This window comes from Rhea pennata, chromosome 3 (assembly GCF_028389875.1).
Source record: "Rhea pennata isolate bPtePen1 chromosome 3, bPtePen1.pri, whole genome shotgun sequence".
Taxonomy (NCBI): domain Eukaryota; kingdom Metazoa; phylum Chordata; class Aves; order Rheiformes; family Rheidae; genus Rhea; species Rhea pennata.
This window is the reverse complement of record NC_084665.1, coordinates 80,292,390-80,436,568: the sequence shown is the minus strand read 5'-3', so window position 1 is coordinate 80,436,568 and position 144,179 is coordinate 80,292,390. Positions and strand designations below refer to the sequence as shown.

The 144,179-nt window shown below is 39.3% G+C and overlaps 3 protein-coding genes across 3 annotated transcripts; 2 read left to right on the top strand and 1 right to left on the bottom strand.

The window, feature by feature from the left end:
* Positions 1-39,693: 39,693 nt before the first annotated feature.
* On the top strand, positions 39,694-80,202 carry CRYBG1 (crystallin beta-gamma domain containing 1). Its single transcript, XM_062570994.1, has 21 exons — positions 39,694-40,439; positions 45,981-47,433; positions 47,518-47,694; positions 50,219-50,266; positions 50,467-50,585; positions 51,961-52,123; positions 52,932-53,071; positions 55,893-56,019; positions 56,350-56,385; positions 56,783-56,925; positions 57,645-57,771; positions 57,863-58,008; positions 64,032-64,158; positions 64,328-64,360; positions 66,116-66,225; positions 66,502-66,631; positions 70,183-70,322; positions 72,744-72,867; positions 74,068-74,226; positions 77,082-77,244; positions 80,089-80,202. Exons 1-21 carry the CDS (start codon positions 39,709-39,711, stop codon positions 80,175-80,177), a joined length of 4,485 nt encoding a protein of 1,494 aa, XP_062426978.1. The 5' UTR covers positions 39,694-39,708; the 3' UTR covers positions 80,178-80,202.
* A 3,036-nt stretch (positions 80,203-83,238) lies between these two features.
* RTN4IP1 (reticulon 4 interacting protein 1) lies at positions 83,239-105,312 on the bottom strand. Its single transcript, XM_062570993.1, has 9 exons — positions 105,045-105,312; positions 103,518-103,669; positions 102,804-102,872; positions 102,430-102,554; positions 97,910-97,958; positions 95,749-95,885; positions 94,700-94,883; positions 93,870-93,962; positions 83,239-83,371 (listed from the first exon to the last, which is right to left on the bottom strand). Exons 1-9 carry the CDS (start codon positions 105,295-105,297, stop codon positions 83,255-83,257), a joined length of 1,179 nt encoding a protein of 392 aa, XP_062426977.1. The 5' UTR covers positions 105,298-105,312; the 3' UTR covers positions 83,239-83,254.
* A 199-nt stretch (positions 105,313-105,511) lies between these two features.
* QRSL1 (glutaminyl-tRNA amidotransferase subunit QRSL1) lies at positions 105,512-121,208 on the top strand. Its single transcript, XM_062572690.1, has 11 exons — positions 105,512-105,602; positions 105,929-106,088; positions 107,252-107,350; positions 108,394-108,490; positions 110,454-110,630; positions 112,704-112,879; positions 113,006-113,118; positions 114,142-114,334; positions 116,182-116,299; positions 118,232-118,437; positions 118,936-121,208. The coding sequence occupies exons 1-11, from the start codon at positions 105,579-105,581 to the stop codon at positions 119,145-119,147; spliced, it is 1,575 nt and encodes a 524-aa protein (XP_062428674.1). The 5' UTR covers positions 105,512-105,578; the 3' UTR covers positions 119,148-121,208.
* Positions 121,209-144,179: the final 22,971 nt, after the last annotated feature.

The following is a 144,179-nucleotide window of genomic DNA, read 5'->3' as shown; positions in this document are numbered from 1 at the left end:
ATGTAATTTTATGCATGTTAACCAAAAAGTATACATTTTACAAATGGGCCTCTGAGTGTAAGGAATCTTCTGAGGACAAGTTGCTGTGATGGAATCCAACCCCCCCAGAGGGATTGTGCTTCTAAGTGCTCATCTGTAGTGATTTGTTGTCATCTGAAATATTATGTCAATTTGTGGACTGTCTTACTAAAGGCATAACTGAGACTGGGAGGTCAATGAAAGAACGATAATAGTCAGACATGTGATGAGATTTACGTACATACATAGTCTGGAAGACTGATAAAAATAGAATTTCTGTGACCCACAGATCAGAAAGGTCTCTATGAAACAGCCCAAGTTATCAAATGAAAGCTGAAGACATATTCATCTCTCCTTTTTAACTGTGACAGTGTTGTTAAATGTATGTTTAAAAAACATACAGAAACATTAATGACAGAATCACCAAATTATTCAGGAAAATTTAAGGTTGATTAAAAAAAAAACAGGGCAGAATACGTGACATTGTATTTTGACAGTTCTTCAGATAAACTGCCTGGGGTGGACATGGAGTCAAATGCTGCAGGTTAGGCTTAGAAAGGTCCTAGGTAATTTTTACAAATTAACATTTGTAGTTAGTAAGCTTACAGTAAGAAAAAATAAATCCTGGATTTCAGAGCTTACTGTGCATAGAAAGGGCTCACTTGCATAGCAGGAACAGGAAAGACTATTTTTGCCCAGTACTTATTCTGTTTCATAGCTGTCTAGAAGAAATTTCTGACTCCTTACCCACCTGTTGTTTAGAAAATTGAATATGGTCTTTTTAATATCTTAATGAAATACAGTTTTGCTTATCTGATAGTAATTATTTCACTCCCTGTGACTTTTTTCTTGTGTAATTTTCCTTTGTTGCTTGTATCTGCAAGCTCACATTTCTGAAGACTTTATGGTGAACTTAATCTGTTCTTGTTGGTTAATCCACATAAATGTGTTCAGACAAAGAACTGGACATGCTTTACCATGAAGTAACAGTCCCTGTTGTCCTGTGTCATTACTTAGCTAGTAATGAAGTGCTATCATTGATACATCTGTTATCCTGGAGGTTACTAGAAATGCCATCAAGTTTGGGTGACTGTCACCAACATCCTATGGTCTTGGTTTGAAAGACAATAGAGGTATGAATGCTGTATATAGGTTCCACTTATCCATCAGTGACCTGGATAAAGGGACAGAGGGCACCTTCAGCAGGTTTGCTGATGATACCAAGAAGGTGGCTGACACGCCAGAAGGCTGTGCTGCCATTCAGAGGGACCTCAACAGGCTGGAAAGAAGGGCAGAGAGGAATCTTATGAAGTTCAATAAAGGGAAGTGCAGAGTCCTGCACCTAGGGAGGAATAACACCACTCACCAGTACAAGCTGAGGGCTGACCTGCTGGAAAGCAGCTCTGCGGAGAAGGACCTGGGAGTCCTGGTGGACAACAAGTTGACCATGAGTCCTTTTGGCCAAGAAGGCCAATAGTATGAGGTACATTAGGAAGAGCATTGCCAGCAGATGGAGGGAGGTGATCCTCCCCCTCTACTTAGCCCTGGTGAGGCCACATCTGGAGTGCTGGGTCCAGTTTTGGGGTCCCCAATACAATACAGACGTAGCACTACTGGAGCAGGAGACCAGTGAAGGGCTACTGAGATGATGAAGGGACTGGAGCATCTCACATATGAGGAAAGACTGTGAGAGCTGGGCTTGTTTAGCCTGGAGAAGAGAAGGCTTAAGGGGACTCTTATCACTGTGTATAAGCACCTGAAGCGAGGGTGTAAATATGATGGGGCCAAACTCTTCTCAGTGGTGCCAGTGACAGGATGAGACGCAACAGGCACAAACTGAAACACAGGATGGTCCCTCTGAACATAAGGAGAAACTTCTTTACTGTGAAAGTGAAAGAGCACTGGAATAGGTTGCCCAGAGAGGTTGTGAGGTCTCCATCCTTGGAGATATTCAAAAGCCATCTGGACACAATCCTGTGCAATATGCTGTAGGTGATCCTGTTTGAGCAGGGAAGGACCAGATGATCTCCAGAGGTTCCTTCCAACCTCAACCATTCTATGATTCTACATGAGTCCTTAGAGCTTGCTCCCATACTGTTGGTTGGCTTTGATGGTCACACTTACTGTTGAGACCACAGGTCTTCCTATCATACGCTGGGTCTTTGTGCTGAAATATCTGATAAAGCAGCTCCTGTTCTGAAACTATTAGGATAACTGCCAGTGTTTCACCGTAATTGCATCTCCTTCCTTCCCACCTATTGGATATACCCACTTTTTGGGGACAGAACCTACCACAGCGAGATTCTGGAGATTCTCAGTGCAATTACAATGCAAACAGTGCTAGATGTCACCAGTTAGACCCTCCCTTTACTTGTTTTTACCTGTTGATTATGTTTCATTGCTTAACATTTGGGTCTGAGTTTTTATATGGAGTTTGCTTAGCATATAGGCAACAAAAAATAACAAATTGCAAAAGCTTGAATCAGTACAGGCAATTTTAAAAAGTTTAAACATATTCATTTTTTCTAAAACTAGTCTCTACTTTCTCCAGGAATAAGAAATACACAGTTAAAAAAATGGTTTTAAGAGACCTTCTTCTATTCATTTGTTCATTCTCACCTTTTTTTCCCCCTTTCTTAAAGTACTTTTCTCATCTTTCATACTTTCAGAAGTGTTTTACTTCCTCCAGCATGATTTCTGTGCATTTCATGTGTTTGGAACTGCCTCTTTATTTTCATCTGACAAAAAAAAATCCTGTCTCTCGCAGTCCCTTCACAAATGTGCTAATTTTGGTTAGTTATTCCCCCCCGCTCCCGCTTCCATGCTGCTGCCCTGTCCTTTAATCTAGACCAAATTACAATTTAATAACGAAGGTGAGAGTTGAGGAGGAGAAGCAGTTTTTGTTTCAGAAGTCAGCTGTCAAACACAACTGTTCAGTCGTCCTGCACCTTCTGTTATTGCGGTCTACGGTTCAGGTCTTGCAGGGTGCTTGTTTTCTTACACTTGTGTACAGACTGAGGCACAGAAATACCACTATACAGAGCTCACAAAAACAAAGGTGAACTGAAGATTTTCTTTAATGAAAACTGGATGCCTTTTTACTAGGCACTGGCAGAGCCTTCTTAACAAAAGTATTTTTAGAAGTGTCTGCCAAGGTTTCTGTAGCAAAACTACTTTTTGAGCCAACTCTTGAATATTTATGTAGTAAAGCTTTAAAAAAGAATGACTGAAGACATAGAATTAGGCTAAAATCAACACACAAAGGGTAAAATAAAATCAAATTGTTTTGCACTTTTTTTCCTGTATTTATCTTTAGTTGAGGGTTTCCATCTTTTCTTTGGCATCACTGACACTAACTGCTTTTATTAACTTGTATTATGCCAGTTGATGTATACAGGTGCTTGCCTATGCTGCTTTTTCACCTTTTATTTTAGGAGACTGATACTGTATGTTAGCTTACTATATGACTTCTGACTGAACATTGCTACTAGGAAAATAAAAGACATTTGGGTAATACTTGAATTATTCAGGCCTATATAATAAGTAAATAAACTTTTCTTGGGTGAGCAGGTCCAATAGTGAGTTGGGTATGTAAAATAAAATCTGTTAATTCTAGATTTTTGTGCTGAAATTTGTAAGGCTTGCTAAGTGCACGTGTTTATTGCCTCCATTGCCATTAGCTCCCTTGGCACATCTATAAAAGAGGAGAATATTAGGCACACTTGTGTAAGTACATTTTGTACAACTAGAGCTTAGCCTGGAGATCATTCACTGTGAACAACAGGTCCTACTTACAGGGCCAGCTACTGTTGTCCTTAAGTTCCTAGAAAGGTCTATTGCACTTGTTAGATAGTGAGATGGAGTTACTGAAATGATGTTAAACTAGCTTTAACTGGTGAATCCAAGACTTCAGGGTCTTGCTTCTGTGCTACTGTTTTTTTCCTATTAATGAATGAAAACAATAACAGAAAATAATATGTTTCTTTTACTTTTTATGTGTAAGACCTCTAATAGGAAACACACAGACCACGCTACAGTGCTACTTTTTGATGGAAACATAGTTCAAATCTAGTTTTTTAGAAGGATCATTTATTCATGATGTTTCAGAAAAATCATGTAATTTTTATTTTGAAATCTATGTTTTATCAACTTACAAAATTTAGACAAAATTATCTATTTTGAAAATAAACTTTAACTATTTAGCAACTAATTGTCATCTCCTCCTCTCCACTCATTATGAAATAATGTGTTATCTCATATGAAGAAAGACAACAATAAAGCTCTGTATAATAGATAATAAATTACATCTTGACAGAGATATCAAAGTTTATATCTTTACAAGGAGAAATTGTGCAGCCCTATAGTTCTGCTGCCAGGATAACTATTTTGAAATGTATAGTCTGCTATAAACAGCAGCATAGATATAAAAGCCTAGAAAAGGCATTCAGGACACTTGAAGGTCTGAGTTTGGAGACTTATTCCAAAGATTTTGAAATTGTCATTTGTTTCTTTGTGTATGTAACAAAATAAAAACACATCCACTTTTTTCCCCCTTGCATAACCAATTAACAGAGTGTTGATTTGTTTTGTACTTTGCTCTTGCTATCTTTTGGAGACTGATTACTTAGAGTTTTATAAAAGGATCTATAGCTTCTTCTTTTGGCGGAAGGTTTTTGAAGGAAGGAGGGGTGATGTTACACTTTGAAAAAAATCAAGACACAATACTCTTCAGTCTGAAACCTGGCACAAAAAATGTGTTACCTCAAAATCCTGAGGGCTTATCTGTGGGAGATTCTAATTTCTTAGTCCTTTCTGAAGGAGTTGCCCCACCTGGGTCACAAGTGACAAGATAAATGCCTTGTTAAACTGGTTCCAGCCTTTAGAGAGTTGAAAGTAGGCAAATACAGAAATTACAGTGTAAGGTTTTAGCAGGTAACTACAGAGCTGCTGGCAGATGACTCTATAGGAAGCTATTTTAAATAGGACATTCTAGATGACTTAAGAGAAGTCAGTCTTTGAACTGGCTCCCAAGCAACTTGTATTTCATGTGTACAGTCCAAGATTCATAATGCATTTGTTCCAAAGGATGCTTTAGGATAAAGTTTAATGCATGAACTATTTTAAAATTAAAATGTGATTGAAATTGTCATAGAATTATTTTTTGTGATTTGAGATGTTTACTTACTCACTCTTCATACTCAGCTGTCAATTAGACATCTTGCGCTGCCTAAGACCTAGGTCCAGACTGAACTACCTAACTTACTGAGCTAGTAGGATGATAGAAAATCCTTTGTTTCCAAAGAAACACCCAAACCCTTGTCATGCAATGCCTTTATTTGCTTTTAAATGGCCACATGATCTTTTTATGACTACAGACATTCAGGAGCTTGCCTACTGAAAGTAGATGGAGTGTCGGAGTCACTGGTTGTCACCACAGCCCCTTCCAAAATAATTGATTGCTTGATGACAGAGAACTGAAGCAGGTCACTTATTAAGACACGCAAATGACTTCCTTCAGGAAACGCAGTAGAGCCCTGCTGGGTACAGACCAGGGCAGGCAGACAGGTTAGAGCTATGCAATGGTATAGCTGCAGGCTACTAAGAGCAAGTTCACTCCCTTAAGTTTTTCTTTTTAATGTAGCTTCAAACACAACTGTAGTAATCTTGTAATTTCGTAGATAAGAACTCCAATCAAAGTTAAGCAGGGCTATATCTACATTTGCCCTGCTTTTGTAATGATGGATTTGACCCAATCAGAAGAGGTGTGCTTGAAAGTTAAAATTTTGGTGGACAAATCAAACATGTTTTCACTCAAAACTGGAAGTGCATTGAGATAGCTACCACTGCTCTGGCTGTTTGTTAAATCGAAGAGACAAGATACAAAAACTTCTTTGATGAGCATGGTTACAGGTCAATATAAGAGGTAAAAATAAAAAGGTTGTCTTAATCAACTTCCTCAAAGTTAGAAGCTTACTGTCTTAATTTTTTTCTTCAGATTTTTTTTCCTGAGATAATGATCTCATTATAAGAGCACATTGTTTTTATTCATTACAAGGAGTCTCTGCCTGCTTTCTTGTGTTCAGAAACACTTGGCAGGCTCCATCCCACATGTTTAATATAATTAACTTGAATTGGTTTCCTGCTCAGGAGGTATTTAAGCATCCTAGGATGAATGAGCATTGAGGCTGGAAGATGAGTTGTTCATAACCAATAGTTGAAGGTCTTGTAGTGTAGTAATCCAGATGATAGCTGTTAATAAGCAATGTGGAAATAAGTGTAAGAAAATTGTAGCAAAATGTTCATTATTTTAAATAACAAAATGTTACACAACATAAAATGGGTTGTCAGTGTGCTGATTAAATAAATACAGGGCAAGAAGAAGGACCCAAGCAACTATAGGCCTGTCAGCCTCACCTCCATTCCTGGAAAGGTGATGGAACAGCTCATTCTGGATGTCATCTCCAGATGTATGGAGGAGAAGAAGGTGATCAGGAGTAGCCAGCATGGATTCACCAAGGGGAAATCCTGCTTAACCAATCTGGTAGCCTTCTATGATGGAGTGACTGGCTGGGTAGATGAGGGGAGAGCAGTGGACGTTGTGTACCTTGACTTCAGCAAGGCTTTTGACACTGTCTCCCATAACATCCTCCTAGAGAAGCTCAGGAAGTGTGGGCTAGATGAGTGGACAGTGAGGTGGCTTGAGAACTGGCTGAAAGGCAGAGCTCAGAGGGTCATTATCAGTGGCGTGGAGTCTAATTGGAAGCCTGTGGCTAGCGATGTCCACCAGGGCTCAGTACTGGGTCCCATCCTGTTCAACTTATTTGTCAGTGATCTGGATGAAGGGACAGAGTGCCTCCTCAGCAAGTTTGCTGATGATAACAAGCTGGGAGGAGTGGCTGATACACCTGAGGGCTGTGCTGCCGTTCAGAGAGACCTGGACAGGCTGGAGAGCTAGGCGGAGAGGAACCTCATGAGGTTCAACAAGGGCAAGTACAAAGTCCTGCACTTAGGGAGGAAAAAACATATGCACCAGTACAAGCTGGAGGCTGACCTTCTGGAGAGCAGCTGTGCAGAGAAGGACCTGAGAGTGCTGGTGGGTGACAAGTTGACCATGAGCCAGCAATGTGTCCTTGTGGCCAAGAAGGCCAATGGTCTCCTGGGGTGCATTAGGAAGAGTGTTGCCAGCAGGTTGAGGGAGGCGATCCTGCCCCTCTACTCAGCCCTGATAAGGCCTCATCTTGGGTACTTCATCCAGTTCTGGGCTCCCCAGTACAAGGGAGACATGGAGCTAGTGGAGAGAGTCCAGCACAGGGCTACGAAGATGATCAGAGGGCTGGAGCATCTGCCCTGTGAGGAACGGCTGCGAGAGCTGGGCCTCTTCAGCCTGGGGAAGAGAAGACTGAGGGGGGATCTTATCAATGTGTACAAGTACCTGAAGGGAGGGTGTCAAGGGGACGGGGACAAACTCTTTTCAGTTGCCCGTGTGACAGGACAAGAGGCAATGGGCAGAAATTGAAGCACAGGAAGTTCTGCCTGAGCGTGAGGGGGAATTTCTTCCCTGTGAGAGTGACGGAGCACTGGCACAGGTTACCCAGAGAGGTTGTGGAGTCTCCTTCTCTGGAGATCTTCAAGGCCCGCCTGGATGCAACCCTGTCTACCATGCTGTAGATGACCCTGCTGAGCAGGGAGGTTGGACTAGATGATCTCCAGAGGTCCCTTCCAACCTTACTCATTCTATGATTCTATATTTCTCTCTGGTTTGTCTGCATCTCCTTTCTCAGGATCCTCTCATTCACATTTCTCATTTTCCCCTCTCTTCTGTTTTCCATATCCTTTCTTTTACCTTCCCTCATTACTTACAGTAAAGTGACATTTCAGTCAATTTTACTGTGGAGAAGACAAGAAGGTAAAAGAGGGGAGTGGTAAATGGGTTTGGTAAGTTGCAAAAATGCTTTCAGAGGACAACTTCTCATTCCTTGAAAGATGAAGGGAAGAGGCTATGAAAGTCTCTGACCTTCTGGCTCTGTAGCAGTAGACACAGAGATCCAGGTAGGCTACCTTCTAGTGAGCTTGTACTCAGGAAGAAACCTGATGTCCGCTGTTACTTGCTCTGGAAGTTTGTCTTTGCTAAAAAGCCAGGATGGCTTCAAAGAAACACCTCTGTGTGTAAATCAATGCTACGATGTCCATCTTAGTTGGCAGAAAGCCAGCTGGTGTGGCTGTATGAAGAAAGCCCATCCACATTCATGCTTTTATTTTGATGTGTAACTTTCGACAATTTAAATATCAGTATTCATTGCTCTCAGAAGATCTCAAGAATGAAGAGAGAATCTGATGATAATCTGTAGGGCTACAGGATGTCCTGTGAAGTGGATGGCATCTCATTTTTGTGCTGTGCTAGAATTTGGGCCAAAAGCACTCCTTATGCCTCACCTGTGACTAAACTGATACTTATTACTTGTGAACGGCCTTGTTCCCTTCCCTATTGTTCTCCTGTTTAAAGGCTTAATCATTTCCAAGATTTCCCCAAACTACTTTTTCTGCTGGACTCATGACTTGAAAAGCTATCAAAAGTACGAAAATAGGTTTTTAAGAATTGTACCTTAAAATATTTCTGTGTTAAAGCATTTTACAATTATTTCTATCGATATAACTCTAAATACACATATAACATTAAGATTATTTCCTCAAAGACAGGAAAGTCATAAATCCAGCCCTTTGAACACATTCATAAATTGTCATTAAGTATTGTCATCCTGTTACATTAAGATACAATTCAAACTTCACTCAGTTGTTCAGTATAGAAATATGCAGACAATTTGAATGGGAGTAATTAGTGGTTTCGCAAACCAAAATTGTAAAAGGCTAGGATTTATATGAAAATCTCTGCAGGAACATGTTTTTAGGTTACTGAGGCAGTTCATATTAGTATCTATTTGCAACAAAATTATCATTACTTGAAACTTAAAATTACACAGTCCATTATTAAGTCTGGAAACAAGACATCTCACATTACATGAACATACTTATCTAAGACTATCTTAATGTTTGCATATTACTTTTAAGTGAATGCATCATTTTAATTCAACTTTCCATTCCTAGCATCAAAGAACAGTTGCTTAACTGTTGTAATGAATTGTTCTTCCTTTCTACTTGAAGCTCAGTAAAAACTTTGTGGCTACTTTTCAAAGGTAAATTTCCATGTCTACATTAGCAACTGATGCCTGTATTTATGGTGCTACTTCCTTTTTTTTTAAAAAAAAAAATGTTTTTCTGTGGCATACTTGAAATTGTTTTCTAGATTTCCTAAATGTTTAGACTGCTGATATTCAGAAAAGAGTATGTTATATTAATGCAGTCTGCAGTCACAATTCCCCATTAAATGTAAGCCACTGTTATTTTCTGAGAAAAAGGCAGGTCAGTGCTTGGTTGCCAAAAGCCCTCATTTGAGTGAGCTGCCGCATAACAGATGAGAATGTAAAGCGGCTGGTAGCACTTGGGCCAGCTGTGTGTTTTCTCTACCGTGTGCTGATTTGGCTCAAGAAACCAGCTCAGTTGAGGAGAGCGCCTCCACTGTAATTGCAGGGTGCGGTTTATGAAGACGGTGATGAACAGATAGGTCGATGAGAAGGCTTTACGCAGCACCAGCCGACTCTCGCACATCCTGCATGCACCTAAGTCGTTTGGCCCCTTCCTCCCTCGTTTGTGCGGTGGTGTGAGCCTGGCTTCTAAGGATTAAAGGCTTTTCTCTTTGCGGCTGGAATTGTGCTGTATTTGGCGATGCCTAGGTAAATTAGACTTCTTCAAAGGAAGACTTTAGTCTCAGGTAGATTATTAGATGCAACACAGCAAACTTTAAAGAGCAAAGAGTACAAACTGCTGAATTTTTCCAAATGCTAATATGCACATAAAAGAGCAGGGGAAAAAATGGTGCAATCACGAGTCTGTACGTTCAGAAGCATTTTCATATGGATTTGTAAATACCTTTCTGTATCTCTTGATGTAGTCAGAGAAAGCAGCAAAATTATGTGGTGACATGATATTGTTCACCAACTCCCGGTGAGTCAGTATGAGCAAACGAAGAAAGGCATCGTGTGTTTAAAGAAGTGAGTGATGCTGGCTTTCTGTCTCCTTAGTCAAACTGCTTCATCTTGTTCTTTGAACTTCTTACTATATAAAATGAGATATTAACTTTGTCAGGCAAGTGAACGTGATGATTATTGTTTATGCAGTGCTTTAAAGCTAGGCCAGGCTATAAATAGCAAGCTTAGCTCTACAGTCAGTAAGAATAAAGTGAGATATGTTGGTGGAGCACAGTTACAAACGATCTCGAGGGGTGAGGATGGTGGCAGTGCATCTCCTGCCCAGCAATCAGGCTGCCCAGCAAAACTGGAATCTGACCTTGCTTGGAGGTCATTGGATTTTGCTGTTAATGTCCAGTTTTGGCAACAAAATACCGAGGTGCAGCTGAGTCCGCAGCGCGGCTGGGTACGCGGAGCTGATGCGAGGGCGTATCTGGCCGGGGTCTACAGGTGCCACCCAGTGGCCACACGGCTGCAGCGAGTCTTTCCGGCTCTTCATTTAAACGAAAAGGAAAGTGAGAGTTCAAGGAGGGCGTCTTGCGCTTAGTATTATAGTAATTTCTTGGAAATGATTTTTTTTTCCCAGATGTCGCAATCTCCACATAAGCAAAGCGGGTTGCAGCCTCTTCTACTGTAGCAACGCACAAAGTTTGTTAGGTGGTACTCAAGTGAAGGAATAAAGAGCTTCAGTTAATTCAAACCATTTCCAACTAATCAAATGAAAAAAAATAAGGCAGGTTTTAGAAAGTGCATTAGTATGTTTCAGTTTTTTCTTGCCAACGCCAAAGTGTTAATTTTGCTGTTGTTTTTAGACGGCCTTTTTTTTTTTTTTTTTTTTTTTTTTTTTTTGGTGCGAGCAGGAGCTGTAAGTGCAATTTTCTGTGCTAGGTGTAAACTGAAATTTGTCATAAATCTCCTAATTGCAATATTAATATAGAATGATAATCTGCAAAGCAGACATAAAAAGGGAAGAAAGTTGAGGTGGTGGGAAGACATGATGCCAGCAAGCTACAACATTACATCTATTACAGTGATCAGGTTCTTCAGTTTAGATGATCAGGAAACAAAAGAGTGAAACAGTGATGAGCACCTGGCACAGGCCTGAAGAAGATCAAGCTCTGCACTACTGTTTGTGAAGATTTTAACTAACTAGGCTGCATTTCTGGTGCACCTGAAAGCTTTATCCACTAAGTTTCCAGATTTGAACACACCTACCCTCAGTTTGAAGTGCCTGTTTTAACTATATTAAAACTGGGTTTATCTCCAGTCAAAGGAGGTAGTAAAGAAGATAACTTCAGATATAGTGAAATGTGCATTAATTTCTGTGACTTTTTTTTTTTTTTTTTTTTTTTTTTTTTTTTTGATTTTGTAAAGCAGAAAAGGGTCACTTGGAATAAGAAACCAGAAGCTGCCTGAATTCGCTGTATTAAAAAATTAGCCACATGGCAACACTGTGTATTCATACTAGAATTCAGGCAAACGTGTTTTGAAGGACTAATGAATGTAGTATCTCCAATTGCATGCTGTTTGAGGCACAGGAAAGCCAGAAGCTTGAAGCCGTTTCAACTCCTGAGCAGTTGCTCAGAGCTTCAACAAACTGCCAAATACAAACAAATATATTTAATAACCTGAAATTAGTATATTTTGTACCAGGAAAGTAGTAAGGCTGAAAAAACAAATACCTATAGGTATGGCAGTGGACAACAAATATGAAAAGTTTGTGGAGTTACAGTGCTTCAGAAAAAGCTCTGTGCAGTCTTAGTCTGTATATGTAAGTGTATTGTGGAGCAAAGCAAAGAGGTAGTAGACCTCTTCTTTGTGATTTTTGTTATGTTTAAAAATGGAACATTGCATCCGATTCTGAAACCAGCTTTGCTAGACAGGTGTTGTCAGAAGGAAACAGTCACAGAGGAGAACATGGGAATTAATTTTATAAAAGGAAAGATTATGCTAAATAATGACTAAGTGAGAGATGCAGCTAAAGTCTGCAAATATTTAAATTGTGTGAATTTGCCGAACAAAGAAAGGAATTATTTAGGCTGACATAGTAAGATGGAACGGAGCAACTATAACAAAGGGTATTTTTAGGTGAGGTATTAACTCTGTTATTAAGATTGATGACAAAACATTCCTAAATAACCCAGTAGGAATAAATCTGCCATGGCAAGGAGATGTGACCTAAGGTAGTTGAAACAGCTGTCTATCTCTAGGATCAAGAAGGGTGGAGACAGAGAATAAATAAAAGTTGATTTGCTTGTGAATCTGGAAGGTGGCCGTTAGATGGCAGGGCTCTGGTAGGAGAGCGTGCATGCCTTCCCTTGGCTTGGTCAGGTCGCGCTCGGGGGACGGGGTAATTTGGGCTGCTCAGTTTTCCTTTAGAAATTACCCCCCTGCAGCCTGGCATGAAGTCATACAGCAGCTGTTTCCCAAGTGCACATCCGTTCAGGTCACGGGGATGCTCCAACTTTTAGCTGCTTCATGCATTGCATAGGTAGGTATAAGAGGTTTTGTCTCAGGGTAACAAGCCATTTCATACAGGAGCCAAAGTCGGCTGGAGTATGAACAACGCTGTAATGGAGGGAAGAGAAAAAGCTATAACCAGGGATCAGTAATGGTGAGACACTGGAAAGAGATGATGTAAATACAGGAGCTTGCTGCAGACCAGTCAGGAAGTTCTCATACTGGTTTTGTAGAAAAGATGGCAGAAAGACTAACAAGCAGCAGCTTCATATGCAAAACTTCAGCCCAGAGCAGGCTGTTTGAAATGCTCAAACTATATTAAAACTGCAACTACAGCAATCCAAATAATGTGCAATAAAAAAAAATCATTTAAAAGAGAGTCTACACTGCTAAAGGATCTGCCCCAGGGAGCGATCCTTATGCATGCGTGCACACCTCCCACAATTGCCCGCCTCTGGAGTGAACTGGCTGTGTTTGCTCTGCACAGCACTTGACCTGGGTCTGATGCCCCTGTGGCTCTAGGACCATAATCATATTTTTGTGGCCTTGGATCAAAGTGTCTGAAGTAACGTGAGAGATGCTTTGCTGCCTGCAAGACGGGTGTTTTTGCACCATGATGCCAAAGGTATGCTGCATGCTCTGGGGTGGTATGCTGCATGGAGTGCAGCATGGGGCAAACAGGGGCAGGGATCTGAGGGCGATGGTCAGCTGGGATGGGTGCTCAACAGGAGCCATGCTGGTGTTGCCTCGTCCTTGCTATCCAAAGGGAGCAGTCCACAGAGTGGTCCATCCGCAAACTTGCGCCTGAGTTTTGGCAGGCTGGTTTCCTCCAGAGGAGGTTCCAGGAGCAGTGATGCATGTGCAGCCTGAGTGAAAAGGGCACCAGGACCACGGAATGGAGCAACAGCTAAATTATGTGGCAGTGTAGATGCACCATCATGGTCAACAGCACCTGGATGGTGGATGACTGGAGAGAAAGCCACCTTCTTGCTCCTAAAGTCATTCTGGGTTTTGCAGTATCTTTTCAGCACAGACACTTTGCTGATCAGACTGGCACTTATTGGTCCCAGAGAAAAATTTAAATGCTGATACAGCACTGAGGGGAAGGCAGACAGAGGATCTGAACAGACAAAATATCTTTCTGTTTTAATCAAGTTGCTCTTGTTCACACATGTTCGCTCTTTTTAAGACATGATCTCATCCCACATGGAAGTGTTGACTGAAAACAGAAATTAATATGCAAGAATGATCTACTGGGTATGACTCTAAAAAATAGCAGAGTGTAGATGGATATGAGGACTAAATATGATGGATTATGAGGGAAGCCATGGCTGTCAAATTGTAAGTCTGCCAGTTTAGTAAGCACTAGTAATTTTACATACAGGGCAACAGCCTTTCCTTGTTTTTCTTTATTTTTTTTATATTGTTTGTTTTTTGGTCCTAACATAGTGTTTTGTTTATTTAGTCTTCAGACTAATTCCCTTCAAAATTATTTGCAACTGTCTTAATATTTTGTTTGTTTGCTTCTTAATAAAATACCATTCTGTACACTACTGGGGACATAGGCATAGATGGAAAAGAGTAGTAGGGCTATGGCATGTTTCTCATTTTAATAATATCTAAAGGTTTATGATTGCTTTCCCACTCGGAAGTTTTACTGTCTGTAGTTGTATTGGCAAACAGCAGACTATCTACCTGCAAAACTGCTCTTCCCTCTTTTTAGTGCTTCACTCTATTCTAAAGCTTGCCATTTTTTAGGCCTTCTGCCTGCTCTTCCTTTGCTTCACTGTAGAATTAATTATTATCGTCATTAGTTATATGAAAACACGCCAGACACTCACTGCTGTAGACCAGAAAACATATTCTGAGTGTTTGGGGCATAATTAATCGTACTATGTAGTAGCCAAACATACAACAGACAATAAACTAACTACTCAGTCTATCATAAATATTCAACCCGCTGTTTTTCCTGATTTAAAAATTCTTACCTCTGTCCTCTCCAAGTGCCTCAGACAGGAGAGGGGCCTTGCAAAATATCTGGGGAGGGTTTCATCACTCTCCCGACTTGTTGCAAACACTGTCTTCCCCGGGGGCCTTTGGGGCTGTGAAAGAGTGGCTGTGCTTACACAAACAGGTTCGGGTGAGGAAAGCGAGGGTGTGGATTTGCAGTGCGTCAGCTGCTCTGCGCTAACTGTCCATCCGCGCACCCTCGCCCCACAGCGAATTGCTCCGCCAGGCATTGGGGCGAGCTGCTTTGCAGCTAGATGGGAACGGGAGAATGGACTCAGGCAGTTGCCGCAAAATCACTCCCGTGCCAGGAGTTCACACCCTGGCTTGCCCTGTGGTAGCTGCTTGCATGCCCATGCCTTGAGGCAGGACTTGTACTGCAGCGTTTTCCTGGGAAACTGCCTGGGACCATAAATGAAAGCTTTTGGGAGACCGGTGATCTCTACGACTGATGGCCTGTTGGGAGGAGAGACCCTTTCTCGTATAATTCTAAATAGTGTCAGAAAGAGGGCATCTTCTGTCCCACCTGGAGATCTGGAGTGCACTGCTGGGTGTTCACCAGTGCATCGTCTTTGCTTTGACACTTTTCATGCTTCTTTTGTCATCTCCATTTTTTGGCTCGAAAATTGTATCATTAAAAAAAAAGTAAGTGCCAAGGGAGATGGTGGTGCTTGACCGTACTCTGAATGAATGGCTTCCTGACTACAGCACTGCAGAGCTAGCAGCGCCTGGAGGTCTGGTGGTGACTCAGAAATTGAGGGCCTGTCCACTAGCCCTTGGGGCCAGCCCCTTGCAGCCAGCATCCATAGGGGTGGGAGATCCTGAGAGGTCTCACCCCCATTGCCGGAAGAGTGCCAGTATGTAGCATTTGGGGTGAAGAAGCTTGGCACCAGCTGAATAGTGCCATTGCAAACTCAGACTCTTAGTGGCACCTCAACCCTTGATCACCCTTTCATCTTCTTCCTGCAGTGTGCCATGATTGTCTCCTTATTCCTGGGACTTAGGCCAGAGAGCCTTCCCAGCCTGCTGCTGAACCTATGTCACTTGTCCCACTGCACTGATAAAATCACTTGGTCACAGAGCTGTTGCTGTCCTGAGGAGGCTTACAGAGGTCTCTAGAGTCCAACAGAGCAGGATGTGACAGAATCCTTCAGCATGAGATAAGCAATTGCTTAATGTGACTTTTGGGTTCTTTCCCATACAATATGGAACCACCCCAAAGCAATCTCCATTGGCTGAGGCCTTGCAGACAACAGGCAGAAAATGAACATCAGGATGGACAGCTTTAAGTCATCTATGGCTTAGAGAAGATAACTGGCCACTGAAAGCAGTGCATTTTATCCTTAAAGATCCCTATCTTTCGAACCGGACTGAGTTCAGCATAGGGCCACCAGGACAGTCAGGGGCTGGAGCACTTGCCTTGTGAGGAGAGGCCAGCCAGGGGAAGAGGTAACTTCAGGGGGACCTAACAGCAGCCCCCCAGCACCTGCAGGGGTGGGGGGTGACACCAAGAAGATGGAGCCTAGGCTTCTCAGTGGCACTTGGTAGGAGAATAAGAGACAACAGGCAAAAGTCGAAACCTCAGACTGGACATAAGGAGAAACATTTTTGCCATTGCCCAGAGAAGTTGTGCAGTCTCTGTCCTTAGAAGTTTTCAAGACCCGAAAGGACAAAGTCTTGAGCCCAGGACAAAGGCCTGGTCTGATCCCATAGTTCACCATGTTTGGGGCAGGGAGTTGCACTAGAGACCTCCTGGAGTTCCTTCCAAACTGAATTACCCTATGATTCTATGAAAATTATGGTTCAGTTTTGAAATAAAAGTATTAAAATAGTTGAATTTTTAAAAACATTGGATTTAAACACATTGTTGAATAACTGAAGGACTAAATATAAAAATGTCTTTTTTTTTATCAACCTTCTTCATGAAACCTCATCTTTAGAGAATTCTGTATTCCTGTTACTTCAATTTTTCAAACAGTGAAATCAAATCCATTTTATACTATTGTATCTCATGAGGGGTTCCAAGGAATAGGATGGTTGATGTTGATTTTTAGTATTTTATTTCTCTATTAGGAGGGACAAAATGACATTTTTTGGATTCTTTGAAATTGGATAAGCAAAATTAGGTCCATTGAGCTTTATTGTGACTTGCTAAAACTTCATGCATCGGGTTAAAGATTGTGTACATTGAAGTTGTGACAATATCTTCCCCAAGAAATGAAATCCTGTCATGTTAATTCAACTGATTCTTTCTTGTGACAGCTTCCAGGAGGAAGGTAAACAGAACATGCAGTATAACATGGAACTGTGAACCCCGTGTTGTACTCTGCTGTGTCTGTAGACATTGGGTGTCATAAGACAATAAGAGTAATTTTTCTGCCTCCTGGCTCAGATGTGGTTACTCTGCTGAATATGGGATGTTCTGTATCAGGAAAAAGCTGGCAAGTTAGAATTTCAGATAGCTAAAGAAGGTAGGAAGAATTAATGTCTAAATAAGAGCAGTGAGTACTTTAGCTAAAGAAAATGATACACTTTAGAAGTACTGGAGGCCTGAAACCACTATGACAGAAGTAAATGGCTTGGCATGTTTTCTCAGGAAATATGGCAGATATTAGCTCAGAGTTTCTTTCACTAGGATGTATTAACTAAACAACGTTTACTCACTTTTCAGGTATTATGATATATCAGGCAGACGCTATACTGTTCAAGATAACCAAATACCATCAGTAATCTGTCCAGACTCTTACGTTCTTCCAGCAATATCAATGTCTACTGCCTCATTACCAGCAGCATTGAGAAAGGTAAGAGAAAATTAAATATATGTGCCTACATTACATATATACACACCAACATATATGTATATCATAAAGAGAATGACTGTTCTGAAAACAGAATTTAACACCAGGTATGATTGTAATCTTATTTTAAAAGACCTGTGTTTGAAGTATTGGAAAATTTTCAAATGACTAGCATATACAGAAATAAAGAAGGTGCATAATGAATGTGGCGTGAACTGCCAACAAAGGAAATGGCTCAAGGAGATCTTCCACTTACATTCACAAACCATATGGCTTTTTCCTTTTGTTCATAAAATATGTATAAGCCAAAACAATAAAATAAACAGTATTTACACTTCTACAGCTTCTCACTTAACCTGTACTGTTTTCTATGCTAAGTTTTATTCCAGAGAAGAAGTGGCTATGGATTCGTTTTTTAATGTTCATTTACCTCACATAGTATTACTCATTTGCTTGGCAGCAGCATTATTGCATGAAAGCAAGCTAGGGAAAATGCTAATTACTTCTGTTCTAATGTGAGAACTTCGTTTGAGATTGCAGACAAGGTTGAGCAATGCTGTTCTTGTCTGAATTTATTTTAATCTTTCTTTTTCCATGGAGAAATACTTCTGGTTTTTTTTCCACATTAGCAGAAGTACACAGTAGACCAATAATTGAAAAAGCTGCTTTCCTTCTTAGTTGTGGAACTAATATTCATCTGAATATATCTGAGGAGGGCTGTAAAACAAATGTATCTATTGTCTAGTCCGGTGTAGCAGCAAATTGCAACTGCTAATTTCTATATGAAGTCTTTGGATCTAAAGCCTTCAGTCTTTAGCTGAAAACAGAAGTAATATAAACCCCAAACATCCCTTGTGATCTCATTCAGCTTCTTAGTTCCATCGATATTGTAGCAACATGCCTACGAACAAAGCTCAGTTCTTCACAGTTACGAAACACCAAAATGATGCAGTACTGTGGTGGGATAAAATTGCTAGTGCTTTAGAAGCCAGCTAGGTACTTAGCTTTGCAGTAGAGTAATTGCTGTCCTCTGTCACTGTCTTTTATGGATTTGATCCTCCTTGCAAGGACTTCTCACTGAAAATTCAAACATCCAAATGCTTTTCTGGGGAATTGTAAGAATGGCAGAATTCACCAGTTATTCAGTGAGCTCTGATTTGACATTTTATTCCTTTTCTGGAATAAGTTGTTCATACCTGCATCTAATTTAAACCATTGTGTCATTCCTGTAACGTGGAACCAAACAATTTTTACTAAAAACATTAAAAATCCTTCAATTGAGGCAGCTAAAGGAGTATTAGAGCAGGTCACATCATTTCGTAATTTGCTGCATAACTCAAAGGTCTGATTATGAGATAAATCATAAAAATCAAAGAAAGTAGTTTTATTTTTCATAGGAATCATTACATGTGTGTGTGTGTGTTGTATGTGAATTGAGCAGATTCTTCTGTATTGGGATAATTTGCTATTGTGAAGAGTCACCTGCTGCTGCTGGATGGATTATGGGGACTGAGATTTAATGAAGCTCTGACTTCCCTCAGCATTTCTTGTGGGAGAGCAGCAGCAAACTGTGCATGACGCAGAACATATGCTGTTTGCTCTAGGCTCCTGTCCATCCTCACCACGGAAATCTGTTCATAAGCCTTTCAAAGGTGACTGCGCTAACTAGAGTCTTGCAGCCTAATTTACACAGCCTAATTTGTATTATCCTGTGTTTTTGCCTAATTTAGTTTATTCCCTTTACCTCAGATAATTAAGAGCTGACTGTAGCAATGACTAATGCTCTCCTGCGTTCTTTTATTAATTAAAACAGTCTTCCTAAGAAACCTTGCTTATCAGTCCCTGGAGCTTATTAGCATTTGGTTTGGTTTTTCTAAAAAAAAAAAAACAAAAAAACAAAAAACAAAAAAACCCAGCATTTTTATTTTGCTGTTTTCTCTTTCTTTCTTTTTTTTTTTTTTTTTTTTTTTTTTTTTTTTTGTAATTGTTTTCATCAAATTTCCCTTCCACTGTCAGCCAGGTCATGCCTACTAGTCAGCAGAAGATCTAAAATAGCCACTCCCTTAATAGTTTTCTTTACCTTCTGAAGAAAAAGCTGTCCCCAGCATATTCCAAGAACTTGTTGGACTGTCTCTGTCTTGCATTTCTTTTCCAACAAAAAAATAATAATAATTCCAAGAAGTAATTAAAGCTGTCAGGTTCTGTCTTTTCGGATGCTTTTCTTGCTCGATCAAAAAACAGTCTTCTCCTCATCCAATTAACTGATGTATAATAAACTTCTATCATAATATACCCTCTGTTTACCCCTTTCATCTTCTTCCAGGGATATTTAAAAAATCTTCATCTTACCTATTTCTGTACTCCACAGCAACTATTATTTTTGATACACAATATAACTTTGTTTCTTTGTTTGTTTGTTTCTTTTTTTTCTTTTTCTTTTTCTTTTTTTTTTTTTTTTTGCTTGGCTTTCATAAATAGTGGTGGTAAAACAGGAGGAAATTAAAAAATGTTTAAAATTTCTTCTTTGATAGTGTAGCTCTATGACTAGATTCTGCATTGCCCAAATTATAGAGATAAACCATCTCCTCTCACTACCCCATTGCTTTAGAAATAAGCTACATATTTCTATATTGGGCTCTCATCAAATACCTGTGATGGTGATTCAGATGTATTTCAAAGTGTATACGTAGATTGCCATTTTCTTCCCTTTGCACGGCAGTTTGGATTGTATCGCTTTGATTTCCTGTAAACCTCTGTCTTGAACAGATGAAAATGTCAGCTATGTAGCAATGAACAAGATGAGCTTTTTCAGTGCTCGTTTCAAATACATAAATAGCATATGCTTATTAAAGGCAGGTAACTAGATATATCACAAATTAACAAATCACAGAAATTGTAACAGATACTTTTATTTTCTTGACTCGTGTGGTCTTTTTCTATTCAATATGCAAAACTTTTTTTTGATAGAAATGAAGTTTAAGAGTTTATCTTCTGTTATTTTGGCAAATAGAAGTTTGATAACATACTTTTAACTAACCAAACAGAATCATTTCTAGATGTCAGTTCTACGAAATGCTCTGTTTTTAGATTCCTAAAACACGTCTTACTCCTTTCCTGAATAACAAGCAATGCATTCTGCCTTTGGTAACATTTGCACAACCTGATCTCGCTCAGTGGAGCTACATCGGAAGAGTATTTGTTGTCTTTGAGTTTGTTTGCAAATCAAGGCAAAATTGATTTGATTAGATTCCTATTTATACTTAGAATGTCTATGCAGATCCACATTTAAGATTATTCGAGCCGTTACATAGCCTCACTACATGAAATAGATACCTATGGCCATTTTTCTTTAAAACTGATATGGCCAGCGCTCTTACTGTGAGAGAGGAAACGACTTCCTGACTGTTTGAGTCATTCATTTTGCTTCAAATCCAAACAAACAAACAAAAAAATCAATTTGAGGACCAAATGACAGATAAATGTGTATTTTGTAGTCATACAATTTCAACGGGGACAAAACGGATGCCGATACCACTTGAGGAGGAGTCCTCCCTGCAATACGGCTGGCTCCTATGGCCTTACGCAATGTGTAGCTGCAGACAAATGGGCCTTCAGATGATATGTTTCAGTATAGCTAGTTTAACTAAAAAGCATTTATTGCTGCAGAGAACAGTTTTAAGTTTACATTGGGTTCAGCTGATATTGAAGGGAGTGAATTAGACATGAAAAGAGTTTGCTGAATCCTTCATTATCTATACACTTCCTGTTTATGACGAATAATAAACACAAAACCTCTTAAATTTAGCATTCCAACAAAGAACTTGGGTCTCAATATCTTTTTAACAGCCACGTGTCTGTGCTCCAGTGCTAATCTCTCCTCTTTATGTTCAGGTGTTGATTAGTCATTTTTTCAGACCTATAACCAAGTGTCTGTCTGAAGGTTTCTCCATCAGGATTCTCCATCTAGATAAGAGTTCTCACACCTACCTGCTACCTCAGCGGAGCCGCTGCCTTTCACACAACGATTCAGTCATCTGACATGAATATTTAACTACGGAAACAGGGTGGAGAGCTCCTATCACCAGGTGTGGCTCTGGAGGCCCATTTTGATTCTGTGTCAAATTACTGGATTAAATGACTTTATTCTATCACTGCCTTTGCCATATTCCTGAGACAGCAGATATGCAGATCGCAAATGCCTCCTGCTCTGTAACTCATCTTTCAAGACGATAGCTGGTCAAAGTCAAGGATTTCTTTCGGTTTAAGTTTCCTCATCTGCTTCTTTCATTTCATTTCTGCTTTGCTCAGAGTAACATGCAGCAAGACACCCAGGCCAGGCCCTCACACCGTTCCGCCTTACAGTGCTTTATTTTCTCAAGAAATAACAAAACCCAATATGTGTTTGTGATCCCCCAAGGTTTCCAAGGTCCTGTCTAGACTGATGTTTTAAACCGTGGAGACCAAGTATTTTGTACTCTCATTTAGTTACTTCCAGTAACTGAGGCAGCAGCTGAGCCCTTTTCCAGAGTAACAGACAACAAAATGATTAGTTGCGGATAGGTGAGAGGAGCTTGCCCTGAGGAGAACAGGTCTTTGCCTTCAGGTTCACCACAATTTTCAATAGATAAGACTTTCCAGTGGTTAACCCCTCTCCTCCCATCCCAAAACTTGAATCCGAGAGAGGAAAACGCATCCTTCTGCTTGTAATCAAAAAGCCAAACGAAACCTTATAGCCAAAGTAAGTCATGCAGGGGCCAAGACTGTACGCTGGTATATTTTTTCTTGGGGTGAATTTGAACAACAAAAAAACATTTCCAGGAGAGTACTAACCTGCTTTGTGCAAAGACTGAATGGGAAAAGTGAAGGGGAAATTGTGCAACATTTTACCTGCATCTTTACCTGCTAAAATTATTGCCGTTCATAGTGTGGAGAAGACCTCAAGGGTCACCAGATTTGGGCTATAGGCCTCACTACTCCCCACCTCCACAGGCAGTGCTACCCAACAGGGCTTCCCTACGTCCTCTTCAGCACCCCATCACCCTCTCCCCCAGGTGTGTCTGGTCCCCCTGAAATAATGGTAATGCTTTCTACCTCCTTCTTGGCTCAGACAAGTTGAATCATTTTTCCTTTTATTCCATTATGAGAGATTCAAAATCTCTTGATAATTCCCCCCAAATACTCTTCAGTGGAGAGCTGGCATGTATTTACTCCCTCTTTGATTAGCCACGCTTATGTTCACGCCAGCAGGCCTACTTTCTAATCACATGGCTCCCGTGGTGTCAGGCCTGCACAGGAGAGGGTAGCCTCCCATGCCGTAAATTTTAAAGCTTAATTTCTAACCTCTTCAAATTAAATAGCCAGAGCTGCCTATGACAATCTTCTGCATGTTTGTGTGCCCCTAATGCACTAATTTATGGGAAACCTGGAGAAATATATTTCTTTAGTTTAGATTGACCAAAAATATAGGAAGAGTGAGACAGAGATTCTTTTAGTATGTGTATACGAATTTTGTGTGTGTGTGTGTGTGTGTGTGTGTGCGTGCGTGTAAGACTTTAAGAAAATATGGGGGATGTTCTCCATGAGCCAAAGGTTTGGGACTGTTATTCTGATGTATTAGTATGAATTAAGGAGAAGGTTATATATTTTGCTGGCTGGCCAACACAGCAATTCCTTACTGTGCTAAAAAATGTCTAAGAAAACATCATAAAGTTATAATAGTTTATCTGAGTTGGGTTTTTTTCTTCATTCTATCTAAGCAATTTGTTCCTATTCTAGGCTGCAACCACGCTGTGGTTTGAGCAAGAAAGGGATGTTAATAGGAAAACAACACTAAAGCGTTTACTTTGAAATTCATGAAAAATGAAAATAAAGGTAATCAAAATTTCAAAGCAAACCAGCTGAGTAGGGTGGAGAGATGTGAGAAGGGAAAAGGAATTTTGTCTTAGCTATGCCAGCATTTCTTGCATAGACAAAGGATTTATACTACACTTAGCAAATATTTAATTCACTCTGTCCTTTAAACTTTTAAAGTTTTTATAGGATGCTTAACTCTGAGTCATGCTATGTTTTGCAACAGTTTGAGATGATTAATCCTGAAATACTCTTTCGGAATGATTTAGCTGATAAACATACAATTCATGTTAAAAAACCCAGCACCAATAAGGAGCAAACAGAATGAAGATAGTACTGAAATCATCGTGTAAGCCATAAAATACAGAACAGTTAAAAGCTGACCATTTAGTTCACAGTTATGTCCCTCACAAACACATCTGCTCTAAGAAGCCTCTGTATTTTAAATTACTTTTAAATGCAATGGTTGGTAAGTAAGTGGTGTCATAAATCATTAAGCTCAAATAACCTGGTAAAATGCTAAGCCCTGCAAAGTAAATGAGGACTGTGGGGGGAAAAAACGCAAAGATACCTTCTGTTGATGTGCTTTCATTTAGCAAATAAAGAGCGCAGTCTATAGTTGAATACCAAAAGTTTATTTGCCAGAAAGGGATGCTTCAGAATAATAGAGATAACAGGTATTTCTCAGACAAAGCAAAACTGGCTCAAATACCTGTAGTCCACCTGCTGTAACACCTGCTGTAACCCCACCTGCTATGAAGAATCCACATGGAGGTCAGTTCTTCCTGAGGAACAGTATTAAAAGTCAAAGACTGAACTATGACTTTGTTAATCCTTTTCAGTTTTAATAACTTAGGGTGCTGTATTTTAATATAAATGTCTCTTAGCTTTGACACTGAAAACTGTAAATGTCGCAAAGCCCCTGTTCAAGCAATTGGCTTTTAATAGTGCATGGGTAGCGGTGGGCCTGTAGGGATGCTGCACGGGGCAGTGGAAGAGCCAGCTGTTGTCAGTCAACACGGGCAGTGCTTCTCCAGCTGACAGATCTCAGATACAACTGAAAAAAAAAAAAGGATAAACATGATATGAATTGTGTACATAAAGCAGTTTTGGTCTTTGGGCTGCCCCAATTGTACTTCCATCGCTTTATCTGTGTCTGAGCTCTGTCAAGACCTAGCTAAGAGAAATTATATGAGGAGGGAGAAGGGAAATGGGTACCAGAGAGGAGAGACAGAAAAAAATGGGACCAAAGCAAGCAAGAAAAACAAAGAAAGCACAATTAATTTTTTGCAGATTAAATTCACAGCAAATAGGAAAGCTACCAAAACCAAAAATTAAAGTGGGAGTGTTCAGAAAACAAAACAAGCTGTTTCTGTCATGTAAGTGTTTTCAGTTACCTGAAGTCAGGAAAGCCACTGCTGTAGTCTTATGCTTCCTCTGAGTTTTACTGTAAGTTTAATTTATTTTATGTCTCTGGTTAAAAGAAGCTATGATTCTGGTAACAGCATCCCCAGAAATTTAAGCCATACATGCTAGAATTTTCTTTCTAACAGAGTACTGATCAGTTTGAAGCCCACCACAGAGTTAAGAATTACTGATTTAAGAGTAACCATAGTGCTATATGCCTTTAGTTAAGCGTTGCTCTGCCTAGATGTCCCAGGCCACAGCAAACACATAGCACTGCAGCAGAGGTGCTGTGGATACAAAACTATTATTCTTTCATGGCAGAAAATGCTATGTGCCCTCAATTCAACTATATTTGTTAATAATGAAGTCAGAAGAATCCTGCATATAAAAGGAAGAATCCTGTTACAAATGTATAGTTTTACTTACTGTGTAGACAGAGACCAAAAGTCTGAGAATTCCAAAGGTCAGAAAGTTTGGATACCAGGTGCACCTGAAACTCTCTGTTTGTTATGATTTGACTTTGTAACACTGCTCACTAAAGACTTGTTCATCATTTTATCTTCCAAAAGTCTTGATATTTATGGATAATTACAGCACAACAGAAGGTTCTCAGCTATCCATGACAGAACCTCTCTAAGTATTGCTCAACAAAATTACTTCTCTGCTTAATAAAATACTGTTCCGCTGACTAGACTGATGGCATCATTGCAATTTCCTTGTCATTCCACTTTTTTCCATAGTCCCAGCTCATTCCTCCTCTTATCCCCATTTGAACCAAAAATTTATTTCTGTTAAAAGTTTTTTTGTTTTGCTACTTCCAATCAGGTTGAAGACACCAACTCTATTATTTCCTAAAAATGTACAGTCCTTGAGGCTAGTTCAGAGAGACCTTGAAAACACCTGCCTCTCTTGTATTTCTGCTGCTGTCTAATGAGGAGTTTACTTTGAGCTGTAGCACAGAGTATTTAGCTGTGGCTGACTGCGGGTGTAAAAGACTACAGTGGATAGCTAACATGAGCCTTGGAAAAAAGAAGTACTGTAAAAGACAGGAGGAAAGAGGATCGTGAAGACTTTGGCATTTGAGATAGGAATGGATATACTAAATAAGTCAAAAAGATTCACCCTCTTTTTTATATAAATAGATACGAAAGCAAAAGAAGAGTGTCAGTAAGTTATCATTCTGACTGACATCTTTCAGGTACTCACAAACTTTTTTATGGAGACTTTTTTTTTACAGGTAGTTAAGAAAAAGAAAACAATAACATTTATCAGAGAGCTTACATATATTTATTCTCGGCTGGCAAGTTAAGACAGATGTCACTATGAGTGCTCTCCTTCCAAACAGTTCAATATATCTACCCCAGTGCAGGATAATTACAAAAACCTTACATCCTACTTTACATTAGACTTGCATCCTGTGTAATCTTTGTGCTGAGGTATGCTTGGAGGTGAATTTCATCTGGTACTGCATGCTCCAAAAGTTTCCTAGTAATTTACATTTTTATGTAAGTCTATGAAGAAATTTAGAATACAATGGGAGAAAGCATGTTTCTGTTTGAGATGACTAGTGACTGCTTAGAAGGCACTCGCATGAGCAGTTGTGCTTGGTGTGTGATGGTGCTGGAGTCTCCAGGCTTGGATTACTGAATAATCTACAGACTGTCCCCTAAGCAATGACAAAATAAAATATCATGCCACAGAGGCATGAGCTGATGCAGCTAGCCACATACTCAGCATGGTGCTCCATCAGAACCAAGTGGTCTGGGCAAAGCAATGGACCATACATGCATTAAGCAAAGCATTAAGGAAGTCTGTTGTCAATGATCAAACGTGGACAACACATAAAGAGTCTGGCAACGGGGATGTGAGAGTGTGTGCCAGGCAGCCCAGTGTTATCAGTGGCCATCCTTTATCTGTCCCACCTTTGTGTGTCATCACATCAAACACCTAACTACTTAACATTTCAACATTTCACTAGTGTGTTGCTTATGTTGCTGTCTGACTCTTCCTTAAGGTGACACCAGGGACTTTTCTGCCTTCTCCCCAAAGGGCATACTGCTCCCTTCTCTTCCCCTTGATAGGTATCATCCTGTGAAGTGGCTGTTTGAATCACCAGGGGGTTGTTCCTGGCCTCCATGCTAGGATAGGGTGCAGTGATCTGTGTGGAGAGCTGTAGACTGCTTTACATCATGCTTTTCTTGTACCACTTCCACACTTATGCAATGCATTGGAATGGTTTTCAGGACTTTGGCAGCTAGCCATGCTCTCTCTTTGGGTGTAACTGTATTTTCTCTTTTGCCTTGCTACGTGCCCAGATGGCTCAGCATACACACAGTCCACCTGTGCACCCTCAGACCTAAGAAGATTGCAACATGAAGCTTTTAGTAATAGTTCGCTCCTCCTGTCTAGGCTTTTATCACTTTATACACTAAATTATGCATATGACAATAAGGAATGTATGTGTGTGTACACATATATGTGTAACTTACTTACTGCTCTGTAGTTCACAGTTGCAGTATAATACTGGGTTTCCAAAAGGCAGTCCTGAAAAATTTCATCTTTATGTTTTTATTCTCTTGAGAACTGAAGTATTGTTAATAAAGTGGGACACCCCTTCTCTTATCCCTTCAAAATAAGCACTCAGTCTTCCATAGCTCAAGATCTCCAAAAGCAGAGCATGTTCCACTTTTATTAAAGATTTGCCTGAACCTTGTCCTATTTGAGTAAGATTTAGAGATTCTAAAAGAAACAATTTTTTCCTCCAATCCTACAAACTAGTTCTGTTCAGTAATTTTTAAAATCACTGAACAGATTTTCAACAGAAAAATTTTGAGTTAGTGTGGTTGCAAACAATATCCAAAGATTTAAATAGAGTACATTTTGGTCTACACATATTGCTTTTTATAATGGAACATGACATCATATTTTATATTATACCCTAAGACAGGCAAATAAAAATTTAACCTCTTTTCCTCTCCCATTTCTACAATCCCTCCTTGTTTTTCTTCTTGCCATTTCACCATTTGATTTTCAGGGTGTCTTTAAGGTCTATTTGCTGGAATATAGCGAATCATTGCCCTGGGAGGAAAATAGGGATAGCATAGAGTAAGAAAATTGAAAAATCTAGCTGTTGAAAAGTCTGAAAAAAATCTGAACAAACTAAAGTGTAAATGTTTAGAATCTAGAATTTAGATAAAAAGAACATCAAGGTCTGTTTCCTTGTTTGCATTTGTTCTAGATAAACTGGTTATTTTTGAAGGGTTATCTGGTAATTCTGAACACTCCCCTCCCCTCTTCTCCAGAAGAGTTTTGATTGCTTTGTTTCTGGGAATTTTGAAGGTAGTTTTTTTTCTTTGGCATGCAAACTTTGATTTTTAGTACATAAATTTCTCATTCTTGGAACTGAAAAAAATTACTATCCAAAAAAGCACATACAGTTTGAGTGCCTGGAGCATTCCTGGATTTCTAAGCAGCTGCCCAGTAAAACAGAAGCTCATCCAGCTTGTTGCTGGCTGCTGTTCAGAGTGTTGTGGACAGCCGAGGAAGCGAGGAGACTTGTCAGGTTCATCACGTGGCCGGCTGGGAAAGCCTGAATCACAGCAGAGATAAACCCCCGTGTTACTTGCAGAGGAAAGGGTGAGGCAGGTAGAGGGAAACCAGATAGAGCAGCAGGGACTTCGCACTGCCTGCCTACCACATGCAGAGAAGGTGGAGGAAGGCAGTGGTAGGGCAGAAACCAGGGAGGGGGCTCTTCTTCCATCCATGCACGGGAAGCCTTCAAGTCTACGAGCTTTCACTGTGGCCCCATCAGGACCCTCCTACATTCCCAAGTGCTGAGAAATAATGGCGGGGGCTTGTACAACAAGATCCCCAAGAGCTGCCAGCAGAGTAGTGTGTTTATCAGATTTTATTTAGGAAGGATCCAAAAAGTAGTTTGAGCCAAGCACTAGAACTGTGGTAGTTAAAACAGTATTCGCATCATCGTGTTGCTTTTAAGGGTTAATTTTAAAATTACCTTTGTAATGTCTCTTGCTCTAAACCACAGACATCAATGCCAGCCCTAGAGTATGTGGGATTGGCCTATGCCCAAACTAATGTCTTATTCAGAAATCAAGTGTGGAACCAATAATCCTGTGCATTTCATGGCATTTCCTGGAAAAGCTGGCATTTGTGAACAGCTTAATCCAATTCCCTGCTACATTATTCTTCATCAACAAAATACATAATTTTACAAGTGACACTTAAAAGAAATTTTTTTGGAATACCAGATGGCAATTAAAACTTTCATCCAATTACCACCAGTAATACTAGTGAGATTTAAATGCTGTAGTTACATTTCTTCAGCAGAAAATATTCAGTAGTTTGTGTGCACAGTAGGAAAATGTAACATGTCTGTAATAGTATACCTCTAATAGCAGGAAAACATATATCTTCATTTTTCTTCAGAAGTAATAACAATCTGTTTTCTGGACAGGCACGTATTATTTATTTTAATGTTTTATATACTAATTATGTCTGTTTGGAGCCTAAAAGAAATACATCTAATATAAATGCATTTCATTAAAACATTTTCTCTTAGAAGTTTCTCTTGCTTAATCGTGAATACTAGGCGATACTGATGTAATCGTGGGATTAAGAGCAAAGAGTTTGCAGGAGTATTCCACTTGATTTAACTTTTGCCCACTGTACTGCAGGGAACCAGTGGGTCCTGAGTCACTCCTATCTTCACTGTACTGGGTTTATACAGTTTATTTTAATTAATAATAAGGCAATTCTCTGTAACAATTATTATAACAATTAGTTTGAGGGAATTCTGGGAGCCTCAGGTGAACATGGTTATTCAGAGTAAATGCTAAATTATAACATTGTAGGTCAAATGTAAGATGAGATGACCAGCTATTTTTATAAAGTCAGGATAAAGATTTAGGTAGTAATAGTTCCTTGTACTTAATGCTCTTCATCTGTATATGATGAAAAATCTGTACATCAAAGAAGTTATCAAGGGGTGTAAATGCTTATTATATACACTCTACAGAAAAGCTCTTTCAGCACCTAGACTATGAAGACCAAATTTTCCAAAGCAGCTATGTTGGCTGCTTACACTGGGGGGATGGGCTTGAGATATCCCTCAATTGAAAGGGAATTGAATTAAACTCTATGTTTAAAGATAGCAAGTGTTATCCTAGGATCATTTGTAATAAAAGCTAAATTGCACAATTTAAATCTATTTAATGAGAACCTCTGTGGAGAAGAGAGATTTCTGTCTCTTTCCCTGTATGCCTATGACAGGTTTATCTTTCACTGTGCCTGAGCTGGGAAAATCCTTGCATTGCTTGAAAGAGGACTTTCCATTTTCCTTTTATTGCTTCAGATGATCTGTATCACTCAGTGAAAATCCCCATTTTTCTAAATTCAAATGACATCATAAGCTAACTGTAGATACCTAGAGCTAGAGCCAGTGAAGGACTAAAGCACTTAAGTGCTTTAGCTAGTTAGACTTACTCAGAGGCATATTTTTCCTACACTGACTTAAAACTCCAGTTAAGGACCCAGGTTTCCCATAAAGTGCAAGCAAAGAGTGAGACAATTCCAATCCTCCATCTCTTGAGCACTTAGAGCTAGCTAATAAGAATTGAGTGCAGGAGTGGTTAGAAATTTTGTCTTGCTTTTGAGCTACATGCAGTATCATGCAGAAGACACAAGCTAGCCCAGGAGCAGCCAACTCAGCCAGGCAGTACAGTGTAGCCACATCAGTGCAATGTTTGGCAAAGGCTAATATATGTGGCTCCTTAGGATTATTTCCTCTTTGTCCGATGTTAATGTAAAAATGCATGAACGGTCCTGAGAAATGGATTAGAGTATCTGGAATGAGATCGAAGAATTACGACGAGTCTTGACGCTTGTAATACAATCTCCATAGTGTTATTCCAAGATTTCTCAGTGTGCATAACTTCTGTTAAGGGAATATACATCAGTTTTGATTTATCTAAGTGCTTGGTAAAGAAGTAACTCTAAATTGTTTCCTCGAATGTTTTTTCTTAGATTAGAACTATGCAGAATGGAAAACATAGTGTCACTTGTGCATTTTTGCTGACCTATCCAGCAATTTTTGTTTTTGTTGAGTGTAATCCACTAGTATTACTGACAGCTCTGCAGTTTTTCTCTTAGTAAATTGATTCGAGGTTGCTTTGGTAATAAATTGATGCTCTTATGCGATTTCTTGCACATTCTCTGAAATGTTGCAAGACTTGTTCAAATGTCCTGTATTTTCAGGACTACAGAGTTCCTACTGACAGCAATGATTTTACGTGAAAGCAAACTGATAGATCAAGAGCAGCATTTGATGGTGCTTAAGAATGAGATGATTTTCACAGATTTATAGCTTACTCTGTAGTATAGACACATTTAATTTGCAGTAAAAGACAACTGTTTTCTTATCTTCAGTCATTATAACAGAATACTTAATCTGAAAGGAATTTGGAAGTGTCATGGTGAGCTGTAGGTCTAAATCAGGTAACTTTCATTAAATCTGTATGTATCAACCTACCCTGTTCAGAGTTTGTGACACTGTACCCTCTCACAAAACAGAAGAGAGAGACCTGCAAATAGTAGATGTAAGCACATCTGTGTACCAGATTCCTTATCACTCTCTGAGTTGCATTCACAATCAAAAAAGAAATAGGTTCTATGTATTAGTTGTGTCTTCTGGTTAGGGAGACCTAAGAGACTTCCAAGCCCCTTTCTTTTCCCCTCGAGAACGCTTGTGCCATTTATCCTCTATTGTTCAACAGAACAAATACAAACAGATAATATTTTATTTTCACTTTTTTAGCTCAAAAGAGGTGGTATTTCACGGAATATTTGCATTGATTATCTAATGGTACTGCTCTGGCCACAAAAAAGGCTAGAAATTCTGAAAATGAAGATTTAACTAATTAAAAATTTTCTCACATTCTCTTACATTGAAACACAGAATTACTAGTGCAATAATTTATATTAATGCTATTTTTCTCATATAATTTTATTTCTGGAAGTCATCCAAGTTCAGGAGAGTTTAAACAGTCTATCAGTTAATATTGAAAGATCCTTTCTCCTAATTTTGGTACTGTTTGTGTTTGCTTTTTTGAATTCTTTTTTAGTATCACTTTTCCATGAGACCCTAGAAAAATACAGATTTAATATACCTACTCAGGAAGCTGAGTAATCAAGGATGTATGTATAAATCAATCTCTTGTTGAGTAAAGGCACAAGTGGTATTTTTTTTTCTTTAGTCATCTTAAATGCAGCTCAGAAAACATTAATCAAGTTTGTGAGAACCAACGTGTGTGGTATTATTTTTCTCTACTGTTGTATATCTGTGTTCCAGCATTGTGTGTTCACTACTGCATGTAAGGCATTTGCCCAATACTAATTTCTTCATTCTTTATGCCACATTCTGTCCTTCCTGGAGAGAAGTATACTGAAGGAGTTGCTGCCACACCTCTGCAGCTCCTTCCCCTGTCCTCTAATTGAGTATTTTCCACAGTTAAAATTTGTCTGCCAAATGACTTATCAGTTGGAAAGGCTCCTTTCAGATACTACTTCTTTTTTTGCCTGTTTTTAACTGAGTACTGCCAGAAGAAAGAAGGGGTTAAAGCGTGGGAGGATTGCTAAGAAAAGGGGTTTGGTTAATGGCACGCAAGACTGAATCTCATACACTATAGTTTGTTTATTCTTCTAAAAACAGCAAAAAGAATTATCATCGTCATGGTAAGGTAAACAGTACCTTTTTTTTTTTTTTTTTTTTTTTTTTTTACTTTAAACCCCCTAATACAGTTTTTTTAAACATTAAATCAATTTGATTTTAGTTTTATGGTCTCTTTGAATGACGGATGCTGTTGTTGACAGAAGGGGGGGGTAAAGATTTAAGTATATATGAAAATAACTAGCTCTGGGGAAGAGGAGATGGGACTAGGCATGTCTTTTCTGCGATACCTTTTTTTTTTTTTTTTACTCGACCTCCTTTCCTAAATATTCATATACGGGTCTGTTCAATTTTTATGTATGCTGCTTTGCCTGTCCTGAGCTTTTTAGAAATATTTCTGTATTTCTGTTTATTTGATTTTTCATGATTTGCTTCTTCCAAGCCTGCGGATTTTTTGGATACATCTAGTGATTTAAATCTCTCTGCCTGGCACTTGGAAAATCATAAGGGATTTAGATTTCCATCTATGCTTGTTGAGCTGAATATTTTCTTCCAAAACAGAACTTAAGCATGTAGCTTCAGCATTCTCACTATTCCATATGCTGTTGCAAATGATCAGCTTTCAATGTACATTTGAAGTAAAAATTCAGTGTTACGCTAAAAAAATTAAGTGGGAAGCAGAAAGGTCCTGTTCTTTTGAAGACAAACTGTTTTGCTAAAACGTCCTCACTTGGTGGAAAATAGAAAATATAAATAGTCTGTGAAAAAAATAAGTCTATTTGGAAAACTTATGTTCATTTCACTTCTCTCTGCTCGATAAAGTGTCTCTCATATATAGTTCTTTGGTTATAAGTTTCCCAATCTGTTTAACTACATTCTCTATATACAAAGCTCAAGTACAGGTGAAGTCATTTGTAAATCCATGAATTGCTGTTTATATCCTATTTAAGAGTATTAGTTAAAGAGTCAGAGGTAAATGCCATACTAAGTTGGAATTGTTAAAGTGTATTTTTTTCTCTGCCTCTGAAAAGAAGACTTGAATCTAGTCTGTTTAAAAGAGATGCTAAAAATATTTAGTGTACATATGCCAAACTTTTGCTGTTTAGAGGAAGGCAGCGCGTGGGTTAGAATAATGTATTCTCATTATCTGTAATAGCAACCCCTCTTTTGTGGTTTTATGAAGGGTCAGCATATACAAAGAGAAATTACTATAGTGAACTGAATAATTCAAATCACCTGCTGGTAAGGTAACTGATAGGAGTAGGCATCATTAGGTTAAATTGATATGCAATGGTTTTCTTTCCTCAGTGAAAAAGAAAAAGAAAGAAAAGAAAGAAAAGAAATGTTTCAAGTCAAATACTTCATTTAGTTTATTTTTTTCTTCTGGGCTTTTTAAAAAAGAACACAAGCAAGAGCAGTAACTAAGAGATGTAGAAAGGTGATCACAAAACCAGAACAGGGTGCTCATTTCTGCCTACAACTTCATCTCTTTCTCTCTCATAGTAGTCAGAGCACACAACTATGAAGTGGAAGAATGATATGAAACCTTTTCTCTGCTTCATTTGAAGCAGGGACTTGAGTGGGTCTTGTACCATTCAGACTTCCCTTATTTGTACATCCTTTCTTTTCCTTCTCTTACTAATATTTTTACAGCACACTATGACAGCAGTACTCCCGCAAAATTTTTCAGCTGGACAAGCCTGGCACTGCTAGCATTGAATATACGAATCTTACTGTGCAGAATGCCAGAGCCTAGAGTAGAAGTTTATTCATTTAAATGTTTTTGGCTAATGCACTTTCTGGGATATTACATGACCGCAAGAACTCTGAGGCTTTCTGTTTCTCGTGACTGTTATAATTATGATACTGTGATTTAAAGATATCCTAAATTCCTGGCATTCTGTTATGAATTTAGAGGGCTTCTACACTATTAGATTGTTCAACATATAGGGGTATCATAGGTTTTCATGTAACTTGAAATTCAATTATGTATGGCATTTTAGTGAACAATAAATGTCAAACTGAAGCTTCACTAAATACTGGTTGTAGCTCTTTTTCCCCTGAAAGAGAACACTGGCTACCAGGTAAATATTTAAATTACTGTAGAACTGCCCACATTAAATATTGCCATATATTAGTTACTACAGAGTTGCTAAAGACTAGTAAAAATACTAATTTTTGTTCCACAGTGTGTGCCCTAAGAGGTGTTTTCAGTCACGTTCAATTGACTCAGATGAACTATTCTAACAAAATAACATCCAGTTGATCCCCTAAGACACAACCTTAAGTTCTGATTCAGTAGATTACTGGAGACCAGCAAAGCAGGTATTTAATTATTTTGTAAAATTAGGGATTTGGCTATGACAGTTTGTATTAGCTAATGAAAAAAAACAGCCAAAATTAGGAAATATTTTGAGACTAACACAAACGTGAATATAAATACAAACAAAATTTACATTTCTTGGTTAAAAAGATTGCATTTTGTTTTCAGATTAGAACACCACTTTAAAGACTCATATTATACTTGAAATAGCTTCCTCCACTGCATCCAAGGAATGGACAGACAAAACAAAGCTTTGTTTTTTGTTGACACTGCCAAAGCCTTTGATTGGGGATTTCTGAAATGGCTAATGCCTCATGTTAAGAATGCTCAAGCTTCTGTTGAAGAAGCCTGATCTGCATTTCTTGCCCTCTGAAAATCAAGTATTTTTATGCTGTGGTCTGTCAGGCTAAGCCCATGTTCCAGTCCTTTAAGAACCTAGATCTCTGTGCACTCTTTGCACTAGCAATATTGGCTCATCTACATTTATCTAAGTTAAAATACTGGCTCTTTAGGGCAAGTACCAGCACTTTTATGTGTTTTGAAAGAGCTGTATATAATTAAAGCACTTTGTATGAAGAAATTACTTCAAAACAGTTTACATAGGGCAGGTATTTCAAGATCAAGCAAAAATTCTTAGCCTGGTTCCCTGAGGAAACAAGGCTTATGACTGGACTGGCTGGCTATCCCTCCTCTCTTCCATCTAACACCTTTTGAACTTGTTGAAAATTTTAAACAAACTTTAAAATGGGGAGACATCTCAAAGATAATTAAGTTCTCATTTTCACTTTATGAAAATTAGCAGCTGGGAAGAGAGAACTCCAGATCCACATATCAAATATTTTTTTGCAAGCATAACCTCACAGCTTGATTACAAGTATAGTAATGGCTATCAGGTTGATAATGTAATACCAACTAATTTAGAGGACTGACAGCTGTTATTCATCCAAGTATTAATATGCAGATCGACACCATAATTAAGTTAAATTTCTCCTATTTTGGCATTTTACCAATTTTTAGGGCGACAGATAGAAAACATCTTCATATATGCATTTATTGTGAATTCTCAGAGAAATTAGTTTTACTCATTTCTTATTGGCCTGCTTTAAATGTTTCTGAACATATTTTTTCTTTTTTCTAGCTAACGATGTTCATTACTATCTCCTTACGCTTTCACTATAATTAGTATGAACAATACATACATAGAATCTAGAAATTAGATAGTAATTGGGCCACATTACCCATGATTGTTGTACCTGATAGAGAAATTCATAATTGTTTTCGTAATCACAAAAGCTCTTTAACTGTCTGAGCTGTATGAACTCTACATAGACCTCACTGTTCCTTAATTGAATGTTTCGGTTCTCCTGATTGACAGAGGACAGTGAAGTGAGGAAAACCACAGTAAACATTCTCATTTACAGATTGTTTCACTATCTGTAAAAATAACAGTAACAAATCCTGAGACTCTGCCAGGATCATTGACTTAAGCCTTGAGAGCCGCAAGGGGAAGACCGCTGCGGCTGCAGAGACTGGATTTATTTAGTGCTGTATTTGTTTACTAGTTGTATAAATGGCACATTCAGTGAAGCTAGGCAAAAACTGAAGTACTAGTAGATTTCTGGTTGGTTGCAGTGCAATAACGCTAACTATGCGTATTGATTTCCTTATTTCCAGTTTACCACGTTTTTGTGCATTCAGGACAAGCCTCACCACTACACACCATTTCGCTAGTGGAAAATAGGCCCCGCAGTGCTCTGCTCGTACCAAGGCTACATTTCACAACTCATGTTTGAGGGGCTTCCAGTCAGAGACTGCGTGCTGGCCTGTCACTGAAGCAAAGTAACTCACTGCTTTTTCACCCAGATGTGGAGGCAATGGTATATATATAAAAAAAAGTCTCTATTCCCTACAATAGCTCACAGGTCAGGCAGGCGCTAGGCCACACTGCACTACCAGCCGCAGGGCACTCGACCTGGTATCTCTCCTACTTCCACACCAGGCCCTCAGAAGCACTGCAGCACAACTACCTCAGCCCTCCCTGCTGTAGCTGTAACACCCCTTATAAGTAATTAAGCATTAATTAGTAAGAGGACTAGTTTAGCACTAATTAAACATTAATTGAGCGCTGGTGGAGCGCACCAGCACCATTAGGTGGCAGAGCCGGTCTCGCACTGCCCAGGCCGCCGACCCCGACATGGCGGCCGGGGGGGCCCCGCGGGGCCGCCGACCCCGACATGGCGGCAGCGAAGCGCGCTCGGGCGGAGGCGAGGTGGAAGACGCCCGTTCGCCGCCCCGCAGGGCTCCGCGCCTGGCTCTCCCACGAGGGCTCCGGCACGCCTGCCCGGGCAGGTCCTGCGAGTGAACCGCGGAGAGCGACGCCTCCTGCCGCGCCTGGGGCCGCCGGCGACCTCGCCGTGCCCGTCGCCCCTCTGCCGCGGCAGGACGGAGCCCGCCGCAGTGCGGCGGTTACCGAGCGCGGCTGATCGCGCCCGGCCGTCCGGAGTAGTCGGGGAAACGCCGCGTCCCCGCGGTGTCGCGCACGGCAGGCGCTGGCCGAGCTCTGATCCCGGGCGCCTGGTTCACCCAGGCGGCCTGGGCAGCGCGGCGGCGCCGCAGCCGGCGCAGCTGCGCGCCTCTGCCGCGGCGGCGGAGCGGCGCGACTGCCTGCGCTACGCCTCGGCGTCCTTCCCTCGCCCTCAGAAGTTTTCGATTTTGCTCGGGGCGGCGTCTCGCCCTCGGTAACGAGCAAGCCGCGCGCCCAACGCGCAGCCTGCGCGGACACCTGCGGGCCGGCGCGCCCGCCCGCTCGCCCTCCGCGGCGGCCTGGCCGGGCCGCCGGCGCCTCGCCCGCCTCAGCGCCCTGCCCCGCGCCAGGTAGAGCCGCTGCCCGCGGCGGGGGCGCGGCGCGGGGCGGGCCGCGCGGACGGGCGGGGGCGGAGCGCCCAGGCAGCCGGCGCCGAGGGAGCCGCGCGGAGCGGTGCGCGGCGCGGGGGGCAGGTGCGCGCAGGGGGCCGCCGGGCGGTGAGTGTCGCGGTGCCCGCGTCGCGCCGCGGCGGGCGAGGGCGGCTGCCCGCGGGCTCCGCTCAGGGGGGTTGGGAGAGGGGGGACGCTGCGCCCGCACCTGCGGAGCCGCGCGAGGATGCGGCGCGGCCGGGGGAGAGCTGGGCGGCGGGGTGAAGTCCGCCGCGGCTCCCGCCCCGGGAAGGGCGGCAGCGGCCGCGCGGGGCATCGTCCTCCGCGGCCTGCAGCGCGCGAGGAGGCAGAGGCGGCGCGGGGGCGGCGAGCCGAGCCGAGCCGCGCCGCGGAGGGAGCCGCGGCGCGGGGCACCCGGCGCCTCGCAGCCCCCGCTCGGCGCCGCCGCGGCGCGACGGGCGCGCGGAGCCCCGCGGGCGCTCGGCGCCACCGCCCAGCGAGCCCGCGCGCGGCGGGGGAGCAAGTGCGTGGGCGCCGCGAGGAAATCGCGGAGGGGAAAGTTTGGAAAGCGCCCCGAAGTGGCCTGTTTTCGCACGAGTTTGGAGAATAACATCTGCTTCTGGAGAGCTCGTTTGCTGGAGCAGGGAATACTTGCAGGCGATGTTTTGCAATAGGCTTCTCCGAAGCATGTATTCATCATGCCGATGTTCAAAAAGCGCTAATACATTAAAGTGTAAATATGCATGCGTACCTGATGATGCTGTGGCATGTTTCCTGTTTACCGTGTTAATTAGAAGTTGTAGGGGAAAACTTCACAAAGTGTAATCCAGGGCAGTATTTGACCCAGTAATGCTTACTGAATGATGCAGTGGCTTCTATAGATTTAGGCTTTCCAGCACAAAAACAAACCAAATAGCTATTGGACTTCGTTAATCAAAAAACAAACAAACAAAGAAAAAATATAAATAGTAAAACAGCCAACAGTTGTGAAACTACTCTCTCAGCACAAGTATCAAACTAATCAAGCAGTTAGCCCCTTCCTACCCCCTTTCACTTTTGGCACGGAAGGTTTTGATCTGGCAGTATATGTCCCTAATCTGTGAGTTTGGGGATGCTTCCACCTACTATTTTGGCTGACATTAAATATTTGTGCAAAAGTCTGAGATCTGGGACATTTCATGCCAATATTGTAAGGCAAAATGAGCATATTTGTAAATAAATACGGGCAAACTCACACTGAAGAATCTTGGGGTTTTCATTGTTTTTCTTTTGTTTTGTTTTTCTTTTTTATAACTAATTTTGTTCAGTAAGCTGTCTTATTCCTCTTCACCATATCGTTTTAGTTTATAGGTAGTATTAATAAAAATATACCTATTGAAGAAACACTTTTGATACTAACCAACTCTTTGTTTGTTTTTATAGTCCACCTCACAATTTCCGGAGTCTTCCAGAGAAGAGAATAAAAAGAAGCCAGTTTTGGAAAGGCTTGGAAATTTGTTTAGTACAGGGAAGAGGAAACATGTCAAAAGCTCACTAGAGCACACCTCAAGTTGGAAAGGGGAGAGGTCAGTTTCTCCTCACAAACCACAGCAGATATACTGTAAATGTAAACACACAATAACGGAAGGACCCGAAGCTCCTCAAGTACAGCGAGTGGGAAACCTGAATGCTGCTTCCGAAGCGCAGGAATATGATTTCAGCGGGGAAGTAGCACCAGTGTATCACGACACTGTTTCAGAATGGAGTGGTAAGGGAGTCTCATCGGGCAGTGAATGGTCACCAGACTGGAGCAGTGGCAGTGAAACCATTAAAAACTCATTCTTTGAGAGTAGCCTGGATGTGGAGACAGTGGAACTGGAAGAAGAGCCAGTCACAGGTATAAATAATTCCACAACTCCAGACTTCATAAAGAGCTTGAGAAACTTTTCTGGTGAAGAGTTAGAAAAGAGTATCTTAAACCACAAGCAGCTGGTGAACACGTGGGTCTCTCAGGAGCCTGGGCATGTAAAGCCAAAGGATTTACCATACAGTCTGGAATCCACAACAAGTGAACACGTACCTTCTGCTAGAGTGTTAACAGTTGATATCTATCTTAGGAAAACAGACGAACTTCTAAATGAACCTGTGACTGTTATATCAGAAGAAAGTTGTGGTGACTCAGACACAATGGATAAAAAGTCTGCTAATAGAAGGTCTGGAAAAAGAAGAAAATCTCAGTCATCTAATGACATCCCAAATGGAGAGAGAAACCAGACTGAGAATACTGCAAAAGAAGATTCAGTTTTTGAGGATGATGTCCCTTCTGATGTGTTTTTGGACAAGATAATGAACTCAGAAAGAAAAGTGAAGTCTCCTCAGCAGACTCCTGAAAGGCATCCCTCTTCCCCAGGTAATAACCAGGACCTAAAAGCTGGATCTGCTCAAAAAGGGGCATCTAAAACTGAAGCTGACAAAAGCAAGCAGCAGACATCAAACATGACCCCAGCAAGGAGAAGATCATATAAAAAGAATCAGTTGGATGCTGTCCCTGTTTCACCTACGGGTTTGAAGAGTCAGATAAAAGATTACTCCTCAAAAAGGCAACCTTTAGCACCAACAGAGAGTAACCCAATGACAAAAAGAACTTCAGTGGAAAAGGCAACTATACCGGTGGCTTTTGGGGAAGATTCCCTGGCTGATAAGACAGAAGACACTGCCTTGGTGTTTGTTGAAGGCAGAAGTGAGTCCAAGACAATAAAACATAGCAATGGCTGTGATGGAAGAGCTTTCTTGCATGCTGATGGGATTAAAAATGGAGACATATCTCCATCACCTGAAAGACTGACAAATTCTGATTTAGACAGCTCAAAGCTGAAAAGTTGGGATGCTTCCAGAACAGTCACAACAAAGATTAGCCTGTAAGTAATGTAAACTACAATTTACCGTATCCCTATAGCTGTATTTTTGCCTGCGTGTATTTAGTGTTATATAGGAGCACTAGGTATATATCCACTATCTATATAGATTATTTTCAATTAAAAGCTGTGTTTTTTCTTTTGTTCAGATCACAGTAACAGTTATCACTTACAACACTTAATGGTTTTAACAACTGTTATAATATCTTTTTAACTATTTTTTAATGGATAGACAATTTCTTTATAGGTCAGTTCCATTATATGGAAAAATATATTGTGCATAAAATTTGATCTGTATTCATTGTTTCCAGCTACTGCTGTGATTAGCATGGCTTTCCTTGACCTTAATGTACTTTTGTTGGCTAGTGCCAACTGAGGATCTGGTTGAAGGTTCTGTAAGGAATGTGCTCAAGTTACTCTTTTAAGAAACAGGAGCTCTGCCCAGCTATTATTTTATTAAGACATATAGGATGCAATGTAGAATTTATTCAGTACTTCAAATGATATGGTAAATCTCACTTTAGAAATCTGAATACATATAGTTGTTTTCATAAGTACATGTAGGCTCCAGGAAGTAGATTCTTATGCATGTGAATAACTTCAGGTATTTGCAGAATTATATGCATATATTTGTTTGTAGGATTTGGTCTTATCTTCAAAAAAAGACTGTCACCTGCTAAAACAGAATTGATTTACGCTTTTGTTAAGGTTATAAAGAAGCGGATGTATTTGTATTCACTGTAATCAACAGCATGATTCTGTCTGTTCAGTGCCTGGCTTCTATTGAATTTTGTTCTCTAATGAGTCTGTATTGCAGTTATCATTTCTGTTATCTGATTTTCATAGGTATGTAATATGCACTATTGCTTTCCTAGTTTTGATGCATTCATTTATAGGAACTATCAGAGTACATTGAATCCTATAGGTCCTGGGAATATTGAATGTTCAGTATTGCTGTTACTGAGTTGTGCTCGAGGGACAGGGTGGTTCGATGTTACAGCTTAGGAAAAGCATGTTTCCAAATACACTTCTCACATCTCAGCTAGAAACACTTTCTTTGCAGTGTTAGTGATAAATTGCGTCTGTTTTGTTCCTTTTTTAATTGAAGTAAGAATGGCTACTTCTGAAAGTTAAATAGTGATTTTTTTTGTATGTGATGGTGTTCTGTTATCAAGCAGTATAGATCACAAATCTTAGACTCTGAAGTTTAGTGTCTTTACAAAAAGTAACCTTCACATTTTTCTTTTTGCTGCTATCACTGGTGATGATGAAGTTGTAAATGCTTATGAATCTGGGTTCAGTTTTTGTAGGCATCTACTTGGCTTGCTATAATATGAATTATCCTCTGATGTACTCTTAAAACAATAGACAAGTTCCCTTTCTAACAGATTCATTTTGGTGAATAAACAATCTGTGCATTTTCACCTGGTTTTGTGGGGTGTGTGACACTGTGTCTTGACTTTATCCATAAAATAGGAACTTTAGCCCTGGGTGGGGACTGCTGTGTTGCATATAAGATTACTCAGGCATCTATTAGATATCATTAGACAGTGGCACACAGTTTCTTTAGCCAGGCAAACTGATATTGTCAGACTACCAGGTGTAATTTGTGGTCACTGGTGAGAACATGTGGACTGTAAATCTGGATTTGCAAAAAATTAACAATGCCATTACTAGAAGAAGATGTGTTTTGGTTCTCTTCATTTTATTTTGAACTACAGATAGTGATGATGTTTTCATTTTTAAGGGTTAAAACTATTTTGATGCTTGAGGTTTATCCCTTTCAGTTTGAAAAATACTTATTTACTCACTGGATCCCCTACCCCCCCCTTTTGCCTACTAACAAATAGATTTGAAATAATCAAAGTAGTTTTTATTTTTTTAAAAAAAGTAATGTCTGTTACTAATGATGTTTTACCAATTCTGTGAATCAAGTTTCTTTAGAAACATTTTTTAAAAAGAAGTTAGTTTTGCCTGTTCTCTTCAAGTAATGAATAGCATTTGCTGTCTTTTCTCCCTTTTGAGTTGGTATACTGCAAAACTTGGGAGTCACAGCATACTTGTAACTTCTCAAAGAGGAATTTATCAGGCTTGGAACTCAACTTAGGTTGACAGTACATCTTAATCAGCACACAAAACCTCAGGCAGTAGTTGCTTTGATGTTCTTAGTGGAAATCTTGGCTTCAGTTGTCATATTTGATGTTCAGACATGGTTTTGCAGTTGCCTTTATGCCACTTGTTTAATTATCCTGCCCTGTTAACATGTCATTTTGCTTTGCTTACCTCAATCTGGTGCTTTGCCATCAATCTTGCATGCTTGACATGGCCATTTGGACAGTATACTTCAACTATGTGAGTCACCATCCATTTACAGCTGTATTGGGAGAGGTTTAACTGCTTCCTTCTGCCAATTAGTTGCTAGGTATAGTCTAGAGAGAAGGATATCAGTATTTCCCATGTGCCTGCTTGTTCCTGACTAGCAACTCGTTTGCAGGTCAGAAGTGAATGGTAGTGATCAGGCACACTGGACTGTGAGAAAGTGTCTATACTGTTAGGTGAATCCATCTTCCAGGGTTTTCTCCCATGCTGGGAGGTAGACTTAAAGGATCTTAAAACAGCATCTTTCCTCCCCCTCTTTCACCCTTAACAACTATAAAACCACAGTACTTCTAATAAGACATACCTTTTAGCTGCATTTAAAATGGATATTTCTCACTGTGGAAAAGAAAAATGTATTGAAAGGAGTAGTTATAGCAGGCCAACTGTAGTTCCAAGACAGATTTCTATTGCTGTTCAGTCTCAGCTGCTTGTCTTTGCTGCTGCATAGAAATACTACAGAATGTAAAATACAGGTAGAGGAAGGCTAAATTTCCAAAGCCTGAAACTATACCTTTCAGGTGTTAACTATTCACTTAAAGAGGTTTCAGGTGTGGCTGATAAGCATCAATGTTAACCATTACACCTGCTAGTGTCTCAAGGCTTACAGGAATAGCAGGATTTTATTAGAAGCATGCTATTATGTTGAAATGCACATAGTAGTGCAAGTTACAGATTGACCAAATGACAGTATAGAAATGAGTCAGCAGTGATGACTAGGCCTTTACTGATACCTCTTGAAAATACAGGTAGAAGGAAAGAAAGTGGGTTTTTTTGCTCTACGAGAAAGACATTGAAGAGTCCTGGTGGACAGCAAGTTGAACATACGTTAGTTGTGCATCTTTGCTGAAGTGAAGATTAATCCTGTACTGGGCTACATTAGCAGGAACACAGCCAGCAGGTCAAAGGAGGTGATTGTGCCTCAGTATTCTGTGCTGGTGAGACTGTATTTGGGTACTGTGTCCAGTTGTGTCCCCCTATCCCCTTCCAACTCTCCTCTCTTGGTACAAGAGAGATGTTCGCAATCTGGAATGAGTCCAGCAAAGGGCCATTAGGATGAGTAATGGAGCTGGAACATATGATGTATGAGATGCAGCTGAGGGAGCTGGTTTGTTCAGCCAGGAGAAGAGAAGGATATGGGTAGATCTAATAACCACCTACCTAAAGAGAAGTTTTATAAAAGGCAGGGCCAGATTGTTCTCCAAAGTGGCAGTGAAGGGACAAAAGCAGTGGTTGCAATCCTCAATAATGAAGTTTTAAGGAAAAAATAATTCACAACGAGTAGTTAACCTGTTCCAGTGCTTCCCCAGTAAGGCTGTGAAATCTCCATCTTCAGAGATATTCAGAGCTTGATTAAACAAGACCTTCAGCAACTTTACCTAACTTTGAATCTAGCCTGGCTTTGAGCACTGAGTTGGCTAGATGACCTTCAGAGGTTCCTTCTGACTTAAATTAATCTTTAGGAAAGACAAAATCATAGAATAATTTAACTTGGAAAAATTTAGGACAAACAGGCATACTGCAAATGAAAAGCAGAGTCTAAATGTGAATTTTCTGCTGTGTGATAATTCCCTCCTTATCTCCCCACTCTTGCACATACTAGCACTGTATTTTTAAGGAGACCTTTTTTATATTTTTAGACTTAAATTTTCCAAGTTTTCATTAGTCTGTATTTGAAGTACAGCCAGAATTGTTTGTATGTATTTGAGTAGGCAAGTAGTTACAGTGAGCACTGTTGGGTGGTGTTCTCCTAAGAGACACGATGGTTGCAGCACTATTATTTTCTGTACAGGTTCTTAGGTAACTGATTTGGAGTTCCTTCTACTGTTTCAATGGTTTGTTCTTCATGCTTTTCTCAAGAAAAGAAGCTTGTACAGTGGAAAGTCTTATCTTGTTAGGGTTTACTTTATTACTTGGGCTGGATATTGGCAGGAAGAGGGGAAAGGACTGGTCTCTGTTTTTAGGTTGTTCATCTTAACTCACTGGTACCTCACATGTCTTGGGCTAGAGAGCTGTGTGGCTGCTCAATAAATGCAGTATGTATAGGTTAAAAAAAAAAGAAAAAAGAAAAAAAAAAGAATAAAGAATAAAGCACTCGACTACCATTGATTGATAGAGCATGTGAGACTTTGGAGACTGCTGCTGCAAGTTGGTTTCTCTTTACCTTCCACCATCATAGTTTTTACGTGGTGGAGTTTCTCCCACTATGGGGTGCATCCAGATTCCTCTTTGGAGAACAAACCTGACTCAGTGCTAGCGGGCTGCTTAACGTTCCTTATAGCTGGCTGATAAATTCTGAAGACACTTGGCCAGCTGTTCATATTGTTCCTGCAGTAGCAGGTGACGTGGACAGATTTATTTATTTATTTTTGCTGGGACTAGCTATTCAGATGAAGGAGGCTTAAAACACAGCTACACAGCATCACCTTCTGCCTATAGTGCACAATTTATCCAATCTGATGGAGAAATTTCTGTCAGTATTCCCTAATTTAATTTTTGTAAAATCAGTCGGGTTAGTTTACACAATTTAAATTGCTAAGTGATTTTGCCTGAAGGAGATAAGAGTCTTCATATGCAGTGTTCTCTTAGCCAAATGGTGATCGAGTAGCTGCAGTGGACTAGGGGCAGTAACCTTCTCCACCAGCACTGGTGGATCTAGAGAGGTCTTTCACTTGATTTAAGGCTGCTTCTGCAGTATAACAACTGCAAAGAATTAGGGCAGATGTCTTCAAAACTTGTTGGAGAAGTATATTAAAGTGTTAACCAACTCATTATCACCTTAATGAATTAGGATTTGTTTCCTAAACTCTATAGGGAATTGCATACATATTAAAATTTAATAGTTAATGGACAGAATAAATTATATGTCAGTCATAAGTAGTTATCTACCTCATTTGTAGATGCTGTAGGCTGCTGTGTTTTTTGTTTTACTGAGCATTACGGAATTACATATGTGTTTGTGAAATGTATTCTCCCTATTTAGTGTCTATAATTTTTTTTCCTCAGTCATAGCTACTCCTTTTTTAATACTTGAAATACTGAAATTTAAATTGAATATTACTCTGGAAGTTTTTCATTATAATACTACATTTTATTATTTAAGAAAATGTTGCAAGTATTTCTAAGACTAATGAAAACTGTAACTCTTTATCACTTTGCCTCCTGTAGTCCAGCCAAACCGAAGAATGTAGAGCTGAATTTTAAAGCATCTACAAATCAAAACAGTTTAGAAAGTGAGCAGGATTCTCTTGAAAAACCAGTTAATAGAACTAACAGCAGCATTGCCAACAAAATTTCTTTGTTTGAAAATAAATGTACTAACCAGAGCCAGAGGCCTGCTGACATCCCTGCTTCAAAAAATAGTACTGTACCAGGCACATTTGTTGGCAGAGCAAAGTTGAAATTTGGAAAACAACCGAAGGAAACTGAACAGCCTGATAAAATGTTAAATAAGCAAAGCAGTCGCCAGAAGTTATTTGAAAATGGCACAACAGAGAAAGATATCACTGCAGAATTAAAAGGCAAAAGTGAAGGAGATTCCACATCTTATGAGGATATTGGGAAAGCAACAGAACTTAAAGTAAAAGCTGCAATATCTCTTTTTAATCAAAATAGCAAAACTGATGGTAGTGGTAATTCTCTGAAACAACTCGATTCAGAATTAGCCATGGCTAAAAAAGAAAGCTTACCCCTTGAACTGTCTTTGCACTCACCCAATAAGAGTGAAAATACTCAAGATACTTGCCACCAAAGAAACAACACAAGCTCAGAATTCTCCGGAAATGAAGAAAAGGTGCTCTCAAACACAGAGGTTTTATCACCTTGCAATGATGACAAGTATCCTGTACAACCTGATCAGTTTTCTGGAGAGTCAGAATTTCAGAAGATGGAAAATAGAGATAATAAGGCAAAGCCAGGAGATTCAAGCTTTCCAGTCCTGCAGTATAATGAAAGTAGTTCAGATAATGTATTGATGCTAGAGGACGATATCAATGCACAAAAGAGTCCAAGCAAAACTTGTAATGGTTCTGCTGAAGATGATAGCATTTTTGATTCCCCATCTGATATGAAGAAGTTTGCTGAAACAATAAAAAACTTGGACAGCTCAGTGTGTTTACCACAGAAGAAGAAAAGGTCAAAGCTTCCCAAATCACCAGCACCCCACTTTGCAATGCCTCCAATTCATGAAGACAATTTAGAGAAAGTATTTGATCCTAGTGTATTCACTTTTGGGTTGGGACTGAAGAGGGAGAAAGCACAGGATTTGTTACCAGCCCAGCAATTTAAAATGCAAAGCTTGGAAACCATAGCCAGAGTCAGGCCCAAGCGTGCATCAACAGAGCAAAGCATAATATTCAAGTCCCTGCAATCAGGTAGTAGAGAGGAACCTGCCTTTACTCAGGAACTAAATGGAAAAGAGAGTAATGATAGTACAGATGCTGAAGTTAAGAGATCCCGGCTTGAAAAAAGCTCACTTTTCTCAAGCTTGTTGTCATCTACATCTAAAGAAAAGTGTTTTATTCCTTCTGTGACATCAGTGAATAACACAACAACTGATTCCACAGAGATGCCTCTACAACAGGATGCTTCTGGACCATTCAATATGCCTCAAAAATCTGAGGTAATAAAGACCATTCAAGAAACACAATGATGTAAAAATTTGTCTACTTGCTGAATGACTGTTAATTGTGATTTTGCAATTCAGTCTCTTTCAGATACGAAGTTTCCAAGTTACATGGAGAAGTACATGCAAGCAGATAGTGCAAAAAAAGATCTAAGTTTACAAATGTCGAACTACGGAAACCCTGAGAAAAGTTTCTCCAGCTGGTTAGGGACAGGCAGATATGAATCAAATGTCCCTGTTGGCTTATTAGATGTGGATGTAAGTATTCTGTTGTTTGAAGTCTTTGGAAATGTATTCAGCTTTTAAATTCACTATAGACTATGTATATACTATTTTGCTTTGTTTCCCCTCATAGTAGGACACACACACAGATTGCAAATAGCGAGTACAAGTTTTGTCCAGTGTTGGCTACACGTGGGAATGAGATCCATGTATGGTGTCTATTAACATGATTATGTTTCTATATGGAGCTCTTATTCTGAGACTTCATAAATATGAATTGACAGACTGTATTTTTGAATGTCTTCGGGCTTGAATTTTTCTGTTTTGAAACAAAACTCATACTAATGCTATATATACTGTAAATTAGTAAAATGCTTTCTGTGAACTTCAGAAAACTTGCACATGCTTCTTTTCTTGACACTAATGCCTCTGCTCTCCAGTAAGATGCTGACACATTGTGCCGTTAAACGGGTAAGGAGGCAAACTTGTTTAGCCTTGCATTTCTGCTCCCAGTACTTCCATGTAATTGATAGAAAATACATATAATCTTTAAGAATGCTTTAAAAACTGGATAATAGTAGTGTTTGAAAGTGCCGCCACTCTGGCGGGATATCCCTTTGTCTGTTTTTGAGCATCTGTTCATCATGACTGAAAGCAGACTTAGTTGTTCCTTAAGAGGCAACTGTACATTAATATAGGAGAACTTCATATATTCTATTTTCAGAATCAAGAACACATACTGTGCAGTATCAGTTATTTCTGTGGATGAGGGTCTGTATTGTTACCCAAGAGGCAAAGTGTCATCAGAAGATCTTTGAACTGTAGGAAGAACTATAGTCTCAAAAGTTAATAGCCATTAATATGATCTGTGGAATTGAAGGAGAATATGAGAAGCTTGAAGTACTTTTGAAAAGTAAATGATTATCTGCTGTTGCTGTCCTACTAAAAGGCAGGGAGGAGGAAGTAGTAGAAGTAACTCTTTTCTCCTTCACCTTACAGGAAGGAAACTTCTGTGCTACCTTGCAGTTTTGAGGATGGATATTTTCTCTCATGAGAAGTTTTTTAATTAATGTGGGGATGAAAATTAGTTGTTATTTTGTAGCGGTGCAGACTTATGCTGCAGATTAAAAATGAGTTCTTACTCTGGAAGGTTCAGCTTGAATTTCAAAACTTGAGTTTGAAACTAAATGACTAATACAAATACAGATTTTTTTTTTTGTCGGTTGTGTTGTTGAGTGGATTTCCATATTTCAGTAGATTATAGGAGGCCTAAGGTGGTAGGGGATATTCAGACACATAGGAGTTTGTTCTTATGGAAAGCCCAGTTAGGTTCCATAGAGTCCAGGACTTTTGCAGCACTGTTGCTGACTCTGAAGTGTCTTGCTCAAGTTAGAGTGGAGCCGAAAATGCTTGTGTGATGTGTACCTACCATGCCTCTTCCGCTGACTAAGATGGTGATGATGAAAAACTTAATAGGCCATGCAAAGGAAAAGAATAAGGGCAGCATAAAACAATGACTCTGACAGCTCTTCAAACACAGAGCAAGTTCGGACGGGAATTGAGGCAGAGGCCAAAAAACCAGTCATGCCTCAACTCGTTTTGATGATGTCTACAAAAACCTGATGGTGGTTAAGAACTCTGTCCTGAGACCACTGCCTGCTCTAGCTGCTGAGTAATATGTTCTCATCAGTTCTTTGCACATGTTGCTGGATATCTTAGACTGTGATCTGTTTGGAGCAGGATCTGTTTTGTATTTTGCACTTGCATAGCACTTAGTGCAATAGGACCCTGTTCCAGAATGAGGGCTCAGAAACCAAACACACAATTGCAACTCTTTTAAAATCTGTTTTAAGATCACAGGATACAACCATAACTTTTTCTGTGTATTCTGTGTTATAAAATTCACCACTGACTTAAAACTATTCCTTTTGACTTTGTATACCTGAATAAGTTTTTTTGTTGTTGTTCTTGTCATATTCTTGTCATATTCAGTCTTTCAGTTGTTGCAAAGAGTTTCGTAGTATCTTGTTATAAGGTATTCAAAAGAGAATTGATTATGCTAGGTAGTTCGCGTATTAGTTTGTAAAGCCATCATACCTCTTCCAGTCTCTTCATGTATTTCTGGAAAAATAATTTTATGCTTTATGAATACCAGACACTTAAGCTTTCTTTAATAGCTTTAAGTTTGTAGAACATGTGCTTTCGTAGTAGCAATTTCTAAGTATTCTCCAAGGATGTCAGAAATTCCTGGAATATCTGGGAAGCTGATCAAAAGGATTCTAAAGCATTCCAAGTCTGAGAGCACTTGGCTTTAGTGAGACAATAATCCAATGTTATTTTAAAAAGTGCAAATTTGCATATTTGTGGCAAAATACTGCTCTTCAGAAAGAAAACAAAACAGAAGTGGGACTTAGATATAGATGAAGTGTTCTCAGGATTTTACTATTCAGACCAATTTTAATTTTCTTTCATTAACTTCTTTTTTAACTGAGCATCTTAATTGAGTAGATCTTGGTTTGTTTTGTCTTTGTGACCTTTTTCTCTCCCTACTGTCCATTAGGCATTTTCAAGAAATGGACAAAGTAAAATCAATCCCAGACCTGGCAAGGTAAGATGTGTTTTCTGATTTTCACTGTTTCTCATTATATTGAAAAGCATAGCAAGGTAAATTTATACACCTATATATATACACACACTTATATATATACCCATATATACATATATAAAATCTACATATATGTGTGTGTGTGTAATTTATATATATAAAACACATGCATGCATACACACTTTTGTTTATCTATAATACAGCTGGTGATATACAGTGAATCGGATGATCAAGAGAATGGTATTGAAGTTTTCCATGATGTACTGGATTGCAGTTCTTGGGTTCTGTCACCAACAATTCTAGTTAGAGTCATCAGAGGATGGTAAGAGATTAATTTTTACTCTATATTGTTAGGCGTGTTCTAGCAAGACTAAAAATCCCTTGGAACAGAATCAACATATAAGTCTGCTTTGCAAATAGCAGTGTAACGTAGATACCTTTGAGCTAGAAATGTGGCATTTTACCTTCTGTAGTAGGAAGTCCTGTACTAGCTAACCTATTTTGCTGCAAAATTGGAATGAATGTGGCAAACTGGTATCCAGTGGTGCAACACTTCAGGAGGCACAGGGGAGAGTTGACAGATTCTTTCCAGGTGTGCTGCTGTTTGACTCCTCTCTGTGTGGGTTTTGGGGTAGTGTTTTAATTGGATTAAGAGGAGGCTAGCAAGGATTTTAAAGCCAGGAGTGGCAGGAGTTTAGCTCTTTTAATCTGGATGTAGAAGGTGAATTCCATGTATTCTATGACCAAAGGTATGATATGGTGCTGTAAGGATAACTTCCCTCTGGTGAATCCAGAAGGAATTTTGAATTTTTCCCCAAAAGCTGGATTGTCTTAACAAGTTTCTCGTGTACTTTCTTTGTAGCATTAACAGAACAGCCGTTATTGCTGTGGTTAGCATGGCAAGTTAAGCTGTGGCCAAGTATCAGGCTCTAATACAGTCAAATAACAGGTTCTCAAAAGTAATGATTTGATAGCAAGCTGGAGACACAAAGACTAGCTATAGTAGGGCATTCTGGGAAGCACATTGATAGCTGTTCAGCTTCAGAAAACTGGAATGAAGATCATCTGATCTCTGTGAGCCAGGTCTTCTTTCTTTTCCAGTGAGGTTTTCAATTGCCCTGGGGACTGTTTCCCTTCAACTGAGAGCTCAGGGGAGGGTTTTGCATTTGCAGATGGATATTGTTTTCATCTAGTTACGCTTTCACACCTGCAGCTAGCAGTAAAGTCCCGCTTGTCTTTTGAGCAGCCCTACCACCCTTCAGCACATCCATACCAGCCAATGTGGGACTCTCTGCTGCTCTTCCCAGGACCCAGGTAGCTTGTGTTAATACACGATGCAGCAATCTGCAGTGCCAGCTTATTCTGACCAATTAATTGGTTCTGATTGCTATCTCATGCAAAAGTGTAGTATTTATAAATAGTATTCCTGTTGCTACAAGCCATCAGTTTAAACATGTGGAGGACTTTCGGATGAAATTAGAAAGTCAGCAGTAGGCATCTCTGCTTTTATCACTCTTTTAAAAATATTGCACGCACCAGAAATGATTTGCATTAGTAGTGTTGGTTGAATAAGCTGTTTTGGGGGGAGGGAAGTTTGAAATAAAACTTCTTGTGAAAAGATCTGTTAAATGGGAGCATGGTTTTTACAAATCATACCTTAGAAAGTGCCGTTAAAAACAAGACTCTTTTATTTTAAGCTGGATACTTTACGAGAAACCAAATTTTGAAGGTCCCTCTATTCCTCTGGAAGAAGGAGAACTGAGACTCACTGATATTTGGGGTACAGGTACTTCTGAAGAACAACATGAATGCAAATCTCTAAAGCCTGCAGTGATTGGTTCAATAAGACATGTTGTTAAGGCAAGTAAAATAAAGAAAGTCTGGTGTAGGTCTTAGTGTTTGGTGATGTTTTATATTGATATACTTTGTTGGTGTACTTTAGTGTTATCCATTAGAATAATCTTAAAATGCTATTGAAATTCAATATACAATGGATGTTTTCTAATTTGGTAAATCTCTCAAAATCCTGGAAAACTATCAGTAAGTCCACAATGCCGTATTTTCGAAAAACACATGTGCTTTTTTTATATACACAATTTATACCCATGCAAACTTCGGTGTAATCAATAAACCTTGTCTGATACTTAGAAAATACCCCTGTATGTGCAAAATGGTGATTTAGCACTCTGTGGAACAATGAATATATGTACTTTAACCTACTATTAAGTAGTTAGCTTTGCATGCTGTCAAAATAAGCGTGAGCTGTAAGGATACTGGACTGGGAAAGGAAAAGGAGGAATATATTGCTTGTGACTACAATTGTTTAAATTACAGTTCTTTTCAAGAATGGTCTGCTTTTGTTAAGTTAGGATTTAATTTGCTGGAGGAGATGTTAAGTGATGAAAGAAGATGCATTCCTGCTACATGGAAGAAATTAAACAATATAAATGTTGATTAGAGATTGACTGACCTTTTTCTCTGTCCGGACAGATACAGGCAAACAACTGGCCTAGTTATGTTTTCATTAAAGATATCTAATACAGCAGTAACTGACAACAGGGGAGATGGTTTCAAATAAACGGGAGTTTCAAAACTGATTTAGTTAACCACAGTAATTACAGAATTCACAGTGCAGATGAAGTGATTATGGCCATCTTCATTTTTTCAGGATTACAGAGTTTGCCGAATTGATTTGTATACAGAACCTGAAGGGCTGGGAATTGTGACTTCCTTTTTTGACGACACTGAAGAAACAGGCGTATTTGGCAGCACTCAGAAGACCTGTTCTATCAAAGTACACTGGGGCATGTAAGTGCATAGTTCTGTGTGAACGTGTGCTGCTATGAAAGGAATCTGCTTTAAACCATTGGTTACACCTATCAAATGTGCAAGCTGGCAGAGTATGTTTATTCTAGTCATGTTTTCGTAGCGTTTGACAGTAGCATTAGGACATCATTGCAATGCTTCATCCTTGGAGAGGCTGATTCCTTAAAATGTTTTGTGTCAGAGGCAGTTTTTCTTCTACTTGTGGGGGTAAAGCCAGAGTAATCCTGGTGCATTTGTGGTAAAGGAGTGAATTTTTCTCTGCTGCTCTTTCTCATTCAGGCACTTACCAGAAGTGAGAGTGAGGGGATGAAATGTAATAAGACCACATTTTCTGCTTGCTTTCCTCTGTAAATTTGAAATCACCATAGTTAAAGAGGAAAATTTTAAAGGTTTTGTATTATCATATACAACTTTCTGTCATGTGTGGACTCTGGAAATTACCGTTACATTTCACAATGCATTTTAATTGGTGTTTTTTCATAGTGATGTTTAGGACATACATGTTACGTAACCTGAAAATATCAAGCCCTTATAAATCAGAGACTTACGTATGTCATGAATTAAGCAAGCTGTAGTGGAAAATGAGACCTCTAAGGAACAACACAGATATTATACAAATGGTAATTTCAGTGACTTAATAAGCCAAACTGTAGATCAGTACTGAAAGTACACCTCAAAGTAGCACTGGGAAAAGTGTGCAGAAGAGGGCAATTGCTTCTAGAAAAAGCATGAAAGTGAAGCCACCTGCAATGACACAGCCAGCAGGTAACAACGAACATCTGTAAGCCTTGAAAACGTTCTGCAGAGTCTGTTACCTGCTGGCTGTGTCATGTTGGACAGTAGTACCATTTGCTTGTCTACCATTTGGTTCTGATTAATGTGTGCTATTGCTCAAGGATTATATACCACTGCAAAGATATATTCAGATAAATTGATGAGTGGGGCATTTTAGTTCCTAGATAAAGGATGTTTTATCTGATTAAACCTTTATGCCTTGATTTGAAGAGAGAAAAAGAAGCACTCTAGGAACATTTTAAGATGTTGCCCAAGTAGTTGTTTCTCTGACATGAGCTTTTTTCTATGGGACCACGTGTTCAATCCAATTTAGGTATTTGCTAACAGTAATGAAATCAGAGATGTCATTTGGATGCTGATTAAATCTGGATGAAGTTTGTTACTAAACTTTATTTCTGTTCCTCACTTAGAAGCATTCTTGTAAACAGTGGAATAACAGGTATTTGGGAAAGGAGTCAGGGCCTTTGCACATCGATGAGCCTTCAGACAGGTCCTTATTTTGCATAAATGTGAGAGTATTTTTTTGCACTAAATCTGAGAAGATTCTTGCAGTCCAAATTTATTTGACATTGCATGTGGATCTGTTAATGGAAAGCAGACTGTGATATTTGTATCAGGAAGCAAAATAGATGGCTAGAAAATAATCTTTTTCAGGTATCGGTTTATGACTCCTATGTAGAAAGAAGTAGTTCCTGCCAACTGCATACTTGAGAAGTTCAGTAAGAGTTGCTGCTGTGTTTTTACCGTGTTGCAGGGTTTTTTTTTTTCTTTCCTTCTTTAATTTACAAGTACAGGGTAGTTCATTTTAATAGCATTTAAGGGTAGGCTTTGATTCTGAGCCACTCTGCTGTGTGGGTGTGGCAGTATCTTCTAAAGGTTTCCTAGTATGTGCACTTAATTGTTGTTTATTAAAAGCCACCAACAAAAATGAAGCAGTGCACCATTATCTTCTGATGGTGCTCTCTCCTGGGTCTCCCATAGGTTTAAATTCTTGCAGAGAAGTTGAGGGCTTACTATGTGGTGTCACTGCTTTAATCTCACCAAATGTGGAGTTCTTTATATAGTGTTTAGCAGTGTAACTGCATGGAATCAGCAGTGTAGCAATATATGGAATGTTTGGCTTTAGATAGCAATGAAAGAAGAGCTCTTTGTTTCCTGAAGTTGTGTGCTGTCAACAAAACTATGTCAGCTTGTACCAGTTTCCATCAGCTAAGAATCTGCCTTTTAAGCATGTTAAAGTAATGGATTTTTTTTAACATCTTTTTAATATCATCAGATTTGTACATTGTGATCTTTACATGATCAAAGGGTTGGCTGCACAAAGTGTGCCTGTTTAGTCTGAATTTTAAATTTAACTGGAAGAGATCAGTTGCCACCTTCTATGCAGAGATCAGCAGTATGTTTCTTTGTTTCTAATAAGTGACTACTGCTTATTAATTTCTTGAAAAAGCTTTGAAAATCTACTGTTGCTGTCCTAATCAGGAATTTTGAAAATGATGGCTTTCAAAGCAGATTGTTAGCAGGTACAAGCCAAAAGAAAGCAGATTTCCAAGGAGCTGGTGGGTTTTTTACATGTTACTTAGTAATACAAGCTTAAAATTCTCTAGTGAGCACAATTTGGAACAAATTCAAGTCTAGATTAGAAGAGATCTTTCAATTTCTAGAAAATTGGTTCTGTGCATTTTAAAGCTACTTTAAAAACATGTAAAATAATTTTAAATCTTGAAACATAATCTAAAATGTCTGTTGCCCCACATAGGACATGGTCAAATCCTAACTGCCTGATTAACAGCAGTGAAATTTTTTTAGACCCATTCAAGCAAAATGTGTGTATTGCTGGTGCTTCATGCACAGGCACGAATCAGAATACCAGCTTATAGCTGGGAATTTTGAAAAGGACAAGCAAAATTTTCTTAAGGTGCAGTGATGTCTTTCCTAAAGTAAGTATATTATCCTGGTTTTTATTGTTTTTTTTTAACTGTTTATTTTCTACTTCTCTCTGCTTTAGATGGCTAATTTATGAAGAACCTGGTTTCCAGGGAATCCCTTTAATGCTGGAGCCTGGTGAATATCCTAATTTAGCCTTCTGGGAGAAGAAAGAAGCCTACATTAGGTCTATGAGACCCTTGAAGATGGTAAAATATTGTTATTACTTACCAGTTACATGACTTACCTTTATCTGTTAAAAATAAGTGTGCTAGATTTTTCCAGACTGACGGAAGTGTAAGTCTTTATTTTTGGAGTCTTTAACTCCAGAATTTTGTATTTTTTTTAAACTCTTTAACTTCCTGAACTTGATTGTATATATATTTCTGTCTTTAATCTTGTTTTTCACTTGTGTTCTTTGGAAGAATGCGTCATCTTTAAGAATTCTGGCTGTTGTAAAGAGTTTATAACTACCTGCAGTTAGTACACACAACTTATTTTTATTTTTCTTCTCTTTTTTTTTCCTTTTGTTTTAATAGGGTGGTCGCAAAGTAGAGTTCACTAGAGAGCCAAAGGTAAAAATTTATTTATTTGATTGTCTGCTTTATGACACATGAACTACACACATGGGTAGACATACTTATTGTGATGATATCCTGCCTACTGATAGTTTAGAGGCAGGTCCTCATGTATTTGAATGCACCATGTGGCCGCAATTTCTAGTATACTTGTGCAACCATCACCTGTGTATATGACAGTATTAACAACTATCTGGATAATGCCGATGGGTAATGATATTCAAGTCCTCATGTTGCACCTCTAACATCTTGAAGAAAATAGGGAGATCCTTCTAGTTAGTTTCATAATCTTGGCTTCTGTCTTTATGTGCCCATGCGAAAGAAACTGTCTCCTGTCAGGATGTGTTTATCATACTGTCTACAACTTCTTATTTTACTTCATTTCTGCCACAAGGTAATCATTTATGAGAAGCCCTTCTTTGAAGGGAGGCATGTGGAGATAGAATCAGAAATATTTATGCTCAATGACAAAGAATTGGAAGAAAAGACAGTGCTTCCGCTTGCATCAGTGGGATCCATGAAAGTACTGGGAGGAGTGTAAGTATGGAAAAACGTCAGCAATATTTGTCCTTCGGTAGATGTAACAACTCTAGGTTCAAAACTGTAGTGAATAAAATTCAATGCCCAGTTATTAGCCCGGTTATCTTCCTATGTTTTAATTTTAGATACATGTCTGGGTTAAATTAGCACATATTCACAGCAAAGACTGCGTTCTGGGCAATACTCAGTGTCATCCTGATTTCACCGCAGTGGATGAAGGCTGCTAAGCAGCTATAGCTACCTAACTTGACTAACTCTCCTCTCACTTGGCTTAGCGCTGGTTCCCTAGTTAACATAGTTGTTTTAAACCCAAGGCATGGAATAGTCACAGAATTTCCTCTGGCTTTGGTTAAAGAAGTACAGAAGGCTTCTCAAATTCACTTGAAGTCCTACATCCGTACATAACAAACTAGGAAAGGTTTTTGTTTTTCATGCCCTCTCTCCACCTCACCGCACTATGTCAAACCAGAGCAGTCATCATAGTGTAACTCTCTTTGCTTGCTTATAGCAAAATTGGCAAAGATTTTATTAGACTTGAAAAGATATGTAGTTGGATTAACTTCAGTGGGAGTGTATTTAGGAGACTGCTATATTTAGAAAAAAAAAAAAAAGAGGGGGGAGTGAAGAAAGAGCAAATCTCACCCATCTGTGTGTGCTCTGTAATAGCACAGAGCAGCAGGTGTCCATTTTCACCCAGAGGCTCTATTGTTGTTTAGGTGGGTTGCTTATGAGAAGCCCAGGTTTGAAGGCCATCAGTACTTGCTGGAAGAAGGAGCTTATCGGGATTGGACAGACTGGGGTGGTTACAGTGAAGAACTGCAATCACTGCGACCTGTTGTTGGTGTAAGTTCCAAGAACACGTAGTAGGTATCTTCTGAGTGCACTGAGACACTATGTAGCATTTTCCTTATGTTACTTCTCTTTGTTTTAACAGGACTTCACAAATTCCCATATGATAATGTATAGTGAAAAAGACTTTGGATCAAAGGGTTCCAATATTAATGTGTTAGGAATTATTTCCAATTTGAAGGACACTGGATACGGGCTGAGGACACAGTCTATAAATGTGCTAAGTGGAGTGTAAGTGATATTTTTAACTCCTATTTAATTTTGAACTTGCTGTTATGATTTTTAGAATATAGTAGTTTTTACAAATGTTTTCCTACCCTCTGACTTTTAATTTTTATGTGGAAAGTCTGTCCTTGACTGCACAGTATGGAAAGTACAGCTCATTGTTTTTGTGAATATGTGCAGTAAATCAGTTTTCTTCTCACAATGAGATCAGATGTTCTCAGGAAGTGCTGGCTAATTGATTTGCAAAGTATGAAAGTATATGAGTTGATATGTCATCAGAGAGGTAAAAATGACATGCTCTTATCGCTCAATTTTCTTTTCTCTCTCTTTTTTTTAAAGCATCTTAACAGCAAAGTTGCTGTGGAACTAGTTTCCTATTTTGACTGAGGCTTCTTGTGTTTGACCAGAGACAAATCCCTAGCCCTTTTGCTCAGTTGTGTGCCTGTAAAATGGCAATGACTCTTCTCATGCTTACTAGTAAATGCTGATACTAGGTAGACTTTAAAGCAGTAAATTGGCATGTTCTCAACTCGCCTTTTGGACAGTGTTTTCTCACTATTCATGTCCTTAACTGAATTGTTCCAAAAAATAACATGACTTTTACAGTGAATTCTATAGGTTAATAATTTAACAGTAAATTATTTATTTATTTATTTATTTATAAGCAGTGGGGTTCCTAAGAACGAGAGTGGTCAGTCAAAGTTTTGTCATGTGTTGTGGCATGTAGTCGGTAAGTTGGTAGCTTTAGCTGTTTGATTTGTTCTGCATATTGGTTGCAGATCAAATTTCACAGCCTTGTGGACTGCATCAAAATATTTTGGAAATGTTAGCAATCGTGACCCCAGATACACAAAATAACTTGAAGTAGTAGCACTGAAAGCGCAAGACTTACAGTTTCTCTCCCTAGCTGGTAGGCAGATAACTCAATGAAAGTGCTGCCTTACCCAACCACACCCAGGATCTTTCCTGTGTGTTATCTGTGTAGTATCTGTGCAAGTTTTGTCTGGATAAAGACTGAAGAACCAAGCTCACAGTGCATTCCTAAGGAATACTTTTAATTGTGTTTGAATGTGCCTGAGAGCTGTTTCTCTCCCCTCACCCCCTGCCTCCTCCTAGCACCCTTTGTAGCCACTGTGCCCTCTCTCTTCTCTAATATGCAAGGAAGATGCATGGAAAGCAGTCACATCCTAAGGTTGAGAAACAGATTGTGGGTTACCTATCATGCCCTCTGTGTAGCTGTTCTAGTAAATGTGTCTGTTGCAGCTGAGATAGGAATCCTGCTTGAGTTTCTGAGTGTTTCAAGTGACTCTTCCCTAACGCTCTTATGGTAAAAGTGGGTAGAAATTATTTAAAACAAAGCCCTTGTCTCACTAGCTCTGCTACTGCCCTTGTATCTTTATCTTCTAGATTTTTAAAGGTATAATTCCTCATATCATACTGAAAATACTTAATCTAAAAAAACAAAAAAAGTGAAGTTCAATCCTTGAACCTTTCATAATATTTCTTTAAATATTGGAATCTGGCATAAGCAGTTGTAGCAATAACAGGTAACATCTGAGCTATGTTTCTCCTGTAATTAATTTGCTATGGTGCAATATAAAGGATGTATGAAAGAAAAGAAGGGCTGCCATTCTAGAGCACAGATAGCCCTGAACAAGTTCTGAGCTAAGCTATATCTCTAAACTGTATCCTGAAGACAACCCAGCTCTGCATTTGGGGAATGAGTAGTCCATTTGTGGGTAATTGAGAGCTAGTTGCACAGAATTTTCAACTATTATTCTATGAAGGAATGTTTCCAAGCAGTACTTCAATGTCTTTGCTAAATCCAGAGTAAACAGATCTTGAAAAATATAGCTAAAGGTGGCAAGGGCTGCCTTCTTTTAAAACAAATGGGTAAATGCTTTGCTCTTAGTATTCTTTAGAAATAGCCTGGATTTTGGGCTTGGCTATAATTATTTTTCTACCATATTGCGGGGGGAGTAGAGGGAGGAAGGTAATGCAGACTCTTTGAAAATGAGAGGCCTGCCTTAAATATAATTTTCATCTTTACTTCCAAATTGGCAGTATTGTAAATGGCAGAAAATGGAAGTATTAAGTTGCAACAGGTAACACCCTTTGCAAGTTTAAGCAAGCACTAAGCAACTGTGTTATACAATTTATGATTTCCTGTTTGCTTAGTAACTCTTCGTGCTTATATTTAATAGTAATCAAAATCATAGGCACTGCATGTTTTGAAATGTCTTTTCTTTATTTGTACACATCTTTCAGTTGCACTAAACTTTTGCCAAAAATACTGAACGTCTTTTTGTCAATCCTTCTTAAACATGGTGGAAGAACTCCAGATTTATTTTCTACATAGCTCTTTGTTTTGCTCTAGTCCTGTAATTCATACCGTTTTCCCCTGAATTTTCAAATAATTAGCCTACAGTGCAGGTTTGGCTGCCTTTAAGATACGTAGTTGTGAGAAGATCAATAGGTGACGAGCAGTCCTTATACAGGAGCCAGAATGTAATGTATTCTAGTGTACCAGATGGATTTGGGAAGATAATATAGGTGAAACGGAAGAGATGCTACATACAAGAACAAACCTCCACTGGGAGATGAAAAGGGTAGGAGCCCTTAGGTACAAGTAGGAAAACATTTCAGACAAAGCTTCCTCTTCCCTCCATTTCTGATGTCAGCACAAAAGTTCAAGAGAACCTTTGAAGGAGTCAGCAAATTAAAATACACAAGTCTGTGGGCTCATAGGCACAAAGGGATCTTTATGCTGTGTTATCATCTTGTTGCCATTCCTGTAAATGTTCATGTGATAAAGAACCTGTTTTCTCTCTTTCCTGTAAACAGAATTTGATCGCTTCCTCTGTGTTCATCATGCTACAAACTTGCAAGTGCCATTCATCTCTTTACTTTTCTCCTCAGCCCTGCATGGTCTAGCTGATGAGCATTTATACTCCAATTTAAATGAATTTATCTCAAAGTAGTATTTAATTTTTAAAGATTGCGGGTTCTATTTCAGAGCTAAAGGAGCACTTCTGTGCTTGAAAACCTACTTATCACAGCTATGTCACTTGGTTTAATGAAGGTGTTACTGTATCCTCTATACCTGAGAGAGAGATATACCTTCCAGGAGATAATCTGTCTTGCCATAGGATCAGCATCTCAGCAGCACTAAAAGGGAGGGATTGCTCTTTTCGGCTGATGTTAGAAAGCACCTACGTGTTGAGAGAGGCCAGCATTTTGAAAGCTAAAATTAAGTAAGGTGAATCCTGAGCTAACCAAGGACAAAGCATTTTTTCAGCAACTCATGAGTCACTGATTTTTCTTCGCTGTTGTGCCAGACTGTGTTTTGGGTTGCCTTCTAGATATTACATATGCAAGCTTTTAGTGAGGATATTGTGAGTGCAATAGTACTTGTAGTTTGTAGATGACACTCCTGGCCACGTCTCTGCTTTCAGCAGTGTGGATGGCGCTGTGGAGCAAGGTCTCCATTGCCTTTCTGGCAGCAACCTGGGATGAGGCTGTCGCTCAGCCTAGCTAAGGTAGCTGCTTAGCAAGAGTTTACAAAACTATGGCATTAAGCAAAATCGCTTCCTCTGGAGCAGAGTGGCTGTTGCTGTGCTGCAGGGGCATACTGCTGTTCTTGTGGCGCTTGGCAAGCAGAGATGCAGCATTTTCTTTTAAACAGAGGCTTTGCCTTGCTCTCCTGGCAGTTTGCATGGCTTTCTGAATGTAGTGAAAACTGGGTGTTTTACCAGTGAGCCCTGGTAGAAGAAACCCTCCAACTACATGGGTTGACTTGGATGGGAGAGTGGTACTGTAGATACCATTGATTTGGCACATTGATGCCAACGCAGGCATGTGTTGAAAGTGAGATACATTAACTACTTCTGTATTGGGGCTTCTTAGATGGGAGGAAAAGTAATAAATGCTGTTGAGATGCTTAGGAGGTATCTGATGTGTTTTACCATTCGCTTAGTATCAGGAACTGATACTCTTCATAGAGGTCAGTCAAGCTCCAAGTATCATGTACTATAGTTGTAGCCTAGTATTTGTGCAGGGAAAAAATTAATAAATATCCACTTAAGAGATTGGTTAAGGAAACCTCATCTTCATAGCTTTTGATGCCAAGTGGCATACAGGTATAAACACACCTGGGCTATTTGAACTTTCTGCCTAATTTATTGTACATACCAATGTCTCTTTGATAAATTAGTATGAGATGATTTAGGAGTGTGTCTTGAAATATGCCTTGAGTAATTAGTGCATAACTATTTAGAATAATTGATTATATCTGAGGCAAACCAAGAGATGTGAGTAGTGATAAATATGAATCACTGTGTGAGTGCTTCCATGGACAAATAATATGAAGCTCACGCTCTCAGCACACACGTGCTGATGTAACTTCATTTCTGTTTGAAGTTACCCCACTTCTTATGTTTGCAGAGGCTCTGGCATTTGTACCTCAACTAAAACTGTAGCTTAATAGAATCTAGTTGCTCAACACAGAAAAATCATCCTATAGTGAAGTCAGATGGTGAGAGTTAGCCTCCACTGTGAGTTCAAAAATTCGGTATCATTTCACTGCATTATGATGTGAATTTCTTTGTTAGTGTTGAAATTCTGTGAGAAGTGGGTTCTGGCATAGTATAGTGTAGACTCATTATGTGTAGTTTATTGGGTAAAATCAAAGCTGGTTGGTTATAAGTAGGTTATCTTGCAGAACCAGGAAGATGATTTGATCCCTGCCTAAATATAATGAAATGCAGTCAATATTGTGGCTGATTCTAATGCCAGCACTCAAAAGAAAAAAAAGGGGGAGCAAGTGTAGAAGACAAAGATATTTTTAAAAAGCCGTAACTTAATTATCAGAAAGTTTGGAAAGCCTAGCAGTACAAGACTGAAAGATTTAAGGAGCTTTTTTATGTGTTTTTTTTCTTTTTTTTTTTTTTTTTTTTTTTTTTTTTTTTTTTTTTTTTTTTTTTTGTTAAAAAGTTAACACTGATGCGGAAGTGCTTAATCCAGACTTGCAATGTGGAGACCAGATTAGAAAAGCCACATGATAAAAGGTTTCTTAAAATGTGGTAGGCTATGCCTAGCAGGACTGGCTGGTAGCAGGTGCACTTCCGTAACCTCCGACTAGAAATGAAGTGCTGCAAGGGTAATTAAATGTTGGAGAGATATATGTCGTATTTGGTAGCTTTTCTAATGTTTGAACTTCTATATCTTAAAGTTCAGTGTCTTTGCAGAAAGACGTATTCTGACTGAGCCAAAAGCTAGAGATTTAATGCAGGAATCTGAGACTCTGAGAATCTGTCAGCATGAGAGCTGACTGAGTAGTCATAATAATTGCTTTTAACTTAAATACATTAATCTGGTCAGATTTTGTGATGGTTTTAATGTTTAACTTCTAAGGAAGTTCTTATTGCTGATGTCTGTGATTCCTAGCAGGGAACAGTCTGTGCTTTCATTAGTATAAAGACCTTTTGTTACAAACTTAACTTTTATGGGATATATGTTTGCTTAAACACAGCAGAGCTTTGATAATACTAATTTTTAATGTTGCCTGTAGCTATCTTTATGGCACAGAGAACTCTGAAAGTTAGTTTCATCCAAAACAATGACATTCTGATATCTCTGTTTTTCTAGAAAAGAACTTGGTCTAGATAAAATAATAGAATTGTGAAACATCTCAAATTTTCTGGTGGGAGACAGCTTTTAAAATACCTCGTAGTTCTGGTCTGCCTAGAACTGGTCTGCTTTAGGTAGTTCACTCATATTCATACTGACGTAATAGTAGATTGAATGGAATACATGGTTTTATAGTTGTAGAAGGTTTTGGAATAGGTTTAGAGTAGGTTTAGAGTTTTAATAGCATCACAGTTTGAATGATGATATTAGTTGTATTTTTTTTTCCTGTCTATCTGATCTGTTCTTAGCATTAAGACCATAATAAATATTTACTTTTGTTCTGGAAGAAGCACTTTGACATTCCCCCCGTCTCTTTTTCTCTCTCTCGTTCTCTCTCTCAGGTGGGTTGCTTATGAGCATCCTGAGTTTACAGGAGAGCAATACATACTGGATAAAGGGCTATATCCCAGCATTGAGGCGTGGGGCGGCAAGAATTGTAAAATATCTTCAGTTCAACCCATTGTTCTGGTAACGAGTTTGTTTTACACTTGTTTTGCACATTTTGCTGAAGTATTTGTGGCTGTTTTTTTAAATCAAATTAATTTTAGTGCACTTGTCAGTCAATAAGCTTTTTTATGCTTCTTTGTTATTTCAGCACTTTTTAACATAATTCTTTTTATTCCCCAAACTTTTGTAGGATATAGTTGGAAGCGAAAGGGGTAAAGTCAAGGTAAGGCACTTCTCTATATGTATGAAACGTACTGTGTGGTATCTGTTTAACACGTGTAAATAAAGAAATGGGATCAGCTTTTTGTCCACTGAAACACCCAGGAATTTGCACAGATGGTTGACCAATCAGATAAAGCATGAGAACCGTAAGTGAAGGAAGGCTGCTTTCTGAATCTTGTAGGTAAGGCACATTAAGGTCCAGGAGAGGTTGGATTTAATATACAGCTGTTTTCAGAACCTGCTGTATGCCCAGGCAGTGATTTGGCTTGGTGAGTGAGTTGCTTGGGGTTGCCAGTGATGGCTCTGTGGAGCTGGAGCCCACGCTCACCTGTGCAGGACTTCAGCTACGAGGCTCAAGCATCTGGATTCGACCCAAGAGGCAAGGGTCCTGCAAGTTAGGTGGTGGTGTACATGCTGCGATTGTGACTTAAACCTTTTTAAATCTAGCTTTTTGGTTAACTGCTGCTGGTGACTGCACTCGGAAAGAATCTAGTTCTCTCATAAATACTTTTTTCTGAGTTGTCATGCTTAAAAGTTAATGACACCTTTGCCACTAAGAGAAGAAAATAGCAGAGAGAACTTGTCTGTTCAATAAGTTAGTGTATTTTTATGTTAGACTGTGTCCTATGTACAAGTACAAATATATAATTTTGACAGTAAGATTGATGTGGGGGCTTTTTTCATCCTCTCATAATTCTGAGCCTTTTCATTTTTGCCTCTCTATGAGGTTATTTTTATTTTTGTTTCAGTGCAAATGATGACTATGTCAAGGAATTAAGAACCTAGGAGAAAAGTCTTGGCTGTCTTGATTTGCATTCTTACTAGCATGCCTCACTTCAATCTCTTTTATAGAAACATGTATAAACTATGGGGAGTAAAAATCTTAAGGCTGCTTATTTTCTGCTCTATGCATGAAAAACTATTTTTACATCTATATATTATGTTGCCTATTAAGAGCTTATCCTAAGGAAACAAAGAAGTAAATGGCTTGTAGTCAATAAACTGCATCCCTCATCAGCATGTTCTCTTTGGAGAATGCTGTACATGCCTGCACTTGTACCTCTATTAAGAGTGAATAAAGCTGGTACGCATGTGATAATGTGAATGACTTCTGTGTGATCAGAGTTAATTATCCTCTAACTAAATTAGCAGGTTTGCTGTTTAGAATGTTTTCTTTTTAAAACAAGGACAAAAGACACTTACTGACTTATCCTCTCGTATCCTCAGAATAAAGAAAGAATTGACATGGCTCTGCCTATAGTTGAAACAGAGCACATAGAGCCCTTTCACCCTGGGAATATATACCACACCTATTGGCGTGCTGTCTGAGTTCTTTGCCAAGATTATGTTTTGAGAAATAAGTGGTTTTCATTTAGTGGAAAGAGTACATGTTTTGGAGATTAAATGGATTAAGCACAGTTTATGGCCTTTTTATTAATGATATGCCAATTCTGGCCATTCTATGGGGATTTAAAAATCTTTTCTGACAGTACCAGGAGTTATTCTTGTTTGTCTGTGATTTTTAACTATTTTACGTGTTATTAAATGATTTATAGTCAGCAAGGTATCAATATCAAAAATTATTTCTATCTTGAAAAGGCATTACAACGTTGAGATATTTAAAAATTATATGCAGCTGAGGGAGTCTCAATTTTTAAGTAGATTTTAATTTAGTAACAGAAGTAATGATAAAGTCATGTTGCTGAAGATTGAGGAATGAATTGTTTTTAAATGCTTTGTTTATAACTTTTTGAAGGTCCAGTTATTTTCGGAGCCTGAATTCAAGGGTAACTGCCAAATATTTGAAAAAAACACAAAATGTATCAATTCATTTGCTGCGAAGTCTTCAAAAATTTTAGATGGCAGGTGAGTGATTTTGCAGTATTCATACAGCATAAATAAGTCCAGTAAAAGATTTTTTTAAAAAGCAGCTATCTCTTTAACATTTGAAATGGTTTCACAGCAGGGAGCTTAAAGAGAAAAGATAAATTATAATACTTTGCAGTTTACACATCATTTTAGCTTGTCAGGACAAAAAGAAATTATAGATAATATTTCTATCAATAGCTAAAGACTAAGAAATGCTAGTATTGTTGTCATTGCACAGAATTCTTAAGAAACAACTTGTTCTTCTTCCCGCAGCTGCATAGTGTATGACCAGGAAGAATTCTCTGGTAACCAGTATGTGTTAGAGGAAGGAATCTATCCTGATCTCACAGCAATGGGATGCTTGCCCCAAGCAGTTCTAAAGTCTTTACGGATTATAAATATTGTAAGTAAAGCAGATAAGTACGCTCATGTCTCTGATCTCCCCATTTTTGCAACAGTAAAATGATAGGGAGGCATGAACAATAAAGCAGCACTTTTTTTTCTGTTCAGTAGCAGTTAAATGTTCTATCTTCAGATATTTTTGGCCTCCGCTGTTTTTGCAAAGAGAGGACTTCACAGAAGCAGCTGCTTGTCATCACTGTTTATAATGACAAAAGGACTTCTGTAAAAGCAGTCAAGTCTCAGATAGACTTGTTATTTCCCCACAGAGATCACTAGAGTAGATTGAGAATTGTCAGTAGGACCATTGTACTACTGTCTTTGCTTTTCATGCATGCTAAAAAAGCAGACTACAGCTGTGCAACTTTGCTGAAATATATGTAATTATAAAATACCATTGCTATCATCAGGGAAATGTAATTTGTGTTCATCACAGAATGATGCACCCTTCTAGATAAAGTAAAGCAACACCTAGTACCTTTTGGCAAAATTTGGCTGTTACTATGTGTGACAGATACAAACTCAACATTTACATATGTTGTAACTCATCAATGGTCAAGAACAAGTTTGCTCAAGCCTATAACCAGTCATAATAGATCAGTTGTGGAATCTGCAATACCTTAAAGATCAAAATAGCTATTAGCAAAATGTAGTCAAGTATTTAGAAACCTATTGCAGTTAAAATGAAGGGACGATAAATATTTTAAAAATGGAAGAGTAAACTGTTGACTGTCTTTGAATTTAGCATTTTTATTGTGCTCCACTGTAATTTTGGTAGCTTGTCAGTGATGTAGCAGTTGACTAAGGAGGAATAAAATGTGCCATTCTCTTTAATGTCTGTGAAGCATTTTGATGTATGATGTAAACAAACAAACACCTGCAGCAAATATGTCTTTGGAACTGCTTTGCTGTCTGGGAGACAGATGGATGATCGCATACGTGAATTAAAGAAGGCTTTTTGTACATTTTAAATCTCAAGGGTTTAAAATGCTTGTTTCATTCTGGAAGGATAAACTTATTGGAAAATTTCTTCTTCATGATAGGGGATGTCATGCTAAAACAGCCAAATGGCAATTTTTTGCCTTTTGAAGTTCTTAAAGTTTATGAGACTCGTCCTAGCAGTGTGATTTATCTCTGTTAGATAGTAGGGGAAAATTGTGCCTATCTACAAATCATAGAGTGCTACTTTCTTCTTCAGAAGCTTTCTGCTTGAAGGAAAGAGGAAAGTGAATTGCTCTGCTCAGCTGTTAGCAAACCTGAATCCAGAGAAAAGAATTCAGATCATATTATACAATTTGTTTTTCATAATTTTATGAAAGCCTGAGTTTATTATTCCGGATATCAGGTGAAACTGGTAAATTTTTTTTTTTTTTGGCAACACCAGTCTCAACACCTATCCTCACCCCCACAATTTGCTGTTCCCACAACTTTCCCCATGTTTTTCCACAATGTTTGTACACACAAAGCACCTTTTCCATTTTAATAAGTCAAGCTACTGTACTTACCTACACACCCACATACACACCCCTGGACACTTCATACATTTGAAAGTTAAAAGGAGTTTTGTTCCTAAGCTCAAGATTCTTTCTTACTTATTATCACTAAAGGTTCATATTTATTTGTATCGCCATATCTTTACTGGATTGTGCTTGTTCTGCATGTTCCAAATAATTGTGTTGCAGACAGAAAATAATATTTTACTACTTAGATTTGCTACATGTTCTTTTCCTTGAACACATTATAAAGATAACCCTGTACGTGGGTTATACTTGAACAATCATGCTGAAAATAATGTTTTTAACAAGTAACTCTGTGAAATAGCTAAACGTAGCTATACATGGGAACCAGCTTTGTGCAGTGCAATACTTGGGAAGAATGCAAGTTAGAAAACTTTTAGTTGACCTTGTACTACATGCTGTGGGGAATGTTTTGTGTAAGTGTTGCTGCTTAATCTGAAAACACCCAGAGTAGAAGGTGTGGTTCAGAACTGGAGGATTTTCTTTTCTGTTTCTCTGTTTTGTTTCTAAATAGATTATTTCTGAAATATTGCATGTGGCTCAAGGGTTACAGAGTTGGTCAGAAAGTATCACAGAATACAGGTGCAGATCTGTAAAAGGGCTTGAGGGTTCAGAGATACCAGAACATAATCATAGTGTAACTGTTCATGTTGGGCTCTTAACCCATGATGAGCAAGACAGTATGACTTGGTGTTAACCTTCCATTGTGGGCATTAGTCTACTCTCGTTTTTGGGTAAGGTGAAAGGACTAGCCCTGTGTTTTCCACAGCCTAACAGTGTGCAGGTAAATGGGAAGCATAGCTCAGTTGTGATGTGGTAACCTGGACTGTGTTGAGATAATGGTGATGCTAATGTAATGTTCATCTGGGCCCTTGAACATCTAGAGGAAGATTAAAGAGTGATTTAAGCACTGTCTAAAATTGGTAAACATCTACATTTTTTTAAAAAAATAAATGCACATGGAAGCATGTGTATCTGCTGCTGTGTGTATCATGAACCAACTCTGCCTTGGTGTGGCCTGATTTATGCGTGAGGCCAGTTATGAGTCTGTCTAGACTTCTCTTCATGTCCAGAGTTCCTAATCCAGCTGGTGCCTTTGGAGTACACCTAGCATATGCCAGCAGGAAGCAGCTCTTCTGGCCATAGCATCTGCTTTAGTCATGATGGGAAGACCTGTGAGAAGGGGAGTGGCAGAGTCATTTCTATCTATGAGCATAAATTATGACACCAGGGAACTCAGACTTTATCTTATCCTGCGGGATTTAAAATTGTTACCTCCCAACTTCCAAATGAGGAGTTGTTGTTCCTGATCCACTACAGGTATCTTGCCACATGGAAAAGAAGCCCATGTTCATTATCCAGAAAGCATTTAAAGTGGATTCAGTGATGAGCAAGTTTCATAGGGGCAGAACCCCTTTGAAAGCACAAGTGTTTTGACAGAGAGACGGAAGAATCCTCTCCCCAGAGCAATCTGGAGGATTGTGGTGCTACAGTTTCGCTTGAGTCATGAATTTGACCTCAAAAATACAGATCTTGAGGCTTTTGTCTAGTGTGAGATTGTTACTATCATAACCCATTGGAAGAGCTAAAAATGAAAGCAGTAAATAATAAGACAAGTCTGTCATCATTTGAGGCTATAGAAATCAGTATTACATTACTGTGTAACTGAAAATAAGAATTCCTTCAGTGAAGTTGGGGTATAATGCAATGGAAGGGGGATATGACATTAATTAAAATGTGTTTATAATTAAGTGATTATAGGATCAACCATAAAGACGTTTGTTTGCACTTTACGATAAGGTTTTATGTTGCGTGCAAAAAGACCCATTCTGTTTTAGATAAGATTTTATAATATAACTTTTTAACTTGCCTTTCTTACGAATAACTTGTGGCAAAGGAAAAACTTTATTCTGGGTCTTTGATCTTAAACAATCAAGCAGAAAACTGTGTGAAATAAAAGGACTGTGCAGGGTAACGATGTTCATAGTCACATCTAGAGTTTTAATGTCCTATAAGTGTGCTTACTTTCCTTTTACAGGAGCTGTCCGAGCCATGCATAGCTCTTTTTGAAAAGGTGTGTTTCCAAGGAAAGAAAATTGAATTCAATACAGAAATCTTAAATCTCCAGTTCCTGGGATACAACCCTCGAATAGCTTCAGTCCAAGTCCTTGGTGGCACGTAAGTTGAAAAGAATTTTTTGATTCTTTTGGGTTACATAGTTATTCATCAGAAAAATCACAGATAACAGAAAACAGGAAGCATAAAACTGTAGTATTGTAATGTGTGCAGTGCATTAACACACTTGCACAGAACCTTCCCAGAGCCTGTTTCTGCAGCATGTCATCACTGACTAAGAAGTTGCTGTGCTTTTCTAAGAAGTTGAAATTAATATATATAAAACTGATAAAGGGGACTGACTGCTTCCTTCATCTCATAGCATCATCAAAGCCAGCTTGCACAGCATCTTTAAAACCAACTTTCATACTCTTGTATTAGGTTTCAGTCATAACAAATCATGCAGTGTATGATCCATGTCCCATGTCATGAGTTCAAAACCTTTTAATAAGCCTTTATAGTTATTATTTTAGCTGGATATTATGAACACAATGGTACAACCAAGTCATCTGACCCTTTCTAGCATTAGTACTAGTACTCCCTTTTCAGTAATCGGGTCAAACTCTTGATACAGATTTGGTTATCAGTTAATTCTTAAGCTATTTGAAGTAGCTATATCTCTAATTTTACTCATGTAAAGATGATGTGAAGAATAGTTTATGGTGAAGTTTAAAAATTATCTGGAAGCATTTTGAAAAAAAATGTGTTAGCCTCGTCCAGTGTTTCAGCAGATCTGTTAAATTTCTTTTATTGTGTTTTTCTTGGTGTTAACCTCTACCTCCAAGTTACTTCCCTCAAGTATATGTTCAGATTTTTAAACTTTAGAGTCAGATTTTTTTTAAATGATAGATTCATGTAATTATTCTACATTTAAGTGGGTTTTTTTTTTCCTGACAAGGTAAATTTTCAATATGCTTTTGTTTGTGTGTGTGTGTGCGCGCGTGTGCGTGCACATGCTGTCCTCACTTACTACTGCCCTCAAGTGGATAGCTAATACTAGATCCCAAGCTCATACCATATTCTCTGTTTGGAAAAACTGGTGAAGGGGTTTCCTTAGTTCATTGTATTGAAGTTTGAAACATAAAAGTCATGAGAAAAGCTGTGCAAAAGATACATGCTGTGTATTCTTGAGTCTCTTGATTTTGATATCTTTCAACATAACTGCAGTACAGTTGATTCTCACTTTCCATAAGGAGAAAAACATGAAGTCAAAGATCAGGTTATTTCTTTGCCAAGGACATGGTTGCCATTCAGGTAATGGAGCTGTTAATTGTGTGCATTTTCTAACTGATGAATCTAAATGTCTTTTCTGGTTGGTCACTGGCTGTATGTAGAATATGATATGGAAATTCTGTTTTCATTGTTGCAGTGCCAGCTGCAGTAGTTCTCAAACCATAGACTTCACAATTTGTTACCTCTACTGTTTTCCCTTTTTGAAAGGATTTTGGTCTTCTCTCCTCTCTTAGTATAAGAATCATTTATAGTTCTCTTAATCTCCTATTTGGGAATAAATGGGGATAGGCCATGAAGGAGCTCCAAAATGAAGGTGAGTGTGCTTCTTCTGGATATAACATACAAGTCTACTGAAGAATGTGTCAGAAGAAAGAAGATGACAGCTAAATGTGGATATGCAATGTTCATGTACTGAAAACCTATGGTTACCGGATAGTCCCAGCAAATCAGTGTGCCATAATTTCTGTAAGTGTGAGTAAGCTAGACAACTCTGTGTCACAGCCAGTTTCGAAGTCCAGTTGTATTTCACTCCCTATGGTATTAGTAAAGATGCAGTAGTCAAGTTCTGACAGGTTGCTCTCAATATGTGATTGTTAGGATGCTTGGACACACACTAGGGAATGCCAAACAGGAAATTTTCTATCTTTTCTATCTCTATCCTATTTCTCTTTGTTTTTCCCCCCTGTTTTCAAGTATTTGGAAAGAGGAGAGGTATTCTGAGATTAAACTCTGTATCAAAAGATCCTAGAGCATTTCACCCTGTTACGGTTCCAGTATTTGCTTGTCACAAGCACTTTGTTTCCCTAGTGCTTCTTTCCCATGTAGGTTGGGCTCATCTTAGTTAAGGTCTACAGAACTATTGGCTTTGCATGCACAGCAATGTAACACATACAGCATATAAAGCATGTACATATATGTTCCTTGAGGATTCCCTGTGCATCCTGAAACCAAGTGATATTTAAAAGTTAGATACCCGTTTACAATAAGAAAATACTTTATTTCATTCAGCTTGTAATTTTTAAATAACAAGATGTCAAAATGTGAACTCCAGGGTACACATCTTACAGTGGCTCTAAATCAGGAGATGATTTTATTACTTTGAAGAGCTGTTAAAAGAATCCCAGTCCTACGAGACATTGACTTTGCTCAGTTAAATGCTACTTTTTTATGCAACAGATTTCTGTTAAACCTATTTATTGATTCAGAGCAAGGATTTGACAGCAAAAGTGCTCTTTATTTTTCCCCCCCCAGATGGATAATTTATGAACATAGTAATTACAGGGGGCGTCAGATGTTGTTATCACCGAACAAAATTCCAGATTGGTATAAACTGAGTGGCTACTGTCAGATAGGTTCTCTGCGACCTTTACTTCAGGTGAGTAGGCTCTGCTATGAGGTTGGCAGATCCTAATTTGTATTTAGTAAAGGTGGGTGAGGGGATATTATACAGTTGAAAACAGTGTATGATCTTGTATATACAGGCTTCAGAAATGGCTGTTTTATAAAGAAACTGCTCTACAGTTCTGTTTTCAATAAAAACTGATTGACTGTGCTACATGCCATGTAATTCTGCTTAAACTGTCCATTGAGTACACTTCAAACTGAAGTACAGACGATGCCATGTAAGGACTGGCTAAATTACTTAATGGCTATAACTATTGTATGGATAATATTTTAAGGTGTTTTCTAATTAGCTACCAAACTAGTCACTGGCATGCTGTCTGTAGTATCTTATATTATGTTTGGAACAGCAAGAAAACTGGCCAACAAAATTAGATACTTCAGTTAGTAGTGCTTTTGTGTATTTCTCTTTTTTCAAAAAAAAAAAAACAAACTTCTCTGTTTATTACATAGCAAATAATTTGCAGATCTAATGTAAAAATTATTCTCATGATGTTTTCCATTTTGTTCTCTAAATGGGGACTATCTGATTCAGTTCACGTTCTGCAGCCATTTTTGAGCTCTAATGCTTGAGGGTCTTTTGAGCCATATTGAGGAAACAACTTTTTGTAATTCATAGATTTCTTGTACCTGTAAGAAATACATTTGTTTGCTGTCATAGTTTGCTTTGTATAGCCTCAAGCAGAGTTAAAAATAATACGTTTTTGACTTTGCTGACTGAGATCCTGTCTAAACAGAAATGTTAATGAGCCACAGCATGAATGTGCAGTTGAAATACTTTGTGTTAATGAAATAAGCAATACTGCACAAATACACATTTAATGAAGGCTAGGAGCCTTTATATGGGGAGTTAGCACATAGCAGTTAGTGATGCTATAAATTCAAAGTTCATAGCTTTTTTGGTTGGTTGGTTGAGTTTTTTCATATTGTGCACTGATTTCTGCACATAGATAGGCCTAGAACTCTCCATGCAGAACGGAGGATTCTTAAAGCTTGGCTCTTCTAGGTGTTAATGGACTTCAGAATTAAATTCCCAAACAGAAAATTTAAGCCATTTGAAAGAAAGAGGCAGACACCAAGTTCAGTACTGAGCAGTGATTGCCCTGAAGTAACCAGAGCAGAATGTGTTTTGCACTAAAGAGACTGTGGTTAAAGAATACTGTTGTTTCTGTAGAAACGTGTGTACTTTCGGCTTCGAAACAAGGAAACTGGAAAATTCATGTCAGCTGATGGAAATCTAGACAATTTAAATCTTCTCAGAATACAAGTTGCAGAAGATACTGATTCAGATGATCAAATCTGGGTTTATCAGGATGGATTCATAAGATGCCGGGTGAGGCTCAGACTCAGTGTGAATTTTCTCTTTGCCCTCCAATTGTAGGACTGTCTGAATTTAATTTCTACTGTATCATCTTACTTTATTTTCTTGACTTACTCCATTTCAGCTAAAATATGATCTCTTGTAGATTTTTTTTTTGAACTCTGTTTTTGGGGTGGTATAAACTACTTGTATCATGTCCCTTTTTGATATCCTTAAAATTTTCAGAGATTTTAGTTCTGATTTACTCTTTCCTAAAGAATAAATATGGTAAGTACCAGAAGATCATAATCTTGCTTTTCATGTGCTCCCTCCACTTGCATGCCCCCTTTCTCAGCAGTGAAAATATCACTAAAGTATCAAAGCAGGGGAAACCTTTTAAAATGCAGCCCTTCCTAATAATCTTTCGAGCTCTGCATACCTATATTTGGGGCAGTAGATGATTGTGTGGTGTAGGTTATAGCCTCACTTGCAGTCAGGTAAGCTGAAAGATGAAGTTCTAAAACACTTTGTGCTGGTTATGCCTATATTGGTCAAATTCATCCCTTTTCCACACTTGCTTGCATGTTTCTAAAGGAGGTTCTGCTTTTCTCACAGTCTGTAAAACTAATCATGTGCGAAGTGTCATTGAGGTGTGCACAGGTATGCACACTTCATAATGCTTAAGCATATACATTAGTCTTAGGTAGGGATATGGGCCAAAGAAAATGAATTTAGTAAGTTACTTTAATACAGTTAAACAGCTTGAGTGCAAAGAATCATGTGAACTCTTTATATAGGATTGTGTAACTTCAAAGGAGTCACTGGTAACCATGTCATCTGTCCTGAAGGGAAGAATCTCTCTGTTAATAAGCTAAGGCATTGTTTAGACATGTTTATAGGACAGATGCGGTAGTAAAGGGGATTTATGCAGACAGTAAAATTATGCCAACTAAGCAAACAGCTTTAATATCACATATAAAAGACTTTTCCCATGACAGTGCCTCTCAAACTTTTCACTGGAAGTATTATATCAGGATGATGAGGATTATATGGCTTTGGGTAAATGCTCTTGGTTTTTTACCTTCCATGTATTTCGTAATACAATTTTTCCATGCAAACAAAAAAATACACAGTTTGTGCTGCATAGCAGCCAAGTAGCTTAGTACTGAGTGCAGGACAGCAATGCTGGTCACAAATGACTGAGGTTTTCAGGAAAGACCTTTTCTAGGTAGCTGGGATGACCAGCGAGTAGAATATGAAAGTCATTCCTTCCACTTGTCAGAAGCAGGTACAAATGGCAGATACGAATAGCAAATACGAGTTTGGGTAATCTCTCTCTTGATGAGTTTCTCAGAGATGGGGAAAGTAGTGACCTAGTTGACCTAATGTGTGAGCTTTCAAGTCCCAGTAGAGGAAAAAAATAGGTACAGATGAGAATTTCAGAACTGCAGAATTAAATTAGCTTATTTCATGGCTTATATTTCAGTTCTAGGTTATGATAGTAAGAAGTACTACTTTTTCAAAACTGTATTTAATAATTTAGGGCCATTCAACAGTGGGAGATTGGTATTTAAACAGCCATTGAAGTCAGTTCATTAGCTACAGGAAGATTATGGTGATCTTTAATACTGAAAAATCACTGTTAATACAAAATAATTATTTGTAATTTGCTAGTAATACAGCTTTAATACTACAGAATCACAGAATCAGTAAAGTTGGAAGGGACCTCTGGAGATTATTTAGTCCAACCTCCCTGCTCAAGCAGGGTCACTTAGAACACGTTAGACAGGGTTGCGTCCAGGTGGGCCTTGAAGATCTCCAGAGAAGGAGACTCCACAACCTCTCTGGGCAGCCTGTTCCAGTGCTCCGTCACTCTCACAGGGAAGAAATTTCCCCTCACGTTCAGGCAGAACTTTATGTGGTTCAGTTTTGTCTTTTCAAATAAGTCTGATTTTGAATCCTCTTTTTTTAACCATACAGACATTTGCAGAATTTTGAAATCAAGTAATACAAATGACTAGGAAAAGCATATAGAACAAAGAAGAAAATGTCGTTATGATGCACTGTGGAATTTATACATTCTACAGTGTGCAGCTATGTCCTTTATCTCAAAAGGGTTATTGCAGAACTAGAAAAAATTAAAGGACAAAAAAAGAATGACTTGAGGAGGTGACAAGCCTCCATGCAAGGAGTGACTATATAGCTAGCTCTCTTTAGCTTGCAAGGGGCAGTTTGAGGGATGATAAGATTGCAGGCTATAAACATATTTAGTGTGGACTAGATTGCCCCCTTAAATGGGGGAAGATTGAGAAGGAAGGAGCGCATCAATTAAAGCTAGTAGTTGTATATTAAATAAATGGTATTTCTCTGTATGATGTGTAGTTAAGATGTAGAACTACCTTCCAGAGTATGGTGTACGTGCGAAAAAGGGGCCACTGGTCTTAGTGAGTGAGTGAGTGACTAACAATTTCACATATAGGATAGTATCCATCAAGCTGTTAAAGATAGCCACTGTGCATGGAAAAGTCTCTGGGTTGGAAATTGCTCTAGGCTGGGAGAGTATAGCAGGAACATACTGCTCACAACAACAGAGCAAACATAATCTTCCTTAGCATCTGTTACTGGTCACTGCTAGAGGTAGGTGCTAACTGCACCTTTTGATCTGATATAGCATGGTTATTTTAATGTTCTTATGTAGTGGAGAGTGTCAGTAGAAACAGGAACAGAAGAAAAATAAATCGAGTTTAGCGGGAGAAATACATTCCGTAAGGGAAAAGAAGTAGTTCCTAGGTCTACTTCTCACCAACTTAAATTTCTCCAGATAAAAACAAGGAGATATTGGAAATAAGGCCTTTTGAATAACTGTTGTTGCCTTTCTGATGATATAGATGGCAGAGGATTGCTGTTTGACAATTGTTGGAAATCTTATAACTCCTGGCTCTAAACTGGGTCTATCATTTGAGCGGAATGAAGACAAACAGTATTGGCATATTAGTCCTGATGGCAAGATCTACAGCAAGATGAAACCAAAACTGGTTTTAGATGTCAAAGGTAAGCAAATGTGTTATCTCGTTACACTGTGTCTTAATTACATGGTATATACAGTGGGATAGGCACTAAACATGCCTGTAAAATAAGCATGGTGTTATAGTTACTTTAATCTAGACTCATTTAATCTAGACTATTATCTAGCCTGACTTTTTGAAATATTTGGACCTTAGGACTGCATTTCATTTTTTTTCCTACATAGAGCTTAGTAACTCAAAGTATTTGCTTATCTTGTATTCACAGTGTCCACTCAGTGTAAATACCCTTACTTGTCAATTTTACTTGGCGCGAGGTGATGTGAATATGATTATTTTAAAATGCTGAAGCAAGAAAAACATAGCTTCTCATTAGCTTTAATGTGTATAGAGCAAATTTTCTTACATAGTAGTTTTAGATGCAATAACCAATGGATATTAGGAAAGCAAAGGCAAGCTTTCCTTTCACATCAGGTACACTGATGTGATCAGACACAAAGAGCTTTTTTGTCTGTATTCTGAACACGAGATTCTGTCATAGCAGCAGATCTGTGCAGATCTGTGTGCACCTGATGCACATCTTAGAGCAGCATTTTGCTTCATGTGATGCTGTTCTTGAACTGTCTTTGCTTTCATAATTTCAGGGCACCAATAAAGCATCAAATGGATTGGTCAGCAGAATTAGCATGATTACATGTTTTTACATAACTTTTCTATTGAGGGAGAGGAGTAACCATTTCCCATAACTGTTACATTTTTAGTTGTTTTAAAATTAATTTTGAATTGATGCTGTGACATTAATCACAGCAATTACTAAAATACTAAAAATACAAAATTCTCAGAGTCCACAGTCAACTTCTTGTAATTACAAAGGACAGGACCAGCAGAATTGTGAGGAAAGGGTTATATATATGTCTGTCTGAGATATAACACTTGTATATATACTCATAAATCCTCTTTACAGCCATATAAATTGTGTAGTAATTAATTGTGAACTTATCAAAAAGACTGCATGCGGTTCAAAGGCGAATCTTTATGCACAGCAACTCTGCACATACATTTTTCTAAAATCAGTTCTGAGTTGCAAAGAAGAGGCAGAAATATTATGCTGGCTTGTCTTCAGTTAATCATGTTAAAAGCACAGTATGTCTTCTGCATTTATATTTGAAAAACTTCACAATCGACAGGTCTAGTGAGGAAAATATAGATTAACTTACAAATATATATTGAAATGATTATGCATTTTTTGTTTAAAACAAATCTGAAAAGATTAGATCTGAAAGAATACATACATCTATCTTTTATTTGAGAAAGTCGAATAGGAACATTATTTGTTCCAGAAAATGCTGTCAATGCATTCTTCACTACAAACTCAGCCTTCGAGTTCTTCAGCAAGTGAATGTATTTAAACTATGTGCTGACAATGCCATCTTGTGGATATACTGCCTAGTACGGTGGCTTGTCCCTTGTACCACTCTATTAGTCTCTTGTAAAAACAGGAAAAAAAATCTTTTCAGTGGAACATGCTTACATTCTATCAGGTACTGCTTATAAAATATTTTTGCCATAGCAGTGATAACTCAGCTATGTATCTAATGTTATTTCCTGTAGCTGCTGGTAAAAGGTTTTTTCTTCTGGAAATACTTAATTAGTTTTCTTTCTTGTTCTTTCTGTGGAGAGTTTTGCAAATATTTTTGATATGTATCTACTGCTTTTTAAAAATTGCCTGGTGATGGGAAGGAGAGAAACCATGGTAATGTTAACCTTCTTAAAGACCTTTCAGACTTGGGACTGGGGCACCAGAAAGCCTGCCCCAAATTTCTGAAGCAGAGATCAGTGGGATGATGCCTGAACTGATGTTTCCTTAGTAGAAAAGCAAAGGAGCTGCTAGCAAATGAGCATAGGGCTTTAAGTACCCAGTATATTTATTTTCCTGGATCTACTGCAGTCTGTATTTGTTATGCTGATAGCTTGATACATAGCTTTCAGCTACCAGGCCTGCTGTTGCTCATTTGGGGAGGGTTGCAGAAGTGTCCCGGGGTGGTGGACAAATGGTTGGCTCTGGCAGCTACTTGCAGTGGGAATACTACCTGCTGTCTCAGACCCGGTGTACAAGGTGAAAGATGGCTCATGTCGTGTTTCTGCCACAGGTGCTAGATCTGAGACTAAAGCAGCAGGTTTGGCTCACAGTTCTGGTTGAACATTTCATTGCTCATGGACACATTAAGTCAGAACTCTAGTGGTATTCTTTGAGAAAATATTTGGCATTATGTGTCTATTTGGCATGTGTAACATGAGTAATTATCCACTTCTTTGGATGGGCTTAAACTTTTGCGCTGGGGTACGTTCAGCTGCCAGTTAAAGCTACTGAACATTGGCTGATACTCTGTATGGCAAATAACGATGCACCTGGGGGATACAGGATTGTGGTGGTTTGGACTAAATGAGTATCAGACCTCATCCCTTTCCTTGTTTTAATGTTTCTTCGGTGCTGTCACAGAAGTGTTGTTTGTTAACAGTAGGACTTACTTCATAGTGTAAGTGACTTAGCTGTTGAGAAAGTGAGGAGCTAAATTTGACTTTGGGAGATGATAGTCTTAACAGGAGCTAGATGTGGCTGTTACAGGATTTCCTCCCCTTCCCTTCCAGGCTAAGAAGGATGAGGTGCTGAATTACTGGAGAATTACTGGTGGAAGGGAGCAGAGAAGGCCCTCTGCTCCAGAACAAACTCTAAAAGCAGGCAGTGATGAAAATGAGTTTCTTTTCTGTGCCTTGGGGAGAGGAGGAACTGTCTACACCAGCACTTAGAACTGGCCTGAAACCTAGAGTCCATTTGAAAGATTATGTATGCTCTTTGAATTTTTCTTTCCAGGGGGCATGCAGTATGATCGCGACCATGTTGTTGTCAACACAGTCAACGAAGAGAGGCTAACGCAGTGTTGGGAACCACTAGTTGTATAAATCCAAACAAGACAGTGTTTGCATTGGCCGCTATTCTGAATACCAGAATTGGCACTGCCATCTTTGAAGGATGCAAGATCAACAATGAGACTCTTGTCTTGTCTTTGCAATGTTAAGAAGAACAAGCAACAGAGAGATTACGTGTCTCTCCAGCTAAGATTATCTTCCCTATAAAAACTTGAGTATCTTACTTTTTTTTTTTTTTTTTTAATCTTCACAAACCTCTGTGATGAATGGCAGTGTCCCTCAGGCTATAGTGAAAGAACTAAAGGTGGTGGAGACCACATGGAGTTATAATCATGTCAGTGAGCACTTAATCCAGAAGAGTTAATAACCATAATTTTAATTATTTCTAATATATTTTAATTGAGAGAAGGGCTAAAAAAATAGTTCAAGCTTATTTTATAAAGGACAGTGTAATGTGTACAAGGGGTATAGCTACATGGATCTATGGGCTGCAGTATAGAGGAAAAGTCGCTACTGAAAATTAATATATTTGTTTCACTGGAACAAAGTTGTATTTACTGAATATTTAAAGACTACTAGCACACAGCATATCCAGAGAATATTTACTATGTGGCTTCAAATACAGTTAGTATGCTATGGTAGTAATCCTAATTAAAAAAAATAATTAAAAAAAGATTTTTCTCATGTAGAGAGAGAATGTAAATAAGTTTGTCAAGAAAAATAGAGGGCCATCAGAACATGACAAACTTGTCCCTTTTCTAGGCTAATTTTTTGAGTTACAAATACTTCATTTGTTTGGTGAGACAAATTTTTACCCTTTAAAACAATTTGAGTAAGTACAGTCTTCCTAAGCTTAAAAATCATTTACTATACAGAAAACAAGAATTCTTAAGGAAACTATCACTGTAAATGACTGAAAAAGCACAGCGATTACTAGGCTTTTCAGATGCTGCATTTTGGTCTCTGCTGGCTTATTCATGCTCTAGACTGCCGTGGAGCGTGCCATACTCCCAAGTGTTTCAGGTGTCACTGGAGAGCAAGGTTTGTGGTGGGCTGCTGTCTCCCAGTTGCTGCTGGGAGGAAAATGTCAGACTGCTGTAGTTAGTGGCATAGCTGGCTTGGATAGCCACTCACGACAGCAGTGTCTCTTTGAAGTGGTACTAGTTTAGGAAGGAGCTTGTGACAAGTCAGACCTATCAAATGACTGTAGAAGGTTCTTCTGTTGCCCTGTGTTGAAACGGTATTTGTTAGTTTTCTTTAATAATGTTGGCAGAAAAGCAAAATATGAACAATCTTTATACTATGCTGCTGTGTTTTGTTCTGGCTTAGACCAGTGTTACTACAAGTTGCTCCTAGGAGCATCCTTTGTCTTGCATAGTGATCTGTTTAAAAGTAACATTTGCATTACTATAGTGTTGCCTCAAAGGATACTGGTGCTTTTATTGTTACCACCTGAGAGGAAGTGCCTTACTAATACTCTTCCTTTTGTACAGAAGTACTCAAGTTTTGTTGCTCTGAGATGTATTGCTTTTAGTTGCTTTTAGTTCTTTATGGAAAATGTGTTGTTACTGGTTCCAAACAGTGGTACTTTCACATATTGATGTGCTCTTGCTAACTGTAATATGGCATTTCACAAATAAATTTAAGTTAGGTAACTTTTTATTGAAATTATTTTTAAAGGTATAAAACTGACATTTTATGGTTACTTTTGCTTTTCCATTGTACCCTATTCTGTCCATAATGCTAATAGGGATGGATGATGTACCGTAGCTGCAGCCTCTGAGGAATATTTACTGTGTTCATGAGGCCACAGATCTCATGGCTGCTGCTTCTGTCCCCAGGTGGGAGCACTACGTGACACTTTTTCCTTCCCCCCCCCCCCACCATAGCTGCACCAAAGTAAAATGCGCAGTTCTAGATTACCGGGTTACCACTCTCCATTGATCTACCTGCATAACTGCATGGAAAGTCACTCTGTATCCTGTCTCTGGCAAAATGAAGAGTTAAAAAACACCCCTCCATCACTGCAACACCAGCAGTGATGGGGGGCATGGAAGGAGCAGGGGCTCCTGATTGGTGACAGAAGTGCCTCTGGCTCACCTACATGCACTCTATAGTCAGCTGGATCTGTACCATGAGTTTGGCCACTAGAATAATTATCCTTGACAGACTGAGGTTGTTTCATATGTCTGCTCAGATCAGTTACGCTAGGAGATTTGGTGAAAGTAAGTGTATCAAGCTAAATTACAGCCTTCAGACAGCAATGTGACTGTACGTAATACAGGTGAAGTGTACAGGTTCTGAGGATAAAGTAGGCTGAGTCAAACACTATACATCAGTAAAGCTAAATAATATGGAAGGCCAAGGAAGAAAAGACAGCACAAGTTTCTTGTCAGCAATTAGATATAAGTATGCTTCTGTGGAGAGTTCACTTTTTTCCTCCTCATTCTAATAGGTGTCTCTTATATAACCTGAAGGAATGGAGACAGCTCCTTCTTATGGAAACTCAAAGCAGTTAAACATACCTATTGATAGAACTTGCTCACCTCCATATGATTGTATTGACAAGGAGTTATTACATTACCACGTCAGGTACTGTACACACACTTAAAGGTAAAGAGCTCTCAGTTTTAGCATTTAAGCTATGACCACTACTATGAATCCCATTTAAAAATTGTTGACTACTCTGTTTATTATTCAGTACTAACAATACTTTACATGGTGGTTATCTATATACTATTTTGGTACTTAGCCAAACCATATCTAGAAAAAAAAAAGTTCCACAGACCAACACATTAAAAGTACTGCCGACTGTTCCTTTTACACCCAAGAGCATGAGTTTCCTGCAAGAGTTGAAACTACATTTTGAACGTGGTTTTTTATTTAGAAATTCCTGAAAGGATAGTACTGTTTATTTGTTCCACAGCTTTATTTACAAGTCAAGTAGAAAGGAATCGAAGAGGCTTTTCTAAAACACATTTTTAAGTGATGCATCCTTTTTCTGAGCACTCTAAGATTCAGAAATAATAGTTTCTATATACCAATTCATGTTCAAGTGTCATTTACCAGTTAAGGACAGACTGCAGACAGAACAATCATTAGAGATACCTTTATTTTTTATTAATGACATTGATCACTGTTTTTCCACGTGCATGTCCTCCTTCCAATTTCAGAAAGGCCTTTGGAACTTCAGAAAAAGAGTAGACTTGATCGATAACTGGTTGGATCTGCAGAATAAACAAGAAGAGTCGTTGCGTTAGGAATAGAATGATCTAGCAGATCACGAGCCCTCATATCACCTTCACATTCCAAAACTGCATAAAGAAAGGGGAAAGTTTTTATTACCTTTAAGGCAGAGCTGCAAAACTTGATGTAATCCTTAGCTTCTAGATTTTTCCAAGGACAGCCCTGCATGCAGTGTAGGAGAAAGCTTTCTACAGCTGCCTGCCCAAGTATTGAAAAATCTCTCCTAGCACAGTTAGAAGCCGTAACCTGGGACCCTAACAACGCAGTCACCATGCAACGCTGTAAACCTACAAGTCTGTTAAAAGCTGTCAGACTCTGTGGTTCAACTTTGTTGTCTAAAATGAAGTGAGGAAGAAGGTGAACATTTTTTTGTCTTATTCCCAAGCTGTTTTTTATGTTACACAAGAATTTTCAAGGCTCAGATATTTTAAAGATGCCTGTGAATCTAGTACCCTTCTGCATCAGTATGTCTCAGTACCTTTAAAAGACTTGGCTACAACTGAAGTACAGAAATCCACTAGCATTTGTTGCTGAATCATTTAGACACACTTAAAAAACTCAACCACTGTGTATTCCAATATACATAGATCATTAAGCCCAGCTTGCATCAATTGATATTTTGACATTAATTTTGTAGAGTAGCCTTCTGGATTGCTTCAGTCTCATCTCTAATAATGAAGGTGATATTCACTATACTGTTCCCATCTTTAACTCAGGAGCCAGAAAACCCTTCAAGCATTTTATTTTAAGACAATGTAGTACACCTATGGAGGAAAAAAAAAAAAATCTGCTTCTGAAAAATACTTCTCACTACTGGTCCAAGAGAAGTCACCTTCTCTAGCATCAAGTGCTGAGCCATCCTTCTGGAGGCCAAAAGATCTGTATACACAAGTCCTCCAAACACCCTACCTGAGGTGGGTCTCCTACCATAGCACCCCTCACATCAGTTTGATGCATGCTCTTGCATCACTGCACTGATCCTAATGCTCTTATAAGAGAAAAAACACTAGATAAGTCTGCAGCTAGCTCTTACAGAGATCAGAATTTAAATAAGTTACCCAAAATCCTATTTATTCTGCTAGGAAAAAAGTACTTGTTAACTGTATTACTGAAAATATCTTCAGGGTTTCCCTCCCCCCCCCCCCCAGATGCTAGCACAAACTATCTCATGGCATTCTTCAGAATTTGTAACTGCTCTCTCCTGCTAAGACATGCATTGCTTTAAATAGAAAAGGAGTAAAATAACTGTAAGGAGTTGACTAATTTGCCAACTTCAGTGACAATGCCTTCTTTTAAAAGCTCTACTTTTACCAGAAGCAGGGATTTGTTTTCAGACATGCTGCTTAGAAGGTGAATGTGCACCACTACCAAGGAAAAGTTTTCTGTATGTGCATATTTTCCAGTCAGGACCCTGACAACCTAACACCTGCCACAGCAGCTCAACAAATGCCATCTAGCAGCCACCAATGCTCACACGGACACATTTTCTCATCTTTGTTCATTTTTTTGTTGTTCATAGGCAGTACCCTATCTTAAAGCCCAATTATTGCACTAGAATAATTGCTATTTTTGGTTATGTGATAATGCAAGTTGTCAATGATTAAATTATTACACTGCAGTATCTCCTAATCTTGTCACTATGATTTTGCTTTTGAGTCTGTCAGGGCAAGCCTAGCAGTTGTGTGGAACTTTATATTACATAAAAGCAGAATTAAGTGAACTCCTTCAAAGAAAAGGTTAGAATTAGCATTTGATTCACTACGAAAGCAACTGTACAAATAAATATTCACTTGCCATGCTTCAGGGCACAAGGCTGGCTAATTTCTTCCCGTCGTTCAGCCAGGACAATCTATATAGGTAGACCTCTAGCAAAATGAGCAACAAGTATGAGAAAGATGGTGCATAACACTTTCTGCAGGTCAACTGGGGAAGAAACATAAGGCAGAAATGGCCAAGTTGAAAAAAAATAATAATGGCTGGCCAGCACCCAGTGCAGAATGGAAATGCTTCCTCTGGCATCAGCAAAGTCATGGACATGGACTCAGAGCAACAAAAGCTCTGAATGAGGTAATGTCTTTGGGTAAACTGAGCATTTGAGTAAACTGCAGCTGCTGTGACTAACAGCAAGCGGAACGTGCTGCCGATCAGCAGTGACTCTTCAGGAAGACCAACCGTTGCCTTAATAGCAGAAGCGTGGGGAAAAAAAGAAAAAAAAATCAGTAACTCCATTGAACCAAGCACAAGCACGGTACTTGTACAAGCAGTTATTGTTAACGGCAGTTGCATGCAAATCTTTGCTTCAGTTGAGAAAACAGGAATACAGAAACTCAGCCTGCTGGAACATGGACACAGATGACCCTACCAGGGTAAGAGGCTGGGAGGGGAAGGGAGGGGAGGAGAGGTGTTGGAGGAAGAAGGCAGTTCCGTAGCCTGGGACCGGGAAGCTTTCAGACACGCCATAGTTGAGAAAAGGTGAACAAGAAGACTATTACATTTCAACATCCTGCTACCTTCAGTCATTTATCATAGGCTGCAGCTTATAACACTGACAGAACTACATGCATTATGTCCTCAATGTATTACATAAAGTTCAAAGCATCACGTTTGAAAAGCGGTGACACAGGGGATCAGAGGAAGCCTGAATTCAGTCTAACAGTTCAAAACACCATGTGTACTGCAACCACCAAACACTCAGAGCTCATCTGCTGCACTGATGTAACCTCTAGCACCATTTTAACACTGGGTTTAGGCAATGCTATGAATACTGAATTGATGATCCTGACAATCTAGAGCATTAAACATTTTATCTGGCTGGCTGATCAGCCCCATTGTTTGAATAACCCTGAAAGGGCTGACCATGTCCCAGCACAGTGATTCACTCAGCCTTTGCCATAATCCACTGACTAAGATAAAATTTCTTCCTGTGAACAGACAAACAAGTAGGGGAGCGTCTGCTGTTTGTTGAATGTGTGATAATAAATGGAGATTAACAGGATAATAAAAACACTGCCTATTTACAGCCACACATCAGTTCCTTGCCAGAGGACACCTATTTGTTCAGGGAAAAAGGATTAAACTAAAGTCTGGGAGAGAAAGGATTATACACACCCGCACTGAAATGTTTATCTGAAAACAGATTGAGGCTGAAAGATAGTTTCTTCCTCTTCATTCTCTCCAACGCAGAACATACTATAGAAATGAATCTCAGGTCTCTCAAAATGAACTCATGTGTTTGGAAAAAATAAAAAGAGCAATTGCTGATGCTGATAAAGGCATGAGCAGCATACTACAGAAAGCACTGAAGTGATATCCACAGCCATTCCTGCTCTGAATACAGCAGGCTGTGAAGAGAGGCAGGCAAGAGTAGACTGGTCAGCAAGAACACATTTCTCCCACTACTGGCAAATTCAAGCCTTCCCTTGGAGGCTTCCATTACTGTGCTAGCAAGGTCCTGGTTTGAATTTATTAGCAGGGAAAGGAGAGAAAAACCATTAAAAGGGAACGAAGATGGCTTTGACCCTCATATTAGCAAATTGTTCCAGTTAGTTTGGAGCTGCTTCCTACCACTGGAGGGAGAGCAAGAGCCTTGACATTATTGCAAGAAGACCCAAACTCACAGGTCATATAAAGCTTAGCTCAAGAAGGAACAAAAACAAGTCCCCTTGCTCCAAGGGCAGTGACAGTGCATTGGCTCTTCCCTGTGCTTGTAAAGGATGATTGTGTCAAAACTGCAGGGCAGCCATGCTTTGCAGAGGTGCCTCCCTCCCAGCTGCTGCCTCCCAATACACGTGCTAGTTATGTCTTGGCCGTAAGTCTGGTCATGTCCTTTGCATGTATATTGTATGCATATCCTTTGGAAAAGGGTACTTGCACGTTCACACAGTGAGAGCAGAAATGTGCTCTGATAGATCTCAAAATCCTTTTGAGGTCTTTTTTAATGGAAATGACTATCCTGCCATTTTGGCTAGCCAAGTAGAAGATAAAGGCTCTCCTCCAGCAATGACCAAGCACCATGCCCAACTGTGCTGTAAGCGCAAGGTACAAATGCAGAACTTGAAACTCTTCAACCTTCAATGTGTCTCCTTTGATGACAATGAGAGGTTGGCACAGCAATTTTTACAAAGAACAGTCTCTTTCCTGGAACTAAACATTTAGTTATTTATGCAGCACTTTATAGTCATCTCATGGAAAAAAATGCTAACCTTTAGGATACCACTGCTCCTGCCATTTCTCCCCTTTAGCTGAGCATCTCCCTTCCTGTTACATTCAAGTCCCACATTCCTTGGGTCTTAATCCTACCCCTTTCTTCATCCTTCCCTTCCCATAAAATGACATGCAAGAATGTGTGCTGAGTTTCATATTGTCATCAATAAGTTTTAGAGTCAACACTCATGAAAAACAAAGATTAAGGGAATTTCCTGTCCTCTGGAATGGCCGGCTCTAGTCACATGGCCTACGGATAGCTTTGCAGCTGCAGAGTACCATTTTTAGATGAAATTATATTTCAGAGAATATGCACATTTTCCGAGAACACATCAAGGAGTTCAGGTACTTGGTACTTCTGGCCCAGAACTCAAGTAACTATTCTAGAAGTGCCTAACAAGTAAAAGCAATCAAATACACAGATAAGGAGAATGGTGCAGTGGTTAAGACACCAGAATGGAAGGCAAGAGTCCTGGGACCTGTTCCCACAGTCCTCCTACAAACAACTGTATTAGGGAGTTTTGTTTGTTTATGCATTCTCTAATATCAAGCATGCAGCAACAGTCCACAGTAACATGGGAGTATTATTCAGGACTATTAAAATGTTAAGAGGCAAATCCCAGTTAGGCAGGCTATGGTTCAGAGGGTGTAGTGGGCTTAAAAATTTCTTGTTTGTTAACTGTCCCTGGCAGAACAGCCTCAACAATACAGTGAAGAGTAGCAAGAAAATGGAACCAGCCCAAAAGTGTAGCAAGTGCCAGGCTAGTCAAGAGGAAGGCTTCAAGGGGAAGAAAGTTCTGGACTTAGTCACCTGCTGAATTCTGCTAAAAAGCTATTAACCAGCAGAAAGAGCAACCATCTGTTCTGGAATCCTCCAGCAGCCGTGTTCATGGCAGCTATATTGCTGCTTATGCTAGAGCTGGTAATTAAACCTAACTGGGGCAACACCACCATACGAACAAGACAGAAGAGTCTTTAGGACAGTTATACTTCCTATATATGCTTTCCTTCTTCCTAAGTTTGCTGATGCTTCCCCTCCTAATTAAAAAAAAAAAAAAAAAACAAAAAAAAGAAAAAAAGAAAGAAAGAAAGAAAGAAAGAAAAACTTTCTGCATGACCAGTATCTTCCCAGGTCTCAGCAAATTAAACTCAGATGAGCTGTTTTATTGACTCCACACTTCACTGTTGTGCTGTAATTGTTTGGATGTAGTTCCCACTTACACTAGGAGACTGGAGCTCAGAACACTAGTACTGACCTTCCACAGAATATGCAAAACATCAAGCTGAGGCAATACGTTTGATTAAATACCTAGTTTCTGCTGAAATTTTTCCAGACCGCATCATGGTTTATGGGAATATTCAAACAAAACCCTATCTCTCTACAGTGTGCAAGATTTCCATTAATCTTGTTCACAGACATTTTATAATGTAATTACACTGCATTTTCATTAAGATCATGAGCAAGCTAAATCATTTAAAAAAAGAGGAGCAGATGTGTTTTAATAAAAATCACAATATGTTTTTTGGTGGCCATAATGAGATGCAGATAGAGGTTCCTCTTAGAAGAGATAGGACTGAACAGTCTCTTTGGCAACCTCTCCTTGATCAACATCTCTGGGCTCTAGCCAACAAACCTGGCAAGCAAAAACACTGCAACAAGAAGGCACAAAACTGAAAGGGGGCGGGGGGGAAAGAGGTTTAAGCTTATTAATTTTGAATGAGAAGTAGGACCCTCTAAACCAGGGCAAGGGGCTAAAGGGAGTGAGGATCTTTAATCAATTCAGACATCTATGTCTAGAATTCTTACTCCTTTTATAGCCAGGAAGAGTAAAAGAGGCACCTTAAATTTTAAGAACTAGCAAAGGCACAACCATAGGGATAAAAGCTGGAATTTCTGCATGGAGGGCCACATCTACACATGCCAGATTTGCAGAATATTCAAAGACTCAAAATGTTACATTAGCTGTTTGATATTCATACTACACATATCAGAGAAATTTGCAACAATTGGGCACCAAAGGCCAAGGAAAAATTATTTGCAGAACCATAACAAGAAAAGAGGGAAGCAAAACAGTACACACAGGTCAGAATACACAGTCCAGAAGCTGTGATACTCTATGCTAGCAAAACAAAGGTAAATCATTTTAAATTATGGCCATCCAAACAACTCAAACCCCAAGTAATGTCGAAGTGGATGACTATATTCATTTGTGTTGTTTGCTTCCTGAATAGTGAAGACTAGCAACAGAAAACAATCACATTCTACATTTTAACAGGAAATCTCAGAGATCATCATCCAAAGATGAATAAATGCATTAGCCTTCATTAGCAGATAGAGAAATCAGAGGACAAAAAAAGTTATGTCCATATAGGAAGAAGGCAGCAGAGCCAATGAACAGTGCCTTGTCTTCCAATCCACAAAAACAGGCCTCCAAGTCCAAAGCATCTAGTGTCTTCAGCAAAAAGTATAACTGATATTAGAAAAAAAAATACATTAATAAAGTCATGCAATTGTTTCTCTTATGTATGTGCTGTAAAATTTACCTAGAAAGGAAATGCAATACAGAGAATGATATATTCATTTTATGATCGCAGATTCCACTCCTTGCCTTAGCCCTCCTTCTGTGAAACCAGCTTTCACCTGGCAGCCCATCAGATGCAACTTTGCTCAGAAGGAGAGAGAACAAGCCAGCAGAAATACTGCACACATACGCTTATGGCACATTTAAAAAGTACTGAATTAAAATGAGAATTTCAAACTTCTGTTGGGCAGCACCATTAACCTACACCCTAACATGGCCCAGCAGGAGCACAGGACATACTTAGTGCCTTTACTACATCAATGAGCTTTTTGAGCCTGCCTTCCTCTACTAGGCTTTATAATAGGCGAAGTGGTCAATTACAAGTCACAGATTTTCTAAAAAACGATGCAGCATATATGAACTTGGTATATTTTCCACCAAGGACCAAGCAGCACATAATTAATAAGAAACAAAAAGTTAAGCACTAAGCAACCAGCAAAAAACCCAAGACTATCAGTGTTGGGTCCACAATACTAATCACAAACACATCAAACTAGTCTCTGATGAGCCGTTCAGATTAATCTGGCAGTAGAGACCAGTGATGATGCTTCAGCCAACAGTCTGCCAGGAAATTTAAGTCCTGAACTAAAGGCTCTGTTGATTTTAGTTGTGTTCAGATTAGAACCTTGTAATTCATAAGGAATGTTCTGTGATGGAAAGAGGTCCCTAGCTTCTGACATGTGCTTTATCAGCTGATTTGATGAAGTCCAAGTTAAGCCAATCCTTATAGGATAATAATTAACCAGCAGAGTACAACCTGCAGTAGGGTCATGGTTATTAGAAAATAACCAGTATCTCTAAGATGTGACAAGGAAATATTTGTTTTCTCCTTCCCCTCTACTCTGCCAGCAAACTCTCAGCCCTTCAGTCTCACTGTTATCTCTTAGCAAGATCTCAACAGCAAGACAAGAAGACAAGAAGAAAATAGCTCAGGGGAGGAGTGGGGGGAATAGCACTATTTTTACAATCCCCAGAATTGCGTTAATGTGCAGGAAGTTACAAAAGGAAAATGATTCTCCTTCCTTGCCATACCAGTTCCTCAAATCCCTTCCTTCTCCTTCCCATTAAAAAGGACTGTCCTACATAAAAAAGAATCTGTTTAAAAAACAAATTTCCTTGCTGCAAAGCTCATCTGTGTGATAACCAAGCATCTGTGAAAAAAAAAATGCTCTTTTTGCTAATTCATCATCCACCATTACTGCTTTCACAAAGGAAGACCTAACACACTAGAACAGATCTGTGTTTACGAAAAAAGGACTAGAAGAAAAAAAAACACTAACAAATCAATATAATAATATCTGCTTCACAGGTATGTTCTTCAAAGGTTCGCTTTATGCTTTATATAATAGCATCTCTTTAAACCACGAGCTTTTTTTAATTACCCTCATTTAAAGTAAGTTTCACTGATCACAGCTGAGAGTCCTCTATCATGACTTTCCCAAAAAAGCCCCTCTCTCTTTTTCAGGAGCTCCCCAATTGCTCTCATATTCACATCTCACACAGATTAAGATGTCTGTAACAGAATGCACAATTCATTGAAATTTTAAAGGAACTAAATCTGAGTTACTCAAAACTGTATTCACTGAAAACTAAGAAGTTCAAGCACACTTTGCTCACTTCCCCAAGTCTTCTGGTTTCACTTTGTTGGGTTTTCTTAAACTCTCATTTATTATACTCTAATTCAAACATCAATAATTATTCACCACTTATGGAAAATAATGATGGACCTCATCCAGTAGTTCTCCCCTGTCCTTTTTCCAAATACCCATTCTTCTGAATGTATGATCCATCCATTTAAGAGAATGCCTGTGTCTGGAGAATAAAAGTCATCCTCTATTAACATTCATCTATATGAACATGTCACATCTGAGTTTCATACAATACTTTTGATAGCATAAGGGGTTACAGCATTTTATGGAATAGTGTAAAACACTGCTAGAATAATGACTATGCAGATAAACAGTCTGACATTATGACTTGTTTTTGCAGACACAGAATAAAAGACTAAGCAAACATCTTTATCCTCACGATCATCTTACAACAAAAGGTACATCAGGACATTCATATATGTATGACGTACATTTTAAATGGCATTAGAATTCACCTGTCCAGATTACTGGGCAGATGAATACCGATTAAGCTCTATCTCTATTGCATAAACAGATGTTTCCCAAGAAGCTTTCATGGACATATTCTACATTACTGTTTTGCATACAAAGTAGGAGTAGAACACAAAACAAGTTGTCACTGGCTAAGAATCAGGACAAATGGTAAGCACAAAGACAAGGACATTTCTGTTTTAGTCAACTGTAATTTGGTAAAGTGTGATTGGATGAGATCAAAGGACAAGAAACATTTTCTAGGGTTTCTTTCTAGACCACAGATAGTGCCTAAAGCACTGGACATATGTCAAGCACAGCAGTGTAAAGCTGTAGCCAGGAATATTCTTCACTACAGCTTATTTGCTGCTACGATCTCTGTTTATGAGCAGGTTACTTTTTGGGAAACACAGACTTTCCATTGGTTGTGTCAGCAGCACCATGATGACAACACAAGGTAGGAATGGGTGAATTTGGGAAGAAATTTACTCTGGTCACCAGCACTGAAGAGGCAAATACAAGTAATCAGGCCTTAAGCACGACAGAAATTATTTATTTTTATCCAAACTGTCCGACATGGTGCCCAGACAAAAAGGAGATGAACACTCAAATTGTCTCTGAGAAATCTAAATTTTTCTAAGTGCATACAGATTTTCAGTACAAGAAGGCCTGAAAACTCACATACTAGAAATAGCAGCGGTTAGGGCCAACTCTTGCTGCTTCTTCTACTTAGGCAGAACAAAGAAAGATTAACAGCAATTGTCCACATTCTCTACTCTGGGGATTTTGCCAATACGAAATCTTCCAAAAGAGAACACTGCTAGGACCTACAGCACCACATATTCCACTAAATGAGCAACCAATTGCACACTCTCACAGACATTTTACAACAAGCTGAAACCTGAAATGATCAGAAAAGCAGTAATATACTTGCCATTTCATGACCTTCCCCAGAAGTCCACTATTCAGAGCTTCCCAAAAGCTTACGAATGCTCATAATATTCCAAGTCATCAATGTGTGCTAAATGAGCACAAGCTTTATACTCCCAAGCAGTGAAATAATGAAACGCAAGATTCCCTTTACCACTCTGCCAATGCAGGTCATCTACAACCTGCAATAATCTGAATATCCTATTTCTGTGTACTTTATGCACGGGTCTCTTGATCATCCAGGCTAGGGCATTTTGCATATGCAGGAATATACAGTCATGTTCACTCTGATCAAATGAACCATACAAGGCCTCTAAAAACACATCATTTTTCAACATCAGAACTGATGCTAAATGATTCCAATTGGTACAAAAAACAAGCACTGACTGTTTTTTCCTCATAACTGAGCTTAGTTTTTAAAAAGAAGTAGGGCAGAGAAGGGGACGGCAGAATGATTTTATGGACTATCAACACCTAAATTCCACACAAAAGGCCAAAACTTAAATTAGAATGAAATGACAAAACTGGAGCAAGCCAATTCTTAACTCTTTTTCCTCGTTGTGAATCTCGTAACATTTTATTCCTTAGTTGTGAATTATAACATTCTAAAATCAAAGCAGTACACCTTTCAGCATGAAAACCTAAAATAACTATTACTGACATACCTTTCCAGATTCAACCAGTTCTGCTATTTCATCCAAACATGGGCCACTTGGCATAAAAAATGCCCACCGATAATGGACTCCTTTACATAGATGCTGCAAGAAAGAGATTGCAAATATTTAAGTTATGAGAAGAAATTGAAATGGGAACTATAAGTAGTGACATAAAAACTAGGGAAGTATTTAAGCAAAAACATAGAAATAATTTGCTAGTGTCTGAAAAAAAACGTCACCTAAGCATGTGGATTAAATGTACAGACAGGGGTGTTATATTACCACAATAGGATCAGGGTGAATTTGTGCCTAATTGCACAAGTCAGCTAGTTGAGAAAAACAACGACCTTGTCTCTGCAGCTACAAATAGTGGTGTTTCTTACGTAAGATAGAAATGGTGCAAAGCCATATGTTTATACACATTCACAGAGAGGCTGAATAAACCCAGCAATGTGACATTTAGAACTTTCCACCTGAGTGTCAGTGATTAAATTTTCCACCATCACATCTGCCAGTCATCACCATCTGGTGATAGCTGTAAGCTCATGTGAAAAGCATTTTAGGAAGACCTCATGAGTACAAGCACCTCCAAGAAAGTCATTATAGGAATAAAAGCCTTGATTTTTCAAACACAACTGACATTTAATACAGGGCATACAATGCTTCTCATCATGGAAACATGCAAGCCGTTGCACTGAGAAATATAGTTACATGATTATTTCCAGGCTTTTCCTTTTGTTTTTGAGCTTTCATCTGAAAATATGACTGGGGGACGCAACAATCTCACTTTACCATGCCATCACAAGAATACAAAATAGCACATAGATTTTGTCAAATACCTTTACAGTTTTGGAACCAATAGTGACTCCTGTTTGTAGCATGCCATCAGCCACTCCTAGTCTGTCCACATTGATTAAGAACGGTGTTATTAAGGTAACATACGTTGCTCCTGACCATTTCTTCAGGAGATCTACAGCCCACTTCTCAGTGGATCCACCAACGTTATCTAGGATGAAATCAAACCTGCAGACATGTAAAGAACAGGCTTAAAATCATTAAAATATGGGGAAAACAGATCATTGTTAAGCTAATCTATTCTAGAAATTGGCTGTAATTTACATTTCTACTTGTCACTGCAATGCATTAAAATAATCTGCCTGCCAGAAAGTAGAAAGAAAGTCTGAAGACCTTCAACTAAACTGTACAAAGGTAGTTCAATTAATAGGTTATTGCTCATTCACTGCACAGCAGACACAGGCTACGTAGATAACTTAAACCGTTCTTAAACATCAGAAGACTCTTAGATGCACAATTATATTCTCTAATTTGTTTAACTATTTCTAGAGCTCCATCTCCTCAGCGCTCCCACTGAGGCTGCTGGGACTGTCTTGAGATCCAGTCCTAGACATTTTAACAATATATTATGTGTATGCAAAAATAAATAAATAAATAAATAAATAAAGTCAGGACTCACGCTTCGATTAGGAACATCTCCTATTCATGTTTTGTTCACATACAAGTCAGTTCCAGAGGTCAAACATACATAAACTATCCTACCAAACCCTACCTATCCCAACTTTTCTGCAACCCAAGTTCCCAGCTTCACTTTTAAAAGTCTTTTTTTTAATCTCCCTATTTATTTGGGGGCTCTTTTGCCTCCACAAATCTAATTAACTGACTTAATCTTTCAATGAAATCCGTGCTTGGGATATTCACTTGGCAAACTACATTCAAAAAGTGCTTGGATGAACTTGCTTTAGAAAGTAAGGCTTTAAAATGGGGGGGGGGAAACTGAAAACAGAGAGTCTGACTAGAGTCAAGCAATCAAAAGCCAAAAGGACTGACTGCCAACTCCACTATCTCAGTACTTAACAACATAAATACTTACAAGGGTAAGGTTTTAAGCTGCTCTTCCAAACTTCCAGATTTGTAATCAATCACATCATCCGCTCCAAGCTCTTTCATCAGAGTGCTGGCATCATTAGAACAAACTGCTGTCACATGAGCACCCCAGGCCTTCACTAGCTAAAAGTAAGCACAAAAAGCAAAAAAAACCCAAGGTTTAGTAAAAACAGGATACCTTAAAAAGCCAAAATCTCATTACATCTATATAACAAATAAGCACCTTTAAAAGGAGAGTGGGAAAACTGTGTTCCAAACCAAGACATCACATATCCCACAAACAAAACACGGCTAAAACACCACTATTTTAGGGGTGGGGTTTGGGTGGAGGGGAGAGAGGAGAAGTTGGTGTGTAAGGCTTTTATTAAATGACACTTACAGATACCAGGTCTCAGAATAAACAGAACTTCAAATAAAAGTCTCAGTTTGTCTTCTGAATTTGGTAGCTTGAACAGTAGCTCTTGGTTAGCTGACAGTCTACAAAACCGTCACTAGATTTAACCATTCTAGAGATTAAAAAATTTTTAATTCCTATCAGCTGATTAAATATTTCACTGTAAATAACTTTCCTACTACTAAAAGCAGTAAGAAAAAAAAGAAAATCATCTCTGTTTGACTATAGGGAAGATGTCATTATCTTCTAGTACACAAAACTACAGCAAAGTAAAGGATTCTTGGTAATTATTTCTCTGTAATCTATTTTTTCCTTCACAATAATCTAAAGTAAATGTCAAAAAAGATTAATTAATTTGTTTTACTTAGGTTAACTGCAGGTAGAAATCACAATTAGTCAATAGTTGGCTCAGCCTTTTTATCAAAATCTCATTTAGATACCTGCTTTATCATGGCTCAGACAAATAGTGTATCACTAAAAAATCTCCTGTGGCCCTCTTAAGACCATTATGTTTATAGTCTAGTAAGATGGAAAACAGGGATGCAATCATCTGATTTGTACATTTTTTTCCTATTCTGAAGGGAAAGATGTTGTAGAATGAGATGACATTGATTAGCATCCAAATCCCCAAATTCAATGAAGGCATGAAAAGAGGATGTTCCACAATCATAGAACCACAGAATGGGTAAGGTTGGAAGGGACCTCTGGAGATCATCTAGTCCAACCTCCATGCTCAAGCAGGGTCACCTAGAACATGGTAGACAGGGTTGCATTCAGGCGGGCCTTGAAGATCTCCAGAGAAGGAGACTCCACAACCTCTCTGGGCAATCTGTGCCAGTGCTCCGTCACTCTCGCAGTGAAGAAATTCCTCCTCATATTCAGGGAGGAACTTCCTGTGCTTCAGTTTGTGCCCATTGCTTCTAGTTCTGTCGCATGGCACCACTGAAGAGAGTTCAGCTCCTTCCCCTTGATACCCCCCCCTTAAGGTATTTGTAGACACTGATAAGATCCCCCCCTCAGTCTTCTCTTCTCCAGGCTAAAGAGGCCCAGCTTTCTCAGCCATTCCTCATAGGGCAGATGCTCCAGTCCTCTAATCATCTTTGTAGTCCTATTATTTTTATAATTACTATTATAAATCCTGTTATAAGCTATAAATGCTATTATAATTAATGGATCAACAAAAACACATGTTGATTCTCCAAAGTTTAGAGCTACTAGAATGAAGGAAAACAAAAGGGCTGGGGAATGACAGCAAAGGAAAATTAATCCACAGATTATACACACTACACTTGTGCACCTTACCTTTGACATCTGACCACCAACAACAGATACAGATATTAACATACAAAGGAAAATTGCAACTGCAATCATCTACTTTTTCCATCAGATTTTCTACTTGCACATCAAGTTTTTTTTAGATTTTTGGAGTTGAGCAGAAAGTGGATTGAAAGATAATGAATACAGACTAAATTTCAAATACACCAGTTACAAATTTCCTGTACCCAAATACCGAAATGTGATCTTTTGCTACCTGCGCTCCCAACACCCTTCTTTGAAGCTCCCTGCTTCCTACCTTATGCTAGTAAAACATAAAGATGGAATGGAACAAACTCAAAATATTTTACTTTTGGAGCTCTGGCAGATTATTCATTAGCTTGCTATTTAACTATCTTTTCCCTCAGTTTCCTTCTGTCACATTTTGTTCATGCTGAATAATTTGAAGGCACATCCTGGGCATGCCACAGTATATTACCTGTACAGCAAAAGTACCAACTCCTCCTGAAGCTCCTAATATTAATACTCTGTAAGAAAAAAATAAAATTTATAAAATAGTTCTCTAAATAAATCGAATAATAAAACAATTCCATTATATATTCTAATGCTTCTTATAAATCTCAGACATCAAATTACTTGAAGCAAAAGATTGTACTTGTCATTCAAAATGACTTAGTGGTTGACTCTTCAGACACTTGCTAATGTGACGTAACATTGCTCAACTTGTTTTTAAGACCATTATCTCAGCCCAACCAAAGAGACTTCCTCCTATGTGCCTTCCACTAAATCCAGCCAGTGAAGCTGTCAGGCAGTAACATTTATCACCAAGAAGTCCTGTCAGAAGTCCATACTTTCCCAAGCAGAATTGCTTAGGTTGGGACAAAATCAGTTAAGACTCTCTCTGCCCACCAGACTTCACTGGCATTGCCTGTCGTATTTCCTAGGGAAAAATCAGGTTCACCAACATTTTACACAAATTGGTACTGTCTAAGAGAAAAAGCAGTTTAGTATCACAGTATTTAGAGAGACCATGAACTTCAGAATATATGGAACATAACGAAGAAGCCTCACCATAAATAAGTTTAAGTTTTACTAAAATAAGGTACCTGTCTCTTTCTTTATAAGAAAAAAAAAAGGCAATAGAATTTTGCTAGTTTCATAGATTTCAAAAAGACCCTGTAAAATGCCAGGTTGTGGGAATCAGTAAACAAGCAAGAAAATAAAGGAGTCTGTTACCAAATTATTAGTGAGTTCCTTTTCACTACATAACTCACAGCTATCCTAATTTCATAAAAATGAACACAGTTTTAAAGGTATGAGAACCTTACCTTCAGCAGTGCAATCACTGTTCAAAAATTCCATCCAGGTATTTTTATTAAATAGCTAAACTTCAAAAAGGAAAGTAGTAAGAAAGTTTTGCAACTGAAGCTACAAACAATTCAACAAGTTTGGACCCATTTGCTAATTCCAGGTCAAAAAGGAACATTCAAGATGAAGTCTTCGCATAGGGCTGTGGAACATCATGTTTCTCAGAACTTCAGTTTTCGAGCAAAATTGCAGTATCTTCAAAAGCAGCTAGTGTTCCTGTTTTAAGTCTTTTTTGCTTTTAGAACGCAAAACTGTACTGTACAACCTGGTGTCTCAGCTTACAAACACTCTTTGAATTAACTTAAGAGACTTGGTTTTGGCCACAGTACCCATTTTAATATGTTTCTCCTTAACTGATCAGATTCTGTTCCCTCCTATTTCACTGATTTAAACAGCAAAATTCAGAATAAAAATTTGAAATCTAATGCCTGCCACTGTTCAGTCTGCCAAAATGTACTTATGCTCAGAACCATGCTACCAACAAAAGATGCCTGAAGCAACATTTATATTTAATTTTATCTACCAGAAGAACAAAGACAGGTTCATCTCACTGACCCTAAAGTTTGCTCCCTTCTGATGGGGGCACATGATTCAACTAAGTATCTACTAATACTTAGCTGAACCTTTCCACCTTCAGCACACCCTAAGTCCCATATGATGCTATAGCACTTCAAATGACCACAAAATCGGCAGATGTCTCCTGATGAGTACACCATGGGATCTGAGAGCTTAGTGCTTCTCCGTGTACCCTTCTCTGAACTATGGCACAGCCAGAAACTAGCACTGGAGAACCAGGGCCTGTTTCAGCCGTGCCCACCAAGCAAGAAACAAGAATGGAGGAGCACAGGAATGAACACTAAAATTTTCTAGTCTGTAAACAACACACAATTTTCAATGACACAGCTGCATGTGTATAAACAAAGTACATCTCTTGCCGTCAAACATTTGCTTGCCAAATCCTATTTGATGACATCAGTAATGTCTTCTTGGGGTTTATTCTTGTTTTAGCAAGAAGTATATACCCTATCAAGATGGGCTACATCCTACACTCACTTTTCACTTCTCAACAGATAAAATGATGAAACAAAGCACAGACTTTTTGAAAATATTTTCCTGGGGTATTGTATCATTCAGATTTTCATTGTAATAACATAAACCAAGAAGAGATGTTTAATAGTTTACAGTAACAGAAACCTAATATATTTCCTCCTGGCATTCTTATATGTATGAAATATTCAGTCAATATTTTTATATAAAGTTTTACTTAATATTAATGTAAAAATTATCAAGAACTCTTCAAACTGCTCTATTTTTTAATCATGTTCTTTGTGAATACAGCAAGACATTTAACACAGCTATTGTTCAAGGAGTATATCCTTCTACTGAAAGAGGACCCTCAGAAATATGAGAAGCCCTCCAAGTGTTTTCCACAGAGAACTTCAGAACAGCAGTCATTAACATTTTGAATAACAACAGCATTCACTTTTACCGTGTGCAAAAATATTGAAATAAATTACAGTGATACAGGATAAAAGTTAAGAAATGTCTAGCAAAGTAGAAGATATCAATTCAAGCATTCTTCAGGTAACTATGGAGCCATGAAATTTGTAAAAACTGTATCTGCAAAAGTATGTGCAAATGCAGTAGCTACTCTTGTCAGATCAGTAAACAGTCAGATGTTGCACTAATGAAGAATATTTCTGGTTAGCCCACCCTTCCACCTTAAAGTGGCAAAGAAAACAATATACAGCAATAGAAAAATCTCACTGTTTCTAAAATGCCTTAACACTGTAATAAAGTATCAGTGAAGTAGTTTTCATCAAAGGTTACACTCTCTTTCAAAATAAGACATACTCCTGTGTGTATATACATCCTTCTACATAGCTATATACATATACCTACAAAAAACAAAAAGACCAACATAAAATCACGTATGTGGGTACCTTCTTACCAATTAGATGCTAAATTGTTTCAAGAAACTAAAAAACACTATGTACATTCTTGCCCTATGAGATTGTTGCCTTGAAAGACTGACATAAACTTCACAAAATACTCTTTTGCATAGCCACTTTAGTGTGCTACATATGCTTATATACACATATGTAGTGCACTGCATGCTTATATATGTAAGCATGAAAATACATACATATGAATATATATATATCTTTTTATATATACATATATTTTTTTCTATTTTCTACAAATTTTTTTTCAAAAGGACCTCCACATAAGCCATTCTCTGTTGGTTCTGAAATCTAAACCTTCAAGATAGGAAACATCATAAATTTTTAAACACGTGAAAATGTTTTTGTTGATAGAATAATTAAATATTTGTTTGAGAATGTAAAAGTCAATGTTAAATGCAAATGCAGTTTACATTTCACATTTAAAAATCTAAACACTTATGTGAACATTGTAAAGACTTCAAAAAAAGATTAGCTTATTGATGTATCTTTAGGTTAATTATATTTATATGGTAAAGGTAAAATAGCAAAACACAGCTTGAACAGCTTGAATACTGAAGAAATAAAAAAAGAGATAGTAAATGTAGAAATTTATCACTAGCTGCAGATTAACTCAAAGTTGTCCTGCAATTCATTTTCTCAAAATATTTTTTATCTTTAGAACAAACATTTGATTTATATTTTCATGATGAAATTTACTGGAATATACCAACACTCATTCACTTAAGTATCTTTTAAAGATGCGGATGAAGACTTTCAATAAATCTAGTGTCCTTTGTGATGTGTTGCATTACAACACCAACCCGAAGATAAGAAGTCAGACAAACAGATTCTTAGTATGCAATCTTATTTTATGATCTAAACTTCTGATGCAGGTAATAGTTTTAATGATTATTTTTCAATTCTATTATTTTTACCTTTGCCCTTCTTTCCATTCTGAACATTTTCTATTTCCACAAACATCTAAAGGCCAAAATAACTGCACATTTCAATTATCAGGTGAAAAATAGTATCTGCTCCAATCTTTCAATACATTCTTCCCCCTGTGCCATCCACCTGCCACTATCAGATTAATAGGCTGATAATAAAGCCACTTTTTCTACCTGCTTTGGCTGCTAGTCTTGAATGTTCTCCTCTTCTCTTTTGCCTTTCTGTTCCCATCAAAGTTCTGGCACACAGGCCAAGTAAGACCTAGTCACCTTCTTATTTTTCCTAAAAGCATGGAGTACCAGTCTGATCCAAATGGCCCGGAGCATGCAGGAACTAAGCAATCAAGTGAACCACATTTCTGTGGACAAGTAAACTTTTCTGAGTTGCCAAGGTAACTCAGAGAAAGGATATATTTGGACAACTGGCCTAGCTCGCAGCAAAGTCAAGTCTCCATAAATTCCTAGGGACACCATCCTTTAATTCTCTATATAGTCAGAAGAGGAAGCCTGCTCATCAGCAAGTTACTAGGACCACTTCAGTCAGACTCCTGGGCTGAATCTCCCTCTGAAGGGCCTCTCTCAGTAGTTGAGTAGACTGAACCTAGCACCTTCAGGCCACCTGACCTTTGTGAATGTCATGGTACTGCAGTCTTCATCGCTGTTAAGATACATCTTGTAAGTTGCTAATCAGTATAAAAACAAAACACTAAGCTTTAGCACCAGAACTAGCTACTTACCTTTTCCCACTACAATTTTTGTCATTTAGTCCTCCAACTTTGTTAATTGCAGACCATGCTGTGAGACCTACAAAGGGTAAGGAGGCAGCTTCTGTGTGACTGAGACACTTGGGCTTAAAAGACACCTGAAATAAGACCAATTGTATCCAAGTCATAGAGCAGATTCTGTGTACCACTGAAATACTTAAACAAGCTTTACCGAATTGCAGACCATGTATTCCACATTTTCAACTATCTTGATTATCCATAATTAGCAAAAGACTGTAGATCAGTTTAAGCATTAAGATATAGTTACTTAAGACATTGAAGAAAAAAATAATGCCATTATTAACAATTTTAGGTTTTGTCTCTTGGCCACATTTTTGAAGGTTTACCTCATTTCCACTAGCTACAACAAACTCTGACAAAGTGCCTTGTTTCCATGGAGGAATTGCTGCCCATACCTAAAAAACAAAAGGAAAACAATTATCAATTTTTGCTACTTTACATAATAGTTATCTACAGAGAGAAGCTTCCTTTATGAAAGAAATCTTTACCCAGTTTGCAAAATGTCTTCACTATTGCTTATCAAATACAGTTTACCTTTTTTATTCCTCAAAAAAGCAAATTACTTCCACAGAAGGAAAGCCTAGATTAGTGGAGCAGGAGGGACAGTAGGGGAAGGAGGGAGAACAAAATTCATTATACTGATGATGATAAGTTCAAAGTGAACCATACCAGGGTTTCTGTGGGAGTTGAAAAATCATTCTCTAGTTATATCAAAGTTCTTAATAGCAAGTAACTTGGTGGTGGGGGGGGGGGAACGACCCACACACATAATCCCTCTTCCTGTTAGAATTCTATCTTCGGTCAAAATGAAGCAGCATCTTGAGTCTGCATAGTTACAAGTAAATAAAATCCTTCCTTTCTGCCACTGAAATGGACCAAGAATTTAAAAGTGAAGTACCTTGCAGAAAAAAATTGGCGAAAAAGGGGTTTTTTTTTTTTAAGAGAAATAAAATAGGGAAGAAAGCATTCCAGAGACCTGATCAGTTCATGTTATACTTCAACTATGCTCTTTTAGAAAAAAAGAAATTAAGTTATATCACCTCATCTCCGGGTTTGAAATAAGACACACTTAGTCCACATTCCATAATTACACCAGAGACATCTCGACCAAGTGTCAGTGGAAATTCATTCTCCATACTATTCAGTTTCAGGGGATCACGCTTCATATTTAATGCAGTGGCACCATAACCACCTATAAGACATGAAATGAATCATAACATCTCGTTGTGTTTTCATTTATTTACTAGACAATTCCAATCAGAAAGCACCATCTGTATCTAATATATCTAATTTTCAAAGTATTCCTCATTTCTACAATAACGTAGGCATGCCAAAATGGAACTGTATTGAAATTTTACAGATTTAAAAAGCAAATTTGCTTTAAAGGGCAAATTTTAACTAACATATTTCTTCTTTCTTCCCTCATATAACACACAGTATGTGTAAGAATACAAATCACTACAATTTAGCAAGTTCTATCATGATCTTACCAGACTCTATACAAAGTGACTATTTGTTATAAAAACATCAAATATGTGGTAACACTGCTATTTTAGGAAGCCTGTGGGAAATGTTCCATCATCCAACAACATCGCAGGACTCCAAAAGAACTCCAAGCTTTCTATTCACCTTTTCATATAAAATACCATAAGCATTGCATCATGAATATCATTGTAAAAATTAAGGAATATATTCTAAGAATATTAACTCTTATCCAAGAAGCAATAGCTAAATGGTGTGAACGTCTAGAATTATGCACATACCTATTCTGATCAGCCTTACAAACCTGTACTTAGACACGTATGGCCTTTTGAATGTTTGAGGAAGTCTGCTTGCTTCGTTATGGTAAAAGGTATGTAAAGACACTTCGAAAGCTGGATGAAAACACAGTTTCTTCCAAATAATCTTTCACTGACACAAAACCCAAGTTGCGACCCAGTAGTTCAAGTGAGTCTTTCAACCAGAATCCTCAGACAAGGAAATACTGCATAATCAAACCCACAACTGTATATAATTAAAAGGCTTTTTAAAAAATAATTTATTAGAGATCCAAAATACAAGCTACAGCTTTAACAGCAGGCTTCACACAGATATCCAGAAGGGCTGCTGAATATAATTTGATACATAAGGTCACTTCTCAATATGAAACGTAAGATCTTCAATAACAGCAACTTCCTTCCTGTATTTCAAAACTTGAAACCGAGAACAAATTTTGATTAAATATGTCAAATACAAAGAGCCAACCAAAGGTACCGACTGACAACAGCTGCCACCTCAGGAAGATGCAAGGGACACGAGAGCGAACATCGTGGTTTGGACCAGCTTGCACAGGCTGAGTTTGAGCTGACCTTGAACTCCAGCCTCCCTGATTTTCACAAGATGGGGAAAATGCGGCATCTCTCCGGGGAAACGCTTCTCCTTGGAAGGTCTAGTCTCTTCATCAACAGAGCACTAACCTCAGGCTCAGGAGAGCAGCACCCGGACGGCGGGGAAGGGGGAGGAAGCCAGGCAATCAACCCCACCGCCCTTCTGAGCCTGCACGAGGCACGGAGGGCAGCGGCACTTACTTCTCATGCTAAGGTCTATGGGGTTCAGGCTGGCGGCGTGCACTTTGATCACCACCTCGTTGGGGAAGCGTATGGCGGGGAACGCCATGTCCCTGGTAAAGCGCAGCACCTCGTTGCGCCCGTACCGGTCAATGACCCAGGAGGGCATGGCGGTTCGCGCCGCCGCCGAGCTGCGCAGCCCGCGGCCCGCCGCCGCCGGCCTCGCCCGCCGCAGCGCGGCGCCGCGCAGCCCCGCGGCCCCCCGCGCCAGCATGGCCGGGGCGCCCTAGCACCGCCGCCGCCCTCACGCACCGCCGCGGGCGGCCGCGCCGCGCCGCTCCGGTACGGGCAAGGCCACGCTCCGCCGTACAGCGCCCCCACCCTCCCCGGCGACTCCCGCGGCCAATGGGCGGCCGGCTTCTGCGCCGCCCCGCCAATGGCGCCGCTCGATGTTGCGGCAAGATGGCGGCGCCCAGGCGCTCGCTGTCGCGTCGCGTCACGCTGTATCGCGCCGCGCCGGCGGAGAAGCCGTGAGGCGGCGGGGAGCGCACCGCCATGCTGCGCGCCTCCCTCCGAGAGGTGAGTAGCGGCGCGGACACTGCCCCGGGAGCGGCCGTGCGCGCGGGGAAGCGGAGCTGTGACCCGCCGCCGGACCGGAAGGGACGGCACGGCACGGCACGGCACGGGACGGGACGGGGCGGCGAGCCGCCAGCACCCGGCCCTGTGGGGGCTGACCGTGCCCCAAAATGGCGCCGGGGGGAGGGGGGGAAGCGGGGCTCCTCCGCCGGCAGGCGGCTTGCAGCCGCGCCGAGCCCCGGGCGGGCGGCGGGGCCGCGGGCGCTGCGGGGCGAGCCGGCTTGTGCGCCGCCGCCGCGGGACGCTCACGGCGCGAAACGCGATTTCAGGTGTCGGCAGCGTTAAAGGAAGGACGCGTGACCCCGACAGAGCTTTGCCAGCGATGCCTTTCCCTCATCAAAAGCACCAGCTTTCTTAACGCTTACATTACCGTGGCAGAAGAAACTGCTTTAAAGCAGGCTGAAGAATCGGAGAAGAGATACCGGAGAGGTACGTTAGCTTGCTTGTAGCTGGTAAAACCGCTGCGGAGGAGCTGTCCTGGTTAAACAGAGTACCTTCTGCTTGTAAAGCAGGTGCCTGCATTACTCCTTTGGCTGCCAGCTGGTGGGGGTTGCAGTCACGGGTTCCAGGGGTGTCTGCCCAGGAGCGTGTCTGCTTCAGCACTCAATGGCAGGGCCTGGTCTAAGCCAGCCGGCTTATTTCAGTAGCAGATAGCGCCGGTTAAATAAGCTCCGTACCCACTGAACACTACTGCAACTGGCTGCCTCTTCTTTCCCTCAGAAGCTTAATTTAAATCAGTAGCAGTTACCACAAGCAAGAAAATGCAGTGATCTTTGTAGGCCCATCAGGCAAGACAGTCAGGTGTATCAGGTTTTAAATTAAAAAAGCAAATAAAAATAAAATAACTTTGATAATCGTCAGTTATTTATTGGTGAACCGAACAGCATTAAATTGTATTGTCCACAGCAGGTAGAGGTTGCTCTGTCCTCACTGACAAACTTTCCTTCTTCCTTTCCCTTTGCTTTTCCTAGATGACCGAAGAGGGAAATTTTCACCTGATAGGGTACTTTTTTTTTTTTTCTTTCTGGGTGACACTTGCTAACCTTTGACAGATTAAGAAAATTGCCAGCCAGATTATTCTGCTTCCTGACATGGGCACTTTTTTTTTCCCCCTGGATAGTGGATAATCAATCACCTATGGGAGACTTTCTCTGCTACTGTCATTCTTTCAAGATTATATCTACTGTGTATGTCAGATGGGCAGAATTTATGACTCCGAGCTTAGAGATGGAGTAGATTTAGGCAGTATCTAAGGCTGAAATAAGCATTGTGTGGTCACATTTGAAGAAGTAAGCACTCTTTTGGGATGCTAACCTATTTGAAAGCAGATGCCTGTATTCAAGGCTTAGGAACATCTGCAGAGCTGGGCTCTGCAGAGATAAGTCTGGTCTGGGCAGACTTAATGCTAGAGTTAAAACAGAAGATGGTTCTTGAAAATGTAACAGGCAGCCATCTCCTGTGATGTGGATAGCATTCTTTCTTCCCCAAAAACCCGAAGTGACAAATAAAATAAGATGTAATTGATAAAAAGACTGCACATGCAATACACTTTGATGTAATACCTGTTGTCTTTGTAAAAATACCGCATGCAGGTCAACCGCTGGGTGTTCTAGATGGAATTCCTATTGCAGTAAAGGACAACTTTAATACAGCAGGCATTGAAACAACATGTGCATCAAACATGCTAAAAGGTACAGTAGAGCTTTTTAAGCTAAGTAAAGTCAGGTCTTGTTTCAAAGCCCTAATTATCCCCTTTAAAGGAATTGTAGAGCAAAGTCCTCCAGAAATTTTAAGTATCTTCAAAAATTGAACTGAAATCATTTCAGTCTTTTTCTGCTTTCCTCTGCCAAGCTCTTCTGATATTACCAGTGCATCTTGTACGTATGTGCAATATGTATAAAGTAAAGCTGTAAAACATAGAGGAATCATAGGATTCTGCTAGTTAACTTAAGCTAATCTGATGACCATGTTTTAATAACAGAAGAAACAAGCGAAAAAAAGACTTCTCCTTTTTTTAAAAAAGAGCGTCATATTACCTCAGATGCTTTTCCTTGTGCACATTTTCAGACCCATTGCAGCTGATTGTAGTAGTGTGGCTGAGAGTATTAGGAGCGGCATTTTCTTTTTTGCTCGTTCCAGTTGAGGGTGGGGGTAGAGAAATCCCTGTTACTATTCACAAAAGGCGCTAGTTGCTACCCAGTATCTCATGCAAGTGATATGTTTCTCATATCAAGTGTGTGATCACACACTTGATCACAGGATAGCCAGTTAGTATTTCAGCTTGTGGCTAGCTATATGCTCCTTTATCGCATGATGATAGCAAATTATTCAGTATAGCTTGGTATTTTCTGTAAAGAGATGTTTCTCATTTCTTCTCATTTCCTGTGGGGTAAGAGTATGCATTTTAGACAGTTACTGCAAATTGGCTGATTCCGGTAATTAGAAACTGTTACAGTAACTTGCTTGTGTGAAGTCTTACTTGTACAGTTCAGAATTGTACAATTCAGAATTACTAGATTGTAAGTTGTGGAAGAAAAACATTGTGAACAGAACTATATTTGTTTTATTTTTAGCAAATTTTGATAATTACTAGCATTATCATCAAGCAAAATTTTAGCACTGGTGACAATCCTTAGGCAAATATAATGACAACTTTGGAGTGTTTAGAGTAGTTTCTTCTGAAAATCATCCTTTTCTCACCAACCAGTCTCTTAACTGTTCTGATTGTTTTCAGGTTATATTTCTCCTTACAATGCTACAGTAGTTCAGAAATTATTGGATCAGGGAGCTGTACTTTTAGGAAAAACAAACCTAGATGAATTTGCAATGGGGTGAGTGATGTTTATTATTTTAAGTATATTCTACTTAAAATGCAATCACGTATACCATCTGTCTTGATCTGTCTGTAATCCCTAATTCCTCTTCGTATGAATTTAGAAAATAGTGAGTATTTATCCTCAAAGAGCATCTGGATTTGCATGAATTTCTCCCTGATCATTTATATGGTTGTGTAAGTCATATAAATGCCGATTTTTATGAAAATGGTGTTTGACCAATTGTATTTGAGAGGGAGAAAGTGGCACAGCCTTTGCAGAAGGCAAGGAGGCATTTTTAGATCCAGATGTTTTAGTAGAATTGGTTACTACCCCAGTTGTTTGTTGCTGCCTTCTCTAATGCTCAGTGGTGATTTCTGACCTTAGCTAATTATTATCATGCTCCTGATGATAGTTACTGCCTCTGTCAGTCATCTGCTTGGGTTATTTATGTGCCTTCTCCCTGAATTGCTGCAAACAGGCTAATCCAGAGTAACGATTTAAATTATCTAAGCTGATACTATTGGCTCTCATCAGGAGCAAGTTAGGAAATGTTTTTGCAAAGTGATTCTCCAGCAAATCTTGAAGGCAACAAGCTATGGCAGGGAGCAATAATGGACAGTTAAGGATGGGACACTGCTGGATCTGGAAAGAGTTGTCTAGGAATTTAGTCTAGGAATACTGCTGCTTAATTCAGTTGTGTAAATGGAAATCTGAAACCTCAAAGATCATCTAAAGTAAGTTTGCTTTCTTTAGCCTGGAGTGAAATCACATCACTCATTAAACTGACTGTACAACTAAGAAAAGCAAGGAAGAAGGTGGAAATGCCCACAGAACTCATGAAAAGTAATATGTTGTATTTTGTTTTGTTTTGCGCTTTATCTAAACTAAAGACAGAACTGATTGGAAATTCAGACAATTTGTGTGGAAGTAATCTGGCTGCATTGTTTTTGATGAAGTCTTGTCAAAAAGAAACTCCTCAAAAGAAGGGTAGGGGAAAAGTACAGGAAAGAAACAACTGATTATGTAGTGCTGCAGCTGGCCTGAGCTCATCAAAGCTCAAGATTCTGCTGAAAAGGATTGTCCCACCCTGGCCTCCTCTCTGGACTGTATGTTTGCATGGTCTCACTAGAGACCAACATGACTGCGCTGTGAGCTTGATCAAGGAACTGATCCAGCTCAGAAGTCATGTCTTGGTAAGGTTAATTACCTGCTGTGTCACCTGCCTGTTCTGTAAAGATGGTTTGACTAGTAACATGGGCAGCCTAAAGTCGGGAAGAACATGAAGTAGAGATTGATAGAAAGGTGAAAAAACCCACTCCTGCTTCTGGTAGCAGCCTGCACTTGCTATGCGTTATACTTGCCTACACATTGGTGTAAGCTAATTGAAACTGAGCCCTGAGCAGCCTGTATAACTAGCCAAACCAACAGACTGTGGCCTCAGGAGAAGGCTACAGAACGGCTAAGAGCATTTTATTTGCAGAGCAGTGCTCATTCCTGCTATTGCAAGGCTTTCCCCCCCCACACACACCTTAAACCTCTGCCAGCACAGTTTTCCACCTCTGCCAGTACAATTTTCCACAAGACTCTGGTCATACTCTTTTTCCAAATGCAGTGAGTCAGGAAACTTTGTCTTGTAGCAGATGTGCAGCTTAGTAAAGGTTGGTTAGTGGTGTTAGGTGGTGCATAATCAGTTATGTTGTATCATTACATTAGTTTTAGTGCTGTTGGCACACATCGGAGTGAGATATGAGTTCATATTTCCGTCATAGCAGTGTGTCTGAAAGGGATGAAGATCTAAGAACTTTGCAATTCTGTTTAACATTATTGGAGTTGATTGCACAAGGATATACATATACTTGTATTTCCATGTTGAAATTGAATTTGCTGAGGTGAAGGATAAAGAACTGGATAAAGAAAAACTCAGTGGATGGAGTGTGTTATCTGTCAGTTTTGTATTTATCCTATTTGAATATCTTAGATCTGGGAGTACAGATGGGATATTTGGACCAGTCAGAAACCCCTGGAGTTATTCAAGACAGTTCAAAGAAAAAACTCCGCCAAAATCTCATTCTGAGAATGAAGAGTCTGACTGGGTAATAACAGGAGGAAGTTCAGGAGGCAGTGCTGCTGCTGTATCATCTTTCACATGTTTTGCGTAAGACGCTTTTTAGAATTGTTTTTAATCAAATACCTCAAAATGTGTTGCAAGGTTTTAATTTTATAATCTTTTAATAAGCTAGTTTATAACTAAATTTCAGGGAAAATGTTTAGCTTGTTTGAAATGGAAGGATTATTTGCACTGGTACATAAGAGTTTGTTTTAGCATCTCTGGTTTATCCATGACAGAACATGTAGCCAAAATGATTCCATGTAGGTAAATTTAAGCTTATTAATTTCAAGTGTTATACAGCCTACTGATGCGACCATTTTGTACTACATGAAATAAAATACTTATGGCAGTAAAGAAATGACATTTTGTTGTTATTACTCCATACTATCTTAAAAACAACATGGGATTTGTGAGGCATTCTCCACCTAGATAAGTGTTACATGTGCACACACTAAAATATAATTCAGAAAATTACAAGATCTCTGAACTGATAACTGTGTGTAGCAACCTCTTCTCCCATTCTTTATTTTTGTAGTAGGGTTATGTAGTAATATAGATGCATGAGATTTAGGAACAAAAAGCTTTCTGATTCCTAACTTACCTACTTACCTTAAGGAAGCCAGCTACAGATACCCTAAATGGCTATCTTATTTATTAAGATAATTAAAAATAAACAAGCTGGCATTTTTTAATAATTACCTGCATGAAATAGCAATCCTTTGTTAAAGAAATCATTTGCTTATACTGCCTTCCCATTCAAATATATTAAGAGAAATCTGACGCTTTAAATTTTACACTTTTCTATTAATGCAATTTTTAGAGCTACATAGCAGAGCTTAGTTTCAGTTGTGCTTTTAACTGTTTGTTACTGTTTACACCGAATGCAGTGAAGCCTCTCCTGAGGACTGCTGGTCTTTGTCCTGAGCCAGAATGGTCTGATCCTGAGATGGTCTGGCACCACCTCTGATGTTTCTGGGCATAATTACCTTCCAATCTGCACTGCTTAGCACTTTGTCAGACCAGGGAGATTTTTTTTTCCAACTATTTTATTGCCTATAGCCTATCATATATTTGCTGTTAGTTTCTCTAAAGCATCAGGAATGCTGTCAGTCTTTCTTTTTTCAATTTGAGATTTGGATGTACAGAAATGTCACGAAAATTAAGATGTTTTGAATCAACATAAAAACTTTGAGAGAATTCCATTTCGGCAAAGTCAAATGAATAGACCATCCCACAGACAAATGATTATGGGAAGAGTCACATGTCCACTTCAATAAAAGTTTTGCCTCCTTCCTAAGTTTATTTTGTATTTGTCAAAGATTTTGATGAAAACAATTTTATTTTTAAAAAAATTTTTTTGACCTAAAATCATTAAAAACAAGAGAAGAACGGATGTCATTTCAGTGCGACTTGCCTGTTCCATTACAACTCCTGAAATAAAATTTTCAATTTAAAAAGATCAAGGTTTCACTTACAAAAGAACAATAAAATGAGTGAACTTGTAAAAATAATAATAATAAATTATGTTCTAAAATTGCACTTATACTACCGTAAAGTGGGAATTCTGATGCTGTGCTTCATAGGCTTGGAAAACAGGAAAAACATCCTGACTTTGCAAAAGCAGACTTTGATGGGAAATGTCCCCTTTTATTGGGGAGGGAATGTATATTTTATCATTATTTCCTTATATACTGAGAAGTGCTGCTTCATAGTCTATTGGCAGCAGAATAAATGAGATCCGAATGTCTAAAAATCATATGCTAGGCCAAAGGAGACATATCTTTCAGAGAATACAGAAATGGAGCAGACCAACAGAGATGTCAGAAGTAGCTATTTAGGGGCCATATTCAGAAGGCTTAATTTCTACCTGTCTGTCCCTGCTTGGTGGAGAGAACTTGGCTCTTCTCGTGCCTAATTCAGAGGCCCTAAGAAAGATACTGAGAACAGATAAAAGCTAGTGGATGTAGGAAGCAGGCTGAAATTTTGGCTATGTGATTATGTCTTCTAATCTGGAAGAATTTACATGTTTTTAAAACTATACATCATAAAGCCATGCATTTTTATTGTTTGGAAGTGTTCTGAGTTCTTGTACTAATGGTAATTCTTTTGAAACTGTAGCGCTTTAGGGTCAGACACAGGAGGATCTACCAGAAACCCTGCTGCTCACTGTGGAGTAGTAGGTTTAAAGCCAACATATGGACTGGTTTCTCGCCATGGTCTCATTCCTTTAGTGAACTCCATGGATGTGCCAGGAATCTTAACCAGATGTGTGGATGATGCAGCAGTTGTGTTAGGTATTTCTGCTCTGTATGTCTTTGTATACTATATGCTTTTGCTTACAGCATGTCTGAAAACAAGTTGAATTCAGGTTATTCACTGTACCTTTTTTCCTATTCTTCACATGTCATTTCATATTTCAGGTTCACTTGCAGGACATGATCCTAAAGACTCTACCACAATTCAGGACACCTTTAAGCCATTTGAGCTACCCAGTTTGATAGATGTCAGAAAGCTCTGTATAGGAATTCCTAAGGTAACATTTAAATCTTGTCAGTATTTGATTGAATGGGCAGGAATAGCAAGTAAGACCCCTACCAAAATAAAAATTATCTTTATATGTTGCACCTCACCTCCCAAGTCTCTTATGAGTTAAAGTAATGAAGGCATTATGAGCAGCTGCTGGAAAAGAGAAGTATGTGCTTTGTTGCCTCCACAGGTTGTCCAGAGTGAGTATGTGCCAATGCTTCATCTAAAATGCATTGTCATTTTTGTAAAAATTATATGATTGGAAAATTAGTTAACTGCCTACTGTTTAGATTTTGGTAAATCTGATATAGTGGTTTTGGTTAATTATTCCTTGAAGAGTTGTTTTCTGCTGTTAACATGTTATCCTAAACAGGTATATGTGTAATATTAAACATGAATAGTTGCTATTCAGATGTTAGACAGTGTTTTGACCTTGTGTGTTATAGAAATGAAGCAAACATTTTCAAGTTTACTGAATTTAATAGAATAACTTAGCTCTTAGACTAAATTAGCTATGCTCCTGTTTAATTGTGTCTCAGCCCGCTTATTATAGTTCTTCTTTGGTGGGTTGTTTTTTTTTTTTTTAACTAAGGCATACCAGTTGCCACAGATGTGCTGTAGGCATAAATTCTTTCTGTCCTCCCTATTTACATTAGCCCTAATATCAGGGTTTAAATGTGAAGAGATGCTGCCCATGAACTGCAGAGCAGTGGAGTATGGTCTCTATAAATGGGTGTGAACAAGTAGGTAAGAAGGGAACTTCTCTTCCAGAAATCACTGCTGAAATTCCCTTTCCTTGTACTGGTTGATCCTACTGAAATGAACATAATACTCTTTGAAAGACTGAATCCTGTTAACTTGTACCACTTGATTTTACAATATATAGTAGATATAGGAGGCTATAGGAAGTTCTTAAAATATTCAGTGGTGAGAGAGTAGTTTCAAGGTATTTTTAGCAATAGCATTTGCTTGTTGCCTGCCATTGAAAGTAAACCAGTGTATAAAATCATTCTCCTTGTTTTTATTTAAGGAATACCATGCACCAGGGCTTTCTAGTGAAATTGTGGCACTGTGGTCAAAGGCTGCTGACCTTTTCAAGGATGCAGGTGCTAAAGTAATTGAAGTGAGTTTACCACATACTTGTTACTCAATTGTCTGCTATCATGTGCTGTGCGCAGCAGAAGTAGCATCAAATATGGCCAGGTTTGATGGACTGGAATATGGTAAGACCTTTGAATTTTTTTTTTTGTTCTCAAACAATAGAAACGTGGCTAAGTTTGTTCAAAATGTCGGTTGTAATGTGCATGCATTTCATAGTTGAATATTTGGTGATGTTTCTGTAAATAGAGTAAAAGCCATGTTCAAATAAAGCTGGAGTAAATCTTTTAGCTGAGATGACCTAAAGGTACTCTCACTGTTGTGAAACCCAAATACCTCTTAGGCTAAGGGATTTAATGCATTTTTTATTTTTTATAATTCTGAATTAGTAAAACTATGAAGTACTGTATATTCTTTAGTATTCTTTAGTTTTTGTTGGTTATTTAGAATATATTTGATGAAATAGCAAATGGTATTGAATTCAGATATATGATGGTACTGCCCATAGAGCTGCATGCCTTTTTTCTTTGTTTGTTTGTTTGTTTAACTGCTAAATTAAACTTACTGTATGGCTGCTGTCTTATTGTGCTTTATCTGGGCTAGTCAGAAAAAAAAAATTACCAGCCTAACCAAGCTAACCTTTTTATTGGCTCTGTGTTGTTAACTAAAACACTTGTATGAGTGTAAATGGTGGAATCGGTGCCCTTTTTGGGTAAAGCAGATCTTACACATGATTTTTTCACTTGGTATTTTTTTAACAGATCTGTAATACACAAATATGAACTAAAGAGCAATTCATAATCCATAGGGCAAAGGAATTAGCTAACCTTAAAAAAGAAAACTACTTTGTGCTTGCATTGCGTGACTGTGTCAAGGAAGATAGAGTTTATGGATTACTGCTTTACTGTGTCAAGTGCATGTCTATTATTTTTTCATATATCTTGCATATGTCATGGTAATAGTGGTAAACTTCAGTATTTCTGAAGTTACTTTAAAAAATACTAATATTCCAAAGAGTATTAAATAAAACAACATTGTAAATAGTTGGCAACTTGTGTTTGTTTTTTCTACCTTTTAGTAATGTGATATAGAAGAGATGCGTGTCATTTAACAGCTTTGACAGATATTACTATTGCACTCATTTTTGTTTGAACTTAGACCTTTATAATGTTTGTAGCATTTAACCCCTTTGGAGTCTGTTTTGTCCTAATTTGATACTGCAAATTTGATATTGCAATGATCGCAAAACTTCAGTAAGCCAAAACAAGATTTTAAATGGAGTTCTAAATCTTTTCATGTATCTGAATCACAGATTGTCCAAAATCTGTGTTAAAGCACTGCATTACTTTAGCAAGTGGAACTGCATCAGTATAGCAGTGCTTTTTTCAGCCCTGTGTCTTTTGATGTGCTTAAAGTTATTGAAAAGATTTAAGGTATCCTAGAAAACCCATTCATGTACTTCAAAGATGTCAACAGGCTTAGTATCAGGCTTCATACAAATTAGTTATTTATTTTCACAAATCTATTTTTAAGCCTGAGGGGAAAAATACTGGTTAGGTACCTCCTTTGAAGAGAACGTATCTACATTATGGAGTTCTGTTGTTTATCTTCGCTTAAGATAAACTCAATACTAAGTCACTATAGTTATTGAAGTATTTACATGTGTTCATTTTAGGAGAGGAAAGGCACGTTGTTTTTGAAAAACAAAGATTAAATATAGTAGCTTTCTCAACTGAAGTTATCGGTAAGGGTGAATAGAAATATTTCACTTAAAGACACATGAGTGTCTGAGGTTAAAAACTATTTAATATCTTTATAATAAAAACATGAAAATGCTTTGTTGTTTTTCCGAAATAGTAGCATGACAGACTGCAGTAAATAGTGTTACTGTGTGTACCGTTATTTTATGTTGCTAAGTCTTAAAGATCACAAAAACTATTAATTTTGAGACTGGTGCTTTCTTTCTTTTCAGGCCATCGTGCTGACGTGAACGAGTCCACAGAAAGTATGTACGCTGCAACACGACGAGAAGGTTTTAATGATGTTGTAAGAGGAAGAATTCTATCAGGAAACTACTTTTTGTTGAAGCAGTAAGTGAAACACATCTTAAAGTTCAAATTTACCACCTTAATAATTTATTACACAAATTGTAATGAAATTAGTTATGACTTGAAAAAAAAAATGTTCCTGTACTAGTAACTATCTGTATCATTATTATCGCTTTAGCTATCTCATACGTAGCAAACTGTTAATAATGAGTGAAAATGTTATCTTTTAGTCCTACCAGCAAGTGTTTTGAACTAATTAATTGAAACAATGTAGTAATTTTACCCCCCATCAGAGTAGTATTGTCACCTGTTAAATTATGCAAAAATCTATCCCAACAGTAAGCCATTGAAATCATACTGAAGCTGTCATTGTTGTAGTGTTAAAAATTCTGTAGCTATTAATCTCGTTAAAGTTGCACAGAAAAGCTTCTGGTACATTCCACTGAGGTCTTCTGGAGAAAGTGAGAAGGTGTGCCAATTAACCATAGCTCTCTACCTCGATATATACAAGGAAGAGAAGGCACTGGCAAAGGTACTGAAATAACATTTTGTAGAAGCCAGATGTTTATCAAACTCATGCAGGGAAACTGATGCATGATTCAGAGTTTGGGGTGTTCCCCCCCCCCCCTTATCTAATGGTCCTAATTTGAAATTATGTTTGTAAGAACGCTTATTTTCTCTAAATTTTTTTATATAATGGAAAAGTTAAATTGTGTAATCACTGTCCAAGCAAATGCACTGCAGAAAGAGCTCTGTCAGCAAGCATATCCTGAAGATGTGCCTTTTGGTTGCTCTCAGAGATAGGAATGTTGTCAGTCATTATGTAATAACCAGTTTTTATGGAATGCTGACATTCTTGCTAAGTGTGCTGCTTCTGGTTACAACTGTCCAGGTCAGCTTTCCTAACCCCTAGAGTGAATGCTTTAAAATTCATGTAGCTCATTTTTTAGTGAAGGAATGTAAAATTGGCTTCTATGAAGATTGAACAGAAGGAGTCCTATTCCTGTCAACAGTTAATTGCTTTTGAAGAACAGAACCCAGAGTTCAGAACACATTCTAAGAATAAATAGTGGAGACAAGTGTCTATTTCTCTTGCAAACATTTCATTGTACAGAGTATTTTTGTCTAGCTTTTGTAATGTGTAAAATAACTAGATGTCTGATTCATGATATGATGGATGCTTGTAAGCATATCAGAATTAATGGAGAGCATGTGTTTGATTTAACAATTCTTCTCATTTTTTAACCCTAAATAGTCTTTCCAGTTTAATATTTTATTTGAGGTCCTTTTATTTTTCCCTTTTTATTATTTCCTTAAATTAACAGCTAGCATGATTTCAGAAATGACTCAAGAATGGCTGATTTCTAAAATATAGCTTGTTAATTAGAATTTACTGTCTCTTATTTTTTTGCAGGTGTTTTCATTTGTTTTCTGGAAACTTAAATCTTTAAGGTTTTCTAGTGAGAGATTGGATTTGGGGCAATTTCAGTTCTATCTAAGCACTCTGGCAGACTTTCCTACTATCTTAAGATACAGTTGTTAATACCTCTATTTTTAGAGTCAATGTTTTAGATGTCCACTGTTTTTGAAACTGAACTTTTAAATGTGCAGTGAAATCCCTAACTTCAGAGATGTTCTGCATGTGAAATTAAAAGGAGTGATAAACATTAAGCAAACCAATTTGTTCTGCTTGAGAATTGCATAGAGTTTAGAATTCCATGGACTACAGCTTACATATTTACATGAGTAATAAAAATTTGGTTATCTTCTGTCTTCTCTGACCGCTTAATGGCTATGAGAGCATAAGCACTGTGTTTGATGACTAAACTTGTGGTATATCAAAAACTCAAATGCAGATATTAATCTTCTAACCAGAAGGAAAAATGAGCTTATCTTTTCTAAAGTCAGTAAGAAGTTAAGCTCTGTGTTTTCAGAATTAAAGCATTCAACCCTCTTCTGCATATTTCTTTCTAGAAACTATGAGAATTACTTTATCAAGGCACAAAAAGTCAGACGACTCATTGCTAATGACTTTGTGAAGGTTTTTGGAAGCGGTATTGATATTTTGCTCACTCCTACCACTCTGAGTGATGCAGTACCATATACGGAATTCATCAAAGAAGACAACAGAACCCGCAGTGCACAAGATGATATTCTAACACAGGCTGCAAACATGGCTGGTGAGTAGGGACAGGAATTCAAGTACTTTTCCCCTACCTACTCAGTTTTAATGTCTGCACCCTTCAGTCATTTAACCTCTTCTTTTGTATCAAGATATATAAACCCTATGGTGTAAATCACACAATGATAAGCAGGTGAGGCTGAAAGGGTAGTTAATTTATAAAATGCTTTAAAATATAAAGCCAGATTTAAAACAAGGCTCCTTGAAGCTGAGTTGATGCTGCAGATAAGATGAATTCTTTCAGGTCTCAGAAGCTGAAATCTTTTTCTGAGGAAAATCAATTCCTATTTGAGAAGGTGCTGTCTCCTTAAATCGCTCTAATTCATTTCCTTGTGATTACCTGACAGTATCTTTAGTTCACTGACTTACATGGTTTTAACTGGTCTTTCTCCTCTATATAATTTATATTCTGGTTTTCTTAGAGTTGTTACAAAAATGATTCTAGTGGGATTTGTTTAGTAGTAAACCTTTGCATATGTAACTTCTTTTCTTTCAGGACTGCCAGCCATAAGTATTCCTACAGCTCTCTCAAAGAGAGGCTTGCCAGTTGGGCTTCAGTTCATTGGACGTTCATTCCAGGAGAAGCAGCTTCTCACTGTAGCCAAATGGTTTGAAAAACAAGTAAAATTCCCAATGATCCAGTTAGAAGAAGTGAAGAGGCATGACTGCAGTGTCTTTCAGCAACAGAAATCTGTTTCTTTTTTGTAACACAAATCTTGTTAGTCAGCTAAAGCAAGAAAACTGGGGGGATGCTCTAAAAACATAGTTTTGCAGTTAATTCTGTTCTGCAGAAATAATAATGTAGCATAAGAAGACCATATGCAGTAATGTAGGATGGAATCATAACAGCTTGTTACTGTGTAATTAAGCTGAAGTGAATCATTAAGCAAACATGTTTGTGTTATTAAGAACCATTTATAACTGACACTATTTTTGCTAGATTCGTATTACACATCTTGTGCCTGTGGAGCTGTTTTTTTTTTTTTTTTCCTCCTATCTCTAGAGGGCATGTAAGGTATCTGGCCCAATAGAGAAGTAACCTGAACTTTTGTGTGAAAATTGCATGGTTGCCAAAGGGCTTGTTTTCCTTCTGGAACATTGACTTTTGTAATGAAAACAACCAGACAAGCTGTAATGGAACAAAGGTATCAAGGATCCATTCACCAACAGGTAAATACAAAAGGAAACAAGGAAATAACATATGGATGTTCATTAAAAGTGCTTTCTTCAAGCAACCCTATGCAGGAGGTGAAGTAACTCCCATGTGTACAAATCTTGCAGATTACATCCATTGCAAGAAGGATTAATTCCAGATTTCTTCTGGAGGAGGATGCCCTCTAGTCCTTGAATAGTATGAATAGTCTGTTTTCTTCCTTCATCGCTGCTCTCTGTAATCAGCACTTAAAATGAATACTTACTAAGTAAAAAATTATTTTCTACGGGTTAGCTCTCCAGAAGAGTTATACCAACTATTCTTTAATGGACAGTTATTCAATACAATAGTAACTTGAAACCACTTTTCAAACTATAGTGTTATGGGACTGGAAGACCTACTGAACAACTAGCAAGCTGCTTTGAATGTCGTTTCCATTTTCCACAGTTGAAAAATGTGAAAGATTAAAGTTGTAAATTTGCTTTTGTATCAGAAAAAAACTAGGCATTTCCCTACCTACACTTTCTTTGATTTAAAGCAGGGATCTGAATCCAATCTCTAGGTGTTCTGAGGTGTCCTTCAGTGCTGCTTCTGTTGGCAGCTTTCAAAATGGAGACACCTGAATAATTATTTACACAAAAGAGACATCTGTCTGTCCTACAACTCTGAATAGCATGTCATTTAAAACTTTATTAATGGTTCAAATCCATGTTCAAATTAGAGCTGTAAGCGCTTTGAAGACAGAATTCCTGGTGGATGCTTAAATTTCTGGGCTGTTAGATTCCAGGCAGCCCTAAAAAGCCTTCTGCCCCCTCCCACCCTCTGCTGTTTTGCCTTTTGGGGGACCCTGTACCAGATGTTCTTGCTGCAGCCCCCTGTATAACCCTGAAATTCCACCAAACTGGAAGGAAGAGTTTAGGAACCCGTATGGTTTGGCAGCCTCAGGATATAAGCAACAATGCCTCAAGTTTTTTGAGGTGATATCTAAGATACTTGAAGTCTTATTAGAAAACTTTCTCAAAGTTGTTGACTCTGTATTTCAACAGGATCTGAAGTAGCTTAATACCTAGGCTTAGCACTAGACAATGTAATAGTTGTGAGTAGTACTGCTGAGCAGAGCTTTGTGCAGCTGCTGCCAGCACCTAACCATGGCTCCAGATTTAAACGGTAACATTTTTGTTCTAGTTTAGTAAAAATCTCAAAATCTTTTGTTACAGGAGTAGAGGAATTTCAGAATACAAGAAGGTCTGGGGAAAAAAAATGCCTATACAAACATCTTGTACAGCTGTCTTGAAAAAACAATTCACTGATAGAGTTGAAACCTTTATGGCATTGTAGCATAGCCACATGTGGCTAGGTGTAACCTTACCACACAGTGAGCCCTGTGAAAGATTTGCAGCCAGAGGATAATTCAGTGCTTCCTGAAGAAAACAAAAGCTAGAGCTTTAACAAATGAGCAATCTGCTTCAATGTTTGGGAATGGGAGATGTTTTGCTCCAGGGACTTGGAAATAGTAAGGATATTACATAATGGAGAAGTTATTTTGAGAAGAAAATTGTTAAGAACTTCTGCTGTGAGACATTTTAAAATACAACTGCAGTCTGGTGTATATGTTTCATATGTTTTCTGCTCACCTTCCTTAACGAACTTTCGCAGTAGGGACAAATTCAAAGCAAACTCACTTTAACGTGACTGCAGCTATTTTACTATTCATATGTTTCTCATTTTCTCAAGTGTAGGATGCTCAATAGTTACTGCGACTTCATTGGGGTTTTTTTCCCTTACTTAGTGCTAGTCACTTTTCTGCTGTTTTTATAGTTCGCCTACGAACTAATCTGTTCTGGAAGATTGCAATGGGAAGAGTGCTTTGTAGCATGCCAGGGTAGCATACTCTGCCGGTGGTGTCCCAAGGACTTCCCCTTCAACTCTGCCTCTCGCAGTGCAATTCCCTGTACAAACAGTAACTCCAGACTCGCATACCTATAGGATAGGGGAAACTGGAAAATGATAGAGGTGTGCACAGCATTTCTACAAATCGAAGAGGCTGATAGTGTTATACAGCAACTGTCCTTCAAATTGAATTAGTGACCATAATGCCACAAGAGAAGGGAGAGAAGAAGTAAAAAAAAAAAAAAGAGGGGCAACTTAAGTGTGTCGTTTTCAGCATGTCTCTTAAATAAAGAGGAAGATACCCAATTACATGAATGTTAGAAAAAGGCAGGAAATGAAAAACAGTCACAGTCCTCTTAATTAGTTTACTACACTGTTCCTCGACTGATGCCCGGATGCAATTAAAGGATTCCAAGCTAATGTTTTCTATTACCTTATTTTTCCTTTTTAAAACAAGAAACTTTTTCCCCATCCAGCATGGGCATCTTCTCATACTTGTGGTTGAACAGTGATAAAAGGATTCTTAACTCAGAAGTGTAGGGCATTTGGAGAAACAAGCATGAACCCTGCCAGAGGGCTTTGCCTATTCCTGTATGCAGTTTTATAACTTAGCTTGTGGTATGATACTCTTACAATAATGATGAAAGTCCTGTCAAGAGTTGGAAGGAAATGTTGTGGCCCAATCACAAATGCACTTCAAAGCACTGGAGGCTGAAATTTGTTTTACCTAGAGGCCTGTTCTAGTATGTCTGTTGGCTGGTGAAAGAATTTATTTGGCCTCCTTTGCTGCACTGCTCTCAGCGTATGATTGACAGGTTGCTGTTACGAGCGCTGTTTGCCAGCACTCATCACAATGGAAAGATGAGTTCCTACACTGCAGTATATTCATGATAGGCACTAAGCAGTTTATTGTGCCACCCAAGATGAGAGTTTTCAGCTTGGGAATAGAACAGAAGTACAGAAAGGTTGTTTAGGCAGACTCTGAAACACTAGGAATTGGAAAACACGTGGAAGAAGGAAAGTATTAAGTGTCATAGGAGCTGGTAACTCATTCAAGAAGTTGAAGGTCTAGGGTAGGAAGACTGAAGAGATGAAAGATAGGGATGAGGAAGCAGAGGCAGACGTGAAGGAGGTGCCCCAACTTTATGCTAAGTTGAAATCCTTGAAGGCTCACTTACCTTTTTGAATTTTATATTCCTGCCTACAGTACCTAGAGTCTACTCAGTTTAGTCCAACACCAGAGTGTTTAAGACTTGAACTTAAAGCTTTTAGTCCATAATGCTACTACCTGGGATGGAGATACATACTATCTGTTTAATAAAAATGAGAATGAAAACACACTATTAACAATATACTTCAGGAATCTTTAGGACCACACTGCAAAGGGGACCTCATGGGCCAGAGTTCTCTTTATAGGTAACTATTCCATACAATTAGCTTCATAAATTTATCAAGAAGGGTCTAAAGAGTATTTTGATTTCTTTCTACTATTAGTATTCCAGAACCTTTTGTTAGAAATTTTGATGACAGCCAAGCTATGCACATGTAATTGCTCAGGGCAATAGTGTTCTTTTGCTTAAGTATGCTTTCTCACTCCATGTGTTTAATTCATAATTGTATTTTTAGAGCACAGTCGCATTCTTCCTTAACCTTTACTATGCTAGGACAAATAAGTTAAACTCTTCTAGTTTATTCCTGTATAACAAACTACCCGCTGCTAATCTCAATAGCTGTTTTCTGCGCTTGCTCCAGCTGAATTCGTACATCTTCTGATATAGGTGTCTAGTACTGTGAAGACAGTTGCAGGTGCAAACTTACAAATGCAACTGCATTAGCATTTCCCCATCTCTCGAAAAAGTCCTCCCAAGAAGACTGTGGAATTGTACATAGCCACATTATACCACACCAGTAGCTCAAAGCAATTTATGATTAACCAGTGCACTCAGGACTTTCTCCATTGGTGTCAATAGATAAGTATTTCTCGTATGAGCTGAGAACTCATTATTAAGCCTCTGGGTTTGTGACCCTGCACTATACGTAAGTGCAAACTTCATCTCCTTTCTGCTATTCATACTATCAGTGTTTTCCCATTTTTCCTGTAGAGTCCAATTCTTCACTGTTTTGACAGTACCTCCCTGGTTCAAATAATCAGAAACAAAGAATGTGTCCTTCAAATAACTTATCACTGTAACTTCATTGCAATAATTTTTCAAGCCATTGTTGCCAATGGGCTTAGAAGACAAGAAAAAGCAGCTTCTATGTGCCCTCTGTAGGTGTCCCTGTGCCTTGATGAATGCAGACAATGTACCACCTAATGACAGCTATAGCCTGAGAAGCTGCAATCGCTCTTAAAAAAGGCTTTTTTTGCCTTACTCCGTAAAATTATGGCTTACTTTTGAAGGCTAAAACCAGAACCCCTTTGTGATAAACATTGCTCAAGAATATCAAGAAGAGAATCTGCCTCTCAAAAGAGCTTGCAGCTATTGTGTTCTATCCACAACCTCCACAACAACAACGAACTCCAAACCCCAAGATAATAAGCTTTTGTGAAAAAGAACTGCCTTTTTGCTCTTATATATACAGTAGTGGCAACATAAGAGCTGAAATGATTTATTCTTTATTGCTAACAGCACTCTGAATCACTAAAGCCAGACCTCCAGTAGGCAAAATCCAGCTTTATCACTAAGACCAACTGCTAATAGCACTGAAGAGGATTGGAGTAGCTTATATTGAGGCAAAACCAGGTCTTATACTTCGCCTAATGTTCATCCAAATGTTTGTGCACAGGTTGATGTGGATTGAAGTCCTGAAAATGCCTTCAGATGATTACTGCAACTGGGGCTACAGGGAGGGACCATTTTGCTACCTTCTCACTATATACAGGAAGTGTAGTGTTTTGTTTAATACTTAAATTGAAGTTTACCCCAGAGGAGGGGTCATGGTGAAAAATGATATCATTTAAATACAGAAGATGTTACTATAAAAAGGTACCATAGTCATAGCACTTTGGCAGTTATTAACTCAAAAAAAAAAAAAAAAAAAGAGAAAAGCACAACTGTGTTTCAAAAGTTGCTGTGGTCTTTTTTACAGCATGTAAATTAATGCAATTGCTTTTGTAGAAGAAAACATTTAATTTCACAATATTTAAACAGACAAGCAACAAACCTTCTATTACAACCCTAATCAGGAATGTGACAGACAGGGATATGTCTGTGGCATTGCACTGAGTGGTAAACTACGTTCATTTTGGGTCTTCTTTGAATCTGTGCCCTGTGCTGACCATGCACGCTGCAGATACTGCCTAGTGCAGGGGGAGCATGAAACAGCTCAAAAAGACTTTCTGAGAGAGACACCAGCTCTGTTTTGATCCCCCCGTTCCCAAGGACACTAATTTAGCTGCCTGTGCCAAAGAGTAGGCCTGAGAAGGTGCTGGAGTCCATCAGCTTGCCCATGCAGCAGGAAATCAGAGAAGTTATTTAAGAGGAAAAGCTACCCGTTAGCGGCCACGCACCTCACCAGGGCCAAGGCTGGCTTGGGGCAAGGAAATAAAAGTAAGCAAAAATCTTCCTCAGTGCTCTTCAAGACTGTGTCAAATGACATTTTTACAACCAGAAGAAAGGCCAAGGAACATGTACTTTGTGTTGTAGCCGTCTCTGCCACACATGGTTGCAATCAGACGTCGTCCCTCAAGGGCAACCCAGCAGTCATGCCAGCAGGTCCGGGCAGGAGGGCTGTCCTGACGCAGCCGGCATAGGGGCTGCAGTGATCTGCAGCTGAAGCGGGAGGAGATTACGCCTCCTAGAAGGAGGAACGAGATGAAGCACACTGTTCTTGGTTCTTGGACAAAAATAGTCCTTTTGTTTTGCCCTAGTAAGGCAAAACTAGTGCATTGTAGGGACCCAAGTGCATTTCCTGCACCTGTAGCACACTGTAAAATGATGGCAAACCGAATGGAACACCAAAGGAGATTATTTTTGCAGGCAAGCTAGCCTCAAATTTAAATATATTTATTCTTCAAGCACAGCTATGTTTGCAAACAACTTGATGAAAGCGAGTTGTGTTGCCCCATTCTATTGTCTCAGTGAAAGCTTGATTTGGCATGCATTAAAATCGGTGAGAAGGCTCCAGCGTTCAGCTGAATCTGAACTGAACCAGCACCTGAATTAAAAACAATGAAGATATCATCGATAAAATTATTTCCTTTTCTTCCTTAAAAGTGAGACCCTAAGACCCTGAGTTATGGCGAAAAGGAACTTCATGGAAAGATTGCTCAGCTCCGCGCAACATTTGCTTTTCTCAAATAGACCATTTCCAACTGCTGCTCTGCCAATCGGACACTCTTCCCTCCCACTACATTTACTTCATTTAAAAATAAGATTTCCTAATGAATTGTGCTAATAAACACAGAATCCACTGGCAGAGGAAGATGATGGAGGAAACCTTTCAAAGGTGAGAGCAAAACTGCTTCTACTTGCTGTAAGTAGAATGGTTGTCCTGCTGTCAGAAAGCCATGTCTCATAGCCAGTGGGCACAGTAAGCTACCTGCTTGCCTAATGAAAGTGTGCAAAATTCTCCTTCTCCTGCCATTTTCTCTGAAAGCACAGGCAGCCACTGAACCATCGCCTGTGGCTTTCATGAGCAAACCCATTAAAAAAAGTCACATTTCCATGTTGTCTAGTATTACAAGTGCAAGTGTGCTGATGAATTCAGAATATTTTGAAGCCATTGTGGAACATATTTCAATCTTACTTAAGCTATGAGAATCTACCTCATCTCAAATGCCAGTTCTCACAGTCTCAGAGATTACTGTCATAGCCTTAAATATCAGTTAGCACAGTGAATGGGTGGGAAATAGGAGAACTTAATACAATTTAATTATTCTGTTGATCTATTCTGTTTTAAAGTCCTTTTCTAGGACCTACTACAAGCAGTAACCTTTGTCTGTGATTGCCATTAAGGAGCACTGACAAGAAATAATATTACAAAACTTAGAATTCTTAGGACATAAGCATGAAATTTGAAAATTTCATTATTCATGAATTGCCTTTGGATATATCTAGCTAACACTGTAAGGTGCATCTGTATACCACTTTTATAACACCTGGCTATCTCCAGTTTTCCATACATTAATCTTTACCAATAGATGGAAGGCACTGTTGTTCTCTGCAGAGGAAGAACAGAAACCAAAGATATCATTTTCAAAGTGTCATTTTTCAGAAGGCCTTAGCTCTTTACTCATGGCAGGGTTTTTAAGAGTGTCTATGTGATTTACCCCAGGTTAACTACAAGGTCTATGTCAGAAGCAAGGACTGAGTCTGGTACCCTGATTTGTGAGCTCATCTCTATTCATTAGTTCCCCATCCTCTCCTAAGATGAGGAAGCAGAGCTTACTGACATATCTGATCGCTTTTTACCCTGCAAGGACAATTCTATCTCCTTCCAGGTATTTAATAAAGTGTCGATTCACTTATGTACATGCATTATAAACTACAACAACGGCAGGCACATAAGGACATAAATAATTTTGTTTTTCTCAGTGATTCTTGGGTTAGAAGGGCAGAAAGACTTCTATGACCAGCCAGTGTTGCCTCATCCATAATAAAGACCTCAGTGTGACAACTATCTGAGCGCTTTGCTAAAAGAGATACAGTAGTTCCCCTGTAACTTTAAAAATGGCAAACGAGATCCTCCCAGAAACCCAATTTCCTCTTCCCATGGTTATTGCCTTTCTGTTACAAACCTGATTTTATTCCTACCCTAAATCTGCCTCACTTTTACACCTCCCCATGTGATACTTGAATTTGTTCAACCAAAGCCCTCTATTCCTATCCCTAGGTACAGGCTTTGGTGCTCAACCGTAATGACTACAAGAGTAGGATTCACGACACCTAGCTTTAGACATTTAAAGGTGAGCCATTTACATCGAAGCTAAGTCTAAGCTAGGACTCCCCTTTTTAGTAAGTGGAGAGAAGAACAACGAATGCAAGTGGTTTCTTCCACCTATTTCAGATGTGATGAAGGTATGGAAGAGATGCCTCTCTATTTGCTGTGAAGGCAGCCTTGGGTGAGCAGCCCATATTTAGCCCTATAACATGTAGATATCAAGGAGTTCCTCAGGATTAATTTCTACTTATGTTTATTAGGATTAAAAAAAAAACCAAAACAACAAAAAAGCAAACAAAAACAACAGTTTGTTTGCACCCCTCCTTGCCAAGTGATCCAAATCACTTTGTAATGGCAACCAGTCCTAGCTGAACCTCCTACCAAAGCCTGATTAGCCGTCAGACTTGATGCTGCCTTCCAGGAGCCGGATGAGGATGCCTGGAAGGACAAGGCCAGCGCTTAGGGACCACGCTAGCATCACCTGCTGATAAATGATTCCTTCTGCCTGTTCTGCTGAAGCACACCAGCCGGCTACATTCAAGTGAGCGTCCTGCACTACTTTTGTAGCACTCTTGTTTCCACTCCAGTGTCAAGTACTATCCAAGAAAAAAAAAATCCCTCAACAAGTCTAATTATACTATAGCAACATTATTTTTATCAGCCACCTTTTATAGTAAGATTGCAAAGCCCTCCAGTTGAGAAAAAGCATTTTTCTATGGGTTTGTTGGCACTAATTATATTATATTTGAGTTGTTATCAGACCCCATTTCACAATTTCTATTATTTTTCCTGGCACTGGCCCAACAGGCTTATACTTAGGTATGCCCATTTAAATACGAACACGTTAGCTTCCTTCTTTCCTTCCTTGGTGCTTCCCCAATGAACACACTAAGGGTCGCAAAAGCCTCTTGGCCCTTTTCAGTTTTCTGGATAGAATGAACACGTTTTCAAACGTTTTGCTGCTATTTAGCATTCTCCCAAATTATTATTGGAATGAAAAATAGCTTATAGTCATATCACAGGGCTATAGCATTTCTGCCTTGTATTTGCAAGTGCTTTTGAACCCTTTCTGCGCTCTCACTGATGATGCTTGCATGGCACCAGTGGCACTGATAGGGAACAGGCAGGCTGGGAAAGGAAGATTGATTTTTATTCATAAGAAAGTCCAGGGCTCAAGTGTTTAATATCTTATCTTGCAGAAAGATCCATATCAGCTTTTCCGGTTAACAGTTTCTGATTTATGGCTTTTACTACCAGCTTCCCCATTCTTCTATTTTTTATATAATCACAGAAAGGAGGATTATTGTTTTAACAGTTAGTTTAATTCCCCTCTCAGTCAGGATGTTGTTACTTTTGTTTAAACTATTGTAGGGGTTTTTTTTCAGTTATGGCTTATTAGGCACCCAGTAAGATATTCTCAGACATTTTTCAGTTATCGTTTACATTCTTCTTTCCTTCAGCTGACTTAGTGCAGAATTGCTTTCAGCTTTGTGAAATTACTTCAGCTGAAGCCCTGACACATGCTGCTGCATGTTGTTTGCCTTCAGCAAATGGAATCAAGTTACAGACAGTTTTAGGGATTACAGCACTAATTTTTAGTACTGCGATTTCTCCTTCTGTTGAGGCTAAAGTCAGTCTGGGGTTCCCCTGGTGTCTGGTGCAGAACTTTTGGGGTAAGAAAATTAAGAATGTTATTTGGTGATTCAGAAGATGCTTCAGTCCTGGCAGCATGAGACTGCCAGCATATGTCATCTGGATTAAAGTCCCCCATGAAAAGGCAGCTTTCTTTTCTGCCTCTACATTAGAGATAGTAGCTCAAGGCGCCCATCATCTGTTCCTCCATAAAAGCTGCTGCTCTGGCACAGACCGCAACTCATACTCTGTTTTGTGCTTTTCATGGCAGGATATCAATCCTTGGGATCATTTCTTTGTCATTTGTCCCTAGTAAATAAATCATGCCTTTCTGTTGTCACAGGGTGCCATTTCTCATCTCCTTCTGCCCGCTAAACCTTTCTAAACGGGTTATAACCAGTGATTTAAAGATTTCAGTCACAAGAAATTTCCTATTGAGTTTCAGCAATGCCATCTCTATTGAATTTATGCTCATAAATGAGCAATTCCCGTTCCTCTGTTTATTATCCAGGATCCTTGCATTGGCTTAGGCAGCTGATAATTTCTCTTTTTCATGTCCTTGGGCATTTGGATTATTTTTATTCACCATAGCGTGGGGTGTGAGGGCTAAAAGGGCCCCCATTTGTTTTCCTTTACAATTCTTTTCAATGGCCGCAGCCGCAGACCCTCTCCCCGCAAAGGGAAGAAGCAGCAGCCTATTTCCCCCAGCCTGCTCAGGACCGGCCAGCTTTTCCGGAAACCCTCGGGGAACACACACCTCCTTTCGCGGCCTCAACAAAAGTCAGACGATACGTTAAAAGCCCTGCCCTAATATTACATCCAGGATTCAGCTGACACTGGTCAAAATATCTCAGTTTAAAGTCATTTTATAGATACTTCCCCTTCCCTACCTGAATTTGTAAGTGCAAACTTTCTGTGGTGTGCAAAAGTGGTTTCCGTAGTGAGTCTGGTTAGTGCTATGCTCCTTTGCCTCTGACCCTCTTCAGAAAAACAGAAACTTTGCCACAGGAACAGTTTTCCACCTCAAAGGAGGCGGAAACAGGAGCGAACCTTTAAAGCAAAAATCATTCTTCATGTTTCTGTATCCCTGCTGTTGCTATAATCTTTCATTCATTTATGTGACATTAAACATGTGACGTTAAAAATGTAACAGAAGTCAGCAAAGGGTTAAATAAAGTTGTTTAATTGTGCATAAATTCAGGCCCTTTGATTTTTAGTATTACACGAATTTCCTCGGGATGGTCATCCTGCACCGATAAGCAAAGCCCCAGAGGCCGGCTTGGCTCCCGCACAACTTGTACCTCTTGAAATCGGTGAAATCTCTTGAATCGTCTTACTGGAGATGCATTGGGCATGGAACAACTTTTGCAATCTTTTGTCAATGTCTCATAAAACAGTTCTTTTAAAGGATGTGCTTTAAAGCAGGACCAATTATTCTTACAGATTGTAATACAAATGGTAGCGTAATTAGTACTTTACAGCAATAATGAAAGAAAGTGAGAAAAAGAGTGAAAGAGAGAGAAAAAGCAATTTATTCAAAGTAATTGCACTTCCACCTATTTATTTAACGTGTTTGCCGCTTTCAGATCTTGTCATCTTGCCAACAGAGCAGCACAATCTGGTTTTAGCCCTTTATACATCTGCAGAGAACAAAAATCTCAGCTGCGGTATTCCCTTACTCTCACAAGAAAAATTATTTCTTCCTAATCCAAATCTCTTAACGGCTCTGCATTTTGCGCTGAGAGATTTTGCATCACCTTGGGAGACCAAATCAAGCAACTTTTCATGGAGGACCATAAAGGAACTATTGTCCACACAGGCACTTTAAAAGTAGGGGCTCTCCCCCCTCCCTGCATCTGAGGCGTTCTGCTTAGGAGCTGTTTTTGCATTCTCTGTAACCGCTTGTTCCTCAGTTTGTTTAGCCCAATACAAAACTCACAGTTCATGGCCTCCTTATTCTTTCAAATGCCTGGAGAAAGTTTATTCAGTTCAAAGCCGGGAGCACTGCAAGGAGGGTCCTCTGAAATATTTCTTCTTCGCAAGTCAGTTGGAAGAAAAAGAAAAAAACCCGAACTAGAAAATAGCAACCCAGAACAAAAGTCCGGGCTGCCTTAACAAGCACATCTGACTGCCATTTAGGACTTTGAGCGATACCCCATGGCGGCTGGGATCCCCAAATCCTCATTCAGCCTGTGCCTCGGGAGAGGCTCCAGAATTTGGGGGCTTTGTTTTTCAGATCTATGTCTCCAGACCTATGGCTATGAAAACCCTTCTGAAAACATAAAGCAAGTGCAAATCGCTACAGCATTAGTTCCCAGGGTTGGCAGCCAGACTGAATCAATGGTGTTTGAGTGTGAACTGCCTCATGCATCTCAATGGGTTCCTTGGTCTCATAACTGCAGCTAGTCATTTGAGTAATGATGTTGTTAGCTGCTTTATCACTCGTCGTTTTGCCAAAACCATTGAGATAATTTACTCTTCTCTATACGCCAGTAGCTTCCTACTCAGTGGTCAAAACTTTCCAGCTCCCCCCTTGACAATTCCTATGCCACAGTAATAAGCTGGCAACACGGACCTCTCGTGTAAAACTCAGACACAGCACAAAACACAGAATATAGTGGAAGCATCGGAAAAGCTGGTGTACGAACGTATTGGTCGCAACCGTGCAGAAACTCATCAGCTGTCTAAGAGGCTGCTTGGGCTTTCCAACCTGCCCTGGCCTCGTGTCACAGCAACCACTCGGAGCAACGTGCAGAGCCCGCTTGTCACCAAGCACCTAGGCGTCCTCATGTGTACGGTGGTCTGTCAGTGAAAGAAATGATCAGCTTTACATTGAAATGGAAAAAACTATGCTTTTGTTTACAAGCAGGAGCAGAGATGGAGAACCTGGACTTGCTTGGAAAGTCATGGGCTAGTAATAAGTGGCAGGATAAACTTAAAGGTTTTAAAACCTAATTTAAAGCCAAGCTGAGCTGGGAACAGTTTGGTTGTTTTATTTGGTGTGATTTATTTTTATTTTTTTAAAATACATCATCATATTTCAGGGCTTGTTAGCTATTACAGGTAGGTTTTGAGTTAATTTCCTTTCCTGCACAGGAACAGCTACGTATTATAGTACACTATGTAGAGTAGCAGTAAGCATTTCTGTATCTGTGACAGTGTAAGGAGTAGAATCACAGAATCATAGAATCAGTAAGGTTGGAAGGGACCTCTGGAGATCATCTAGTCCAACCTCCCTGCTCATCAGGGGCACCTAGAGCATGGTAGACAGGGTTGCATCCAGGCAGGCCTTGAGTGTCTCCAGAGAAGGAGACTCCACAACCTCTCAGCGCAACCTGGTCCAGTGCTCCGTCACTCTCGCAGGGAAGAAATTCCCCCTTTCCGTGCTTCAATTTCTGCCCATTGCCTCTTGTCCTGTCACACGGGACAACTGAAAAGAGTTTGTCCCTGTCCCCTTGACACCCTCCCTTCAAGTACTTGTACAGATTGATAAGATCCCCCCTCAGTCTTCTCTTCCCCAGGCTGAACAGGCCCAGCTCTCACAGTCGTTCCTCAAAGGGCAGATGCTCCAGTCCTCTGATCGTCTTCGTAGCCCTACAATGGACTCTCTCCAGTAGCTCTGTTGTAGTGGGGAGCCCAGACCTGGACACAGGACTCGAGATGTGGCCTCCCCAGGGCTGAGTAGAGGGGTAGGATCACCTCCCTCAACCTGCTGGCAACAGTCTTCCCAATGCACCCCAGGAGACCATTGGCCTTCCTGGCCACAAGGGCACATTGCTGGCTCATGGTCAACCTGTCATCCACCAGCACTCCCAGGTCCTTCTCTGCACAGCTGCTCTCCAGCAGGCAACCTGCAAAAAGGCCCAAGTATCTGAAAACTGGTCTGTTTTTCCCAATGCACCAGTTGTGCTAACAAGAACTATTTTCCTTCTTTGCAAAATGTGCTTTTTTATATTGCATCCACATTAATGGGCTTGTAGCACTTTGTCAGCCATGACAGGTCAAAGTAATATAAGCTCTGCTCTGCAGGCATGTCCTAAAGAGAAGGAAAGGGGAAACTAGAACAAGTTTTTACATTTCAGAGTTGCATTTTGATCAGAATTTGCTCCCCACTTCCTCTGTGGCCAGCCTGCAAGCAGGGTGATTTCTTTCCTTTTCTCTCAAGCTTTACCGGCTCTGAAAGAGCTGCTCTGATCCAGCTGCCTTTCCCACATCCTTTGCTGAAGATACCGGGTAGTGCTCACACGAGCAAAGAGGCTGGCGCAGCTCCTGAGGAATAAGCTAGTCAACGGCAGCCTCTATGGATGCTCTCCCAGAGTTGGGATCACATTTATTTGGCCTAGAGGCAAAGAGCCTCTAGCTTAGCAAGTACCATGCGTGCCATAAGGAAGTTTTTTTTCCAAATCTGACAGATTTTACTGCATCTCTCAGGCCTGACAGGCTTCATGTTCAGCGCATCAGGCTTGCTCAATGGCATGAGCTTTATATTCCCCTTCCACTGCAAACTTATACACGTATAAACATCTATCCCACTCCTCATTAGCCCCTCATCAGGGCTAGGCTACAGCCTCCCTTTGCTTCACGGCCGCAGGGGCTGGATGCAGCTGCCAGCCTCGCTGCAGCTTTGCTGCTTGCTGAGGCCCAGGTCCCTCGCTGCGGTGCGACCTGCTGCGACAGACAGACCAGCGCATGTCCGTGTGCCTGGGCAGCCCTCACCGCGCTCTCCCTCATGCCCTCAGATGAGCAAGCATTTTGCCCTTAGGGCTCGAATAACCTGACCTAAGTGTCTCACATGATGGTGTGCAGGAAAGCTGAGAAGCCTGAATCGCCGCGGTTTCACCTTTCTCAAGCGAAGCACCTGAGCCCTCTACAGTTTTACCCATCTCAAGCTGATGGACCAGCATTTTGATCATCCTACTGAAAAAAATGCAGTAGAACCTTTTTTTTTTTTTTTTTTTTTTTTTTTCCAAAGAGAAACTGAGAGCAAAAATGGAATTGAGATCAAAACAGAAGTATTTGCATAGACGGCATATTTATATGGTTTGGCTGAAGGAGCAGAGAGAGGTCTAATGGAAAATACCCTGCAGATACCTTTTGGTTATCTCCAGATTAAAGTCCCAAAGCCACATTGCTTTGCAAAATATCATATCCCTTTGGCAAATGGCCAAGCATCCCTGACTGCCCACAGCAGCAAATTTTTGCTGACTGCGAACCTGCACTTGATGCATTGGAATTAGCATATCCTTTTGCAGTGCAGCATCAAGAATCTGAGCTTTGCTGCTGTACAGCTTAAATGCCAACAAAATGCATTGTTCACCTTCTCTAAGTAACCCTGCCGCTCTGAGTTTTAAAGTGACAATGACCAAAGGGGATAATGTTTATTTAATTTTAAATCAATGCTGTGTGTTTAGTTGGACTGCAGAAGAAGTAAAGCCTTTAATCTTCCAGAAAGTTATCCAACTCAAAAGTTTAAATCTATTGGAAGTGGGTTTTAGTGTATAAAACCGAATTATGCTTTCTCTGACACCTCTGACTCTGTATTCAGTTACATATTGAAGGACCAGAATATTATGATTATGATTATGATTATGGTATTTTTGGCTAGGGCAGGAGGTAGAGTCCCTTGGTCTCATTACCCCGCTATATTGCTGATAATCTTGATGCCTGAGCAGCCACAAAGTGTTGCCAATTTTAAAACAGCAGCTGACTGTTTATATCTCACAAACATACATAATTTTCCCTCTGAAAATGCATCTTCCCAATGCTCAAGATAGTAAAAATCAACCCTAGTTCAGTTCCAGTTTTCAAAGCAGATATTCCCAAAACTGCCTTCTCACCCCAGTCTCAAAGACCATAGATGCAATGGGAACTGGCTGCTGTTCTGGGAACACAAACAGCTGCTTTAAGTTGACAACATAGATGCACAAAAGTGAAGAAGTAATTAGATTCATTAGGAGTTACTGGCTACTCAACATTATTTCAGATTCAGATCCCTTGTTACAAGCTAAATTTTGCATTTAGGAGCTAGTTTTAGGCTCCTCAGTTTGAACCTTTTGACCTTACTCCACAGACCACTGTGTTTATGAGAGCACTTCCTACAAGTGCTGCAGTAGCTTTGACTCTCCATAACGTAGGTAGCCACGTCATCAAGCAGCTACATCAAGGGAACCTTAATTTCATTTGAATGAGCGCATCCCTGATAACTATCAGATACTGCAGCAAGTTCAACGATCACCATTTGCTGCTTTCTTTTAATCCTCAAAGCATCTACTATCGCATTTGCTGCTTTTGCCACCTGCAGAAGGAGGCCAGTTCCCCAGGAGCATTACCCACACCGGGGCTACTCCTCAGCCATCAACCTCTGCTGGGTCCCTCTTCAAAATCTTTGTCCCCTCTGAAATTCTTGCACCCTTGAGACCAAGCCAGCAAGGGCAAGGACTGTGCTCGTGGCAAGCATTACTTTAGCAGTGAATAGAGACCTTTCTGCAAGGGAAGAAATGGTAGAGCGTATGCAGGAAGGACCACAGACACCTGCAGAGACATCCACCCGCGGAAGCAGGCTGGGCAGCCCCCGTTCGTCTTTGCTGCTGCTACCGTTGTTTCTTATGCCTGCAGAAAAATGTCTAAGACTTTGAATCCTCTTCAGGCCTGATCTTCCTTCCGGAGGGAGCCATACCAAAAAAGGCTTCCTGTGGAAAAACAGCTGCAAATGGCATTGCTGGAACAGTAAAATCTGCTCTGTAGCTTAGGCTTTAGTTGAACTGCTGCAAACCTGTGTGCAGTCATTGGTTTGCTGCGTGGCCACTCTGGAGTGCAGGGTTTAAAGCCTGCACCCTGCACTGACCAGGATGCTTGGTAGTCCCCACTCTCCAGTGTGCCATGAGCTGTTGGGCCTGTAGCTCCTGGACCACCCTGCACCCAAAATCCTGCTAAAAAGCAACCCCTCCGCTGCTCTGGAGGCCACCAAGCTCTTCCCCGCACAGGGGATGGCACCCACCGTGCACCTATGTGTGTATGCACACATGTTGTGCCACATACAGATACATGAGTTCGAAAACACTCAGCATGCCAAGAGGCCTGTAAACATTTTTATTTTAAATTATTTGTTTCAGAAGAATGAGCAATTGTGAACCCTACTCAGGGGAATGTACATGCTGATGTTCCGGCTGCCTTTACTAATGGGTTGAAAGGCCAGCCTGTAGCAACCTCAAGCAGTGCTGCCAAGTAGCCAATATCTTGCTAGTATGAGTGTTTCCAGTGCCTCCTCAGATGGCAGCTACGGTATTTAATTGCCTTTGCCTTCTTTTCTGAACATGCACCAGCAGATGGAAGAGCACTCCTAATGACAAAACTGTGGTTTTATCAACCTATTATTGCAGTGGGACATTTCCCAGAGGAAAGGTTTGTCCAGAACTAAACCCAAGATATCAGCCCCAGCTCAGGACCTTCTGGGTAGATTTTCTGGAAGTTGTATGAGAAGGAGGGCCAGTATCCAGCAATGTTAATTTTGCCTTTCCCAGCAACTCCCTCACCACCGCCACCTGCCTGTGGTAGGATATTGGGCTATGTGGACTTTGGCATAGCTGTTCTTGCGGTCTTATGCTTGCAACACCCACGGTTCAAAAACCCTTTGTCTCTCTCTCCCCACATTTGATTCGTCTTGCTAGAGCCTGGTGGGGGGGGGGGGGCAGTGCAAACCCCGCATGCAGTGGCCTCAAGGTGAGAAGAGCCTCCCCCTCCACACGGGGCTGCTAGCCGGGTATGAGCTCCTGCGGGGACCCTGTGTCCGCCAGGAGCTGCAGCAATCTGCAATGTCACCTTACCCCTCGTTTCTTTTTCCAGATCATTAACTGTTAAAGAGGGAGCGAAAGCAGGAGTGAATCCTGCCGCCTCCAGAGCTGCGTCCGTAAAGTCAAAGAGGGACTGCTACGTATCATCAATCCTCCACTAAAGAGAGCATAGGGAATATCTTTGCTGGAAATAAGCAAGAAGAGCAGAACTAATACTACAAAAGATAAAATAAAATAAAATAAAATAAAATAAAATAAAATAAAATAAAATAAAATAAATAAAATGCCCTAATCTTCTACCTGCTTTTGCCTGTATGAACCAGGCTCCTGCAGCAAGCCCAACTGCCACTGAAGTCGGAAGACGGAGTCCTGCTGCATGTGTCCCTGACGGCCGGTGGTGGCCCAGGAGGCTCCTATAGGGTGGGGGCATGGCCAGTGGGACTGTGGAGCCAAACTGGGGAGAAGCTGCTCTGAGACAAAACTGAGAGCTCAGTGTGAGGAGCCAGAGTGTGACATGGTCAGTTATGGCTAGAAATCATGTTTTTTTTTCAGAGGACTACAGCAAAATCTCAAGGTAGTCTTTGCTGCTTCACTTTGACCCCAAGAGCTCATCCTCTGAAACCCTCTCAAGAAAACAAGAGTCTTCCTGCTCTAGCAGGTGGCTCTGTTGCCTCCTCCTCCTATTTCTTGCACAAAACAGCTTCCAGTGTAATGTCCCGACTGGGAATTTCCAGCTGTAACCTGGTGGCACTCTCAGCTCAGCCAGCACGCAGGCTGCCTTGCAGCCACATGATTTGCCTTTGACATTGAACTGTTTGTTCTTTTCACATTCTGGCCCCTTTTACCGTGCCTGAGCATCACTCATAAAACAGCAGGGCTTTAAAATATGACCTTCAAAATGCTGCAGAGCTGCTGGACTTGTACTGCACTACAATTAGGTCCTTTCTCAACACCGTTCATCTTTGTTTCTGAGGTCTCTATATCCCAAACACACCGTGCTGTTGTATCCTAGTTACACGGCTCATTTAGATTAATGAATATGGTGCTTTACTGTGCCCAGCTCCTACTTTCTGACACCAGAAATCTCTCTGATGCAAACATATTGATCAAAAAAAATGAACGAGAATAATCCTGTTATCCATCTTAGTTACTGTGACCAGCAAAGACCACCAGTTAGGACTTTAGAAAGCCCTAGACAGACTTTTCTGAAGCGTTCTTTGATGTTAAGGCTACCAAAAGATCCTGGTGAGCCTGCGGGAGGTGGTAGAGCAGAGGAGCAAGAGCAGCTGTCTGCTTTGGTCAGGCTTTATCCCCTCACTTGAAGGGTAGCCAACGCTCTGGATCAATGCTGAGTAGGCAAGTGAAGCCTCATCTTCATCTCCTCCCTGTGCCCCTGGGATGGTTTGTGCTCCTGGAGGCACTAAAAGCCAGCAGCCTCCATATCCTCAGATGCGAGGTCTGCAATCAAAAGGAATTATTAAGTCATGGCAAGGAATTTTTGGTTTTTTGAAGTCTCTCCTTGCCTTTGGGCAAGAATCAGACATCACCTCCTGCAATGACTGAGGTCCAATCCTTCATCTGAGTCCTTTTCTGGCAGCATTCCAGACTTAAATAAAGATGACTTATAACACCAGGCCTTGCAAAAAGCATTGGGAAAATGCTGATCAGGAAGTTTTCTATAACTTCTTGGCAAAACTCAGGAAGGATAGTGTAAGTTTTACAGATTTACAGCTGCCTGTGAAAGCAGAAAGGCTTGATGTGGCTGTGGTTCAAATATTCAATTTTCATTGAGTTGTTTCTGCTTTTGATATTGTATCTGATTCATCCCTATACGCACCTTGAGTCCTTCGGACAGAGTTTGTCCTCTTGCAGATCCGGAGCCAGATCCCCATGGGGATGTTCGGGAGGGGGAGAAAATATAATATACATCCAAACTGAATTGAGTTTCTGCTTCAGTAGGGTCTCCCATTAAGACTGCTTCGGCAGCAGCGGCCAAAGGCCTTGCATTACCCACGCCAAGGCCTGCAGCCAGTCTGAAAGCATAAGCAACTTGTGCTCCCTTTATCCCTTTCATCCCTCTACCAAAAACATCAATAGTCCTATAGCCGTAACATTGCTTAAAATACTCATTTCATTTGTTTCAAGCATAAAATGAGAAGTAAAACTGAGTGGCTAATAAATCCCTAAACAACTTTAATGTATTTATTAACATTTATACTGATATGCATATTTTGTCTCGTTAGAAAGTTATTGCCTACATTCAATTCGAAACGAAACAAACCATTATAAATCAGTTGGGAAACTTTCCTTCATTCTCACTTATGCTAGCATTTTCAAAGAGATTGTTCCTCTTCTGTATTTGCAAGTTTACTAGTGTCATTGGGAATGAACTGCAAGACTGTCTTTTACTCTACGTGGGATGTTATCAGTCATTAAAAGCAACATGAAAAGCAATAAGATAGTGCCAAGTAAGGAACATCAAGATATCACTGTTTAGATAAACATGAAGCAATCTCAAAACCTTTAGAAAACCCATGGAGAGCAAGCAAGTTACTGGATTGCCAAGACGGCTACCAGGTACAACCTGAGAAAGTCACAAGCCACTCAACATAATTCCAAAATCTGAAAAGAAATTGGAATATACCATTAAAAATCAATTTGAAGGCCCATAGAGAATATCTTTATGGAAAGACATGGCCAATATGAGCATAAACAACTGAAACGATGGAAGGAGTGAGTACCCTAATAAAATTTGGGGATGAATCAGTTTGCAAAGGGCGAACAAAAAACATTGAAAAGCTTAGTGGAATTCAGAGTTATATTAATCTCCTGAGGAAATGGTATGAAATCAGTTAGGAGAATGTGAATAAGGATTCAGAATACACTGGAAGGAGGTATCAAATGCAGTAGTACAAAATGGAGATTTATCAGCTGGATAGCAAGTGTATCAACCCACACAGAGATTCAAAAGCTACATGAATATGACCAGCCCGGAGGGTACCCAACCGTACCCTCCTTACCAAAGTTTGGCCTTAGCTAATGAGCAAGACACATTCTCTTATGCATTTACAGAGACTAACAGTTTGAAGGGTCGGGCAAATCATAAGCTAATTAGAAGCTGATGGGACACTTCACTAAAGCTATGTGGTACTTGATGAAGAGCTAAGCACAGTAATTCTTCTTGATGGAAAACACAAATATACTTCCAAATGCATTTTTAATTAATGTGCTTGTCTCGGTTACCCCATCTTTTTTGTGCACTATTTGAAAGGGAGGAACAAATAGATTAAAATTGGGTCCTGAGACAGGAGGCAGCAACCCTAAGAAAGGCACCTCACCAAAGACAGTGAAAATCTCATCACAAGACATTAACTTTCAACCGCAGATCCCCACTCTGCTTGAAATGAAAATTGTATCAAGATAGGTTGCTTTAAGAAGGACATGCGAGACACCAATTAACTCCATGGCATGCGTATTTCTCTTGATATTTAAGAGGTCGTTGAACTTGTCCTTGCCGTTCGTACCCATCACTAATCCAAATGACCAAAAAAGGCTGGTTTGTTTCCTATATCTGCTTTGCCTGTGTGTAGGCCACTCGTGGCTGCCTAATTCCCTTGCAGAGGGCAGAGACCCCGTCTCGGGTTGCTGTAACGCTCTGCAGGGGGCTGCGGAGGAAAGCCCATCTCCTGCGATCTCCACGCTTGCTCCAAGAGGTGGAGGAAAGCCGGTCTACATGCAAAGGCCGGTTAAGCTCTCATCGCTACCGATATGGAAACCTGAAGGCTATCGCCAAAGTGGCACCGCCTTTTCAGGGATTTCTATAAAGGCTCACGGTGCTGGATGATGGTCTTGTCTGAAAAGAACTACAGAGTAGCCACTTAAGGAGAGAGGAAAAGAGAAAAGTCATAAAAACAAAGCTAAAAGCATCCTAGGAAATAATTTTCTAGATCTCCTCCAGAGTGAAACCACGTATACGTATTTAATTCCTGCCTGATATTTGTCTAATCCACTCTAACAGCTAGAAGTCCCAAAACCATGACAGACTCCACAGGTAATCTGCTCCACTGCCTCACTACCTTTACCACCGGAAAGCTTTCCTGTTGCCTAACCTTGCTGTAACAGGAGACGCTGCTTGTTATACCCACCCCAGGCAGAATAAACCGTTCATTCCTCTTTTGCAAAAGGCTTTCACTAACAAAGTTTCATTTTTTAAGAGAGTTTTTAGGAAAATGTTTCTCAACAGGTTGAATAGTTTTCTGGCAAGTGTACAGTTTAAGCTCCCAAGTAAAATGATATATTAAGGTAATATTTATCCATGTTAATGATTTTTTTTTCTTGACTTTGGGAAAAAAGTCCATTCCTTACACATACAAAAGAAAGGAGCTCAAAGTTAGCCTTGGCAAAATCTTTATTCATCCACAGTCTGTCCAGGTTAGATTACGCACGAGAAATAATCTGTCAGCTACCACATGAGGGTAGATATGAACACAGGATTTATAGACTTTATTAAGTAACCAAGAAAATGAGATTTACAGATAGTCTAATTTTCTATTTCCTAAATCAATATTCCTGCAGCATGTAAACACACTCCTCAGTCTCTCTGTACATAGCACCCCTCACCCAAACAACATCCAACCTGCTGTTGCATTTGTAAGCAGTATTAAGCAGTAGAATTTCCTGCACTCTACATTGTTTTTTACAGAAAAGTGATTGAATCGAACTAAGACCGTTGTCTTCTGAAATCAGAGGGAAGTCAGGCATTTCAGAGCTAGCAGAGACTATTACCTGAAATGTGTTTGTACCTTGCTGGGCAATGATTTTTTTCTTGAAGAGATACACTTATAACCAAAATATTTATTACGAGTTCTTTTATGATCTCATGTACTTAAAGAAATTCTTACAATTTATCACAATCAAGATGTGATTATTTTAATTTTAAAGTATCATAAAGCATTTAGCAAGCTGTTAAAGAGAAGCATTATGTAATCTCTGGGAGTGTCTCCTCATCCTCATTAATAAACAAACTTTAATTACACAGCCTTACCTAATACACAGAAATAACTTCTAGGAGCTGTAAAATATTTCAAGATTCTTTTCACTGCAAGTTGGAGAGAGACCTCTTTCTAGGGTGCACCTCAACATTTCCATGCACTGCGAGCTGACAGATTGAGTGTTGATTTTTTTCTTAGGACCTGCAGAAAAGCAATCAAAAAGGTTTTGCTTTAACAACTTCAGGAGTAAATTTCTCCCTGATTTAAGCTGTGTGTGATCTAGGTAAGTAGCTGGAAGCAGGCAGTCACTCTGATTTTCTTTTAATTTGCAGACAGAATGGTGCTTTCTAAATATTAACTTTAGCTGTAGCAGCTGCAAGCAATGGTACGTCAGTGAAATCCAAGCCATCTGTTTGCAGTGCATTTTTTTTACATTTCTCATATTCATAATGCTGTTTCATTGCGGTTTTGAAAATACTCAAGAAGAGAACAGATTATTCTTTAACTACAGAGCAACAAACATTGGAAACATCTGGATATTTCCAGGTTTTGCAGCATCAGTGGCCACAATCTTTAATTGTTTTCTAAATTGAAAGAGGATCATGTTATTGGCAGAAAATGAAGCTCTTGATCTAAAAAGATGGGCTGCTACGGCAATGAGTGGAAAACAACATTATTGCACTTGCTATCATAATCAGAAGATTTATAAGAACGGCTGCGGAGAGTACTATCACATTCATTGCTTTTACAGCGCTTTTTGTTGTTGTTCTCTACAAAAACCCATTGAGCTTTGCTTTAAGAAGCTGTATTGTTTTTTCTGATCTGCTCCATTTTCCTGTTTTCTCAACATCTGATAACACCCTATCAGCACAAAGAAATATTTTCTGTATGCGCTGATAAACTTTACACCCATGCATCTGAACTGATGCATGCAAAGCAATTTCTCCACTCATGAAAGACAGTGCAGATCATGTTCCCTTGCACAGGCGTGACTGACTTCTTAGGGGAATGTTACCATCATACTCATGGTCATGGTCCACAGAGATGGAGTCAAACCAGTGACATATCACTAATATTTCAGACCAATCTTGTTTCACAGTCAGCCTCCCCTCTAGAGAGGTACTCCATTTAGTTGATATGCAAGTCATGATAAATAGGATTAAAGTCACCTTTAGATCCTGAAAGCTGAAACATTTAAGCATAATTACAGGATCTCATCTTTTACATAGGCTATAGCTATTTTGGACACACAAGTCAATTTAAAATATATTTCAGTGTGAAATTGATGACATTTCCAACCCTATGCAACATATATCTTTGTTTGTTCAGATTCAAAGGACTTAATGTCACAACATGGAGAGGGAGCCCAGCCTGCTTTCTGTCACTTGCTGTGACAATAAGTCACAGAAAGTCACAGGAGACGGGAAACCCTTCCCTATCATTTCCAGACCTTTGCCCAGCCAGGCCCTCCAGTCTTCAGTCAGGAGTCTTCGGACAATATCCAAGCACCTCTGCTCCAGTTCTTCTGAGGTGTCCATCCCCTCAGATCTTTCCTAAACTCTCACTCAGTTCTTGTCTTGAGCACTAAAGTAATGTATTTCTCTTTCCAAATGCATGACGAAGTTCTAAACCCCCTTGTTTTACAACTTCCCTAGGAACTCAGAAAAGTGCCAGTGACATAGTAACTCTTTATGGGCTGGAGGCCTCCTCTATTTATAGGCTGCAAGGTGAACATTTCCAGAGAGCCTTATTATGACTACGGCATAGAAGTTTCCACACCTTGCCAGAACGGGTAAAGTCCAACATCCTCAGCTACGTTTTTAATAACTCTTTCTTTAGAAGACAGGTTTCCTTGTTTTTATCCAAAGACTAGAGCTCCTCATGCTGAAGACAGATGCTTACCTCACACTTATATTATTGTTTAGTTGAAGTTTAACAACTGGCTGATTTGGTCCACTCTCACTTGTGCCACAAACAAGTGGACTAAGGGTTCATCCTGAAAATAATCAGTGTCTGGTCACACACTCTCACTACCTAGGGAACTATCTTCTCCCACTGAGCCCAGATTAGTCCTTACGAACTCTGCAAGTTCTCACTTCACTCAGCGTTTTTCAGCCATGTGTAAAGGGGGTCAGGCAGCCTTCTTGTGTACCAGAGGTATAAATATGCTCTGTGATCTACCACCCATGTGAAGGGACCTTCCCTGGCCTGCTGCGCTAAGGACCTCTATGTTTTGTATCGTTCCATCAGTCGAAAAATAATATCAGAAATTAGTACCACAGTCTGTTTTTCTACTAGGTTTTTGTTGAGTCTGTGCGTGTGTGTGCATGCGTGCGCCTGTGAATTACAGGGAAAGTGCCACGTGATCCAAGTCTGGCTAGCAGTGCCAGTGCCTGGTCCC

Excerpts from the sequence above, each read along its gene's own strand:
- CRYBG1 (XM_062570994.1), top strand. The coding sequence starts at position 39,709 with ATGGATAAAAAGTCTGCTAATAGAAGGTCTGGAAAAAGAAGAAAATCT. Across the intron at positions 56,020-56,349 it reads CTATGAGACCCTTGAAGATG|GGTGGTCGCAAAGTAGAGTT; the intron begins GTAAAATATTGT and ends TTGTTTTAATAG. Across the intron at positions 58,009-64,031 it reads ATAAATGTGCTAAGTGGAGT|GTGGGTTGCTTATGAGCATC; the intron begins GTAAGTGATATT and ends TCTCTCTCTCAG.
- RTN4IP1 (XM_062570993.1), bottom strand. The coding sequence starts at position 105,297 with ATGCTGGCGCGGGGGGCCGCGGGGCTGCGCGGCGCCGCGCTGCGGCGG. Across the intron at positions 103,670-105,044 it reads CATAGACCTTAGCATGAGAA|GTGGTTATGGTGCCACTGCA; the intron begins GTAAGTGCCGCT and ends CATGTCTTATAG. Across the intron at positions 93,963-94,699 it reads TTGGTTCCAAAACTGTAAAG|CATCTATGTAAAGGAGTCCA; the intron begins GTATTTGACAAA and ends TCTTTCTTGCAG.
- QRSL1 (XM_062572690.1), top strand. The coding sequence starts at position 105,579 with ATGCTGCGCGCCTCCCTCCGAGAG. Across the intron at positions 105,603-105,928 it reads TGCGCGCCTCCCTCCGAGAG|GTGTCGGCAGCGTTAAAGGA; the intron begins GTGAGTAGCGGC and ends ACGCGATTTCAG. Across the intron at positions 108,491-110,453 it reads CTAGATGAATTTGCAATGGG|ATCTGGGAGTACAGATGGGA; the intron begins GTGAGTGATGTT and ends TGAATATCTTAG.